We start from the raw sequence: 144,179 nt of genomic DNA, 5'->3' as shown, positions 1-144,179 counted from the left end.
GGACAGGGGTGCTTGAAGGAGGACTGCTGCCCATCAAGCCACTGTCACAAGAGCCACAGCAGGTGTCACCAGATGCATGTTTTGGGCTGTCATGGATGCACAGGCACATAGTTAATGCAACACCAGACAAATACTCAGAGTATTGGATGCAACACTTCCTGACTTACGCGGCGATATACATGACTTTATTGAGGCCACACAGCAAAATACTGAGCTCATGAATAGATGGTGGGGTAATACCTTGGCAATCCTCGACTGTAGCATGTCTGTGCTAGAGCGTGTGGTGAGAGATGGGCATTGGCCACGTGGACATAGGTCAGCACCAACATCAGCTGAGAGTCTACAGGGCTGTGCACCTTCACACTCTAGTAGTGGCAGTACCATCAGCAATAGTGAAGGGGGGTGCTGTCCACAACAAAACAGAGCAGGTCAGGGGAACTTGGTCCTGACCAGTCCCGTCAGAGACATAGGTCCAGCAAACAGCAATCACCATCTGGCCTTGGGCCTGGTAGTGCCGGTGAGACCCCTGGCAGGACCAGTTCCCATGTCTGTGGCCAGAGACGGTGAACTATACACCCTGCCATGTATATCCACAGCCTTCCAACAAACCCCTGTGTAGTGCAGCCACATTGCGTGACTGTGTGCATACATACACACACACACACACACACACACACACACACACACACACACACACACACACACACATCACCATCACAGCCAGGTCACCTCCAGACACACACACACCACCTCTGCACAGCCTATTCATAGAACACCCCTCCAAACACACACACATGATGTCAACCATATGGCCCAGCCTAGGCCTCTGGCAAACCCACACAATACCCTGTGCATATGATGATACCTGTGCCACATCCCTGTCATCCATACCACCAATGCAGGGACATGCTAATGTGATTCTGATGCATGGGGTGAATTAAGTACAGTTTAGTTATGTGATGCTGTGTAAGGTGCTGTCAGCTTGCGATTTTAATGGGTACACTTCAGAGTGTGTGTACCTTTTCAGCCATGATGCATTATTGATGTAAGTAATGCTGACTGAATGTAGTCTCATACAATGTATTTTGTTTGTGTTCTAGGTGTCTGTGCATCAGCAGGAGGTGGCCCTGCAGAAATTGACAATGAGGGGAATGGCAGAGTGGCAACACATTGATACTTTCAGAACTGAGGCACAGCTGTATACATATACATTTACCAGGTCTGCGTAACAGTTACTGCATGTGCCAAAGAGCTTATAGGGCTGAGGGGTGCATAGTGGTAAGTCCATGGTGGTTGACATCAGCAGGCCTTGCAAAGTGGAAAATGGTAAGTGTAGTGGGTGGAACACACCTCAGATTAGTAAAACCCACACCCACAAAAGATATTGTGTTGACCAAACACACAGAGAATACTGTTCCCACACACACAGTCTCTCTCTCTCTCACACACACACACACACACACACACACACACACACACACACACACACACACACACACACACACACACACACACACACACACACACACACACACACACACACACACACACAGGATCACAGTTGCCAGTGCTGTGTTTGGAACCCCTACCCATCTAGTTGGCGGTACTACATTGTTATGCGGTTATCTCAGGTGGTATGGAACTAATAGTGTGATGACTGTTCCCAGGTACCTGTAAAGTGAATAACATCATGTGCCCTTGTGAGGTATGAAAATGGGGTGTGTACTGGGTGTGAAGGACTCATTAGACTGTCACCTACGAGTCTACACACTCACAAACACTGCTATACACACCAATGCACACACAATTGCCAGTAGTGACATTAGCAGCCCTGCCTATCATGTTATTCATTCTATACTGTTGCATGCAGCATGGGGCTTATAGGGCTGAAGAGTATTCACAAAATACCTCTATGGTGGACGTGAACAGCGACCTTTGTAAAGTGGACCTTGGGACATCCACTGGGAGTACCATGGCCTAAAACTGTAAACCACGGCCACGCAATGGATATAGTTTTCACTCAAATACACACACACAGGATACTGTTCTTACACACACACACACACACACACACACACACACACACACACACACACACACACACACACACACACACACATTTGCCAAGACTGAGATTAGAACCCCTACCTATCTAGTTACTGCTAATACAGTGTTATGCATTTATCACATGTGCCACAAAACTTACAGGGTGAATAAAGTCCCAAGGTAATTCCAAGGTGAACAACATTACCAGACCTTGTAAAGTATGGCAATGGGTGATTTACTGAGTGAGAATGGACCCAAAACACTTGAACCTACAGTTATACACAGTTACACACATAAATACACTCATACACACATTTGCCAGGAATGAGATTAGCAGCCCTCCCTATCTTGTTAGTCAGTCCATACTGTTACATAGTTCCTGCACATGGCCCAGGGCTTATTGTGCTGAAGAGTGTCAACAGATACCTCTATGGTTGATGAAGACAGCAGGCCTTGTAAAGTGGATCTTGGGACATGTACTGGGAGTACCATGACCTAAAATGTAAAACCCACCCCCACAATGGATATAGTTCTCAGTCAGAGACATACACAAGATACGGTTCACACACACACACACACACACACACACACACACACACACACACACACACACACACACACGCACACACCTTTTAGAACCCCTACCTATCTAGTTATTGTTAATACAGTGTTATGCATTTATCGCACGTGCCACGGAGCTTATAGTGTGAAGAGTGTCCCACAGTTCTTCTAAGGTGAACAACATCACCAGCCCTTGTAAAGTATGGCAATGGGAAATGTACTGGGAGAGTGAGGTCTCAAAATGCTGTATCCTACAAATATACACACTTACAAACACTTACGCACACACATTTGCCAGGACTCAGATTTGAACCCCTACCTAAGTAGTCATTGGTACTACAGTGTTATGTAGTTACCGCACACACCACAAAGCTTATAGAGTGAAGAGTGTCCCAAGGTAACTATAGTGAATAACATCACCAGGCCTTGTAAGGTATGGCAATGGTAGGTGTACTGGGTGAGAAGGGCCTCAAACTATTTTCACCCACATGTTTACACACACAAACACTTTTATACACACTAATGTGCACACACACACACACACACACACACACACACACACACACACACACACACACACACACACACACACACACACATTTGCCAGTACTGAAAGCCATAGGTTCATAGCTTCATAGGTGTGTACTAGGCAAATGGCCATGGAGCCTTTATAAGCCTAGCCCATGGGAATACCTTGACACTGTGCCACCTGACGATAGTCCCCAGTGTGTCTAATAAGTATAGCCACTGGAGTGATCCCCGGGGTGGGATTTCTATTCCCCATCCACTCATCCAGATTTCTCTTGAAGAGGGCCAGTGAGGTGCTCTGCTTGACATGTATGTGAAGTCTATTCTATAGCGTGGGCAGTCTCTGGGTTGCGAAACTATCCCTTCAGCATATTCTGTTTATTGTGGAAATAGGGTGGAGGTCTCTGAGGCATGTGGTGTGGATGGATTGTTTTCTTCCGATGTAGCATTCCTGACAGAGCTGGGTCAGACATGACTGTGTAAGTCAGGCAGAGATTGCCTCTAAGTAGCTGATATGAGATAGAGAATAGTTGGAGTTATTGGAGTCTGTCCATATAGGGCAAATGTTTAAGACCTAGGATCCTCCTTGTGAGGTAGTTTTGCAGCCTCTGCAGTTGTTGCACGTGTCCAGTGGGGTAAATGCCAAATGGGCCATTGTACTCATTGACTGGCCTGATGAGGGGAGAGTACAGGATGGCAATGACCTCTTACTTCTTAGATGTAACACCCTTAGTCAGGAGATGTGACTTTCTGAACACAGTGGCACTGTGGTGGTCAACAGAGAGCTCACTGTCAACCTGTGTTCCTAGTTCTCTTATAACATCAGTGTTCAGTGGACTACCATCAATGTAGTAATTCATGGGAACCATATTGTTCCCAAAGGGGATGGCAGCACATTTTCTGGCATTGAGCTAAAATCCAGGGTTCTGACAACAGTCATAGGTCTCAGTCAGGCCTTTGTGCAGGACGTCAACATCAAGTGGGGAGGTAATAATAGCATCCACCTTGTAGTCAACTGTGAACATTGTCAGCCAGAGTCCCTTCATATCGGGCTGGACTTCAGAGGTGTAGATCCCAAACAGGAGGGGACCAAGGACCAAATTCTGTGGGACTCCACTTGTGACAGGTCGGCAGTCTGACATGGAGTCTGCTGCTTTCACACTGTAGGTTCAATCTGTGAGCTAGTTTGCAAGCCAGTAAGTGATATACGGGTTGATGCCTAGCGGAGTGTGTTTTTCCATGATTCCTGAGTGGGGAATGGTATCCAAGGATTAGAAGTGTTGCCTGTTATTTATTCCATAAGTCTTTCAGCTTTTCCCGGTTAGGGGTCACCACAGCAAAACTCTGGTCCGCTAATGACTGACAGTAGATTTTTATGGTGCCGAGTTGCCAGCCCAATGCCCAACCTTCAAAGAAGGCACACCCATTCACGCACACACCTACCTGCATGTCTTTAAACATCACTCGACCACGGGGAGGACATGCAGACTCCACACAGAAGGGGCTCCAGCCGAGAATTGAATGGGAGTACCTTTTGCTGTGAGGCGACAATGCTAACTGCTGCACCACCATGGCCTCTACACTGTTACATAATTATTGCACATGGCACAGAGCTTATAAGTGAGTTGCTGTAAAGCAACATCACTTCTCTCTAAATAGTATTGTTTGAACTGCTAAAGTTCAACTTTATATTTTTTAAATATTTTGAATATTGTTTGTTGTTTCCTAAAAGACTCAACTCATATGTTTTATATCTTGTACTACTGTATTTATCATGACACTGTTTGTACATACTTTGTATTGCTTTGTGGAGCTTTTCTCCCCAGGACTCCATTGAAAACGGGTTCTCTTGACCCAATGGACTATCCTGGTAAACCAACTGCAAATAAATAAATAAATTATAGGGCTGCAGAGTGTCTACAGCTACCTCTACAGTGGATGACAACAGTAGGCCTTGTAAAGTGGACATTGGGATGTGTACTGTTTGGGCGACAGCAAAATAATTGCAAAACCTGCCCCCCAATGGATATGTTTCTCACACAAACACACACACACACATTTGCCAGGACTGAGAATAGAATCCCTACCTATCGAGTCACTTCTACTGCAGTGTTATGCATTTATCGCATGTGCCATGGAGCTTATAGGGTGAAGGCTGTCCCAAGGTACTTCTAATGTGAGGAACATCACTGGCCCTTGTAAAGTATGGCAATGGGTGATGTAATGGGTGAATGAGGCCACAAAATACTTTAACCTACAAATATACACGCTTACACACACAAATACACACACACATTTACCTGAACTGAGATTAGAACCCCTGCCTAACTAGTTATTTGTACTATAGTGTTATACAATTATTGCATGCACCAGAGCTTACAGGGCTGATGGCTGCCCAAAGGTACTTCTAAGGTGATTGACATCAGCAGGACTGCTAAAGTAGAGCAATGGGAAGTGTACTGGATGTGAACAGGCTCAAAATCTTTAACCAGTTGCTGGAGCCATGTCAGACTCTAAGCCAGTCACAAACGGTGTCACACAGGGCTCAGTCCTGGGACCCCTCTTGTTCGGCGTTTATTTTTCCGAGGTGCAAGCAAACATAGGAGGATTGTGGCTGACAAAGTTCGCAGATGACTGCAAACTGGGTGCCATAATTGGTACTCCAGCGGACACAAGCATCCTTCAGAAAGGCCTCGTAGAAATGGATAATTGGTGCCAGAGCCATGGCCTTAAACTGAACACCAAAAAATGTATAGTCATACCCTTTGGGAAAAACAAGGTACCCACAAATTACCACATAGGTGGTAATACATTAAGTACGGAAGAGGTAATCAGGGACCTAGGGACCCAAGTCAACAGTAACCTCTCATTTGACACTCACATTGCCAAGGTGGTTAGGAAGACCTTCTATATTGCCCACCTTATCATGAAGGGATTCACATCTAGATCAAGAGATGTCATTGTGCCCCTGTACTCTTCTCTTATCAGGCCCATGATTGAGTACAATGCCCCATTTGGGATGTATCTTACCCGACACCTGCAGCAGTTAGAAAGACCCCAAAAGTTCCTCACCAAGAGGATAAAGGGTCTCAAACATATGTCATATGCTGCCCGGCTGAAGAAACTCCAGTTCTATTCAGTCGCATACCGCCTACTCAGAGGTGATCTATGCCTGACGTACAAGGCCATGTCCAATCCGGAATTAATGGACATGCTCCACCTCAGAAAATCCAAATCCATCAGAGCCACGAGAGCAAGAGATTTGAACCTCAACACAGACATAAATAGGACGTGCTGGAGGGACAGATTCATAACCCAGAGGCTCCCTACACTCTGGAATAGAATCCCAGTCCATGTTAGGCAGAGCCCCTCACTAACTCTCTTCAAGAGAAATCTTGACGAGTGGATGGGAGATCGCAGGTTTACCCCAGGGGTCATCTCTGTGTCACTACTAGACAGAGGCACAGTAAACTAAACCCTAAATGGGCATAGTATTCTCATCCCAAGGGGTGGCGAAAGCCAAACACACTCTGGCTAGGCTTATAAATGCCCTAGGGCAGATAGCCTAGTATGAACCTCTGAACCTATGAACACACACCCCTCGACATTTGCCAGAACTGAGATTAGAACCCCTACCTAACTAGTTATTTGTACTATAGTATAATGGAATTATTACAAGCACAACAGAGCTTCTAGGGCTGAGGGCGGCTTAAAGGTACTTCTAAGGTGACTGACAGCAGGACTGCTAAAGTCGGACAATGGAAAGTGTAATGAGTGTGGATGGGCTCAGAACCTTTAACCTACAGACACACAACACAAACACACACACTTTTACATTTCCTATGACTGAGATTAGAACCCCTACCTAAATAGTTATTTGTACTATAGTGTTATTCAGTTATTGCACACACCGCAGAGCTTATAGGGCAGAGGCCAGTCCAACAGTACTTCTACAGTGAATGACATCAGCAGATCTTGTGAAGTAGGACAATGGGAGATGTACTGGGTGGGAATGGACTAAAACACTTATTCCTACACACCCACACACACACACACACACACACACACACACACACACACCCCATACACAACCACTGTTACATATGCAGGAACTGTGATTAGAACCCCTACCTATCTAGTTATTTGTATGATAGTGTTGCGCAGTTATCACATGTGCTATGGAGCTTCTAAGGCGAATGACACTGGAAGATGTTGTAAAGTAGGGAAATGGGAAGTGTACTGGGTGGGTACGGCATCATAATACTTAGACCTACAGACACACACACACACACACACACACACACACACACAGAGGTAGGTGATGTGATATTTCAACCCCCACCTCAGTACCATCAGACAATGAATCTCATCTTCATGCTGGCACATGCCAGTGTTTACAACAGGTATGCAACTGTCTTCAGCAGGACATAACTCTATACCATTCAGGGTATCCCTGTGTATGACTCACTGTCTGTATGTGTCTCCCTGTGTGTCTCACTCTATTGTCTGTCCCTCTCTTCCCCATGTCTATGTTTGTGCATGCTTGACATATTGTAATATGTTGCCCATATATATGTGTGTGTGTATCACACACAACAGATGCAGATATACCACATATGTGCCACCTACAGCTGGCTGTGGGGGATCCTGTCTGATGTGGGTGTGTGTGGAGACAGATTTACATAGCTGTGTGTATGCAAAGATATTTTCACAATACAGAGATATATAGTCCGATGTGGTTTCAGACATGGGCTTCACTTCTCTAAGTGTAAGAGCATGCTCAGTATTACCTTCTATAGTAAGTGTAAGAATCCATTCCAGGGATAGTTGTACTCCAGTCCGGGGTGTTGTGTGCTACAGCCATACCTTGCAACTTGTTTGTGCAAGATATCTGGAGATAGCCTGCCAGTATGTGGAAACAATGTGCCAAACATAGGGGGGTACTATAACTATTGCTATCAATGTATGACTTGCTTGAGTGACAGGGTTTGTTTTAGCAGACATTTTCTGACATATGTAATGTTTGACACTGTACTGTATTGTGTCATTACCTACTGACAGATATAATTGGATCATCACAGTTATTTACCAGAGAAATACAAGATGGATGATGCACAGACTTATATTATGAGGTAAAGGCTACACATTCTTGCACAATCTGGCCAGTTGGGAGGTGTGACTAAAGCCAATTGACTGACGAAGCCGTGTAAAAGGTCCATCACCTTGGTGATATGCCAGCTGGGGATCTCCTGGTTGTGCAGTATTCTTCTTACCTGACCAATCATATCCTGGTGTGGCTATACCTGTCAAATGTACAGATTCTCACAGATTATCCAGATGCATGCCTGATATATCTGGTTGGTTTCCCTTAACATTGTGGTTTTCTAGCACATTTGTTGCAAATCACTCCAGGTTGCAGTCAGGGAATACTGACAGAACATTAGAGTTTCAGACTTCACACTCTTCATGACATCTATGCTATTACACACCCCCTCTGTTATTCTATCAACTGTCTAACATTATGAGAGCAATATTTCAAATATGCCCCTATAGTTGGGGCTTTATCCCACCATTATTTATGGCTTTGTCCAGATTTCTTCCACTACAAGGTTGAGAGGTATGCTACTAGCATTTAGCGGCATGGCCTTACATTTGCATTTTGTTGACTGTATTATGTTGGCAGTATGGACCCCATGACATTCCCTACAAGGACATTATGGGTGAGGCATCGGCCATAACCAGAGGCCTGTAGGCTATGTGAGACTGCTGTAGGCCATCTGTGGTGAGGCAGTGCATTCTGTTACTCATATGTTCCCAGACTGCCAGGCAGTGGACCCCCCTGGGGTGACGATGGTAAGTGACAGAATGCACTACTGTGCTACTAGGCACCATACCTCTCTACATATGTGAGCCAGACATCTGGACAAAGTCATGAGTCACTGGGTGACAAAGGCCAAAATATGCAGACCATTGTAACTATTGGCCTTACAAACCTGTATTTTGCATTAGCATGCATTTTTCTACAGGGATTGAAGTCTGAGACACTACAATACATTAATATTTTCTGACTTGACTTTTGTGGTTTGCCAATGATTTGTCAGACAACCACTATTTCAGAATAAAGACACCACAGATATGATGCAAACCTGTGTGCATTCTGCAAAAGGTCTGTACAGTTGTGAGGTATGGTAGGCACTATGTAGGTTACTCCAACCTGTGCACTGTTCATATGTGTGGCCCCCTGTACATGACCTGTCCAGCTTCCCGGCAGTAATGGATATTGGCATCTGGACAGTGTGTACAACTCCCACCGTATGTGTAGCTGGCATGGAAAATAGTTGGCACTGCATTTCGTGGAACATGGCCCTGTCTACCTTAGTACTTGTACCTAGGCCAGTAGGACACAACAGCCATGAGAAGTTGCTGGCCACATCCTGACAAGTATTCCCCACACATATGCATAGCTCATTGACCCCTGCATATTGTGGACATGCAACAAGTTATCATGTTGAAAAGACAGCCCTGGCAATGTATGCTCTGCTGCTATTACCCTACAAATGTACATGTTACTGCATTTATATGTGAATATGGGTGTGGGGGAGGGCGCACCTGTCAACAGTGCACATTTGCACAGACTGTGCCATTTGGCTTTACATTTTGGTTGCATTTAGCATAGTATTGTGCCCTGTCTTGGAGAATAGAGGCATATCACTAGAGATCAAAGGTTAGAGTGTAATGCCATACAATTGAGTTTCAGACTTCCTACCCTTCAGAGAGTCTTACTACAACTTCAAGGCCTGCTGGGATATTACTGTGTGTGTAAGTCTGTAGGAAGGTATTCCATCATTGTTGCAATTTGTGTGCCTTTGCCAGACATTCCTTTATGGTTTTCTAAGGCTGACTTGCTGAGTGAGTCTAGGAGTGAGTATGGGATCCCACAGTGACATCCATGCATGTGACCTATGATCCCCCCCTTAGTTGGCCCCTCACATATACTGCAGAGGGATTTGTCACCTTAAATGATACTGCATAGTGTGGGGAAGCCAGTATTGTGTAGACATTTCCTGGTGTCCCACATAGCTGTCAGTTGTCTGCTGCCCTCCCAGTAGGCGACCCCATTCCCTTGCATGCATGCAGCATTTCCACAGATATGCTACCAAAACATAGTAATCCATTCATTTATTGTTAAGAAGACTGACTTACCTTGTGCCTGCGGCAGTTGTGAGGATGGTGCTTGAGGGCTGCCTATGTTGGATGGACACAGTACACTGCCTATACATGGTAAGCTACAGGCAATGTGATGAGTGTGTCATCCATTTTATTGTATGTGTGAGTCAGAGAGAGGAGTCAGTCCCTGCGTCCCTACAGTGTCAGTATGTGTGCTATGCGTTGCCTCTTTGCCAAGGCCTGGGCATATCGGGCATGCCTCTGTCTGCCTACGGGAGCAGGTTCAGGAGCTTCCTCTTCTGAGTCCCTCTGTGCCTGTGGGGACCTTGGCAATGGTGGGGGCTGTGTGACCCTTCCCAGTACTGTTCCTGCTGCAGCTGTTTCCACAGGATCATACTGTGTAGCATGGCACATTCTATGAACATGTATGCACATGTAGCTGGAGAGTACTGCAAGGCTCCACCAGATATGTCAAGGCAGACGTACCATGACTTGAGCATCCCAACACATGCTCCGTTATGATCCTGGTTTGTGTGTGTGTCTCATTATGGCATTCTTGAGTGAGTGTGTGCACATTTCTGATGGGTGTCATCATCCACAGCTCCAGGGAATAGCCAGTATCCCCCACCAGATGGCCATACGGGATGTCCCCATTGGAAAATACCTGGCACAGCTGTGATGAATGCCAGATGTGGGAGTCATGACAGCTTCCAGTGCTGCCAGCACACACATTTATGATAATGCCCTAGGCACTGCACACAACCTGGAAGTTGATGGAGGGGATGCCCCTGCGGTTTATGTGGACCCTACCCTGTTCACCAGGTAGTGCTTTGGTATGGATGTGTGCGCAGTCTATCTCATCCAGTATGTCAGTGTATTCTACTGCACGGTGGAAGAGATGCATATTGCTGGTCCTCTCCTCACGGGTGTCGGGGAAGTAAATGTGCTCACTGGCATGTAGTAGGATGGCATTCAGGAACTGGTGGAGTACCCTGGATGCCTGTGAGACCCCATGATGTCCCTAGTAGGTCTTTGGATAGTACCTGTAGCTAGTATTTTTATGGCTGCACATACCTTGGTGTCTACTGGAATGGGCTCCCCTCTGTTGGCTCTGGGTCTGAGTTGAGGCCAGCACAGTTCGATGACTTGCTGCAGTATGTCTCTGTCCACCCTGTAGAGCTCTAGTATTTCCATATCATGTAGCCCCTGGGAAGTTACCCTGAGTCTGAATACTCTTCTCCTCATCCTCGGTCTGTGGTGGGTGTCAGCATTATCCTCCTCACCGCCCTCAGCATCTAGCACATACTGATGGATCAAAGCAATGTCAGCCCCTAACATGTTTCCAATTAAAATTCCCCCGCATGTGTACACCAATGGTGCCGAGTTTTCGGGAAAACCCAGACTGTAAGGTGTTTGCATAGTTTATACTGCTGTGCTGCAGATGCTGCCTGTATGACTGGCTGACAATGATGCATTCCACCTGCTAGATATATTATTTGTACTTGATTGCTTTTATTCTGCTATTTTCCTTTTTTTTGTGTGTCCTTCCCATTTCTGCCCCTTTTAAGCCCCAAGGCACGCTGCGCAAACCCGGTGCCCAAATGTAAACAGTCCTGCTATTTCCATTTTTTTTTTTGTTAGACCCGGTGCGCACTGCACAAACACGTTTAGCTAATGTAAACACTGAGAAATGGCCCTCCCTGGATGCGAACACGCTCTTCATTTCATGGAATATGTCAATACAGCCTCAGACACATCCTCTTGCTCAGCTGTGCTTAGCTAAGCTTACCCGAGAGCCATGGAGCTCCATTGTGCTTACACAAAGCATGACACACACCCCTTTTCACGTCTGTTGCTCCTCCTGCTTACACCACTGCCTTATAGCACCTACATGGTTAGGTGCAGTTTGTCACTCAGATTCTTTTTGTGATTCAGTAAATTTCCCTCATTAGCATACCCCACTGCCTTAATCCCTAGTTACTGCACTACACCAGAGCCTTTCCCCTTAGCAACCACTGTTCCCTGGTATTGTTTTGATTCTGCATGCCAGAGACTATAATGGCAAAATGCAGATTTCCATTAAAATTGTGTTTTCACATTTTTGTTTTATTTTTGGCACAATCCTGTTTGCGTGCAACTGCCCTATGCTTAAACAGCTGAGATCGGCCAGAATAAATGTAACTTTTATTTTTATAAAATTTAAACACTTTTACATGCCAATGGCCATATATTTGTCGATCGGCATGCCTAAAGATTATAATACATGCTTTTATTTGAGCTGTCATGCCTCTGTTTTGATTTTTGCAGAAATCTATTTGGCTAGTAGCTGAATACATTTCTGCAGGTAACACTATTCATGCACGAATGCCTAATTAACCTGTGTGTCTCAGAATGGAGTCTACTATGACTAATGACTATGACTCTTTGGCTGTCTTCAAAAGGAACCTTGATGATTGGATGGCAGATAGGAAATGCACCCCGGGATCACGTCAGTCGCCCTGCTAGACAGGGGTCCAGGAATTAAATATTGTGGGAAGAAATAGCCAGGGAATTGTTATGGGGCGACAGCCTAGTACCAACCTATGAACCTATAATATGTTGGGTTTATGTTTAGGCCTTAGTAGCTGTGAGACACAGGTGTGTGGATTATGTGTAGTGTGTGGTGTGATGGGCAGTGGAGTTTGTGTGTGCTATTGCCTCAGATGTCACTTTTTCTTGGGTATGTTTTTGCTGAGGAACTTCACATATGTGGGTGTGTGTTGTGTAGGTGTGGGTGGTGGTTGAGGTGTGGTGTTTGTATTGACAACCTTCTCTGTGCCAGATATACTGGCTTGTGAGGGAGAGAGCATAAATTCTAGGTTCTTAATGCAGTTGAACACCTAAGCACAAGCAACATGAAGAAGGAAGAAACACAATATATATATATATATATATATATATATATATATATATATATATATTAGTAGAAAGTGAAGAGACAGAAGATAATTCAAGGTTAATAAGCTAAAAGGTGGGCCTTCACAACTGATGACACTGTACTCAGTAGAATGAGCTTTTGTATTGGGACTGGGGGGAGTGTCCAATATCAAATTTATAGTAGAGTTGGGTAACTCAAAAGCCACCTAGCTTTAAGACCGCAACAACAGTTGGGCAGGTGGGTGGGGATATAAGATCAGAACAGAGGCAAGGATTCAATCACTAAGCCTAAAATACAGTTGCACGATTAAACAGATATGCAGAAAATATTGTTTTAGTTAATCAGAAGTGCAGAAAACAGTTTAAAATAAGCACTTATCTTTTGCAGTCTCACAGCAGCTTTTTGGAAAGCAGCAGAGTAACTCACTGCAGCTTTGAGCAAACAAGCACAAACTTGTTTAAACACTAACTATTTAAGGCAGAGAAATGGGAAACAGACAAAGTTCAAATTATCCAGTCAAAAAACCCTAAACAGAGCCCTGCATCAGTTACTCTAGCTAGATCAGACCAAACAGAAACCCCCTCCCATGAAGCAACACCTAGGCCTCTCTATACAAAAGATTAACTGTACAACAAGCTCCCAAGGTCACATGCAGTACTAAATTAAACTATATGCTAGTGTTTTTCAAGTGCAGGAACAAGTAAAATGAACAGAACAAGCAGAAAAACAAAAAGCTGACAAATATCACAACAGAGGTAAGGATTAAATTCACTAAGCCTAAAATACAGTTGCACAGTTTAAACAGATATGCAGCAAATATTGTTCTAGTTAATCAGATTTTCTTACTATCTTGGCTATGCATTGGTCAAAGGACAGATTACTCTCTACATATTTTCAGATCTCTACTTACCAGGTCAACTCTTAAGGGTATGTTATAAATTGAGTAATTTGCCTCGGTATATGTTTTCCCAAAAGGCACTATAATACACGTCTCTGCAGATGATAACTAGCGTTTCTAGTGGAGAATATAGAGAAAGTAATAAGCATTCTGAAATGGCTAAATAGGAGAATAGTAACTTATCACACAATGGATTCGACACCACGAAATGCAAACTAATGCACTATAACAGGAAGAACTCGAGGATGAGATAGGCATTGCAGGCTGGTGAAGCACTCCCCCTTAAGAATTGCTTTTGTACAATTTATGTGTAAAATCAGTTTTAAAGAAGGGCAGTATGAAAAGGCGGGGGAGGGAGGCCATGAGATGAGCAGGGAGGAAAAGTACAAGTAGAAACAGGGGAGTCATGATGCTTCTGTACAAACAGCTGGGGAGACACCATTTGGGGAAAGTGTGTCCCTCCAGAAGCCTTGTTTTTGCAAAGATTATTAATAGAACTGAAGCTGTTCTAATAACTTCTACCAAGACAGCATACACTGTTCACTGTGTCTATAACTGGGAAGATTAAAAGAATTTAATATGCATACTCTTGCAAAAAGATAGGAAAGAGAAGATTGTTAGAAGTATTCAAATATCTGAAAGGAAACAATAAGGTTAAGGAGACAGTGCCTTCAGGATTAGAACCTGCATGTGAACAGGAGTGGGGAGACCCAGTATGAAGAAAGGAGGAACTTTCAGGAATTGTATAGACATATTTCCTCACTGAAAAAAATGTAAAAAAAAAAAAAAACAGGACAGTCTCCAGAAAAAGGTGCCAAATTCAACAAAAGTGACAGAATTCTAGTTGGTGCTTGGCAGCAAAAGTGCTATATTGGAGAAGTGAAGGGAATGAATGCAAGATGAAATGAATGGGAACTCTTCATAGTCCGTTTAAAATGTACATAATGCTGAAAAGGATGATACATGGAGGCTGTGGATCTTCATGTAGTAAACCTGTCTTTAGGATTAAAAGGGCTCAGGCTGCCATAACACCTATCATTTTGTATGATTTTGTATTATACTACTACAAGAAAGTTGCACAGCAAGAACAAAAAAAACATATTATCATGTAATTCCTAGACAACTGTTATAAAATAACAAAAGAGTTTAAAATGCATATTAAGTCTAAAAGGATGATACTTGAAGGCTATGAATGCTGACATAGAAAACCTATCTATAAGACTTTAAAAAGAAAAAACATCATAATAAGATATGCATTTACAGCATAAACAGTGGAAAACATTATGATAAAATTATAAATAATTAGCATTGAAAAGCCAGCTTAGTGGGTAACAGGAAGAGGTCATAACCCTGAATATGCAGCAAATAATCATGGTTTTATCAGAGTCTCTGCTACAAGAGATACCAGCTAAGGAAGAATGGGGTAAGAGGCCATCAGTTTGCCCATCCTAGGATGGAGTGATGAGCTGGCAGTCTGCTATCTGACAGAAGGCCCAGAAGTGCAACTCTTTCAATAGGGGCTCTGTGGAGAACTTCTGAGAACAGAGAGATCAGTTGGGAAGGCCCCCCTACTTAGTCTCTTAAACTTGAATTATCTTCTCCTTCCTCCCTTCACACAAAAACTGCACTTTATTTAGCTGTTTTACTGTATCTGTGCTTTTTCCTACTTTATTACTTTATTTTGCTTTTTGCTGCTTGTTCTTAAAGTGTTCAGTTTCATTTATTCCGTTGCATTTATTACTGCTTGTTAGTAGCCTGATTAAACTGTAACTGTTATTCTAAGCCTCTTAGTTTTGATTTAAGCATCTGGGCTTCAAACAAGTTATCTTATCTTATCTTATTTTCATGTATTTATTTATTTATTTTATATAAGAAAGGTTTGTGGTCTCCACTCATGCGGCAGGAGAGGTAGCTTATACCCTTCTAAGTTGGAATTGCTGGTTGAAGGCCTATTGTGTCTGTTATTCTGAAAGTGTCCTAGTTCTGAGTTAATCTCTTGCGCTTCAGGCCATTTATTTTACATCAAGAAGGTTTATGGTCTACACTGTTGTGGGAGGAGTGGGTAACCTCCGCTCTTCTGAGTTGGGAATTGCTGATGAAGGCCTATTGTGGCTGTTATTCTAAGTGTCTTTGTTCTGATTTAGGCACTTGGGCTCCAAACCAGTTATTTTAGATTAGGAAGGTTTGTGGTCTAACCTCCTGTGGCAGGAGAGCATAGCCTATACCCTTCTAAGCTAGGAATTGCTGGCTGAAGGCTTATTGTGTCCATTATTCTGAAAATGTCTTAATTATAAATTAAGCACTTGGGTTCCAAACCAGTTATTTTACATTAAGACGGTTTGAGGTCTACACTCTTGTGGGAGGAGAGGATAGCCTTCACCCTTCTGAGATGGAAACTGCTGGTGAAGGCTTATTCTGCCTGTTATTCTAAGTGCCATTGTTCTGGTTTGTGGTCTGCACTCTTGTGGCATTACTGTCTAGACAGATTTTTTTTAAACTACTATGGCATCTAGTTTGCTCATAGATGAGCATTGCTCATCGAGTTGTTTGTCTTACTGACTTATTCAATATTTATGTTTTCCTCACTCCTCCCTAGTAGATCAGTGGCCATGGATATGCACTTCCTAACTCTCTCTGTGGCCAGTCTGGTTGAGATGGCTATTCTGAGGCATTGTAGCAATTTCCTCATGTACAATGACAACCCACATATTCTTAATAAAACAGACAGTGTATGCGAGAGGTGTAAATACACTTTAATGCTGCAGGCCAAACTCTCTCCTACAACTAAAACTAATCCTATTGAGGTTGTCAGTGGCACTTGCACCACACCTACTGCACAGGGTAAAAGTCCTACACATAAAACTACTTATCCTGAGGCACTTATAGGTAACCTTCCTAAAACACTAAGACCTCCTGCACAGTACAATAAAAAAAGGATCTTCAGCAATGAGACAAACACTCCGTTAAAACATCACCCACTGCTAAGCCCTTAAGGTAATCCAGCACGCAGCCAAATTTCCTGATTCTATAGTGAGGCACAACAATGTCCCCCTCACTAGACTGAGTAAGGAGAGAGTTATATGCCTTTCTGGGGCTAGGATCCATCAAGTCACACAGGCACTCAGGACATTGAACCACACTTACCAGTATGACTCTGCCATAGTCCATGTGAGTGTTAATGACCTGAGGCATACCTCCCTTGACTGTATGAAGCAAGACATGAAAGAGTTCACTGATTATGTGTCTCAGGCAGGAATGAGCCTAACACTGAGCAGCATGCTACCTTCTCCAAGGATCATGCCACGTTACCAACAGAAAATGATTAATTTTAATAAGTGGCTTAGCTTCTTGTGCCACTCCAGCGGGGTACAATATCTGACAGCCTGGGAGGACATGGTTGATAGATTACGCTGCTTTGGCAGGGATGGTTTACACTTGTTCCCTCTAGGCTTTCGGATATTGGCAAAAACCTTTACAACCTCAATAGTGCCTTTTTAGGCAATGCCAAACTGCTAAACCTGCCAACTTAACTGAACATATGAAGGAATATCTGAAGGTAGTACCGATCAATGCAAGAAGTCTTAACAAGAAACTCCACTCCCTGCAAGCTTTCCTCTCTCTAGAGAGTGTAGACATCTGTGTAGTAAGGGAGACATGGTTTAAGGTCACTGAAAGTACCCCAGCAATGCAAGGTTATAATGCCTTTCACACTTTTTGACCAATTATTGCACAGGAAGGAACAAAAGGTGGAGGAGTCTAAATCTATATTAAGACTAATCACACATTCAAACTAGTTAATGACCCACTGGAACTCATACTTGTGAACTCACCATAAACAGCATGCCATACCATATCCTTGCAACATATAGGTCCCCCTACATGTCCCAGGAAAACCATACTACCTACCTCAAAGAACTAGAGTCCCTCACTGTTCAACCCAATATGATATTCATGGGGGATCTCAACTACCTCTCTATAGACTGGGAATCCTACACCACGTCTAATGCACATGCCCAGCAATTCCTAAACTTTGTTAGTACAGCATCCTGGAACAGTTGGTCCATTCTCCTAACAGGGGTACAAACATCCTTGACCTTGTATCACAAACATGAGGAACCAATATTCCTCATCCAATTTAATATCTTCGCTCGTCAGAGCTGAACACAAGGCAATATTACTTGAAATAAAAATTAAATCCACGGGTCCAGCAAAACCAGAACCTTTAGGAACTATTTGAAGGGTAACCTCTCTCTACTACGCAACATCTTGGCTAAATTCCAAGATCCCCCAAACCCAGTAAACACCATAGAATACACTGAGATATTTATAAAATTTCTATATAGCCATATTGATAGCTGTATAGACTGAGCTGTGCCCAGTCTTATTAAGAATAAGACAAACTCAAAAGACAAGCCACCCTGTGGAATCACACTATAAATCAGTTATACAACAAAAGAAAAAAATCTTGGCCAAGTGTACGAGGAGCAAAGCCATACATACTAAAAGCCCCATGACCAATCTAAACAGGCAGCTAAGAGGGTTAATTAATACTTTAAAAGCTAAACTTTAATTAAAAATAGCTTCTCAGGCAAAGGATAACCATAAAGCTTTCTTCAGCTATGTCCATAACCTCAGAGAAAACATACAACAATGTGCAGAACTTATTGTAAATGGCATCACCCACATTAAACTGGAGGCCATTGCCAACCTTTTTTTCTGGCAGATTCAGCTTAAATTTCTCCCCCCCCCCCCCACTCCCCTCCTGATAGTCCAAAGGAAATACCACATAACACAATCTCCCCAACCATTACTAGAAAACAGTTCATTAATACACATTCAAAGGCCAAAAACACTGCATCATTGCCCCCGATAACATCCTGGGATGTTTAATAAAGGCCATGAAACTTGACGTCTCTGGTCCACTTGCATCACTTTTCAACTGGAGCCTTCAGTCAGGTTTTGTGCCCAAGGAATGGAAGATGGTTACAGTCATTTCCCTGCACAAAGTAGGTTCAACCACTGATCCAGGTAACTACAGGCCCATAGGTTTTACCAGCCTCATATGCAAGCCCACAGAAAGAATCATCAGGGACATGATAAATGAGGGCATAGGTAACATGCAAATGGTGGACCCATCACAGTTTGGCTTTGTTAAAGGAAGGTCATGCCTATTAAATCTGGTGGATTTTTTGAGAGGGTCACCAAAGCATTGGATGAAGGTAAGATTGTGCACACAGCTTACCTTGACCTGACCATGGAGTTTGATACAAAATCCCACTCAGGCATTATAGACAAGCTCACTGATTAAGATATAAACCCGTTTATCACTCACTGGATAGCCAGCTGGCTCAATGATAGGACCAAGGAAGTTAAAATAGGTGAGGCCACCTCCACCAAGAGGTCACTCACTAAGGGAGTCCCTAGGGCTCAGTACTGGGCCCGCACCTTTTTGGTATCTACTTCTCAGAAATGGAAGCAAATGCTGAAGGTTTATGGCTGATTAAGTTTGCATATGATCACAGGCTCAGGGTTATCATCAACTCCCCTGCAGACACTAGCATTCTTCAAGAAGGTCTATCTCTGACTAATAAATGATGCCAAAGCCATGGGCTTAAACTCAATGCTAAGAAATGCATAATTGTACCCTTTGGGAAATCAACCATCCCAGCTAATTACCATGTTGATAATACACTCCTAAGAGTTGACCCAGTGGTCAGGGATCTGGGTATGCATGTAGACAGTAGCCTTATCTTTTTTGACCACTGTGCGTCCACAGTGGTGAGGAAATCCTTTCATGTTATACAACTTATAAGCAAGGAGCATGGCTTCTAGGTCCAAAGAGGTCATTATCCCACTATACTCCACCCTTATCAGACCAATCATAGAGTACAGTGCTCCATTTGATATGTACCTGCCCATGCAGTGACCTCAGAAGTTCCTTACAAAAGGAATACAAGGCATAACAAACCTGCCTTATGCAGAGTGCCTTAAAGCCTTTTCCCTCCACTCAGTCTCCTATAGATTGCTGAGGATTGATCTATGCCTGGCTTATGAAGCATTTGCAAACCCCACACTAATGAATCTCCTACATATTAGTAAGTCAAAGAGTACCAGAAATACAAGGCCTAGGGAACTAAATTTTGTCTGTGACATAAACAAAACATGCTGGAGGGACAGATATGTGTCCAAGAGATTGCCCTTCCTATGGAACAGGCTTCCCAGCCATGTGAGGCTGAATTTATCTATTACCCAGTTTAAGAACAACCTAGACCAGTGGATGGGGAAGAGGAAATTTACACTGGGCCTGGCACCCATATCCCTTATGGAGAGGTAGCTTATAAATGACTAGCCCTCAATGTGCTATTTGAACAAAGGACATCATTATTCTTTCGTGAAAACTTGTCTAGGCTTAGAAAGGCCCCCTTAGGTTATTAGCCTCATAACAGTCATGAATCTGTGAACCTATGAATCGATGAAATGTGGCTATGCAAGACTGAATGAAGCAGAATGTATTTATTTATTTTTTTTTCTCCTGTTCCATTTCTGGCATGCTTATCTGCAGTGTATGTTCTCCTGGTAAACAGTTTTGTTTGTCCAGAGGTTAAAAGGTCAGAGAAGGTGATGCTAGTTCCTGAAACAGGACCACACCTTCTTGTAATAAAACAACAAGGACAACAGTAATAGAATGGAATGATTACTGGGAATTTTAAGTTTCAACTGGGAATGAAGTCAAGAAGAAATAGATATAGAAGTGCTGTGAAATCTCTGTTAATTCTGATGTTGGATATGGGGCTAGCTGGTTTATGACCCATCTCCATTGCAAAAAAGAAGTCACATGACACTGAGAACTTGCAAAGGACTTTTGCTTTATATTGTAGTAGAAGAAAACAAACTGTTGAATTGGTTATCGCTGACTTGCTGTGGAACTATCTTGTTTGTTTGTTTGCGTCTTTCGGCTTTTCCCGGTTAGGGGTCGCCACAGCGGAACTCCGGTCCGCTAATGATTGGTAGTTGATTTTTAAGTGCAGAGTTACCAGCCCTGACGCACAACCTTCAACGAAGATACGCCCATTCATGCATGTCTCCATGCAGAAAACGCTCTAGCTGAGAATCGAACTGGACAGCGTCTTACTGTGAGGCGACAACGCTACCGCAGCACCACCACCACTATCTTATGTATAAAAATGAGGTATTTGTTTAAGGCACAGAACAGTGTTTCAGCAACACAGAACTTAAATATCTGCAGCTAACTGTATGCATCTTACCTATGTTTACTGCATTTTCTTTTAATTTTCATTGTGTTTGCTCTACATTTGCACTATTTTCTTTATTATTCAAGTAAAAATAATTCATTTCTCTTTAAACCCATGTGACTGGTATTTATTTATCTCAAATGTATTTACTCTAAGAAATAAAATGTAGGGCACATGCCTTCACAAACAGCTTTGGCTAACTACCAGTGAAGGAAGTATTAATCGGCAAGGTAAGATTAGACAGGTAACTGGAAGCCCATGACTTTCTTCAGGGTGGTGGTAGTACTTACCAGGACCAGGAATTATGCCAGCCTTCCATGGAAACCATGTGTGTGTGAAAGGCAGTCCACATGGATAAAGGGGTGCTGGGAGACAGTGGTTCACAGAGAGAGTGGTGTGGCATTGTAAAAGAACAGTGTGCAGTCTAAGTGGGTGTGGAGGTTGGAGAACCACACCCAGGACAGCAGTGCATACTCTTTATATGCTCTTGGTGCCATAATTGCTTTTGTGGATTAATTATTGAAAGAGACTGGGTGACAGCATCCATATCACATTTGGTGACAGTGTTCCACTGCTCCTTCACACAAGGTATACCAGTGATCTCAGGAACAGTCCTGGAAAAACAGTGCCAGGCATCCACCTTATCCTGGGGACCCTCAAGGGTATCCCCAAGCAAGCAGTACTGGTGGTCTGTATGCAGTAAATAATGGAAGATTTTTTGTCTCCTTACTACACCTCAAGGTTGCCCTGCCACCCACAGCTCCATTAGAAGCCATGACCTTACTCTAGGTTTCATTCCAGTGAATAATGTCTGGCATCTTGTGTTCATGCCCTTTTTGTTTTTAAGCAGTCGCTAAGCAGTATAGGGCAAGTGAGTATCATGACGTTTGGCTTAGTGTGGAGAAGACAGTGCTGAAGATGTTGTAGTGTCAGGGTGGCATAAAGGAGTGAGAAATGGACCTACATATGCTCACTGTCTGCATGTACTTTAGTGTTAACCCCTGCACTGGCTGCAAATGTAAAATGTTTCATGACATTCCTGTCTGTGTCATCAACATGCCCACAGATGCTTAGTGCATTCTGCAGGTGCTCATGATGGTTCAGGAGAGTGATAACCTCTTAATATGATTCTTTCCCCAGCATCTATGCACAGAAACAGTAATTCAGAAGCATTCCTGAGCTACGCCCTCATTTGCATAATCACCACACTCAAAGGCTCAAGTCTACATGATATAGACCCCAGCAGCTGCCAAAAGACTTGTCTCACTACAGATAGCAACAATACAATAGTATAACAGCTGCAAACAATTTTTGAAAAGGAAGAAAGCTTTAACTTTTCTGAAGTTTACCTTAGCTGGTTTGCCTTTAGCAGGTTCTTGTTTGTAGAACTATGCATGCAATGAAAGGTTTTAGTGTATTAGAAACATTTCTAAGTTACTGCTGCAGTTAGAACTGCAATCAAAGTAGGTGTACAAACAAAAAGGGGAAGTTACCCAGGGTCAGTGCAGGTGCGCTAACTAGAAGGGGAGATTACTCACAATCAAAGCAAGTGTGCCAATCAAAAGGGGAGGTTTCCTAGGGTCAAAGCAAGTATATTAACCAGAAGGGCAGGTTACCTAGTGTCAAAATATGTGCATTAAGCAGAAGGGCAGGTTACCCAGGCTCAAAGCAGGTATACTAGCCAGAAGGGAGGTTACCTGGGGTCAAAGCAGGTGTATTAATCAGAAGGGCAGGTTACCTTGAGTCAAAGCAGGTGCACTAACCAGACAGAGTGGGTGTCTAGGAACAAAGTACGTGTACTAATCAGAAGGGGAGGTTACCTAGGGTTAAAACAGGTGTACCAATCAGAAGAGGATGTTACCTAGAGTCAAAACAGGTGTACCAATCAGAAGAGGAGGTTGCCTAGGGTCAAAGCAGGTGTACTACTCAGAAAGGGAGGTCACATAAGAAACAGGTGCATTAACAAGGAGGGCTTGTTAACCTACTGTGAAACTGCTTGATGTGAAGGAGCAAGTCAATCCTAAAGGTGTAAAGTAATACATTTTTGAATTGTTTTGTACTGCCACTGTAAAGCTTAAACTAAACTAGATTATGCAGGTATCAGGAGTGTTGCCTGCTGCTGTTGCATGAGGGTGCACTCAGGTTTTTATGATTATTGGCACATTAGAAGTACTGCATTCGTATCCTGTATGCAGTCATGCCATATCTATGTCCTAATGGTACTGAGAGAGGAGAGTTTTCACAGAGGGTAACCTGGTACAGCAGCAGTAGTATGACAGCTGAAAATAATCTTAAGTGATTGTTAATGCATTTTTATACGTTCTGTGAATGCTTGCAGCTAGCTGCAATACATACAAAGACACTACACAGTACTGAAGATATAGGCAGTAACGAGGTCTATATTAGAATCACGAAAGCTGACTTTCGCCAATATAAGTTCATCGACACATAAATGTTGAAGTCCGCAAACAGCAAAGTACAAAAAAAGCGAAAATGAGAATGCCGAACATATTCCCGGAAGCAACAGCGCCATAAGGTAAGGTAAACCTAAGTGAACAAACCTAATGTAAAACACTTTTTCAAATGCTGCACCCCCACACACCCCCACTTAAGTATACCAACTCCGAAACTGCACTACAGTGGGGAAAAGGACTTACTTCCTCATTCCCATGACTACCTTGCTGGCCAAGAAAGCACGTTTGGCGTTCTGAAATTGCTTTTTTTGTACTTTGCTGTTTTCGTACATCGACATTTATGTGTCGATGAATTTGTATTGATTCTAATATACACCTGGCAGTAACACCGCGATGTACAATGAGGAAATGTAGATTCTGCTCATGTCCGCATAGCAGGAAATGCAGCTGAAGCATTCTTAGCTGTTCTTTAGCCTTGTTTGAGGAACCCATACCCTGCCAGCAGACATGTACAGCTTTTGTCCTTTGCTAAATGTGGTCTCTATCTGAAAAGATATGTAAAGTAGTTGCTCATGCAGTGATTGTCACATTAAATGCCAGGTCAGGAAAGGGGCAAATTCTACACAGAAAGGTGAAGGGGATGTCTGGAAAAAAATCTCTTTTCGAGTAATTGGAATTGCAGTCTGAGCAAAACATGTATATTAGCTACAATGTAACCTTCCTAAATAGGGGTGGGTGGGCTGGAGAGGTTGCTATGCTATTTCTGGTGGTAGCTTTGTTAAGCCAGCATTTGTCTGACAACACACACATTTGCAAACATCCAACATCACTACAGGGTTAGTTGATTAACAAAGATGTTGTTTAATAAATGTAAACCTATCTATACACACTGTATTTTTTCCTAAAAGTATAATGCCTGACACAAAGAAGACATGTAAATTCAAGTTCTCCCATGCAGAGAATGAACGCTTCCTGTAGGCTTCCCATCTCCACTGCAGAAGGATGTTCAGCCAAGAGACATCTGACTAGCCGTACTGCAACTCTGCACGGCACGGATGCATTTCCTGAAATAAATTATCTGTAATGCCCAAAAGCATACTGCCCATCTGGCAAAGAAGGTTTGGGCAAAGGGAAGAAGTGGTCCATCTGCCTTACCACCATTAACTGCAACCATTAAAGCAATGGTGGTGGGAGTCCATATGGAGAGATGATGAAATCAGCAAGAAAAAGAACAGTATTGCTGGGACTGAATTCATCCTCAAGTCTTGGTGAGTACCTTCATGTGGTGGATCCTGTTTTCACAAAATCTCACCAAGACGATACTGATACCTAAAATGTATTTAATGTACTGTATTATATATATATATATATATATATATATATATATATATATATATATATTGGGATCCACTTCTTAATTTCGAAATTACAAAATCCTGAAGTTCTATATACCGAACCGAGAACCTCGAGATCTTGTAATCAAGAAATTAATAAAAAAAATAAATAAAAACATGTAACACTATGTTTCTGCAGGGGGGCAAGCCCCTCTGCACCCCCCACATCCCCTGCACCTTAAATATACTAACTCCGAGATCACTCTACAGCAAAGAGAAAGGTAATGGGGATCGCTAGACAGTGCTTTACGGGAACATTACCATTCTATTCGCTGTAGGGCAATCTCATAGTTAGTATAATTAAGGTGTGTGGGGGTGCCGGGGAGCTTGCCCCCCTGCAAAAACCTTGTTTAACATGTTTTTTTTTTTCTATTCCCTCTTTGATTTCAAAATTTCATAATGTTGAGATCCTGGGTTCGATTTTATGAATCTCGACATTATGGCATTTCAAAATTAAAAAGTGGACCTATATGTGTATATATATATATATATATATATATATATATATATATATATATATATTTAAACAGTTTAAGAAACTTCTCTGTGTGGAAGTTTTTCAATTCCTGTATGTCTAGTTAATCACTATATATTGAAAAGCAGAAAAAAAAAATGGTAGTAGAAATAGCTGAATTAAAAAGTCCTAAATCACAAATTAAAAACTTATTTCAAAATATTATTAATATTATATAAACCTATTAACTCTAGTAGGTATTCAAAAGTAATCCCACCAGGGTAGACAGTCTGTTTCCAGTTGAAAATTCTTTCTAAAGCACAAAGACGAGCGATCCAAACAAAACAAAAAAATAAACAGAATGATAGTTTCACCCCAAACTTTCTGACTATATACCTGTTATCAGGTATGGGGTGGTTTATTTAGTTGTAAAACAAAGTGTGTTGGTATACATGTTAACAAATTCAAATCCCTTCCCCCATCCTTATCAGTGTGATATTTGAGCTGGTACTGCCCTACTTATTAAATGTCCTAATAATTTAAACCTTATGCACTTTAGATAAAATTAAAATTAATAATGATGTGGTACTTCTTATTAAACAGATTATTAAACAAAGTCTGTGAATTTATCAAAGACATTATAATACATGGCTGGAAATATTTAAATATTAGATCATTTGGCAATCAAAAAAAATTATAGTTTGGCATCCAGAAAAAAATATATTGCCCAAAACATAACATAATCTATTTCCAAAAATTATTGTAAACAAAGACTGTATTCGCCCCTCTGGACCTTCTTCAAGTCTGTGTACAAGAACCTTAAAAATATATATCTACAAAAAAACTAATCAATACACCTAGTAAAACAGTAAACCAACATTAATACAAGAATACAACCTTATATGTACATTTAAAAAGTTAAACCAGGAAAAGTTCAACTATGTGCTGGCCAGTTTGTCTGTATGCTTAATAAAGGATTTTCAACTGGAAACAGACTGTCGACCCTGCTTAGATTACTTTTGAATACCTACTAGAGTTAATAATTCTGTATAATATTAATAATATTTCAAAATACGTTTTATTTTTTGATTTAGGACATTTTTAAGTTTGCTACATCTACAACCATTTTCTGATTTTTCTGCTTCTTAATATTTCTAATATACAGTGATTACCTAGACATACTGGAATTGAAAAACTTCCACACACAGACGTTTCTTACTCTGTTTTGTTTTGGACCCACTATACCTTTCATACTGGGTTGCTTGACACTTAGGGGATACCACGGGGATTACTTGTTTCTAATATACCAGATTTCATAGAGAGAGGTAAGTTAAAAAATAAAAAAAATAAAAACAGCTGGGTGCACAAGTCCTAGGATAGAAAAAGTGCCCAATCCTGGTGAACACACTGATGCCAGTACTAGAAAAAAAATGTCAGTATAGAATCCTCAAGACTTAGAAACATTCCTACAATGGGTTTAGGCCAGGCTCTGGGGGGAGGATGGCCCCCCTGTTGTAGAAGGAAGTAGTAGCCCACAAAAAGCACAAAGAATGACAGATCATAAAACAGCCACAAAGCTGACAGAGCGGCCTATTGAAGATAAGGAAGAAATGATGTTTTGGTACAATTATGCAAAAACACAGAATTTCCAGGTAGAAGATATTCAGAAAGATTAAGAGAGAAATTAGAGGAAAGAAAAATACTTGCTCAAAAAAACTGTCAAAAGCTTCAAATGCAAATTTGCATTCAGTAATACAATACTGATGCAAAGGAGACAGCAGAACGAATCAATACAAAAAAGCAGAACCTAACACATTTGAAGAGAAATACAAGCAAAGGAACCCATATATCGAAAATTTCACAAAAAATAATCAGAAAACAAAGCGGGATTAGAAATGGAGAAGTTAAATAAATAGAAACTGAAGTTATGGATTACCTGTGAAGTGAAGGATTTAGTGTAGAAAATCCAGCACAGGTAATGCCACAGCATGATGGAAAAATGAGTTCCCAAATTAAGGAGAAACAGGTGGAACAGGAAGCATCTGATGACTTGCCACAGGATGATTCTCTCAAACTTTCGGTAGAAAACCAGTACAAAAGTTCAGACAGAGTTGTACCTCAAGGGAAGAAACAGGAAAATGTGGCAACTCTGATGCAGGCAATGTTGTGAAGTGATGGGCCAGTGAGTACCCATAAGAAAGCAACCGATCACACAGGATGCAGCTGAAAAGAATATGTCACAGGAAGATGTTCTGGAACTTTCTGTAGAATGCCTGCAGGAAACGGAGAACAAAGAATGTGCCCTCAGTTTAGAAGAAAATGATCTAAAGGAAGTTGCTTTATTTAACAAAGATGGATAGGTATATTAAGATCTATGAAAGAAATAGATTACAGAAGGTAAGTAAGACCCAAAATGTTAGAAGTCCGATATAACAGATGAACATGGTAATCAAGACTATTAAGAGACATTCATATGATATAACAGTAAATAGGATATATTATTATGTAGCTAAATTAATAAAAGATAAGAGTCTTTTCACAAAAAATTAGAACAATCAGGGAAAAGAAGGGAAGGAATAAAATACCATCACAGAAGCATCGAAAAGAGACAACTATAAACAGTTAAGACAAGAATTATAACTGTTAGAAGAGTACAGAACAAGAAATAGAGCAACAAAAATACTTTGAAAGATAGCCGCACAGTATCAGAACAGACCAGGAGCTATCTTATACTACTGCAAATAATAAACTAAAGATATCAGCAAAGGCAGAAGAACTTAGAAGATATGCAAGTAAATACAAAGGAAAACTACAAAATAAGCACATCACTGATGACCCAAAACAAGTTTTAAAGAGAACTGGGAAACAAAGCAAAAGGAATAGAAATACCATGAAAAAAAGAACGGGCACATTTTGAAGAAATACATATATGATGACCCTGTGGAACATAACAAAGATGCTGAATAGATGGAAAAATAAAATGAAACAGTAAGGGATTCAAATGTACTGGATGTAAAGATGGCGAACATAAGTTTTTTTTTTGTTTGTTTTAGCTGTCTTCTACCAGTAGTACTTATTAGCCTATTGACTATTTGTCAATAACTGTTTAACCGGTTGTAACTGTACTCCTAGTAACTGTTGTTTATTTAGCTATGTAGTATGTGTATGTACTGACTTAATTAATTAGTTAATTAGATGTGTGTGTGGAGCTTTTCTCCTCTGGTCTCCACTGAAAAAGGGCTCCAGCCCAGCTGGACTAACCGGTCAACAAATGTCAAATAAATAAATAAATAAATAAATAATAAATATATATAAAATGGGATGAAGTAACAGCCAGGGAAATTTAAACAAAATTAAGAAAAGCTTCTAACTGGAAAACCCCAATACATGATGTAGTTCTTAACTTCTGGCTAAAAGTTCTAACATCTTTGCACAAAGATTTAGCCCGACTAACATGTACTTACATGTGCATTCCGAACAGACAGCAACCTCTTTAACAACAGGAAAAACAATATTGCTCCTTAAGAGTGAACCTGTAAGTCGTCCTAAAAACAATAGACCAATGACTTGCCTTCCAACAATGTACAAACTATATACTGGAACTGATGCATGCAGAGTTTATAGTAATTTAGAAAAAAATTCAATTGTGGCAATAGGAGAACAGGGTAACAAAAGAAAGTCATATTGAAACAAACGATTTTGTATTCCTAAATAAAGCCATAATAGAGAACTGTGAAAAGGAGAAGAATCTAAGTACAGCACTGATAGACTACAAAAAACATTCGACAGTATCCCACATTCATGGATAAAGTAGTGCTTACAAATGCAGAAGATACAGCATAAGCTGATCACGTACAACACAGTGAACATCAACAGTGGGAAACCACTTTTCAGTTAAGCCACGACAAGGGCAGATTATTATCCCAGGGATAAAAATTCAAAGGGGGAGATTCCACGGTGATTCTTTGTCACCGCTGCCGTTTTGTCTTGCCGTTAACTCATTAAGCAGTTTACTTAGAAGAGTAGGTCATGGTTACAATTTGGCTCCTAAGAACAACCCTGCTTAAAGCCTTCTCATCTGCTTTTTGTGGATGACGTAAAACTATATTGTTCATCAGATGAGGAGTTGACAGCATAACTGCAAGTGGTTAAAACTTTCTCAAATGACATAAGAATGTCATTTGGTCTTAATAAATGTGCAAAAGCAATATTAAAGCAGAAAAGTTGCAGTGCCAAGAAAATATCAATCTAGGACAAGAATGTGAAATAAAGGAACTTGAGCAGGAGGGAATGTATAAATATTTGGAACTGATGAAGGATCAGATATAAAACATGAACAAATGCAATTAAAACTCAGTAATGAATACTACAGAAGACTAAAACTAATAGTGAAAACAGCCTTAACATCTATGAATAAAGTACAAACTATAAACCAATTTGCCCTTGCCCTTCTGTTCTAACTTACAGATATGGTGTGATTGGGTGACCCAAAAGTTACTGGATCAGTTGGACAGGAAAACAAGAAAAATGTTTCACGCTTATCAAACGATATATAAAAATCAGTGTAAACTAACAACAATATACATTTCTCTTTCTGAAGGAGGTATCGGCCTCCTCGAAATTGACTACATGTATAGATCTGCAGACAAAGGACTGCAAACATATCTGCTGACCTCATCAGATCCAAAAAGTGAAAGTTTTAAATGTGAGGAGAGGTAGTCCAAGATATCCTCTCTGCTTAGTTTAACAGAAGTATGCCGGAGGTCAAGCGGGAATGGATACCAAACCAAAAGTAGACAAAAATCAGACAGCAATTGAATGTGCCAAAAACAAAAGAACAAATATTAGGAGAAGATTGAGATAAGAAGGCAAAAACTGTGGAAAAGCAATAAATATAGTGGCAAGTATGGAGATCTCCTGGAACAACCTGATGTTGATCAGGATCTGACGCAGGAATGATAAAGGAGAGGTGAGTTGAAACCAAAAGATGAAAGGTTAATAATGGCAGCCCCAGGACAACGGACAACATACATGTTGATTTACAATCCATTGAACATTTGGGAAAAACAGACAAATATACATTCTGTAAAACAAACTGGAAACAGTTTTACATGTTCTTGCTGTATGCATAATAGTACAATGTAGTATATGATTTTTATTTACTTCATCTGTTTTTTTTTTTTCGGGAACACAGTGCTGTGATTTTATATGAATGTTTATGGACAAATGTGTTATACATATAAATATGTTAACAGATGAATTAGTTATGATGTCATTTTTTATACAATGAATTTTTCATTTTATTTTCATGATTTTGTGTAATTTTAAGATGTTTTTAAGGTTTTTTGAAAACAAGGTATATAGTACTTGCCAAATAGTTATAATATTTCAAGTCTTCAAATAGAGTGCAAAGGATTAGTCCAGTTAAAATTCCTTTAGCTAGCAGATGTAGGATACTCTCTCTCTCTCTGTCCCTCTATGATGCCCTCCCTGTGAGAACAATAAATATACCTTGTTGAAGTTTCAAGGGGTTTATTCTGTTAAGTATATGGATAGATGAGTGCTCTTGTTTAGAAGTTAGATGGCATATTTTTAAATGTTCTGATGAAGTCCCAGTATATGTAGGGATGAAAGCGCTATACTATTTTATTGCTTTTAGTTTTTTTAAATAAGGTCTCTTACAAGTGTGAGCTACTCAAGTTGAATTATTTTTCCACTGTTGTTGGTCTGTGACTTAGCTTTTGGTTCCTTGGTTTTACAGTTTTCTGATACATGCAGGAGACATGTCATCAGAGGCGAGGTGGCAAAACACAGTTGGGATTTAGTTCACCAATTCCAGAAGCTTTTATGAACTTGATGGGGAACTTAACCTTGTTAATCCAAAAGATGAAACAGCAACTAGAAACACAAGGCCCTTCTGGGAATTTGGGTTGATCAGGAGATTGACCAAGATGAAAACAAGGCATTTCCTGAGGAAAGTTCATATATCACCCTGGGCAGTATTCACCAGTAAAACATTCACAGATGGAAGTGCTTTCTTAGCCCATAGAGGGGCGCAGAGTGTGTCTACATGGTTTCTATTCAGAAAAATATGTGTTTAACATTCAGGACTGGTTTGAAGAATGGATAAAACTTTGTGCTTACCATATGATATTCTCCAAATGCTCTCCTTAAACAGAATACCTTCAACCTCTGACTGAAATGACAAAGCAAATTTTATACACAACTGCTGCCTATATAATCTAGTAAGTTGCATGTGGGCTTTCTCTTTAGTAACATCCACGTTGGTAAAATCTTATTATGTATAAATGTAACTACTGTTTGTGCATAAATGTAAACTGAAACATAACTACTCTATGTTTAACTGGAATTAAGTATAATGCAGTGTAAATAAATGAAGCTTTTCTTCACGGGCCTCCGCTAAAAATGGGTGTTACCCAGTCCGACTTTCCCAGTAAACAAAGACAAATAAATAAATAACACTATCTGATAAAGGTAAAAACAACAAATAACAGTGTGGATATATAATTGGACTGTTTTTTAAAAAAAGTTAACCAATACAGGAAGTTGCAGCTTGAAAACTGTTATTTTCAAAAGTGTATTCAAAAGAAATGTTTGCCTAAGGAACTGTGCTGTTGGAATTATCCCAAAGACTCATGGAAGGGTACAGATTGCACAAGGATTTATTGGTATTATTCGAAAGGCATGGGATGGAACTTATGGAGCTTTTGATGAAACACAACCAAAGGCATATAAACAGGCTAGTGAATCACATTGCTGAAGTGGATAATTCTATTACTAGTGATTTACTATTTGGGCAAAATGATTGTTGTTATCTCAATATTTTTAAACAGACAGTGCTTGTTTGGAAATTAAAAATAAGGAGAAAAAGCTTCAGTGAGATAGGGTTGAATACGCTGAGGGAAAAGTTAACTCCATCCTCCCCAAATATCAAACTTGGGGACACAAGAAGGGGGTGGAAGTCCCTAATCAAGTCAGTGATGGACCTTATAATAAACACAGTATGGAGGAAATCCCCTCCTTGACAATTTTGAAGAGGACCCTTTAGAATTACCCCCACTGCAACTCAGAGAGAATGAGGAGCCAGGGTCTGACAATGGGGCAACAGACATTCAATACCTGTAATACATGGAGGATTTATTATGGGTCTGAAGCAGGGCAATGGGAGGGGCCACCAACAGACATTCAATACCTGTAATACATGGAGGATTTATTATGGGTCTGAAGCAGGGCAATGGGAGGGGCCACCAACAGACATTCAATACCTGTAATACATGGAGGATTTATTATGGGTCTGAAGCAGGGCAATGGGAGGGGCCACCAACAGACATTCAATACCTGTAATACATGGAGGATTTATTATGGGTCTGAAGCAGGGCAATGGGAGGGGCCACCAACAGACATTCAATACCTGTAATACATGGAGGATTTATTATGGGTCTGAAGCAGGGCAATGGGAGGGGCCACCAACAGACATTCAATACCTGTAATACATGGAGGATTTATTATGGATCTGAAGCAGGGCAATGGGAGGGGCCACCAACAGACATTCAATACCTGTAATACATGGAGGATTTATTATGGATCTGAAGCAGGGCAATGGGAGGGGCCACCAACAGACATTCAATACCTGTAATACATGGAGGATTTATTATGGGTCTGAAGCAGGGCAATGGGAGGGGCCACCAACAGACATTCAATACCTGTAATACATGGAGGATTTATTAGGGGTCTGAAGCAGGGCAATGGGGAGGGGCCACCAACAGACATTCAATACCTGTAATACATGGAGGATTTATTATGGGTCTGAAGCAGGGCAATGGGAGGGGCCACCAACAGACATTCAATACCTGTAATACATGGAGGATTTATTATGGGTCTGAAGCAGGGCAATGGGAGGGGCCACCAACAGACATTCAATACCTGTAATACATGGAGGATTTATTATGGGTCTGAAGCAGGGCAATGGGAGGGGCCACCAACAGACATTCAATACCTGTAATACATGGAGGATTTATTATGGGTCTGAAGCAGGGCAATGGGAGGGGCCACCAACAGACATTCAATACCTGTAATACATGGAGGATTTATTATGGGTCTGAAGCAGGGCAATGGGGAGGGGCCACCAACAGACATTCAATACCTGTAATACATGGAGGATTTATTATGGGTCTGAAGCAGGGCAATGGGGAGGGGCCACCAACAGACATTCAATACCTGTAATACATGGAGGATTTATTATGGGTCTGAAGCAGGGCAATGGGAGGGGCCACCAACAGACATTCAATACCTGTAATACATGGAGAATTTATTATGGGTCTGAAGCAGGGCAATGGGAGGGGCCACCAACAGACAATCTGCAATGACTTGGAGCACGTTATTTATAATGACAAGAGGGACTTTAAGATGTCTAATTACAGTGATACACAAATATCTACACAACATGCAAACTTATTTGAGAAGGGACATACTTTTGTACCATCAAGAAGAATTGGAGTATGTAATATTATTTTAAATTTGACATTGTTTACCAGGAAAATGCATTTTTATTTGTACTTCTCTAACAACAATTTTATTATTGGTAGACATGACGCATGCTTGGCTTAGAAAGAGCATTTATAATCTAGCACAGCATCCATTGATACAGTTATTTTTAAAGATCTGTGAAGAGGATGTCAGGAGGATTCTGAAACACAGGCCAGACAAGATGTGGTGTAACCTCAACATGACCAAGTGAGGATTATTGACTAATATATGTATGGATAAAAACGTTAAGATTAATGAGGCTCGACAATGGTGGTGGCTTGTGGTCATGAAGACTACAGATGATATTAATAAAATGAATACCTTGTTATGAAAATCAAGAATATAACTAGTGGGACACACCAGCTGTATTTCCAAAACAAAACATTCATAAAATAAAGAAATAATGCTGTAAAGGCAGAATAATTTAATTAAATACAGAAAAAAAACACATGGTAAGTGCTTTTGAAGAAGCATTTTTATGCAAAAGCACTTACCATGTGTTTTGTTTTCTGTATTTAATTAAATTATTCTGCCTTTACAGCATTATTTCTTCATTTTATGAATACCTTGTTATATTACAAGCACACCACTGGGGCCAGTTGTGCAATGGATAATGCATCTGAATTCAGATCAGAAGACTATAGTTTTGAATCCTGCCTGGCTCGACTGACACATTTAAAATATCTTATTGTACAAATGTTTCATTGGTAAATTCTTTGTATGGAACTTTTCTCCCCGGGCCACCACTGAAAATGAGACTTTGGCCCCATCAGACCTTCCCAGTAAACAAATATAAAATAAATAAATAATAATGAATAAATACGATGAAACTTATAAGGAGGCATCACATAAAGTAAATGCTGCTTTTTCAAAAACTGATGCTTTACTTTATGACATGTTAATGCAAGGTCAGATTTATAGGGGTCAATATGATTATCTAGAAGTAGACCAGCCACTTACTCCTACTCTACTTGGTATATCAAAAATGCACAAATATGTGGGCTCCCCCTCTTAGGCCAGCTGTCGATGCTGGGGAGTTCTAAATTTATCCACTAGCCAGATTTATCGATCACAAAAAAAAAACATCTGATTTTAAAATTCCCCCAGTTAATAAAGGACTTGTGAGATTTTTTCACCAAGTTACAAGTCAGTTTGAATTCTGATGAGTTCATTGTTATTACTATAGATGTTAAGGACCTTTTTACAGTGATACCACATCAGATGCGGTTGGAATGGTTCAATGAATTTCTTGTGGAGGAGAATGATTTAACATTTTTAGAAATTAATAGGAATTGATGGACACAGTCTTGTCACACAACTATATATTGTTTGAGGTTATATATTATTCTAACAAAGGAAAGAGGCGGCAGTGGGTACTGCATGTGCCCCATTATTTGCCAATATAGTAATGCTATAGTGAGAGAAATTATATATTTTTAATTCTAAATTTAACAATATATGGTGTCTATATATTCATTATTTGGATGATATCTGCATCTCTTGGGTGGGTGGCGTAGATGAGATTTATGAATTTATTCAATATATAAGTTCTACTACAACATTTTTAAGATTCACACATGAATATTCCCCAAGTCGATTGCACTATTTGGATGTGGAATATATTAAGGACTATTAAGCCCACAAATTTATTACCAACATATATAGAAAACCCACATATTCTAATTCATTATTACATTATGGTAGGTGCTTATCCATTTTACCAAAAGAATTATAACCTATAGAATTGATAACAGGTCTATATTAGTGGAACGAAAACTGCATTGTGCGAATCTCGTTTGCGCGACACACAATGAGCGAATGTGGAGAATATCGAAAGAATGAACAGAGATCACAGTAGGGAATTCTTCCCTTTACTTCAATGGAGTGCGATCTTCGAGTTGGTATATTTAAGTAGCGGGGGTGTGGGGGGTGCAGCCCCCCACATGGTGGGTGCGGGGGGGGCTTGCCCTCTGCATAAAACAGTAAGCAAGTGTTTTCATCTGTTTGTTTTTTGATTTATGACATTCGATATTTCCGACATTCACTCACTGTGTGTTGCGCAAACGGGATTCGCGCAATGCAGTTTTCATTCCACTAATATAGACCCTTGATAGCTTGGTTATCAATATTGTATTAAAAAATACTGGGATATTTCTACTTCCCAAAATGAAGTAAATAACAAGACTCTGGTCATATACGAAAGCTTGTTTATATGAAGGGATAGAGTTTTAAAGATTATATGGAAGAGACTTGTTATAAGGAACTTGGTGCCAGGAAAATAAGGGCAGTTTTTGCTGTGGTAGTTGTAACCAATCTAAATATTTAAAAGAGGGGGATACAGTTTTGACTGATACTTTTTTATTTAAAAGCAATGAACACTATAATTGTAATTCCACAGGAATTGTTTATGTAACAGTGTGTCAAGACTGTGGGGGTTTTCAATATGGGTAAGAGCAAGAAAGCCCTTTGTGACAGGATTTAACAACATATTTATGACATCAGCAAACGTATTATGAAAAATGTAGTATGGAAACATATTCTAATTAACTTAATGCATTCTTTTAGTTTTTTTTTTTGGTACTGGATCATGTCAATTAAAATGGGGGGGGGGTAGTAGAATGAATATCTCAAGCCACAATAATTATATTGGCAGTTAAAGTTGAATACTGGAGTGAGTCCCAGATTAAATGGGTCTATATCTATTAAGAGTATTTTTCAAATTCAGTTCATATGGGTTCCTGTAAATTGGGGGTTGGGAACACTGCTTTACAATACTGAACACTTCAATAAACTGAGAATATTCATTCTCTCTTCCCTTTTCTTTTTTCAACAAGCACTTTTTAATTGTTATTCCAACCTATTACAGTGTTTAACAATCATTTTCATAAGGATGTTTTCTAATGTGGTTACACAAGCTATATATTAAGTAGTCTTGTTTATATACATACATAGGTGTACTATTGTAGTGTATGATTTTTATTTAATTTGTCTCAGTTTTTTTCAGGAACATAATGTTGTGATTATATTTGCACATTTATGGACAAATTTGTTATGTATACAAATATGTTAATAGGTGAACTGGTTACGATGTCATTGTACTTTATAGACTGGATTTTTCATTGTATTTTAGTTATTTTGTGTCTTTGTAAGCGGTACTTAAGATTTTTTTTCAAAAACTGGGTTTACAGTAGTCACCAAGTAACTAGTTATTATAATAATATTACAAGTCTTTAGATGTGAACTATATCTTTTTATTATTTATTTTGTAGTTAACATATATTAGATTACAAGTGACTATTGATAGGTTTGTTTAAGTCATGTGGAGAATGCAGGAATATACTTAAGTTAGGTGTTGCCTTAAGTGTTCTGATGAAGTCCTAGTATACACAGGGATGAAAGTGGAAAACTGTGTTATTGCTTTTTTTTTTGTGAATAAAGTCTCTTACAAGTGTGAGCCACTCAAAACATTTTATTTTTTCATTATTGCTGGTCTACACCTTCGTGTTTGGTTCTTTGGTTTCCAGTCATAAAACTGGGTCAAAATTGTCTGAGAGCTTCTTCTGCCCAAGATTCCTTGTTGACTGTTGTCCTGGAGATTGTTGTCTTCTAAAAATGCAACTACTGTTTCCCTCAGAATTCTATTCACAACTTTTTCTATCAATGTTGTTAAACTAATGTCTGTAGTTACCTGAATTTTCCTGAGCACCCATACTCCTGTCCAAGTGTATCACACTTGCTGCCTTCTAGTACTCGGGCATTTCTGCACTAGCAAGTGATCTGCTAAGACCTCTCTTGGAGGAAAGCCAACACACACTAACCAGATTTCTGAGGACCCTGGGAGGGAGCCTGCCTGGTCCTTGTGTTTTACCTTCCCTAACAGGAGCCAGTCCTTCTGCACTTCCACCCTCTTTATCCTGTTGTGTTGGCTGCTGTCACTCTGTTCTGGAGCCATACTAGCCTGACACGCTCTACTGGTTTTCTTCTATGAAGACTGAACAGTGATTATACACTGTGTAGATCAGAGCAGGAGAGATGATCAGAATGCAAAGATGCAGTCACTCAGTGGCTCTGCTTTTTTCTCAGTCCTCTGTGATCTTCCTAAGTGGCAGCCCATCTTCTTCCTCCTTTGTGCTACATACCCAAGAAGACCTTGCTTTGCTTCTTGAACCCATCTGCTAACTGATTTTCATCTTTTGCCTTTTCTATTGTCACCATGTTTGCTGACCTACCCTTCTGCTGCATTCTTGTACTGTACCTCCTCCACTGCCCTTGCACCTCTGTTCCACCTCTTGTAGACACAATCATTTGTCCTACTTGCTAGCCTCACACTCCTATGCAGTCACATCTGACTTCTCCAATTTTTATCTTTTTACGTCTTCCTCACACCCCTGGCTACAATCCTGAGTACTCCATCCCTGACCTATTCCCATAGCTTTGAGTATTCCATCCCTGATCCATGTCCACAGTCCTGAGTATTCCATCCCTGATCCATGCCCACAGCCCCAAGTACTCCATCCCTGATCCATTCCCATAGCTTTGAATATTCCATCCCTGATCCATGTCGACAGTCCTGAGTACTCCATCCCTGATCCATCCCCAGAGCCCTAAGTACTCCAACCCTGATCCATTACCACAGCCCCGAGTACTTCATCCCAGATCCATTCCCACAGCTTTGAGCATTCCATCCCTCATCCATACCCATAGCCCTGAGTACTCATCCCTGATCCATTCTTATAGCATCAAGTATTCCATTCCTGATCCATGTCCAAAGTCCTGAGTACTCCATCCTTGATCCATGCTCTCAGCCCTGAGTACTCCATCCCTGATCCATGCCTACATCCCTGAGTACTCCATCCCTGATCCATTCTTATAGCTTCAAGTATTCCATGCCTGATCCATGCCCACAGCCCTGAGTACTCCATCCCTGATCCATTCTTAAAGCTTCAAGTATTCCTTCCCTGATCCATGTCCACAGTTCTGAGCACTCTATCTCTGACCCATTTCTTCACCTTGTTTACTCCCCAAGTTTGCTGCCAGATTCTGAACTCATCTTTGGGCATTTTTGACTGCACAACATAATCCAGTCTACTAATATCCAGTACCCTCACCTTTGTCAGCAGTATTAGTGGCACAACAGGTAGCACACTTGCTTTTAGTGCAGAAGGTTGTGGGTTCTTTTCCTACACCAGTTAAACCACTTGCTGACACTGAAGAGTGTTATAAAGGAGAAGGGTTGCATCACTCCTGACTGTGTCCTCCTTTGGATTAGACATTAAACTGAGGCCATTCCGCTGAGCTGGTGTTAGCTCAGGTGAGTGTAAAAGACCCCATGTCAGCTATGAAAAGAGTAGGGGAAATTCCCAATGCCCTGGCCAACTGTAGCATAAATACCACCTCAAATCTCCCTCTGAAATGAGGCTACTAACCCAATGGGACTAACCTTGCCAACAAAGGCTAAAATGAAAAATAAAATAAACTGTCTTTGTTTTTTAAGCTTTCTTCCTTACTCTGAATCACATAGTGGCATGATCAGTGCTTAGTAAGTGCTTTAGCCTGGACATCAATAATACCTTGGTTAGAACTATACCCAGAATTCCACCCTTTCTGGTACAGTCCTGCACCTGTTAGATGAAACCCCCATCATCAAAAATCTCACTCAACCTTTTCTTCCTGTCTGTTGTGCACCTCTGAATCTTCCTGTCAACTTCTGGTAGATTCAACTCTCTCATGAAATTTGTCTTCTTTCCTCTACTCCACTCTGTGATGTCACTGAGGAATACTGCATCATAGCAGTTCACTAGCTTTCCCTACTTATCTTACCTTAATGGTCAGGGCACTTAACCTAAGTTCTGACCCTTCTTATTCTCTTGTTTCATTACTGGTTTGTTTTTCCTCCACTCTGATGTCACCTCTGATGCCTTTCTTTATGTAGATGGCTACTACAATCCCCCATTCCTCCCTTCTCTGTCACTTATGAACAATCTATATGCAAGTATCTTCAAGTCCCACCCCATCTTGTCAGTACCCTATGCAGAAATATCCATCATCATGGCTTGCAGCTACACTGTCCTCCTAACCAGACTCTTTCCTCTGTAGGGTAATATTACCCAGATGTGCTGTGAGCCTTTTTTGTTTGCTCATGTGCAATGTACTACATCTTTTTGCATCTTCTGTCTTATAATTGCGCAAGTACCTGCTATCCTGCATCTGTCATCTTCCTCCAACTCCCATCTTAGTTTAAAGGCATGATCATCGAGCTGTACCTTTCTAACCTTCCACAAAGCATCACTTCCTCCTTCTAGGAGGAGATAGAGATGGTCCCTTTCAAAGAGGTCGTCTCTCTGTAAGGTGTCCCTCTGTCCTCCTACCAGTCATAGGTTCTGAGTGAAGTGAACAGTGCTGAAAAGTGTCTATATCTGAGTTTAAGCTGAGCCAGTCTAGGGCTTGCAAAAAGCATCCTCATTGGTCCTTTTGAATCTTTTTAAAGTTTTTTTTTCAAGTTTTTAGCTTCTGGTATTTAGGCCCTGTATTTGAGCAGATTTCTACTTGTTTGCACATCCTGAAGCACTGTGCACTGAGGTGCATTAGGTGCTGGACAGTTAAATTCAACAAATCATCCCCAAAACCCAGGCAGAAATATCTATCTATATAATATAATAATATATATAATATCTATATAAATATCTATCCATTGAGTTCCTCTGTGATTGATTCTGAATAGCAACCCCTAGTGACAACAGTCTTCAACATAGTATTATGGACAGTTGGACTACACTTGTTTCTCCTGCCAACCTTATTGACTTCGGTCTCTTGAGGCAGTGTAGCAATTTCCTCATGGACACAGAAAACCCTCTACTAATAACACACTCTAGTATAAAGTGCAAGAGATGTGTTTACACCAAGAATCTAGAATCCATGCTCTCTCTCACTCAAAACAGTAACATGGAGAAGGTTGTCAACTCACCCACCACTACATATGCTCATAGTACCACTACTCATACACATAGTAGCATCAAACAAGTAAATCCACATACACAAAGGTTCGCTCAGAACACTTACCGAAACACCAGAGACTCCAAAACACAAGACTGCTACAATTAACACAGTCCCTACAGCAACCATGACACATAGCAACACCAGTGTCTCACCCACCAAGCCAGTAAGGTGTGACACTCAAAAAATAAATGTTCTTGTCATTGGAGAATCAGTAGTGAGACACACAGATGTCCCCCTCACCATACTGGACAAGGAGAAAGTCAGGGTCAGCTGCCTGCCCGGTGCCAGGATTCGTCAGATAACACATGCACTCAGGTCTCTCAGCAACAAGTACCGTTATGACTCTGTCATAGTTCATGCTGGTGTGAAAGACCTGAGATGTCCCTCACTGGACTATATGAAGAGAGACATGGTTGAGCTCTCTGAGTATGTGTCCCAGACAGGTATGTCCCTAGCCTTGAGCAGCATACTACCCTCACCTAGAATGATGTCACCGTACAAACAAAAAAATTATTTCAATAATTGACTTAGTTTTTGGTGTCATTCAAAGGGGATCTAGTTTCTGTCAGCGTGGGAAGCCATGGTTGACAAACTTCGCTGCTTTGCCAGAAACAGTTTGCGCCTGTCACCTCTAGGCTTTCGGCTCCTGACAAAGGCTCTTGCATCCCCCATAGTGTCTTCTTAGGCAAGGTCTCAAAAACAACATTACTGATGTGAAATTAACCAATTAGAACAAAATAAGGGTCATGCTGCTAAATACTAGGAGCTTAAACCAAAAACTGCACTCCCTGGAAGCGCTTCTATCACTAGAAGATGCAGATGTCTGTGCAGTCACAGAAACCTGGTTTAAGGCCTCACAGAATACCCCGGCCTTGCAAGGATACAATGCCTTCCACACCTTTGGACTGCAAAAATTAATTTGTGAAAACCAAAGGAGGCGGTGTTTCAATCTACATTAGTGATAAATTCACCTCCTGTCTAGTCAGACTGGACAGCTCCATGGAGTTACTCCAGGTCCAGGTTACAGTAGTTAAGACCACCATTCAAGTCATAGCCAGTTATAGATTGCCTTCATGGGTCATGATGCCCACAAAGCCTACTTGTCCAAACTGAACACAATCCAAATTTTACCAAACACACTGGTTATGGGGGATTTTAATCATTTCACCATCAGACTGGAAACCTACACAAGCCCTAACTCACTAGCGCAAAATTTCCTTGACTTTGTTAATTCATATGCTCTGGAACAAATTCTCCATACCCCGACAAGGGTAACAAACATTCTGGATCTGGTCCTCACCATCATGTTAAACAAATGCACTGCCACAGTTGTCAGACCCTCATTAGTTAAAACTGACCACAAATCAGCCACCTTCGAGCCAGCATGAACATCAAAACTCACAAAGGGTGAAATCAGATTAAAAAACTTCACCAAGGCAAACTATACTCTTCTAGCTGAAGGTATAAATGCATTTCAAGCCCCACCCCAAGCTTAACTATACTGACGCTTACACTAAAAACCTGTACAGTCACTTGAATAAGTGTATAAACTTGGCTGTACCAGAAAGAATCAAAGGCAGAGCCCCATGTAAAAACAAGCTGCCATGGTGGACATCCAGCATCAACAAACTTTACAATAAATGCAAAAAGTTGCTGTTCAAGAAAACAAAGGAAGGCCCCAACAATGGAAAAACACCATCCTCAGCCTCAACAGGCAAATTAGACAGCTTGTCAAATTGTCCAAGGGCTTCTTTGAGAGAAACTTAGGAAGTACAGCCAAGGATAACCATAAGGCCTTTTACAGCTACGTACTTAACCTAAAGGGTAGGACCCAAGCATGTGCAGAACTAGTGACCAATGGTATCACACACACTGACCCTGCAGAGGTAGCAAACCTGCTAGTGGATAGGTTTGGCAAAAATTTCAGTCCCTTATCTCTGCCTAACTTAAAACAAACCTTCCCCCAAACTTCCCCTCCACCCTACATATTTGAAGAGCACATGCTCAAAGCCTTGTCCATGACAAAAAACACAGCCTCTATGGGACCCGATGACATCCCAGGCTGTCTTCTAAACAGGCTAAAACATGAACTAGCATCACCACTAAGTACCCTTTTCAATCATAACCTAACCACAGCCTTGGCCCCTGCGGAATGTAGAACAGCAACAGTTATTCCCCTCCACAAAGATGGCCTAGAAACAGACCCAGGGAATTACAGACCCATAAGCCTAACCGGGCTCATCTGCAAGGCCATGAAATGTATCATTAGAGACCTCATAAATAAAGACATAGGTGACCTCCAAACCCTGGATCCTACCCAAATCGGCTTAGTGAAGGGCAGATCCTGCCTGTTAAATCTTGTGGATTTCTTTTAAATTGTTGAAAATGTGACCAAGGCCATTGATGAGGGCACATCTGTGCACACAAAATACCTCAACCTGGCAAAGGGTTTTGACACAATCCTACATTCAGGCATTACCGATAAATTTAGCACACTGAATGTAAACCCCTTTGTTGTAAGATGGGTTGCCAATTGGCTCACAAACCAGATACACATTATTAAAGTGGGTGACTCCACATCAACCATCAGACCTGTTACCAGCGGGAAGCCACAGGGGTCACTGCTGTTTGGTATATACTTCTCAGAAGTTCAGGTCAAAACTAAGGCGTTGTGGCTGACCAGGTTTGCAGACAACTGCAAACTAGGTACAATTCATTTACAAATGATGTCAGTATACTCCAGGAAGGTCTCACGCAGACCAACAGCTGGTGTATCAGTCACAGTCACAAACTTGAATGCAAATAAATGTGTCATCATTCCCTTCATCACAAACAATGTCCCTTTACACTATTAAATCAACACCAATACCCTAAGTACCCATTAAGTGGAAAGGGACCTGGGATCACAAGTTGACTGTGATCTTAACTTTGGCCACCATGTGTCTACTGTAGTAAGGGAAGCTTTCTACATTGCACACTTGATTAGTAAAGCATTGCCTCGAGAGCAAAAGAAGTTATAACCCCTATACTCGGTACTTATCCAGCCAATAATTAAGTATAATGACCTGTTTGGTGTGTACAGTATTAAGCATAATTAGAGAGATCACAGAGGTTTCTAACAAAAAAAGATCAAAGGGCTCCAGCATGTGCCTTGCACAAACTGACTGAAGTCCCTATCACTATACTCTGTTTCGTACAGACTTCTTAGGGGAGACTTATACCTGGCCTACAGAGCAATCCAAGATCCAAACCTAATGAACTTGCTGCATATCCGTAAATCAAATGGGACTAGGGCTACCCATTCCAGGGACCTTAATATGGCCTGCAACTTTAATAGGACATGTTGAAGGGACAGCTTTATCTCCCAGCAACTGCTGCATCTTTGGAACAGGCTACCAATTCATGTGAAACAGATCACCTCCATGACACTGTTCAAGAGGAACCTGAATGAGTGGATGGGACACCATAAATTCTTACTGGGGATACAGCCCACAACCCTCCTGGACATGGGCAGTCATCACTAAATGAAATCTTGGGTACTGGCTAGCATTTCTAAGGTATTACATTGGGATGAAATGGCTAAACTTAAAATGACCTCCGGGTCGATAGCCTAGTAATCTCTTATGATATTATAAAAAGTGGCATAGACAGACTGAAGGGCTATATTGTGTGTGTCTGTGTGTTTGGCTGATGCACTTTCAGACAGGATTAAAAGTGTATAATTTAGTCGGCCTTGGCCAAGCATAGCTACCCCAAGATATTTGACAATGAAATCTGCAGAAATGCACATAATATTCCAGATGAAAGTTTCTCAACTCCCTATACAGAGAAAGAATAACATATTGTTTTCTTACACAATGCCTGCTCTAGAACATTCCAGTAACCCACCAGCCCTCCCCGATGCTGTCTAATGTCATCTATTGGTAGTAGCAGATTATGGTTACCTTTGAGCCTAGGAGGATTTTTAAACCCCAGACCCCATACACAAAAATTTTTGGACCACTCATAAATGTACATATATATCTTTAGATTCACCTGCCTGGTTCTTTTAAAAGTATATTTACCTACTAAAGTATTTAAATTAGATTTATTGTTTAATAAAACAAAATTTGATTTTCTTAAATTTGAGTGACCCTGAACATTTTCCAGCAAGAAGTGAAACTAAATTTGCTAACTATAACAACAACAACATTAACCATTCCAGAACATTTCTGTCATTATTTAGTGACTGCAGTTGTCAATAATTTCCCAGGAAAAAATTTATATTTCACAAGGAAAAGACGAAAACCATGAGGCAAAACAGGGACATTCTGTAAAACAGTTCATATATTATATAAGCTTTATTTCACACAAACAGCAACCATAGTGGAGTATTCCAATTTATTTCACAGAACTAGTCCTTTGCAACCAGACTGTTTAAGCTGAGCAAATGACAAGAGGGTAAGTTACTTTCATCCACAGTCAGTCCCCGCCCCCACCAAGTAGTGGTAACTGCTTTGTTGTGAACACTTCATTTAATTGTGATAAAAATAATACCTCTCAATCTGTTACTACTGGAATTGGAGACATAGCCAAACAGAGATAAATACCCAAAATCAGGAAAATTCTAAATATCCCCCTTGTATACCTAGAACATTGCTAGAATAACAGCTTTTGTATTAGTATGTGTTTCCTGAATGATAACAATTGTGACACTCACATGCCTGCCATTATTTATGATAGCAATCAATGTTATAAGGAACAGATAACAAATATGAGACAAAATCATGGACATTCTGTAAAAGCATAGACAACTCAGTGCCATGTGACAAAAACAGTAGCCAAAATAAAGTATTCCAATTTATTTGAGTGTAACTGTGCACTTATACAGTAAACACAAACTGTTTAAGTGAGCAAACAGCAAGAGGGTAAGTCACATTCATCCAAAGACAGTGTACACCCAAGCTGTTATAGAGGATTTGTTGACTGTGTACATCTCAAACATCTAACTGTAATAAAATAGTTAGTTAAAGTAATGGAGTTATAGTAAGAATTTTTGAGATTCACAAAATGCAGTTTCTAGGGCCTCAAAATAATAGTACTATGAACAAAAAAGTAATCTGTACAAAAACAGCTCCAAAAAGAGGGGAAGGAAGAATAATTAGGAGAAGATTACAAAGTAGAGTAAGGTTTGGAATTAGGGAAAGATTACGTGCAAGCAGATGGCAGGGATGATCCTAGTATCAAGTAATAATTGATAAACCAGCAAAAAAGGCAGAGTTTTAACTTACATCTTGAAACATAGGCTGTAGGTAGCAATGTTACAAGAAATGTACTTAATTAAAGGGGAGCATAAAATATTGATTAAACTAAATGGTAGAGATGGATATAGGATACAGGTGGATGGGGAGAGAAGTGGGAGCTATTCCTGGGGCAAAACTATATTAACCTTCAACTTGAAGAGGAAAGGGTCAGTGCTCTAGTACATATGTTATGATCAAGGAAAGGGTCAGTGCCCTAGTAAATACATTATGATAAGGGGAAAGGGTCAGTGCCCTAGTAAATATGTTATGATAAGGGGAAAGCGTCAGTGGCGTAATAAATATGTTATGATAAGTGGATATAGTCTGGTAAGGAGAGTAACATTAGTCTGCCTTTACTTTCTTCCAAAATCAAAAATAGGGACATGAAAAAATTCTGACATAAATAATCCTCTTATAACCAGGACTAATAAGCACAGGGGGATGTTGGAATTTAATTTATGATAAAGAAGATATTTCATGTGGGCCAAGATGGTTCCAAGTGAGAAAAGATGTTCGGTTTCTTAAAAGATCTGGAAAAATGTATGGATTAAAAGGCATAAGTTCTCATGTGGGAGAAGAAGTATACTCATTTTTATCGGAAATTTAAAAATTGAGCAAGACTGGACAGGTTTCATATAATAGCCGAACATCTAAGTTTAATAGCAGGACTTGTTACACCCTTTGACTATATCTGATCAATTGCATTATGTATGATCAAACGTAGTCAATGTGGAACACAAAAGAGAAGCATAAAGAATTTTTAAAGTACATAATATCAAACCCGAAATATCGAACCTAAAAAAGATTGAGGAAAGGAAAGTATTTCCTTTCCTGATCTTCCCATTAACCCCCTCCCCCCATTAAGGTAAGGTGCAAGGTTAGGGTAAGGAGAAGGGGCAGGGTAAAAGTTAGCATCCCATTACTAAGGTGGGCAGGGGGGCTTCGCACAGATAAAACTGGGAAGGATCTTATCAAAAACATGCTGTCCAACCAGATAAGCTAGGTAAAGGTTAGCCCCTTTTCTTGTTATGGTTTTCAATGTATTTGGAGCCCTAAGCTATTAAAATAAGAGATTCAGTAGTGGCAGACTACAATTCGTATAGTAGCCAAGAGAAAGTGAGTTTATTCACAGACAATATTATGTTATATATAACAAACCTGGAATCAAATACACCAAGGATCTTTAATATGTTAAGGGAATTTGGTAGGTTATCAGGATACAAAATAAATGAGACCACAAAAAAGGCAATAGTTTTAAACTGTATAGTCATATTTGACTGGGTTCAGTTCTACCCCTATGGAGGTACATGGATATATGGCTACAGTGTGAGCACAAAGTGACAGCAAGGGATATGCTGGAGGAAACAGAACAAAGAATAAATAAACAGGACAGTGGGATATAATGAATATGGGCAGGGATAGTAAGATACAGACTATGGAAGTGTGTTTGGTAATGTTGTTTTGTGCAGTGTAAGAGTACTTTGAGAACCCAGAGGAAAAGTTATGGGAGAGAATAAACAAGACACTTACATTTTTCTTTGGCAAATGTGAAAAACTCAGAAGGAGGTAGGGAAAAAATTTGTATTGTCAGTGGACCATGGTGAGTTGGAGATGCTGGATTTAAAGACTTATTACATGGCTACTCAATTTACTGCAAGACATGGACTATAGGACTAAATGGAAAGAAAGGGGAGATGAGCAAGCAAAAGGAATGAAGTGTTCAAAACACTGACATTTTGGACTCAAATGTTAAACTACAGAAAAAGAGTAGAGAAAATAACAGAAGGACTTTGGCATGTGGCCCCCCCATAGGATTTGCCCTGGATGAAACAGGGATCATCATCAGGGTAGCTAGAAGGTAGAGACAACAGAATGTGGACCCAATACATTGTGAACAAAGTTTAAAAGAAAACATGCAAAAAGTGAGTTTGAGCTACCAGACCAAAAAAAAAAATTGAAGTTATCGAAAACCAGTTTAGTGAGATACCAACTACCTGACTGCTCTGCTTTCCCACTGATATTTCTGCAAAACAAAAAAGTGAGTTTGAGCTATCACACAATCGTATTTGGCCTACATGGGAATGACAAAGGAATGTAAGCATGTGTGGGGTAGCCCACAAGAAAAGCCAGAATTGTTTGGGTTAGTAAAGCTTGCAACTGAGAATAAATCTTAAAATGCTACCAAGAAGAAACTATTGTCTAAGATACACAAAGCCTTAACTGATAACTACAAGGAGCAAAGAGATTACCTAAGGACTACATGAAGCGAGCGCCTGGGAAGGCAATTAACTAAGGACCAATGGCCTGAAATATGCCTCTGTTCTCCTTTGGCAATACATGCTAGGAAATCCATAATTTTTGCATGGAAGTCCTTACACAAGTAAATTTACACACCTAATAGCATTCAAAGGATGTTCCAACAGGCTATCGAGGAGATATTGAAGGTGTAACAGAAGAGACTGGAGAACATGAGAACACTTATTTTGGAGGTCTCGGGCTGTCAGGCCATAGATCCCCTTAAGGTATATGTAAGGAATGCTGTAAGAATGATAGCAAGCTTAGATAGTGAGCTGACAAAAGAACTAATGTTACGGGAACAGGACGCATGACTGTCTGTACCAAGGATTGCAAAAGCATTGATGTCCCTAATAGCAATCCAATTAAAAATCACATGCAAATGGAGGAGGTCAGAAAAGCCAGAATGGAAGGAGACACTGAACTAAGGAATGAAATTAAAAAAGGGAATTATACACACAAGGAAAAAAGATAAATGGTTCTTATGGGGGCAAATAAAGGTGAATCCATAAAGTGCCATTGGAAAACTGCAGAAGAGAGTTTTTATGCAATTATATAATGGCAAAAATGGAAGGATGGTTACAACATGCCAAACTAATATTCGAGTATTCATATAAATGAAGAAATATCGATATGATAATGGCACAAACATGATGGAAGACATTGAATTTATATTTGAATATTCACATAAATGAAGAAATATCGATATGATAATGGCACAAACACAACTGAAGATGTCAAATTCATATTCGAGTATTCACATAAATAAAGAAATATTAAATAAAAAACTGTAGGTGGAGGCAACCCTGCATAAATGTAGAGTTCAACAAATTAGTGTACTACTGAACTCTACATCTATGCATGCTTGCCTCCGCCTACAGTTTTTTATTTAATATTACATTTACGTTGTTTTGGTGAGAGCCATTTACTCCCTTGAGTGTTTTGACTAGTTTTTATTGTTTATAAATAAAGAAATATCGATATGATAATGGCATAAACATGATGGAAGACGTTGAATTTATATATGAATATTCACATAAATAAAGAAATATCGATATGATAATGGCACAACCAAGATGGAAGATGTTGAATTCATATTCAAGTATTCACATAAATGAAGAAATACTGATGTGAAAATGGCAGAAACACAATGGTCTATGTATATGTTGTTTGAATTTTGGGTTTGAAAGGATTGCCATAATATCTTTAAAATGTTTTGCACAGTGCTGATATTTAGACAATGTCGTGAATCTTGTAAAGAAAGATTTTAATTCTGAAAAAAAAATAATGATTGAAGTTACTGATCACCAGTTTAGTGAGATGCCAACTACCTGACTTGTGCTTTCCTACTGATATTTCTGCATGGGGGCAAGTCACCAGTATACTCCCCCATGGGGGGACGGCATTCCCCCACATCCCCTTTTATGTATATAAACTAATTCTAAAATTACACTATCACATTGAAAAGAGCCCCAACTCTATATATAACACTATTCTTCTCCATTCGTGACAACATATTTTAGTTGCACAAACTGAGACTCGATTACTGGACACTCATTGGATGGAAAGAAGGAAGGAAGGAAACTAATTAGCTGTCCAACAATGTAATGGACTACTCCTGTCCTCCCCTTATTTTGGTTTCTTGAACATGCCTCCCCCTTGAGCATAAACTACATCTCTGGTTTTTCATTACGTTTATATTCCTTTGCACTTGTCTCATACTTTCATTCTCACTCTGACATTCTAAGGTTTGTCACAGTGTATTTATGAAATGTGAGAGTAAAAATCTGTAGATAACCCCATTTATTTTCAATCATGACAGTCAGCTTATCGGCATCTTTTGATTCATACCTAACATATCTCTAACATTAATTGGACTGCATAGAGCAGAACCCTTAAAATATTTTATGAAAAAATTTTAAGGGCTGTAAATCAATAGCAGCACAAGGTAACACATATTCTGCTACCTCCAAAAAACACACCACTACACACTTGTACTGTATTTTCATTCTATGCTAAGGATTCCTCCTAGCAGGATGTGTTAACAGACAAGTCCGAGGAAGAGTAGGGTGATGATTACTGGTTTCATAGGACTGTTAGTTCACTTGACCTGTAGGGATCTGGGAAACTGGGTCACTCATGCGGTCTTTACATGGAATCATATGGTCAGTTTTAGAATAGTATCTCACAAGGAATCACATAGTTCTGGAATACTATCTCACATGGAAATAACATGATTAGTTCTGGGCTAGTACCTCATATGGAATCACATGGTCAGTTCTGGAATAGTAGTTCATATGGAATCACGTAATCACTTCTGGAATATTAGCACTTGGTCAGTTCTAGAATAATATTTCCCATGTAATCACATGGCCATTTCTGGGATAGTACCTCACATGCACTTCTGTGGTCAATTCTGGGATAATATTTCCCAAGGAATCACATAGTTCTGGAATAGCAACTCACATGGAATCACAGTCAGTTCTGAGATAGTTCTTCACTTGGAATCAAGTGGTTAGTTTGGCATCTGACAGTGATACTTTTGCAGGCTCCTAACACAAGCCATTCTAGCTGTATCATGAACAACAGACTTGAACAAGGAGAAAACAAGCTGAACTAACAAAAAAATCTCTATAATGAGAAATCTGTTTTATAGCAGATTACTTGCATGCAATAAGATATTAATCCAAAGCTGGCAGTAGGTGACCTCAGGTAACTGCAATCTATATTTTATGCATAATTTACCATTCTGTACACTGCCACTCCAAATGATATGAGACATAAGCTTGATGATATTGTTGATTCTATAGTGAGGCACACTGATGTACCCCTCACCAGAATGAGTAAGGAGAGAGAGTCACAGTTTATTTAATTAACATTTGTTTAACAGGAATGTCTGACGGGGACAGAACCCATTTTCAGTGGTGGCTCGGGGAGAAATGCTCCAGACACATGTCTTTGGAATGTGGGAGGAAACCGTAGCACCCAGAAGAAACCCACATGAACATGGGGAGGACATGCAGACTCCACACAGAAGGTACCCCACTCAAGAATCAAACCCGAGAACCTCTTGCTGTAAGGTGACAATGCTAATTGCTGAACCACTGTGCCATCTGCCAGTTAGCTGCCTTTCTGTGCTTAAAATCTGTCAAGTCACACAGGCACTGAGGTCAGTGAACCACAGGTACTAGTACACCTCTGTCATAGTCCATGTGGGTGTTAATGACCTGAGGCATACCTCCTTTGACTATATGAAGCAAGGCATGATGGAGTTAACTGATTATGTGTCTCAGTAGGTATGAGCATAGCACTGGGCAGCATACAACCTTCTCCAAGGATGATGCCACGCTACCAAAAGAAAATGATTGTTTTTAACAATTGGGTTAGCTTCTGGTGTCAGTCCAAGGCGGTACAATATTTGGTAGCCTGGGAGGACATGATTGACAGACCACTCTTCTTTGTCAGGGATGGTCTGCACTTATCCCCTCTAGGCTTTCAGATATTGGCTAAGACTTTTTCCTTCCCCTTAGTGCCATTTTTAGGCAATGCCAAACTGATAAACTTTCCAACTTAACTGAACTTATGAAGGAATATCTGAAGGTGGTACTGCTCAATGTTAGAAGTCTTAACGTTCAATGCCTTCTCCAGCCTGGAGAGTGTAAACATCTTTGTAGTAATGGTGACATGGTTTAAAGTCATGCAGAGTAGCAATGCAAGGTTATAATGTCTTTCACACCTTTAGACCAGCTACTGCACAGGAGGGAACTAAACATGGAGGAGTCTCAGTCTATATTAAAACCAACCTCACATCTAGACTAGTTAAAGTGTATGACCCTCTGGAACTCATACATGTGCAACTCACCAAAAACAGGGTCTCATACTAAACTGTTGCAGCCTATGTCCCAGGAAACCCATACTACCTATCTCAATGCACTAGAGTCCCTCCCCATTCAACCCATTACAATATTCATGTGGGATTTCAACTATCTCTCTATACAAGCCCAGCAATTCCTTAACTTTGTTAATACTCTGTTCTCAGTTTTCTACAGACTTACTCTTTCACCATCTCTCCTGTGTCAAATTTATCTTTATTCACAGTCTACTTCTCTGTCATCCTGACTCTCCTCTTACCAGCCTCTGAACTTTCTTCTACAATTCTCTCACTCAGACTTACCTGCTGAACTCTCATACCTCACAGATTGTCATCCTTGACAGTCTTCTCTCTTGTCTCTACCCGCTCCGTTCGCCCTGCAGGCTCACTCCGCTCCCCTACCCTGCCCCCATTTCCCACCCGCCCCCAGTGGTTCTACCTTTATTCCTCTTAAGACACACCCCCACTAAACCTACTCCAATCTGCTTAGTCACATCATTAACATTCCCACCCCCATTCACTCAATACACCCTCCTTAGTTTAATTACCACACCCTCTATCCTATCTTATTCCTGCTTATAATATCCAACTCCCATTTCTCTCCCACCATATATACCAGCATCATGTCCACATCACTAATCCCTTACCAAGTACAACTTCTAATCTTAGTCTCACTCCTACTCCCTTTAACCACTACCTATATCCTAACCTCCTATGAACAACCTCTTAACTACACCCTTCTCTTCCCCTCCAAACACCCACTAACAGAAATTCTACCTTTCTCTCCATACTTCCTAAACATCATTTGTAAACTCAGCTACCTACTTGCCAAATATCATAGACTATTACATATTAAATACATCAACCTAAAACCTAGAAAATTCCTTGACTACTATTCTAAACCTCTCCAGCCTAAACACTTAACACTCCTCCTCTCCTTACTAGATGGGGACATTCATCCTAACCCTGGACCAAACTATACACTTAACACTACAAAACTGCAATCAACACAATAATTGTACCCTGTCACCTAACAAACCTCCCAACTCACTCTCCATAGCACATCTTAATATACGTAGTATTTGCAATAAAATCACACAAGTCCCTGCCCTCCTAGATGTCCACCTATTTGACATCCTATGTTTATCTGAAACATGGCTAAAACCTACCATTAAAGACAATGAAATCACCCCACCTGGTTACAATATCATTAGACTGGACTGTACAGCTAAAAAGGGAGGAGGGGTAGCTATGCTCTATAAAGCAGAACTACAAGTCAGCACTACAAATCTTAACCTTCCTTTGGACAATAGTACTGAAATAATCATCTCTAAACTTCAGGTCAGCTCATAAAGCCATAAATATCATCTGTATTTATATTCCACCAGGTAATAACATTAGTACACTCGAGTATATCCTTAACTGGCTAGCTACCAATCTTCTACAAGAAACCATAGTCCTCTGGGACTTTAATATTGATTGGAATTCCTGCAATAGTACAAACCCTACCACCCATATTAACTTATATGGCTTTTCACAAACTATTAACTCCCCTACAAGAACTAACAGACTCAACAACAAAGAAAGTACCTTGGACTGGATACTTACTAATACCCCTCAACAAAGCTATATAGCAGGAACCCTTCCAACCCTTCCTGATGACCTAAGTGACTATTCACTAACTTATATTATTAGGCATAAAACCAACTTAACCTTCCCTAGCACTTTCAGAACAATACGCTCTAAAAAGCAATTCAACCCAGAACGTTTCCAAATGGAACTTAAACAATGCAATTGGTTACCATTAAAATCTCTCCCTCTAGATGAAGCAGTTGAATACTTCAATTCTACATTCTTAACTATGCTCAACCACCATGCCCCATTATGTTCTATCAGAAATAAAGCTAAACCTGCCCTTTGGCTCACCAATAATACTAGGCAAAAAATCCATCTTAGAAACATGTCCAGGTCACAATGGCGTAACACTAAGAATTCCATTGATCATCAAACCTTTAGGGAAAACAGAAATAATACAAAAAAGCAATCCTGTTAGACAAAAAGAACTTTTATCACCAATTACAGCAAACCTCCCAGAAAGAACCTCGTAAATTTTGGTCTAGCATTAACAAACTTCTAAACCCAGGCCAAACTTTCACACCTAACCCACAAGGCTCTAACCCTGAGAATCCCTTACAAACAGATAATGCCTTTAATGCTTTCTTCACAGACACCATCCAAACTCTTGCTACCCACCTATCTCCTGATACCTCCAACCTGCCTACTTCTACTACCAACCCACCCCCATCATTTAAGTTACAACCTGTATCTACCTCCTTTATTTGTTCCCTTCTCCAGAAATTAAAACCTACCACTCCCTCAGCTGACAAACTCCCAGCAGAATTCCTGCAAAAAGGAGTTAAAGCTATTGCCTATCCCATTTCCATTCTAATAAATAGAATCATAACTGAAGGAACTATCCCATCCATCTGGAAAATCTCTCATATTATCCCACTACATAAAGGTGGGAACTCCAATGACTTCTCTAACTTTCACTAGCACTACTATCCCCTCTTGCAAAAATTATGGAAAAGTGTATCCATAACCAACTACTTAACCACCTACTCCATAATAACCTACTTGTCAACTGTCAACATGGATTTAGACCTTCCTACAGTACCACCACAGCCCTGCTATCCTTCACAAACTGTATCAACAAATTCCGCAATAACAATGTCCTGTCCTCTGCATTCTTTATTGATTTATCTAAAGCTTTCGACATGGTTAATCACCAACTCCTCCTATTCATACTAAAATCTCTTTCACTTGATCCTTTGTCTGTGAACTGGTTTGCATCCTACCTAGAAAACCGACAGCAGGCTGTTCTCTGGCAAAATAAACTATCTAATCTCCTTCCTATCTCCCTTGGGGTCCCCCAGGGCTCCATATTAGGCCCACTCCTATTTTCCATTTATATTAACGATCTGCAATCAGCTATTCCACATACCACTTGTATTCAATATGCAGATGACTCTACTATTATCTGCTCAGCCACTTCTCAAACTAAACTGCAGTCTATTACCCAAAAAGCTTTCAACGCTGTAGAACAATGGTTCTCACACCGCTGCCTTCTCTTAAATCCCCAAAAAACTAAACTCTTACTCTTTACACCAACCCATAAGTCTACCCCTTTACATTTCACTCTTACATCTAACAATGGAACTTTTATCTCTCCTGACCCAACCACTAAACTCTTAGGAATAACAATTCACAACCACCTTAACTCTGATACTCACATTAACACCACAATAAAAATAGTTAACAAAAAACTAGGATCCCTTTATAGAATCAAACCATTTCTTACATCACTAGCTAGAACCGCTATTGCCAGAACCCACCTAATCTCCACTCTACTCTATGCGTGTCCTATATATAACAATCTTTCTAAAAATAACCTTAACAAACTAGCTATATCCTATAATAATATTGCTAGATTTGCCACAGGTTCTCCATTTAGAACCCATCACTGTTTGAACCTAAAACAACTAGACTGGCTAGAATTTCTTAACCAACTTCAATTACAGCAGCTCACAATAGCACACAAGACCTTGTTACAACCCAACAGCACACCTATATTTTCTAGCCTCACAACACCCTATAATAATCTCAAGAATCTACGCTCCTCAAACAAACTGCTGATCAAAACTACCAAATCCAACAACTCTGCAGGTGAATCCTTGTTCTCTAACTCCATTGGGAAACTTTGGAACAAACTACCCTCTGAAATCACATCACAGACTTCTCTTTTACTTTTTAAAAGAAATTTAAAACTATATCTCAATAAACACTGGCTATGCTCCTGTACTAACCCTGACTAACTTTTCTCATGCTACTACTTTTCTTTCTAAACTATACCCTCTATTATCTTCCCTTCATAGTCTCACCATTTTATATGATTACATACAAATTTGCATATATGTAATAACTATGACTATTATAATTTGAAAAAAAAAAAAATTTTTGTAACACTTCCTGTTTTTATAATATTTGTCACAACCTTTAGATTAATTGTATAAGTTTTTACCTGGAGCTTTTCTCCCCAGGCCTCTACTGAAAATGGACATGTATCCAGCTAGACTAGCCCGGTCAACAAATGTAAAATAAAATAAATAAATAAAAATAAATACCAACATTCTGGAATAGTTGGTCCATTCTCCTACCAGGGGTACAAACATCCTTGACCTTGTACTCATGAACATGGAGGGGGCTGATGTTCCTCATCCAGTGTAATGTGTTCACTCGTCAGATCTGACCATAAGGCAGTTTTGCTTGAAATAAAAATTAAATCCAGGGATCCAGTTAAATGATTCCAAGGCTAATCCCTCTGTACTAAGTGACACCTTGGCTAAATTCTAAGCACCTGCAAACTCAGTAAAAATCATAGCATATGCTGAGCTATTTACAAAAATCTCTGAACAGCCATATGAATAGCTGTGTAGAGCAAGCTGTGCCCACTTGTATTAAGAATAAGACAAACTCAAAAGGCGAGCCACCCTGGTGGAATCACACTATCAATCAGTTTATACAACAAAAGAAAAAAAACCTTGGCCAAGCTGTGGAGGAACAAAGCCATGCATACTAAGAGCCCCCTGACCAATCAAAACAGGCAGCTAAAAGGATTAATTAATACTTCAAAGACTAAATTTGAAGAAAAAATAGCTTCTCAGGCAAAAGACAACCACAAAGCTTTCTACAGCAACGTCCGTAACCTCAGGGGAAATGCACAACAATGCATAGAACTTATTTTAAATGGCATCATCCACACTGAACCTGAGGACATTTCCAATCTTTTGGCTGACAGGTTCTTCTTAAATTTCTCCCCTCACTTCCCCTGATAGTCTAAAGGAAATATCGTATAACACGATCTCCCCAACCATCACTAGAGAACAGGTCATTAATGCACTTTCAATGGGCAAAAACACTGCATTGATGGGCCCCAATAACATTCTGGGATGTTTAATAAATAGCATGAAACATGACCTTTCTGGTCTACTTCAATAACTTTTCAACTGGTGCCTTCAGTCAGGTTTTGGGCCCAGGGAATGGAACATGGCTACAGTCATTCCCCTGCACAAGGCAGGTCCAACCACTGATCTGGGTAACTAAAGGCCCATAAGTCTGACAAGCCTCATGTGTAAGGCCATGGAAAACATGAACTTTTGGAACTATCACAGTTTGGCTTTGTTAAAGGAAAGTAATGCCTATTACATCTGGTGGACTTTTTTGAGAGGGTCATCAAAGCACTGGATGAAGGCAAGACTGTACACATAGCTTACCTCTACCTGGCCAAGGTTTTTGATACAATACCTCATTCAGGCAGTATAGAGAAGATCATTAATTTAGATATAAACCTTTTTATCTCCCACTGTTTAACCAAATGGCTCACTGACAGGACCAAGGAAGTTAAAACAGGTGAGGCCACCTCCACCAAGAGGCCAGTCACTAGTAGTGCGGAGTCCCCAAGGGCTCAGTATTGGGCCCACTCCATTTTGGCATCTATTTCTCTGAAATGGAAGCAAATGCTGAAGGTTTATGGCTGATTAAGTTTGCAGATGATTGCAATCTTGGGGTTTATCAGTGACTCCCTTGCAGACACTAGCATTTTTCAAGAGGGCCCATCTCTGACTAACAAATGGTGCCAAAGCCATGGTCTTAAAATGGATGCTAAGAAATGCATTATTGTACCCTTTGGGAAGTCAGCCATCCCAGCTGATTGCCATGTTGATAATAATCCCCTAAGAGTTGACCCAGTGGTCTGGGATCTAGGTATGCACGTAGACAGCAGCCTTACCTTTGACCACCATATGGCCACAGTGGTGAGGAAATTCTTTTATGTTGTGCAATTTATAAGTAAGGGCATGGCATCTCGGTCCAAAGAGGTCATTATCCCACTGTACTGTGCCTTTATCAGACCAATCATAGACTATAGTGCTCCCTTCGGTATGTACCTGAACAGACATATGCAGCAACTACAGTGACCCCAGAAAATCTGTACAAAAAGAATACGAGGGTAGCAAACCTGGCTTATGCAGAGCACCTTAAAGCCCTTTCCCTCTACTCAGTCGCCTATACACTGCTGAGGGGTGGCTTACAAGGCATCCACAAACCCCACACTTAAGAAACTCCTGCATATTCATCAGTTAAATGGGACAAGGAATACAAAGACTAGTGACCTAAACTTTGTCTGTGACTTAAACAGAACATGCTGGATAGACAGATATGTGTCCCAGAGTCTGCCCCTCCTGTGGAGCAGGCTTCCCATCCATGTGAAGCTGAGTTCATTTGTTACCCAGATTAAGTGCAACCTAGACAAGTGGATGGGGAATAGGAAATTTACACCAGGCCTGGCTCCCATGTCCCTTATGGACAGAGGTAGCTTATAAATGCCTGGATGTGTGGATAGCACATCCAGTCTTCTTTTTGCAAGGACAGAAAGATAGATGCACCATGACCATCCAGAAACTGGGTTGTCTTATGTACAAATTTAGACTGCCAAGATCCAGTATCTGTATGAGCTACTTTGCCTTTTTGTAGACTAAAAACAATATGCTCAATAATCTTAAGATCCTCTCTGGCCTGGTGGGATCTTGGAGTGTTTTCTTCTCTGACGCTTGCCACCTACCTCTCCTTTGGCTGACTCCTTTTGAGGGGGTGGTACGTCTTTAAGTTGTAGGGAGGTTGGTTTTTGGATGAAAAGACACAGGACATCATTATTATTTTGGGAAAACCTGGCTAGGCTTAGAAAGACCTCCTGCGTTGTTAGCCTAGTTACAATCTATGACTCTACGAAATATTGTTGTTATGAGACAAAAAGGTCAAACAGGTATCTTAGGTAATCAAACTTTTATATATATAAATATATATATTTTGTATATATATATGTATATATATAATATATACATGTATACATGTATTCATGTATATATATAATATATATATTTTATATATATATAAATATTTTGACATAGTTTTGACCATCTGACAATCTAAAAGATAAGCAGAAACAACTGGCAAATAACCTGAACTCATATGTGTGCTGGCTGTTACCATTTCTGACAGAAGCACACCCGAGTGTCACCTTGTAGGCAAATAAGTATTATCATAAAAAGTGGTTTCACAGATTGCAGCGTACAGTGGATACATACAGTCTGTAACGGTTTATATACAGATGCAGTCCGATCCAGAGTAAGAGACTGAGTATCGGTATTTGGAAAGCTCTAGAACCATCAGAGGGGTTGCAACAATGAAAACAGCATCAGTCGGTCTTCTTATGAGATCAGGGTGATCACTGACACTGAAGGCTTACATGAAGATGGGCACGTCTGCTCCAATAAGGTCACTTGTGTTTATATTGCAGAATATGAGGTGTCAATGAGGGATGACGTTATGGCCGTGTCATCGTACTTCTGAAATTTATGTTGTTTGGGTGAAAAGGATACCTGAAGATATTTATGAGAAACATTTCTCTCTCACACTCTCTTTAGCAATTTACATAAATACAAAAGAACTGAAATATAGATTTTTGTTTGTTTGGAAATGGTTAGATTTGTGAAAGCATTTAATAATCAAAGCAGGCCTTCAGTTAGGCAAAATAACAGAGGTAGTCAGATAGTCAGAGAGAAAATACAGATCACCACAGGGAGAAGCGAATTAAGGAATTTCTTACTCTTAAAAGCAAGACAAGGTCTGTCCATCACTGCTTTTTTTACTCCGTGGGGGAATTAAGAGCTTCGGATTGCTATGCAAGACACTGATGAAATAAAATAGGGGAGAGTATGATAAATATAAGGAGTGACAGATACGCTGCAAAGAGAATAGCCATAGTTCAAAGTAAGTCTGAATATCTGATGTAAAAGTTTTTACCAATGTAACTCTTCTCTGGAATCTGTCAGGAAAAACGTAGATGCAAGGATGTAACTGTCAGCCTGTGGTAACTTACAACCTTTCAGAAGTAGCATGGCTGAACGCCTAGAAAGGAGCCAGTCAGCTACATGGCTTTGTTAACACTAGCTTTAGTAATTTCTGAAGTTAATACTGCAAAGATGACACATCCACATTTATTTAATTATTTTGGATTAGTTATTCGTTTTTTTTAACCTAGTAGACCTTTCGCACTCACCAGACGGCTTAGGTTTTCAAGACAGATTTCAGAGTAACAACAAACAGAAACAGCAGATCAATGCTAACAAAATAAGAAAAGTTATGAATAGAAAGACAATCAATACCTTTGCATTCTTTTCTCCTTGATATATAAAGTAATTTGTTGCTTTTTCAGAAAGAGAAAAGTAGTGCTAAACACAAAAATTGTTGCTGTTTTAGTGGTAATCACTGTAACCATTTTGTACAGAAATGTTATACTTTACATAGGTAGATTCTTACTTCACAACCATCTCAGACTATTTTTAAATGGAAAGGCTGCTACTGTCAAGCTCTTAGCATATAATTAGAGTTTTGCCGTTGCCATAGTTACATTCATTTGGCCTATTTCTCATTTACAATAAGCATCATTAGGAAAAAGAAAACCGTCTTGCTCTTGCAGTGACTATAAACTGCATTTTCTCTGGTCTGTTTTCCATCCATTTCCAAAAGCATATTGGTGAAAAAACTTGCACCTATTTCATTATAAGTCTAATTTAAGAGATATTATGCAGGCTAAATTAACCCACATGATGACGTAACATAAAAGTTAGAGCTGCATTTTGCTAGGTTGCATATTTTTTGAGTTGGTATGAGCATTTGAATATACCAGAGGAAACAGGACCACAGTTGTCTGAGTCTGGTGAGGTTACGTCAAGACATTCAGATATCGCTGTTCCAAGCAACGTCTATTGTGTCTTATAACGTGCACTGTTGCTCCAGTCAGTGCATTGCAAAAGCTATTTGAGCTCCCAGGTCCACTACTTTTTTTGCATATTTTACTAATATTTGTCCCAGAATAATTAGAGGTATGGATTAAAGAGTGGTTAAAGTTATAGCTAGTAATAAAAGTATAAAATGATGCATTTTAACCAAGCATTTACCACACAGATTACTGGGATTGAGGGTATGTAGTGAAGACATAGCTCTCAACCTTCCATCTCCTAAATGTAGAATGCTACCTCTCATAATGGGGAACAAACTGGCAAAATGGAGAACACATAGTAATAGGTTATTAACAATTTCATCTAGGCAACTCACACGATGGTTGACCAGAGTTACTTTATACTTATAAACATTTATTTCAATTAATTAGTATAATTCAGCATTATTTTCCATGCATATTGGTTAAAAATTTCTTAACATTGAGTATGTGAAAGACCTTTCAATGTGGTACATCATGGAACATGGTCTGTTTAAGACTCAAAATGAGGAATGTTCCTCATAATGAGGTACACAAGAGGTATGACTGCAGGTAGGAGCAAAAAGGCAACTGAGAGTACAAATTAATTCACGATCGATCGAGTTATTTAGTCCAATGTGTTAATTGTCAAGGCCAATAATTTGGTTACATAACTAAGGGTTTTGAGTTCAGTAGGAGGATTTGCCAAGCGATGATGCAGGGTCAGTTTACATGCTAAGGAAAGTATAGGGCACTAAGGTATTTTGTGTTAGAATGCATTATGGTCCTTATACATGTGAATGTTTGGTAGCAATTTCTGAGAAAAAAAATTAGCTTGAAGCCTTAAACTGTTTTCTGCATTTACTGAACTTTAGCCAGGAAGACTGGAGTTTCCTTTTTACTTATACAAAGTGTTCAATGGATTACTGATATTTTAATTACATCAGCCATTCAGTTAGAATAAGTGATTATGTTCCCATTGCTTCAGGCTGAGAATGAGTACAAAAGCTTGCTGTAAAAGGTACACAGCTGCACTGGGTTTGCACCTACAAAATTCCGTTAATAGGAGAAACATTAGGCATCATTCCAAGGACCTTGCCAGCGCTTCTTTTACTAAAGTTAGCAGCTCAGGAGTATGGTGTCACAGATAAAGTAGCTAACCATGTATCTTTGAAGAAATTTTTATGTCAAATACTAGCTATTATTAAAAAAAAAATCAAAAAACTTCTTACACATAATAGTTTTAGTGTAGTTCTAGCAAAGCTCTCTAGAAATAATACATGAGAATGTGTTACTTTAAAAAGGGAACAACATTACTCCTCCTCATCTTCCATTGGCACATAACTCAGAAGTACATTCAGTAGATAATTATCTGAAACAATATTCAGCATGCAGGGTTTGCACTTAAGGAAATTAGATGTAAGAAAGGCACAATTAGATGTAGAAAGGCACCATCTTTTGACTTAGCTTTTCTGCCTTGCTTCACAGGAATCCCCAGTACTGTGCTCGCATTCCCCTCAGCATAGGTTTTATCCTGAGTCTTGGCCAACCTCCAATCAAAATGAAAAAAAAATGCCCTCGCAAGTACGGCAAGTGCACAGGCCCAAAAAACTAGCATAAAAGTAAAAAAAAAGAGAGGCCAGCACTATAATGTGGTTTATAAAACCTATTTATTCCATCATAGAAAAACAAAACGGTAGGGAAGCAAACCCCTAACCCCACAAGAATAGACACAAACCAGTTTCGGCTGCAATAGCCTTCTTCAGTGTAACAAAAACATAAACATGTAGGCACAGCCTGTTAATAAATATACTTCATTAATTGGTTCTGGTTACCTATTGGATGATTACAATTGATCATTCAAACCAGGTTGAAAAAGCCCGCCTAGTTTAATAATCCATTTTTTTCTCCTTTTGATTTAAAATTGTGTGCCAACCAGATTTATTAATCCTGTCATCAAATATTTTGTCAATAACAGTAAACCTGTAAGAGGCAGTGACGTGTTTGAGTGTGTGTTTATACAGAGTATTGGACATTCTTTTATTCCTTATATCTCTCATATGGTCACCAATTTGTAGTCATAAGGGTCTTGATGTCTGTCTAATGTACCAGCTAAAACATGTACATGTAACTAAATAGATCATCCAATCTGACCCACAATTGGCGAGAAATTTAATGTCATAAACAGATGCAGAATTTTTACTCGTGAATTGTTTGGTTTTATTGATTCTAATACAATGTGTACAGTGCCCACATGGAACACAACTACATAATACCTCCCCTGTAATGGTATGTTGATGTAATATCTTGTGGGAACCTTGAATGTGTTTGTAACGACTAAAATGTGACCCTAATGTTTTGCCCCGACAGCATGAGAAGAGACATCTCTCCCCAAGAATTTCTGATAACCTATTATCTGAAAACTATTCCAGTGTCTGTTAATAATATCCATGAACACCCCCGTATTCCGTCCATAAGTAGTTATTCCAGTGTCTGTTAATAATATCCATGAGCACCACTGTATTCCGTCCATAAGTAGTCATTCCAGTGTCTGTTAATAATATCCATGAACACCTCCGTATTCCATCCATAAGTAGTTATTCCAGTGCCTGTTAATAATATCCGTGAACACCCCCGTATTCCATCCATAAGTAGTTATTCCAGTGTCTGTTAATAATATCCATGAACACCCCCATATTCTGTCCACAAGTAGTTATTCCAGTGTCTGTTAATAATATCCATGAACATCCCTGTATTCCGTCCATAAGTAGTGACCAACCTCAAATTTGATTTATTATCCGATCTATGTTCCCTATATTGTAAAAAAAAATTTCTGTTTTGATTAGAACCCCAATTACAGGCAGTATAAATATCACCATCCCTGTAGCCTCTGTTTTTTAATCTTTGTACCATATTCTTCCTATAGTGTTCATATGTATCCTGATTAGAGCATACCCTTTTGATTCGGAGGAATTGAGACTTGGGGATGTTCCTGATGATATGCTGGGGGTGAAAACTGGATGCATGAAGTAAAGAATTATATTCAGGATATTTCCTTAAAATCTCACTTTCTAACATGTTGTCCACCTTCCTAGTCATCAGAACATCCAAAAAAGTAATTTGATGTGTGTGAAAGTGAGCCATATATCAGATACCCCATTTATTATCATTGAGATATTCCACAAATTCATGTAAATATGCACTGTCAGCTCTCCACACCAACCAGAAATCATCAAGATAACATCTCCAAATGTAAATTTACTCCAAATATAAATTATGTCCGGGGTCATAGATAAGTTGGTCCTAAACATTGGCCATAAATAAGTCAGCATAAATGGGGACAAAAGAAGCCCCCATAACTGTGCCCAGCAACTGCCAATAACATTGCTCTTGAAAGTATAAAACATTTTTAGTTAGAACTGCTCAGCCAGACATACTAGAAAGGTGTTAAACCCGGGTCGATATAGTCCACTTTTGTCCAAACAATATTGCAAGGCACAAAGACCCGCCCAATGTGGGATACTGGTGTACAGAGCAGTTACATCTAATGTGCATAGCAACCAACCTGCTTCCAATTGTATGTCAGAGATTGTTGTGTCTTTCAGCTTTTCCCGGTTAGGGGTCGCCACAGCGGAACTCTGGTCTGCTAATGATTGGTAGTTGATTTTTACGTGCCGAGTTACCAGCCCTGACGCACAACCTTCAACTAAGGTATGCCCATTCATGCATGTCTTCATGCAGAAGATGCTCTAGCTGAGAATCAAACCAGACAGCATCAAACTGTGAGGCGACAATGCTACTGCAGCACCACCACCGCGGATACACAAAAATTGGGTAGTGTCCTGTATGTGGGCTCTAACCAGTTTGAGTAAAGGTTGTAAATATTTGGTAAGGAACTGTGAGAGCAAAAGTTTCATCCTGTGTCTTGGCCAACCTCCAATCAACCAAAGGCTCCCTTTGCCCTGCACTGTGAGACCCTGCATCGGTGGAACACTAAAGTGCTTTCAGCTACACTAGTTCTCCTCCGCAAAGGTTTCATTCTGTGCCTTGCCCCCCCTCCCCCCATTTCTCTCTTCCTATTGTCCTCCTAGGTCAATTACTTAAAACTACTTTCTCTTGGAAAAAGTTTACCTATGTACCTGCAGCCCATACTTCAGTTGTTTTTCCCTGTAGAAGTGATGGTCCTTTTCACCACAGTGCACTAGATTAGTAGCATAAGATTCGTAGTTATTAGGAAGATACTGCACTACACTGACCTGGAATTGACTAGCTTGGTTTTCCTGTTTTCTTTTTAGCAGATGGCCTAGTCCAGTTTTTCTGCCTCACAACCTTGTATTACTTTGTGTCTACCCCCCCCCACCACCTTGAACCTGCACAACTCTCTCCCACTCCTGCTTAATTACAGAGGTATCAAAAAACCTGATGCAGAAAGGCGCCATCTTTTGACTTAGGTTTTCTGCCTTGCTTCATAGGAATCCCCAGTAGTGTGCTCGCATGTAAGTACTACCTGGTATTGTTTTTGTTTGTGATTCTTACTGCTATTTTTGTAAACTCCATCCTAAGGGGATCCTGCAGTGCTTCTGTAACCACTCTGCCTTAAACGTGTATGTACCCTATTGTAAAATAAAAATATATCCTATACCTACCACTGTTGTATATTAACCCTGCGTGCATTCGCTAGCAGTCTCCCATGGATTTTATCTCCCCCCTTACTCTCCTAGGCTGCTTCCCCCTCCTCTGAGTGCTCGTAGCTTACCATTGTACTTACTCAGTTAGGCCACCAGGTGGCATTGTTCAATCACTACCTATCTTAATACAAGCCAAAAGTACTGTAAACTGTTCTATTAATTTACCACCGCCCTGTTTTAGCCCTATTAATACTTACTATATTCTACTAAACTGCTACTGCCCTGTTTTCAGGTCATATCCCCTGCACACCCTCTGCATCCTTCTAATTTCACTCACACAGTGCCTTATGCCAGCGCCTCCTTACCTCTGAGCTAGTTCTCAGCGTCACTGATAACTTTTCGCTGACTTTCTTCCTTCTCCTTGGCTCTACCACCTCCCATCCACACCAACATCGATATATTCAGACACACAACCTTAGTAAATCTGACCCCAAAACCTTCTCTAACTATCTCAAACGAATGAAATGGAACATTCTAAAAACCCTTCCACTCGATAAAGCCATAGACCTCTTTAATTCTACTTTCCTAAATGCTCTAAATTCCCCAGCTCCACCAAGGAAAAAAAGAATAAAAACTATAACTGCCCCGTGGCTCCCTAGCTCCACCAAGGAAAAAAAGAATAAAAACTATAACTGCCCCGTGGCTCCCTAGCTCCACCAAGGAAAAAAAGAATAAAAACTATAACTGCCCTGTGGCTCCCTAGCTCCACCAAGGAAAAAAATTGACAAATCCTGGAAGCTTTACCAAAAGAATAAACCTCTCAAAACCCTTCTCCAATATACACAGCTCCGTAACTTTGCAAAAAAACAAATCTACAAAGAAAAAAAATCCTACTACACTAAGCTCCAGTCCAACCATCCCAAAAACCTTAGGCTTCTTTGGAACTCCATAAGCTCACTCCTCAACCCAGGTTCCAAAAATAACCCATGTTCAGACCCAAGTAAATGTGACCTCGAATTAGCCTCATTATTCAATTCTTTCTTTATAGAGTCATTATCCGACCTAACGAAAATTTTCTCAACAACAACCCATCTCTCCTACATTCCACCTCATCTAAGTCCTCAAATAATTTCCCCCTGTGTTTGAGCTTAAACCTGTCTCCACTAACTACATAAAAAGACTTCTATCCAAACTTAAACCCTGCTCCAATGAACCTGACAACATCCCCTCTTCCTTTCTCAAGTCTGCTGCCGATGGTATAGCTCTCCCAATTAGTATCCTAATTAAAAGATCCATAAAGGAATCCTATGTCTCTAAACTCTGGCATTCCGCATTTATTCTTCCTCTCCACAAGGCAGGCAAAAACACTAACATTTCAAACTTCCGCCCTATAGCTCTTCTCTCTCCAATCTCCAAAAATCCTAGAAAAATGCATCCACCTCCAACTTATGCCTTTTCTGACTAAAAAACAACTTCTTACCCCTACCCAACATGGCTTCCGACCAGGACATAGCACCATAACAGTTCTACTCTCATTCTTAGAAACTGTCAATCAAGCCCGAGATTCTGGGAACTTAGTATCCACAGTACTCCTAGATCTCTCTAAAGCATTCAATACTGTTTCCCACAAGCACCTTCTAAGTCACCTCTCAATCCTAAATCTCTCCCAAAACACTCTTTCCTGGTTCTCAACTGTCAGATAGATCTCAGGCTGTGAAATGGAAAAAAGGCACTTCACTTTTCTTACCCACCCTTACTGGAGTTCCACAGGGGTCCATCCTCAGACCAATGCTGTTTAATATCTTTATCAATAACTTTCACTCTGCTATTCCTAATAACAAAGTCATCCAATATGCAGATGACTCTACACTTGTCTGCAATGTCTCTAACCTCCCGGAACTCCTATTTAAAACTCAGACTGCCTTCTCAACTACTGAGATCTGGATGCGCCAAAATCACCTCTCAATGCTAAAAAATCTAAAATACTACTATTCACACCCTCAAAATCTTTCTCTTTTGATAAAAATGCCTTCCAAGTCCTTAGCCAAAGCAACTCTCCGATCAAAGTTGTTCCCTTTGCCAAACTACTTGGTGTAACTATAGATGAACACTTCAAGTTTGACATCCATATTCAGTAAAATATAAAGAAAACCCACCAAAAACTAGGTATGCTATACAGGAACAACCACTTCCTCTCTACTTCTACCAGGCATACTCTGGCCTCCTTTTTCCTCCTTCCCTCATTCTGTACGGCACCCTGCCACTAACTAACCTATCCTCTTCCATCACATCCAAACTTGAAAGCTGTTATAACAAAATTTCTAAATTTGCCACCAAAGCCAAACATTCCACTCATCACTGTGTTACCCTCCAATCCCTCAACTGGTTAGAATTCACATATTACCTGGACTTCCTCCAGCTCACTACAGCACATAGACTAATATTTAATCCAACCAAATGCCCCGCTCTAACTAGCATCCTTCCCCCATACACCCCAAATAGAACTCTCAGATCTGAACACCAAAACTTAATTACTGTCCACAAACCTAAACATTCTGCTGGACAACTTCTCCTTAGGTAAGAAATGGAACTCTCCCTTCCACACTAAGGACAAAGTCAAACACAAACAACTTCAAAACTCAGCTTTACATCTACCTGTCCTCCAAATGGAAATGTAACTGCATTCTCCCTACCTAGAACTTTTTAATAAAAAGCCCCTGGGAGGGTATCTTCCTGAGTTCCTAAGCACCTCATAAGCTGGCTATAACCTTCTATACGATCTCTCACACTCTGTAAATATTGTAAATAGCTTTTGACTTTTGACTTTAACTGTGTGAATTTGTTCAAATGTATCTGCATGATATTTTTCCACTATGGGCAATATTGTTCACGCTTTGTATTATTTGATATGTATTTGTACTTGTACTTTTATTGGACTGCTATCTTTACTGTAATCTGTTTCATGGAGCTTTTCTCCCCGGGCCTCCACTGAAAACTGGCTCTCTGGGCCCAGTGGACTTCCCCGGTAATCAAACTGGCAATAAATAAATAAATAAATAAGACTTAAAGTACTAACCCTACTCAGAAAGTAATGACACTACTGTGGAATGGGCAAATAATTTATTAACAAAAATAAATAAAGTGAGTCAAGCTGTTATTGCCTTACAAGCTCTTTCTTTGGATATTTCAAATGCGTAAATTCTACTTTGCTTTAGTCTAAGCAGCTGCAATAAACAAATTAGCAGTTTGCTAGATTCCTCAAGATTTCTGTCTCATGTTGAAGCATGCGTTTGCTGTAGATATAAATGTAAAGGGCCTCGACTACTGTCCAAATTATTTGCAGTAAAAGATACAGATGTAGGCCAGGATTCGTTAAGGTACCATGACATGCACACCCTTGTGCACATGTTGAGGTACCTTTCCTCCATTCAGCAAATACCCCAACATGGTGCTGCATGAAGATGTGCAGCACCGCATAGCGCTGGTCACATGGTGTGCTGAAAGCTAAGGAGGCATCCAGGGAGAATCATATGCTAATTAGCCATGTGCTGTCTCCTTAAGAACCGCCTCCATGAACGCATCTCTATGGCATGTGATTCAAGAAATTGCTCGGGTGGTTATCCCCACCATGTTGTGGTACTGAACATGGACAAAAGGCTGTGTTCAGCCCCCTGCCATGACCATAGTATGGAGATAGGGGGTGGGGGGAAACTATTAGATACCAAGGATATCATATACTTAAGTACCTTAATGGCATCAACAGAGCTACAGAGATCAAGGAGTGGGGGTGGGAGAACCACGAGACACAAGGGACATCATATACCTAATTGCTGTAATGGCACTAACATCACTATGTGGATTGGGTGGGGGGATTCCCTAGACAGCGGGGATTATTCTAAATTGAAATTGCCATAATGTTACTGGCAGAACTACAGGGATCGGAGGGTGGGCAGACCCACTAGATACCAAGGATATCGTATACCGAAATTCTGTAACAGCACTGACATTACCATGGGGGATTCACTAAACTGCAATAAAAAATGTTAGAGAGCCAGCAAACTGTAGCATTTAAATATTTATTTACTTAAATGGTTAAGTAAATAAATATTTAGATGCTGCAGTTTGCTGGCTCTCTGACATTTTTCATTACAACTTGGATTTTTGGAGCCGTGCAACTGCCGTACTTGCAGGGGCTGCCATTTCTTTCATAGGATTCACTAAACACCAAGGGTTACTCTAAAGTGTAAGTTCTGTAACTGCATTGACATTGCGGATGGAAAGAACTACTAGCTACCCTGGATTCATTCAAACCTGCACTGCCTTAACAGCACCAACTGCAGGACAGGGATCATGAGGGTGGGGTAACCATGAGATGCAGACAAGTCAGGGCAGGTACAGGGACTGCAGTGTGTCAGTTCACGTTTTGTGTACTTGTACAAGTGGGAGACTACCTGGGGGGGGAATGCCACTGCCTACATGAGCAGTAGGTTACTACTGCCACTGCCTACATGAACGGTAGGTTACTACTGCCACTGCCTACATGAGCGGTAGGTTACTACTGCCACTGCCTACATGAGCGGTAGGTTACTACTGCCACTGCCTACATGAGCGGTAGGTTACTACTTCGACTTGTAGGTGACCAATCAAATGCACAATGCAGTAGTAAATGCGATCAGGTCCAGATATTTTTTTAATTTAATCCTGGTAGAATTCTTACACAGGTATTTAACTGATATGATGCGTAATTTCCATACAGACTTAGCTCACCATACTGGTCCACCTAGATGGGAGTGAACACATCTGTAAGAGAAATATCCATCTTAGCCATCCCCCTTCCAAAAAATCTTTTTGCAAGAGGGGATTCATGTTAGAAAAGTGAAGTTAACGAAGCTACCATTTCTCTGCATCAAGAGTTTCAGTCTGATATTAGTGCAAAACTCTGATACATATTCAGAGAGTCTGTATAGATGTGTGTTTCCTATGACACTGCAATTTAAATAGAGAAACCTTTCATTTTAATTTCAGTTTTCTAAGGAAACTGAAAGTGAGCTGAGAGTCTTGCATTTATTTAAAAAAATCATTGCTCTGAGTATCGCCCACATGGGAATATTCTCATTATATGTGGCTGTGATTTCTTGCACTTTTTGTTATTTTGTTTTATTATTGTTATGTGAGGGTGAGCTTGAGATAGGGCAGCTGCAGTTTGGATGGTAACATTTTTTATTTGGCTTTTTCTGTCTTATTATTATGTCCATGTGTTTTGCTTTTCTGAATATTAATAGTCTTAATGACCCCAGCAAACTTAATAATTAATGCAGCATGCAGGCTGCTATAGTTACTTGTTACAGTGTTGTTTCATATAACCTTATCAAGTGTTGGATGCCGTCATGGATGGCAATGCTCGTACACTCTTACTTATTAACAGCTTTTTTGGCATTACTCTCATTTTGGGATTGGTCTATAATCCTTTTGAAAATATGTCAGGTTTTGTAAATGTCGTCACAGAAGGTCCTCACTTATTGCAAGCTATCTTAATTATACCTGTAGATTTCAATGCAATATTGGATAATAATCGTACTAACAAATAATAATAATATTGTATAACTAATATAACACAGAAAAGCAAGAAAATGACAGAAATATAAAAAACATGATTTCATTTGCAAGAGATAAACTATTACCCCTTAAAGGCATTTTGAACTGAAATGTCACGATGAAGACAACTAAACAGAAATGGTTTGGTTTTTATATCATTCTCTTTTTTTCTCTGTGCTATATTAATATTGGACACATTCACACTGCAGTATACAAGGTCAATCTGCAGCAAGATACACTCAGTTATTGAGTCTGTTCTTATCTTACCTTGGTTCGATGGATGTATGGTGCTATAAATATTCTGTGCTATCCAGATATGCACAATTTGATTTAAAATCTACAAGATACTCTAGGGCTGACCAGGGTCTCTGTAAGATTATATGATTAGAAACATTGGACCAACGAATAAGGACACCAAAATCATTTCCAATGGGCATGCCTTCGTTGAAGGTTGAACATCGAGCTGGCACCTCGGCGTTCATCAAAATCTACTGCCAATCATTAGCAGACCGGAGTTCCGCTGTGGTGACCCCTAACTGGGAAAAGCCGAAAGACAAACAACAACAACAACATTTGGTACCAAGGACTGTTTAAAGCTTTAAGTTTCCTTAATGCGTCCACAAATGTGATTAGCAGCCTACTGTTTACAGCTTCTCCTTCAGTGTCTCCCACCATAAACAGAGCACAGATTTCACATAAAAACTTTAATGCAACAACCCCAATAAAACATGCAAGCAGGACAAGCACTTTCGGCCTTAGCGTTCTTCAGATCCTGTTATTCTTATTGTTATATGATTAGAAACACTGATAACACAATGTTTGAAGGATATATTGATATCATAAAACAAAGGACAGAGAAATTTGAAGCTTTTAATAGCCTGCAAATAGATTCATTGAGTGTATAAATTGGCTGCTTTTAGGCTTTCAGTGTATTTATTCCTATAGTGTTTGCCCTCATGTGGTTTTAGCAACATGCCCACCTCAGGGCATTATTGAAGCAGTGATTTTTCATAATCTTTTGACAGTATTGACAAAAATGATGTGTTAGGCATGCAACTTCAAATCAGATAAAATGCCTATTTAGAGTCTATGCAAAATTCTATGTCACTTTTAAATAGGCAGAATTTATATTTTTATGCTAATTACCTTGGCAAATGTAGTCTTTATTATTAGCCAAAGAGAGGGAATGAAAGTACATAAGTGATTTAAGGACCAAGAATAGGATTTTAAAATGAACCTAGACAGACAGCTAGTGTTTTTGCTATTTCAGCAGAATTTTATGGGCAATGATCTGTTGCAGACTCCAAGATAAACATTATTTTTTACATTACCAGAATAATTTCTTTATCACCAAGGCTAAGTTAAGGAAAGTTGTTTGGTCTTTATCATGTAACAAGGTTCCTTGTCCTAGTATGCTGCTCATGGAGTTCCTTATTCATTTTTTAGTCACTCTGTGCCTAATCCTACTTCAATACTTCAATTTTACAGTTTATGACAATTCCAGGACATATTCCAGGTGGGTTTTTTCCTTGCTGTAGCAAAAACATAATTATTGCTTAAATCTAATAGGTGCCATCTGAACAGGGACAGCAATCAACCAATTTCATTACTGAATACAGATTACAAAATATATATTGATCTTGTTAATAAGTATCTTACTTCATTCTTGGCAGAAATTGGGTTTGTACCTCTAAGAGGTATTGATTCTGCTAATCAGCTAAATCAGGCTCTTATATTATTTGTGCAATCCCACCTGTGTCTCCCTTTGATTTGTGCAATCCCACCTATCAGTGTCTCCCCCTTTGATTTGTACAATCCCACCTATAAGTGTCTCCCTTTGATTTGTGCATTTCCCCCTTTGATTTGACCATATTCTTGACGGATGCATGCCAAACCTCTGACAAAATCAACACAATTTACATTTTTAACATTCTGAATCATTCAAGAGGCCATCAGATGTGTGCAACTTAAGTTTCTTTTTCGTTTTACTAATTTCTATATGTTGGTAAATATAATGAATGCTAATATGGGAGGTCATCATATCAGGGTAAAGCAAGGCTGTTTAATGTTTCCTATTGTATTTTCACTTAGTTAAATCTCTTTTTGTCAGCAATTCAAGATGGCAACACAATATCAGCTCAAGTTATTTATGGAATTCAAAAGAAATTCCTTGTTTATGCTGATTATAGACTTCTTATCATTTCAGATGTTCATAGATCTATGCAGGCACTTTATTCACCTAGGTAAACAGCTACCTAGCATTACTGGTATAGCACAGGGGGATGGCAACATCGGCTGGTGCATGGCAGATAATACCGACAAGAGGGTGTCGAATTGTTAGGCAAGTAAGGCCTTGAATAGCTGTGGATTTTTGCTAGCTTTCATGGATGCTAGGACTTTGTTGGAGTACAGCAGGGATTTAGCCCTTTAAGCACAGTATTGCACAGGTCCACAGTTAAGGACCCACTGAGAACATACTGGGGGAGTCTGGAGAACAAGGAAGGACAAACAGATGCACTGCTGTCAGGAGAGGTATGCATCAAGGGAGAGCGACAAGACTGACAATCACAGTTTTCTACAAGAGTAGTAAGGAGGAGAAAAGGCTGACAGTGCTTTGGCATGAATTGTTGAGCCCAAAACATCCTGTTTAGATTGTTGGTCTGAAATGGAGCTGGTTTGTTAAAATGCTTATTTGTGTCTATACCTACATCAGTGGCAAGAGACTTTGTTTTGTTCACCTTATTTTCTGTTGACTGACAAAACAAAGTGCAAGACCTTTGCTTTAATCAGTTAGATCCTTCTGCCTAAAGACTGTACAGCAAATAGTGTACTGTCTAAATGTTGTATTTTGCCCAAGAACTATAGTAGGCACTACAGTAACAATCGTTATCTCGGAGATTATTATCCAACAACTGTTTTGCTTAGAGCATCCCAGTGGCTAACAGGAAAATATCCTGAGAGAAAATCTTTGTTTGTCAAACTCACTTAATTTCTAATAGCTGTCAAAGGAAAGCTCAATAGAAAATGACTGAACTCTTGCCTATTTGTTTGTCTATTGTCGCTCACTTATGTGAAAGGAAGAAACGCGCTCCAATGCTGAATCCATGGCAACAGAAAGAGAGAGCACATTGTTTTTTTGTTTCTGTGAAGTGTTACCTGTTGTCACTGCAGAAAAAAGTTAAAGGGCAATGTTTTGTTTTTGTGAACCACTACCAGTTTCTGCTGTTACATAGAAAAGAAGAAACTGTTATGTTTTAATGAACTGTTGCCTGTTTGTACTGCTACTAAGAGAGAGAGAGAGAGAGAGAGACTTGTTATTTAATTAAAACCTGGTGAAAGAAGGGAGATAGATCAGTGATGGCACTTTTCCTCTAAACAGACTATTGAGTAGTTTGCACTTTTGGAGCTGATCAGACTAGAAAGGTGAAACCAACTTTTGCTTTTTGCTTTTAAGCTCTGAAATGTTTTATTTTTTTGTTTCTCCTGTCACTAATGACTGCAGACTTGTTTTCCTCCAGCAACAAAATTCTGAGTTACAATCCTGAGCAAGTGATGACTGCATCTAATTTCTTAGAATAGCTATACTGTAAACTCAAGTAAAAATAATAATTAAATTAAAACGTTGGTTTTCCAGTCAAATATCATAAATTATGGACAGTTGATAATATCTGATGCCATCACGTTTTTGGTATAGGCCTACTTTTTTTTCCCATGTAAAGCATCAAGTAGTTCAGTGTATAATAAACCTACTTCCTTTATACAGTCATTTACTTTTGACAGTTGGCTTGCCCTGGATTCCATCCAAGTTGATTGATGTATATTTTTTTAATACAAAAAAGTTGTCAAAACCTGGAACTGTTGAGTTATTGAACAATATAAACTTCCTTCCTTTTAATGAAAATATTTGGATCAACATAGGAATGGTTACCTCCAAGCCTTCCATACAATTAACATGTATAAATTTATATTGATTGCGTTTACCCCCACGCCGAGACTGACATAGGTTCAACGAGACTAGTTAACAAAGTCAAAATAAAAGAAAAATAAATAAGGGAAGATTTTTAGCAAGTAATAACTACAATACAGACACTATCCTAAAATGGGCAACAGTCATTAAAAATAGACTCGGTGCACGAAAGCTACAGTGAACAGATTACATTTTAAAAGAAATAATACAGAAACAAGAAATTCAAATGAAATATAAAGAGAGATCATTATAATGGATAAATGGAAGATTAAGACATTCACAGCTCTAGCACCTTTCAATGTACATAAATTTAACACAGTATTACATTATGTCAGTGCCATACTAATTAAAAACAGGCAGCAAATGAAAGGATAAGGTGCAGGAGACCAAATGACAGCAAAATTGTTAATCTAGGAAGCACTGCAGTGGAGATATTAAATACTGTTTGTTATTCATATTTTCATACTTATATTAATATTTTCATAACTGAATGAGTAATGTGTTATTGAATGACATAATGTTATGGGCGTGACATTAGAATGCCTTGTTACTGGCCACGCTTTACCCTGATATGATGACCTCCCATATTAGAATTGATTCTATTTACCAAAATATAGAAATTAGTAAAACTAAAAAGAATTTTAAGTTGCACACATCTGATGGCCCTTTGAATGATTCAGAATGTATCTTAGAAGCTCACATGAGTGCCCAGCTTCCAGTTCTCTGACTTTTTTTTTAATTTCTCCAAGTCTTTTGCATTTCTAATACCATGATGGGAATGGACCCTATTCCTAAGTCAAAGTACGGTTAAAGTTCATGAAATTAGTATTGCTTCAATCTTTGATTTATTTAATTTATTTTACATTTGTTTATCGGGAAAGTCCGACTGGACACAGGTCCATTTTCAGTGGAGGCCCGGGGATGTCAGCCAAAAGTGTTCTTTGTAGCACCCGCAATGGGCCCAGTAATGACTCTTTCTGCAATTCGTATGGGGTTCCATGTATTGGTAATATATCTAAATAGGACTGTAGATTTGTTTTTATAAGACCCGTTGCTCCTACTACTATTGGAACTGTCTGGGTATCTTTCTTCCACATTGCTCTTGTTTCTGCCTGCAGATCCTGATACTTTATGACTTTGTGTCTCTCTGTACGCAGGTCACTGTAGTCACTGGGTGTGGCAATTTCAGTGATCAATGCTACTTTTGTCTTCTTTTCATGGACCACTATATCTGGTTTTCTAGCATCTATCTTTTGAACTGTTGGTAATGGATGATCCCATGTGATGCAGACTTCATCATTTTCTATGATGCTTTGTGGATCATGTTTCCAGTGTTTTCAGCCACTTCAGTGCCATAATCTTTGCACAATCCCCAGTGCAATAGTCTTGCCACATTATTATGCCTTTCAGTATACAGTCTTTCTGCCATTAGTATGTCACAACCAACATCAAGGTGTGCGACGGTTTCCAATTCTGTTTTACAAAACCTATATTTGTCTATTTCTCCCACATGTTCAATGGACTTTGTAAACCAACGTGTACACAGCGCACTATCTTGGGCCACCAATATTAACCTTTCATTTCTTGGTCTGAATTCACCTCTCCTTAACCATTCCCCCATTCATTCCTGATGAACATGAGGTTCTTCCAGAAGTTTTCTATACTTGCGACTAGATTTATGCATTTTCTACATTTCTTGCCTTCTCATCTGGTCCTTCACCTTATATTCTTTCTTTTGTTTTTTGGCACATTCAGTTATTGCCTGATTTTCATCTACTTCTGGTTTGATTTTCATTCCTGCTTTACGCCGATATGCTTCTGCTAGATTAAGCAGAGAAGTCAGCTTAGATTTATTTTCCTCATGTTTCAAAACTTTCACTATGTTTGGGTCTTGTAAGGTCAGCAGATATGGGCCCATCCCTCCTTCGGAATGGGAATATATAATCTTGGTATACACTGATTTCTATAAATCATTTGGTGAGCATGAAGCATCCTTCTTGTTTTCCTATCTAATCTATCTAGCACATTTTGGGGCCAGTCAATCACTCCAAAACTGTAAGTTACAGGAAGAGCAAATTTGTTTATAGCTTGAATTTTGTTCCTAGATGTCAATACTGTCTTCAGGATTAATTTAAGTCTTCTAAAGTATTCCTTACTAAGTTTTATTCACATTTGTTCATGTTTTATTGTTGATCCTTCATCAGTTCCCAAACATGTATAAACTCCCTCTTGCTCAAGTCCTTTTATATAACATTCTTGTCTCAAAATGATGTTTCCCTGCTGCTGCAGTTTTCCTGCTTTAAAGGTTACGTTTGCACAGTTATCACGACCAAATGACATTCTTATATCATCTAAAAAAGTTTTGACAACTTGCAGTTGTGCTTTCAGTTCCTCATCTGATGAGCTATACAGTTTTAAATCATTAACAAAAAGAAGACGCACTTTGTTGTAGCCACGGCCTAAGCTGTTATGTAGACAGCTTGGACAGAATCCCCCTTTGAATGTTTATCACTGGGATAATAATTTGTCCTTTATCATGGCTTAATTGTAAAGTGGTCTGCCACTGTTTCGTGGTCAATGTAATGTAGTCAATCAGTGTAGGATGTATCTTATACATTTTTAAGCACTCTTTTATCCATGAATGTGGGATACTATCAAATGCTTTTTTGTAGTCAATCCATGCCATACTTAGATTCTTCCCCTTTTTACAGTTCTCCACTAACAGCAAATGATCCTTTGTTCCATAAGAGTTTCTTTTATTGCCCTTTTGTTCTAGTGCCATAATTGAGTTTTCTTCTAAATGATTATAAACTCTGTCTGCATCAATTCCCATGTATAGTTTATACATCGTCGGGAGGCAAGTTATTGGTCTATCATTTTTAGGGTAGCTTGCAGGTTCACGCTTAAGTAGGAGCATTGTTTTTCCTGTTGTTAGCCAGATTGGTGTCTGTTCGGGGTGTGCATATAAATAGTTCTCACTCAAGGCTAAATCTTTGTGCAATGGTGTTAATACTTTTAACTAAAAGTTAGATATTGCATCTGGGTCTGGGGTTTTCCAGTTAGAGGCTTTTCTTAACTTTGTTTCAATGTCTCTGGTTGTTACTTCATCCCATTTCATATCCTGTACCTTTAAACTTCTTATTCTTTATTTTACTTCTTCTAACCATTTAGCATCTTTATGTTCCACAGGATCTTCATAGATACTTCTCCAAAATGTATCCATCTTTTCTTTTTTGGCGGTCTTTCAGTTCCTTTTTACCTTGTTTCCCAGTTCTCTCTAAAATATTTTTGGGTCCTCAATAAATTGCCTGTTTTGTACTTTTCCTTTATATTTATCTGCGTATCTTAGAAGTTTTTCTGCCTGTGCTGAGATTTTTTTAGTTTGTTATTTGCAATAGTGCATGATAGATCCTGGTCTGTTCTAATATTGCGCATTGCTTTTATCACATCTACCATTCTAAGTATTTTTGTTGATCTATTCCCTCTTCTATAATCTTCTAACAGTCACACTTCTTGTCTTAATTGTTTTATACTTTTCTCTATTCGGTATTTCCATGATGGTATTTGATTTCGCCCCTTCCTTTCCCTCACTACCCTGTGTTCTTTTGGAAGAACTTTATCAGTTATTAATTTAGCTGCATAGTAATATATCCTGTTTACTTCTGTTATATTGCATGGAACTCTACAGACAGTCCTAATTATTGTGTTCATTTGTTTTACTTCTGAATTTTTAGGTTTTATTTACTATCTTCAGTCTATTTTTTCAGTAATCTTAATATATCTAGTTATGTCTATTAAATCAAGGAACTCTTCTCTTAGCTCATTTTCTTCTAAACTGAGGGTACATTTTTTTGTTTTCCATTTCCTGTGGGCATTCTGCAGAAAGTTCCATAGCATCTTCCTGTGGCACATTCTCTACAATTTCATCCTGTGACATCCATTGCTCTATCATATGGGAACTCACTGGCCTATCACTCCTCACAATGACTGCATCATAGTTACCACAGTTTCCTGTTCCTTATCTTGCTGTCTAGCTTCAAGTGAATGTTTATACTGGTTTCCTGTGGAAGGCTCTAAAATATCTTCATATGGCACCTGACCAACTGCTTTCTGTTCCACTGGTCCCCCCTTAATTTGGATATCCATTGCTCTATCCTGTTGTGGTGCTTTCTGCATTCGATTTTCTACACTGAATCCTTCACTTTGCAGGTATTCCGTGACCTCAGTTTCTATTTCTTTAACTTCTCCATTACTAATCTCCTCTTCTACTTTTCCTCTTTGTCTTCTTATTTTTTGTTTTGTAAAGTTTTCCATGTCCAGATTCCTTTCCCTGTATTTCTCTTCAAGTATATTTGGTGCTGCTCTTTTGTATTGGATAGTTTTGCTTTCTCCCTTGCATAAATATCGCACCATATTAAATCGCTTTCTCTTTCCCAGGTCCATATTTCTTCTTCACATCTTCTGATCTTCCTGTTCTCCTTACTTTGGGGACTCACTCCATCATGCTGTGACGTAACCTGTGTTAGATATTCTACATCAAATCCATCACTTTGCAGGCACTCCATAACTTCAGCTTCTATTTTTTTTTTAACTTTTACTTTACTGATATTGTTTTATACATTCCCTCTTTGTGATATTACTTTTTTATTGTGAAATTTTCCATATCCAAATGCTTTTGTCTGTATTTCTTTTTGAATATCTTTGAGGCTGCCGTCTTTATTAGTAATTAATTTGGCTTTCTCCTTTGCATAAATATTGTGCTTTACACACCTCCCAACAGTACGTTTCTGGATCCAAATAATGGGGTGCCACGATTCCAGAGTGGCACCCCTTAATTTCAGAATTTCCCGGTGTTTTTTATTTAAAAATGTTTTTACGGGTTTTTGAGCTGACGTCATCACGTGCGCGATGACATCAGCTCCGTAAAATGGCCTGCCAGCCTGTCGGATTTGAGCTCAAAGTCTCAACGTGCATGCATTTCCAGCTGTTCCTTAGCTGTTAACAGGAACAGAACAAGCCGCGACACGAGGTAGTGCTTTGCTGCTGCCTAGGGAGCTGCTGTTTCTCTAAGATTTGCAAGCTGCAGAGGTATTTATGGACAGATGCGAGGTAATGCTTTGCTGCTGTTTCCCTGAGATTTGCGAGCTGCAGAGGTATTTATGGACAGAGGAAGCTGCCGTTTCGTTTGCAGAGATTTAAGCTGCCATTTTGTTTGCAGAGATTTAAGCTGCAGTTTTGTTTGCAGAGATTTTGTGTGTGTGTGTGTGTGTGTGTGTGTGTGTGTGTGTGTGTGTGTGTGTGTGTGTGTGTGTGTGTGTGTAAAATGACCCAGGTGAATATACCTGGTGGCTAGAGGAGGTACTTAGGCTGGTATGTTGTTCTGACTGTAGTGCATATGGTTCTGGGTTTGAGACTTGGCAGTGAAATGCATGGTGGTAACACAACATTTTATTCTAGCAACTTTCCAAAATTATACAAGCAACGTTTAAAATGTGTCCCTGTTTTTGGGCTTTTGTCTGCCCCTCCCCCACAAATAAAATTTGTTTTTTTTCAGATTTCTTGTGCTGCAAAGTTGAGAGATACAGTAGAGTGTTGAGTGGATTTTACAAGGAGCTGAGAGCTTCAGGGGAAGAGAAGTTTAGTGTTGCTTATGCTGAGTCTGCTTGCATTGTTAATAGCATACCAGGTTAAATACTTGCTTTTGATGCAAAAGACTGTGGGTTCTACTGCCACAGTATGTATTTGCATTGCTGGTAATGTGTTGTTCTTTTAAAGGGGGTGGGTGTAATAAGTCAAGGGTGTAGCTGCAGATAGAACAGAAGTGAGAAAATGTCATGCACAAGGGCATTTGTGTCTCAGTGGAAAGAGCAAAAAATATTAACCCAAATTCAGGAACAGAAAATCAGAATAATTATATTCTGTGCTGCATTATAAGAAAAAAATGTGTGTGTGGAAGTAGACTTTTATGATGGAAATGTTCTGAATTGAGCAGTTTTGTCATTGGTTCATTTTGCTTCATTGCCTGCTGGAAAAATGTTCAAACAATAAATTTAAAATGCGCTCTAACAAGTGTGCTGTATTATACAAGGAATATAATTTAATAAAGTCAAATCAGGAAGGTGTATCAAAGAACACATGTATGTTTCTTGTTTTGTGTGCAAGGGGCCTATGATTTGAAAACAGCCCAAAGGTAATCTTTATCCAGCACTGGCCAGATGCACTTTCTTTGAATGTGGTGTGGGTTTCAATGCTATTTCAATGAACGTGAGTTTCAAGGGCAGAGAAGTTTTAATGCTATGTGTATTTACATTGTGAGAGAGTATTGCTTTATCAGATGTCTATTAGTGTTTGTGCATTGTGATATAAAATGTAAAAATAAAATCCAAATAATCAATGTAGAAATAAAGCAGTATGCACATTAGTGTTTATGGTAAATGGGGCAAAATCGCCAGGTAATGGGACACTGGAGTGGCTGAAGGGGGACTCTAGTGCCGTATTTTGGTTGTCTGTTCTTCAGTTTTCGTTTGAAAGTTGGTATCCCATAATTCCATCGGAATGGGAGGGGTTACATAATTATGTATGCTAATTTTATGTTAATCAGCATACAAATTTTGTATCTATTTTTCATGGGCCTTGTCCAGATTTTTGATGTTTCCAGGTTGAGAGGTATGGCGCCATATCAAATCTCTCTTTCTTTCTCATGTCCATATTGCTTTTTTATACTTTTCAAAAATCTCTGGGTTTTGTTGTTTATATTTTTGCACTTCCTCAGATGTTTCTTTTTCCAAAGAGATCCAAGTTTCTTGCTCTATATACTGTTTTTCAGAAATCTGTTGTATTAATGAATACAAATTTTTATTTGAAGCTTCTGACAGTTATTCTCGTGGAAGTATTTTTCTTCCCTCTAATTTCTCTCTAAATCATTTTGTATATCTTGTGTCTGGAAATTCTGGGCTTTCTACATAATAGTAACAATACATAATTTCTTTCTTATCATCAATAGTCCACTTTATCATCTTTATGGCTCTTCTTTGGCCTATCAGTTTTTGTAATTTTTTGTGGATTACTACTTCCTTCTACAACAATGGGGTCATCCTCCCCCCGGGTCTGGCCTGGCCCCATTGTATGAATGTTTCCGTATTTTGAGGATTCTACACTCATCTTTTCCAGTTCTGGCACCAGTGTGCCTACCAGGATTTTTATCCTAGGCCTTGTGCATCCAGCTATCTTTTTTAAATTTTTAACCTACTTCTGTTCATGATATATGCTGTATAAATAATGTCTATATATCAGTGTCATCTTGGTGAGATTTTGTGAAAAACAGGGTCCACCTCGCAAAGGTACTCACTAAGAAGTGATGATGAATTCAATTTCAGCTATAATACTCTCCTTTACTTGCTGACGTATCTCTCCATTCGTACCTCTGACCACTGTTAGTTTCTGGATGAACTTATAACTAAAATAAATACGTACTTAGTATCCTCGTATTCTCTTTTGTTTGAGATGAGTTAATAAATTAATACTTTAAGCCTTTAATAGACAAAACTCACATTGTGTTTTGGCTGTTGTACATATGACATACATCACCGATTTAGCTGTGCTGTAGTAAATGAGCTGATGATAGGCAGCCATGAGACTGAGCTGTGCTCTAACTGGTATCCCAGTGATAACTGCACTTTTTAACCATTTTTATGGCCCAATCTCATTACTGGTGGTGACAGTAACATTATGTCACCCCCAAGTGCCACCTATGCCCTCACATAGTGCTCCCACATATACGCTGACAGGGGCTACCATAACTGGCTTGAACGGCTACACTGACATCATCCTTGCACTGGCTCACCTGAATCATGAAAGGCTTTTACTCTCCTGCCAAGATCATCTCATAAGAGAAGTGGCATGACCTGGGCATTAAAGACCATTCCTCTCCCCAGGATGAGCATGCTCATCCTCCTATCTCTGCCATTAAGCACCTGAACTATGAGCGAAACTCAGGTCACCTGGGCTGTAGTCAGGACATTATCCCTCTACGTCACAAGCACAGCTGGTGTCACCTGACTGAACTTTCTTCTGCTGTGCTCCTTGCTTTCATTTTGGTGGCCAGCACTGATGAGGTAGTGAATATGAATAAAAGCAACACTTGTGCTACATAGTGTCTCTTTTTGTTACATTAAAATGCTGAAGTGAAACATGTACATGTTCAGATGCTGAAGATTGCTAGTTCAGATAATGTTCAAACTACATCAGATGAAAACAAAAGTTTGAAACCAGGGGTTATTTGTAGGCAGCCTCCGCAATGAGTTAAGTAAAGTGCAGGCACAGATTGAGTCAGGGATGTTTTTGCTAATAGTTTGATCCACTTGACTGTTTACTTTTTATGTCACTCTAACTGTGGAGAGATGATGATGAATGAGAGGGACTGAATATAGTTTTTTGACCACTTTTTTTTAGTGTTTGAATGTTTAGACAGTGAGTACTATGGAGTACAATACATGTACATTAAGTCAACTTGATAGTACTCGTGGTTGTGGTATCTTTTCATGCGTATGATTTAAGCCATAGTGCAACACTATTTCTCAGATGCTGTAATCTTTATATACAAGGCTTCTACTGAATCTAAGTTTAATATATAAACCACTGGATATGTGCAACTATACATTAGTTTATACTGGATCTCTAATTCTTTTACATGTATAAATAGCTAGTGCTAGAATATTTATTTGCTTAACAAGATGTAGCACTTTAAATGATATAAATGTGATAGCAATGAAGAAAGGACAGATATGATAGAAATGAGGAGAATTTGTTATAAGTATACGTATATAAGTGGTGCATTAAAATGATTGTCTCAAGCAATTTGAAATTATGTAAAGCTGTATATAGACATATGTTCTATCTTACAACTAAAGCTGTGAGAACATGTTTTATGTTGCACAGCTAGTCTGATACAGGGTACACTATGTCTGATACAGGGTACACTGCATCTGATATAGGGTACACTGCATCTGATATAGGGTACACTGCATCTGATATAGGGTACACTGCGTCTGATACAGGGTACACTGCGTCTGATACAGGGTACACTGCATTTTTAGTTTGTTATTACTTTTGTCTGGCTATGAGAATGCTAAATCTAAAATATTGAAATGTACTTATTTTTTATATCAAAACTGGATGTTCATTTTGAAAATAATTATAAAAGTGACTTTGTATGTTTTACTTTTTAGAATCAATACCAGGCAAATCTTTTGGTAGCCTCTGGACAAGCAATCATTACGTAAAGAAAACAAAATGATATCATACTATATTTTTTCTAAAGTGCCTACAAAGAGAGTCAAGCTACTTTTATTAAATGTAGATTAAATGTGAGAAAATGATTAATAATGAAACAAGAAGCTGAAATATTAAAAGACTGGTTAATGCATGCTTAAATGTTATGAGTAAATACAAATGGACTTCTATCTGGCAATACAGCTTATATGAGAAATAAAGTACTTATGTTAATGAACAGAAACTCCTAGGAAGAGTCATGCATGCATTTGTCTCATCATAATTTATGTCTTTGGAGTGCATGATAGTTTTATTACCTCATAATAATGATGATATTTGCAAATCTCAGTGATGAAGATTAATTGTATCTTGTTGGATTAGTCATCATTAGATATAAACAAAACGATTCACATATTTGTTTACCTATCTACATTTCTTATGTGAATTTGAGAACTGGTCTGTAGGAACACTCTTTAGTTTTGATTCAAGAATATATTAGAAAACTGAGACAGGATCTAGAGCAGTTCAATGCACAAGTGGATTAAAGAAAACCAAATACTGGATAATAAGATATAGCTAGATAATACACCATATACATGGTTAATGGTTGGTTATATTTAAACAAAAAGACTGATGTGAAATCTAAATAATGTAGGTAGTTATACTGTAAACTACTTATTATGTTTATGTACTAAAGGGTGAAAAATCTGAAGAAAAAAAAAAGAAACAGACAACTCTGATGGCAAACAGTAATAAATCCTGATTACAGTCTAGGTGACCCAAGTTCAACTCTGGTGGCATACAGTAATAAATCCTGACTATAGCCCAGGGGATCCGAGTTGAACTCTGGTGGCATACAGTAATAAACCCTGACTATAGCCCAGGAAAACAGAGTTCAACTCTGGTGGCATAAAGTAATAAACCCTGACTATAGCCCAGATGACCAGAGTTCAACTCTGGTGTCATACAGTAATAAACCCTAACCATAGCCCAAATGACCAGAGTTCAACTCTGGTGACATACAGTAATAAACTCTGACTATAGCCCAGGTGACCAGACTTCAGCTCTGGTGGCATACAGTAATAAACCTTGACTGTAGCCTAGGTGACCCAAGTTCAACTCTGGTGGCATACAGTAATAAAACCTGACTATAAGCTCAGGTGACCCAAGTTCAACTCTGGCGGCATACAGTAATAAACCCTGACTATAGGCTCAGGTGACCCGAGTTCAACTCTGGTGGCATACAGTAATAAACTCTGACTATAGCCCAGGTGACCACAGGGGTCTACTTCATAACACTGAAATTTCATAACTTTGAATTTAATAACATTAAGACCAAAACATCTAAATCCCAAAACACTGAAAATCCAAAACACTGAAAACTCAGAACATTGAAAGTGTGCTTCATAACATTGAAAACTACAATGTACATGTAAATAACATCCTCTTCACCTACATCACCACCCAACTAACAAACACACTTTCTACTACATTTTTGAACCCCCCCACCACACCCCTTGTAAATTAAATATTCCAACTCCAAGATCGCTCTACAGTGGAAAAAAGTTATTTCCTAACCTGAAGCACACTTTCAATGTTCTGAGTTTTCAATGGTTTGGGTTTTCAGTGTTTTGAATTTTCGATGTTATTTTATGAAGTAAATCCAACCACAGTTAAACTCTGGTGTCATACAGTAATAAACCTTGACTATAGCCCAGATGAGCAGAGTCCACCTCTGGCAGCATACAGTAATAAACCCTGACTATAGCCCAGGTGAACTGATTTCAATTAATACCTTGACTGCTTGACTGAGCTGAGATGGACAGAAGCCTGCCACATGCTGTGATCATCCTTTGGAGGAAAGGGTGTGCATGTGAAATGGGGCAGGCATGTGGTCTGCCAAGCATCCAATGAGCAATATCTTTCATTGACCAATTACACGAGTACATGTATCTGCTTAAGAGGAAGGCATAGTAGCCACCATTTTGATGTTCATAACATTGTCCCTCCACACAGAGTTGGAGCTTAGGCTAATACAGAAAACACCTTCATAACCTAAATTCCAGCAGGGTCAGAAGGAACCCTTGTGGCTATTCAAAGGACAGGTCACATCCAGATGGCTCTTGCCATAGTGGATCTGGGTATCTGGGGATGATCCCCACCACTAAGGAATGAATGGACGCTAGTCTGATGGGAGAAGCTTGATTTTTGGCAGCATGGAGGTAGCTCATTTCCAAACTAAGTAAAAAGAATAAAAATATCTCTATCTGGGGAAAGACTAGAATGAATTTTACCTGTGGATTTTCTCATATGTACAGGTTTCATTGAATTACTTATATTACATGTTAAAGAAATGCAACATCTATACTGCAATAAAAGTAACGTACTTCTTAAACAGATATGTGAATTGAAATCTTTAGTTTATGAGGAAAGTTTTGAATGGTTAAAGAAAAGTTGTTTGATTCAATTTATGCACAATACAGGTGATATCATAAGGAACAAAATACTGAAGTAGAATAACGAAGACTGTCGAAGAAAAGAAGAAGAAGACAAGTATTTGTTCTCCCCGTCTTTCCATGGACTAATCTAGATTACAGTTTTTCTTTACTTTACTCATAATCTATATATTCAGTGAAAATTATAGGGGAGAATAACAACAATATAAACATGCCTGATGAAAATTATCATAATAATAATAAAAGAGGAATATGCAAATATTTTGTAGATGTTTTAACTTTTTAAATATTAAAAGCTGTAGATGTAATTGAGAATCAGACGTACTAGTTTATTAGGTGGAGTGTGAAGCAAAGCGCAAGAGAAGAAAGAAGTAAAGAAACGGAGTTTAGGAGAAGAGAAAAAAGAAATAAAGATCTGCATAAAACATACTCCAAACCTAATCTGAAAGATCAAATATTCTACATTATATTAATATTACACCAAGAGGGAGGCGTAGTTCAAAAACTGTATATTTATTTAATTTGTATTTTTACAGCTTTTCACCAGGTAAGTACACTTATCTGTGGGCCCTTTTCAGGCAAGAGACAAGCCTTTTGTTAGTTGTTACAAACTTATACAGACAGTGTAACAGTCAGCAGCAGCAAACATAGGAACAGATTGAAACCATAAATTCAAAAAAGGAAAAGACAGACATGATATCAATCCAAAATATATGAAAGTGGAAACATCATAAATGGATGAAATTTAACTTTGATGATAACAATAGCAGCAAAAAGAGATCAACATATTAGCAGAGTATGCAGAATTATGTAATACTAATTGAGTAGGAGGTAGAAGGTTACTATATAATACTAAATGAGTAGGACGGGGAAGGGTAGCATGTAATACTAACTGAGTAGGAAGGGGAAGGTTACTATATAATACTAACTGAGTAGGAGGGGGAAGGGTAGTATGTCATACTAACTGAGTAGGAGGTAAAAGGTTAGTATGTAATACTAATTGAGTAGGAGGGGGAAGGGTAGTATGTAATACTAACTGAGTAGGAGGTAAAAGGGTAGTATGTAATACTAACTGAGTAGGAGGGGGAAGGGTAGTATGTAATACTAACTGAGTAGGAGGAGGAAGGGTAGTATGTAATACTAATTGAGTAGGAGGGGGAAGGGTAGTATGTAATACTAACTGAGTAGGAGGTAGAAGGGTAGTATAGTTTTTCAGTGAGAATTTAAGAGTGAAGATGGAAAGAGAAATTATTATAATTAATTATATTATTATATGTATATTATATTAAACTATATATTATATTTATATTATCATAATTATATTATAACTACTACTCAACACTCTAGCCTCTTTCAACCTCAACTCTCCAGCTCTCAACTGGTTCTTTAGCTACCTTCCTAACTGGCAACAGGCAACTAAATGGGATAATAAACTCTCCACACTCCACCCAGTCTCTGTTGGGGTTCCTCAGGGTTCCATCCTCGGCCCTCTCCTTTTTATTATATTCACAAATAGTCTAAACACTGCCACTAAATCCACTTCTATCATTCAATATGCTGACGAAGCTACTCTTATTTGTTCTGCTCCCATACCCCAAGAACTCTAAGATAAACTGCAAAAGTAATTTCTTGTTATTGAAGATTACCTAAATGAACTTCAACTCACCTTAAACCCAAGGAAAACAAAATGAATGATCCTCTCCAACAGGAAATCCAAAGGGAAACCAGCTCCACTCTCCATCTACTCCACTAATGGCACTATAATAGAACCAGTTAACCAAACAAAACTACTTGGTGTCACAATAGACAACAACCTAACATTCAATAAACACATATCACTCACAATAAAGAAACTTCACATCAAACTTCGTGCACTATATAGGACCAAGCCTTACCTTACTCAAAATGGCAGACTAGCCACAGCCTGATCCCACCTCCTAGCTACTCTTCTTAGGTAGGTACCAGGCTATCGGGCCCGAGGGCTTGCATAAGCCTAGCCAACAAGGTTCCCTGGCTTATGCCACCCAAGAAATTTATTTTCCTGTGCCACTGTTGAGCAGACACAGAAGTGATCCCCGGGGCGTATTTCCTATTTCCCATCCACTCATCAAGATTTTTCTTGAAGAGTGCTAATGATGAACTTTGCTTGACATAGATGGGTAGCTTGTTCCAGAGTATAGGAAGTCTCTGGGACAGGAATCTATCCCTCCAGCATGTCCTGTTTATTGTGGTGACAAGGTTTAGGTCCCTAGAGCGTGTAGCTTGGAGGGATTGGGATTTCTTTAGGTGTAGCATGCCCAACAGCTCTGGGTTTGACATAACTTTATATGTTAAGCAGAGATCACCTCGAAGTAGGCAAAATGCTACGGAGTAAAGCTGGAGTTTTTGAGGCGGTCAGTGTAAGGCATTTGTTTGAGGCCAGTAATCCTCTTTGTGAGGTACTTCTGTGGCCTTTCCAGCTGCTGCAGATGTCTTGTGAGGTACATTCCAAAAGGGGCGTTGTACTCTATAATGGGTCTAATGAGTGATGAGTAGAGGGGAACAATGACCTCTTTTTCCCTGGATGAGAATCCTTTTATGATCAGGTGTGCCACGTAGAAGGACTTCCTGACTACTGTGGTGATGTGACTATCAAAGGAGAGACTACTGTCCACCTGGGTCCCAAGGTCTCTTATCACACATTCGGTGTTAAGTAGATTGCTGCCTATGTGATAGTTCATGGGTACAGAGTTTGTACCAAAGGGGATGACACTGCACTTTTTGGCATTGAGCTTGAGGCCATGGCTCTGACACCAGGCATCTGTCTCAGTGATGCCCTTCTGTAGGATGTCCACATCATTTGGGGACTTGACTATGGCTCCTAGTTTGCAGTCATCTGCGAACGTCATCAGCCCGAGGCCTTCTGTGTTAGCCTGTACTTCAGAGAAGTAGATACCAAACAGGAGAGGTCCCAGGACTGAACCCTGTGGCAGTCCACTTGTCACTGCCTTGAGGTCAGATTTGGAGTCTGCAACTTTTACAGTGTGGGTTGTGTCAGTCAGCCTGTTGGCAACCCATCTTGTGACATAGGGATTTATACCTAGTTTAGTGAGTTTAGCTATAATTCCAGAATGGGGGATGGTGTTGAAAGCCTTGGCGAGGTCAAGATAGGCTGTGTGAACCACCTTACCCTCATCCACGGCTTTGGTGACTGCCTCAAAGAAGTCGATCAGGTTCAGGAGGCATGATCTGCTTTTCACAAACCCGAACTGGGTGGGATCCCGAGTTTGGAGGTTACCAATGTCTTTGTTTATGAGTTCCATGATGATACGTTCCATGGCCTTGCAGACCAGGTGAGTCAGGCTAATAGGTCGATAGTTCCCGAGATCAGTGGTGGCTCCCCTTTTGTGGAGTGGGATAACTGTTGCTGTGCACTGTTCAGTGGGCACAAAGCCTGATGCGAGGCTATTATTCAACATGGTGCTTAAGTGGGGAGCTAGTTCGTTCTGAAGTTCATATAAAATGCAGCCTGGGATGTTGTCCGGTACCATGGATGCTGTCTTTTTGGCTTTACAGAGTGCAGCTTTTACCTGCATAGTTGTGATTACAGGGACTCTGCAGTCTTCTTGTATAGATATGGGCCCTTTAGGGGCTGAGAGGGGGGAAAAGTTAGCACTGAACCGATCTGCCAGGATGTTGGCAATATCAGTTGGTTCTGTAATTTTCATGCCTTTGTGCTGTAACTGAGAGCAGATCTGGGTGTTGCCATCTAGATTCTTGACATAGCTATAGAATGCTTTGTGGTTGTCCTTGGATTTAGAGGCGATTTTGTTTTCGTAGCTAGCTTTGGAGGATCTTATAAGGGATCTCAACTTCTTACTGAGGCTGACCAGGGAGCTCCTCCGCTCATGGGATTTTACTCTCTTTTGCAACAGTTTCTTCCTTTTGTTGTACAGTTTGTTTATGGCAGGGGACCACCAGATTGGCTTCCTTTTTTTGGAGGATAGCGTCTTGGTTCTATTTGGGATAGCACGATCAATGCACTCGTGTAAGTGCTTATAGAGTGCATTTGTGTAAGGATTCAGCAGTTGTAACTGTACTGTCCATCTGCATGGGTGTCATGAAGTTCACCACTTCTGTCTTAAGAAGCATGAAGTTGGCTTTGGAGAAATTTTTTACTGTGGTTTCCTTAATGGGGTAGGTACACGAGTAGTTTTCCCAGTTAATGATGGGGTAGTTGAAGTCGCCTATTATTAGGGTGGGGTGTTTGGTTGAACCCTAATATTTTCCAGTACATCAAGATAAGAGGAGTGGGAATCATGGGGCATGGTGGGGGATCTGTAGCAAGCTACAATTTGGATTGCAGTTTTGCCCAGAGTTAGTTGAACTTGGATAAACTCGGATGCATTATGCTGAGCAACTAGCCTGGAGGTATTAAATGAACTTAGAATGAATGGAAAAGCTGCATGGCTAAAATACCATGCAACTCTGGAATTACACAGGAAGGAAAATGGTTCAGGCTATAAAATACGGAGGGTGGACAAAAGTTTAAACAAAGGTATCACAGACAGCTAAATAACTCAGACAATAACAATTTGAAATTGTCTGCAGATACCGACTGGCAGATTAACCACAGATGTAGGAAAGCTGACTCAGACGCACTGCAGGGATGTGCAATGTCAGATACTGAAATTCCCACAAGGAAAAAAGACCAGGAGATACAAGCATTTTACGTGCCAGTAAAAGAGAAGAGCAGGAACTGAGCAAAACAAAAAACACAGCAACACAGTCACAAGGAAATGAGAAAAAAAAGACAAGAAGGTAAAAGGAGAATAAGTGGATGAGATATATCCAAGGTGTGACAAAAGGAGGTACTGCCAGCACAGCTAGATGGAATTTTGTAAATAATTATATGTCATTTGTGAGTATCAAACTGATTTATTTTACAGGTAGGTGCCAAGTCCTGCCAGCTTCCAGCAATGGGGGATTGCACTGGAACTAGAAGTCAGATGACCAAAAGTGATGTCATTCTGCAAGCTATCTCAGAAATAATATTTTAGATATTATTCTGAGAAGTCTTTCAGTGAGACAGAGCATTCTGTATTCTGTTTTGGGCCTGACAACAAGAAGGGCCATTCATCACATCATTTGCCCTGCTCTATTAAGTAAGTTATTAAAGAATAGTAACTCTGTTATGATTCAGCCAATAATATAGTGAACCTTAGTTTAAATATCGTTTTTCTTTATTTGTCTGAGCCTGTCCTTCAATGTTATTTTATGCATTTCTTGTGATTTTGAACTCTGATGTCACTGTGAATATATACTCAGTATTTTCTTTTTCTTTTATTATTTACTATTAAATATATTTAAACTTTTCATTGTGGCTGATCTTTGTAGAGCTATTTAAATGTTGAGAGTACTTGCATATTTATTTGGTGACACTGTGTGGGCCACTCCCAGTAGCCTTGTGTTTGGTCAAACTACCATTTGTATTAATATTAATTTCATTCAGTATATTGGGTACCCTTGTAAGAGCCTTAAATTAGCTGGCAAGGGGTTCTGGTGGCAGTGATAACTACCTTAATGTCTGGGCAGAAGGGGGCATACCTAGTAAACCTGTGCCAGCCTTTCCCAGGTGTGTATATGTGTGTGTGTGTGTGTGTGTGTGTGTGTGTGTGTGTGTGTGTGTGTGTGTGTGTGTGTGTGTGTGTACATGTGCAAATCAAATCACAGAGTGTATGTGTCAGCTACTTGGGCAGGGACACAAAGCACAGGTTGGACAGAGAGAGAGTGTTGGAGGACTTGACTTGGAACCCTGGCTAAGGACCCAAGTCTATAGCTGTGCCAGTGGGGAGTCTTAATGGGGATCTGCACGAAGACAGAGGAATCAGCCCCAGGACTGACTGTGTTCCCTGTGTGTTCTTAAGGGAAACTGTGCTTGACAATGCTTGATGCAGACAGCTGCATCTGGAAATACTGTGTATGTACCTGTTATCCTCCAAGTGAATGTCTCCCACTGTTGCCTTTGGTGAGGATTAAGGCTCCTTGATTACTGGCCCAGCGGTGGAGGGTCATCACATATTGGTTGGCAGTAGTGGGACATCCACATCACACAAGGGACTGAAGAACAATAAGCCTCTCCCAAGGGGAATTTAGGCAAAGAAACAGAAGTGGAAACAGAGAAATGGGAGATCTAAGCAGATGGGAGGATAGCACTTCAGATGACCCAGGTGAATCAGGGGAGCTCTAAGGAGATGGGAGGATAGCACTTCAGATGACCCAGGGGAATCAGGGGAGCTCTAAGTAGATGGGAGGATAGCACTTCAGATGACCCAGGTGAATCAGGGGAGCTCTAAGGAGATGGGAGGATAGCACTTCAGATGACCCAGGTGAATCAGGGGAGCTCTAAGGAGATGGGAAGATAGCACTTCAGATGACCCAGGTGAATCAGGGGAGCTCTAAGGAGATGGGAGGATAGCACTTCAGATGACCCAGGTGAATCAGGGGAGCTCTAAGGAGATGGGAGGATAGCACTTCAGATGACCTAGGGGAATCAGAGGAGCTCTAAGCAGATGGGAGGATAGCATTTCAGATGATTCAGGGGAATCAAAAGTAAACTGCTGGACAAATGAGGGACTAAAAAAGCTGTACAGAGTATTTATGATGGATGGCGGAGATGGGAGGATAGTGTTTCAGATGAACCAGATGAATCAGAAGTAAACTGCTGGACAAATGAAAGACTAAAGAAGCTGTGCAGAGTATTTATAATGGATGGCGAGTCAAAGAGATGGAAGGCAGAACTACAAAAGGACAGAAAGTGGCCACAGAAAGAGAGACTGGACATCGAAAGGCAGGTGACAGTGGACAAGGCAGGAAGGATGTATTAAAAGAAACAGATCCTTACCTTGTGAAACACACCCCACGGGACACAATTTACAAACTTTACAATGAGGTGAAATGAGTTGATTCCTGGGGCAATGATGGGTAATACTGTCAAGGGAGGCAAAGTGGCAAGGTCAAGGTAAGATATATATTTTTCATAACTCCTTATTGATGTACAATAAACTGCAGTAAACATACTTTTTTCTCTAAGACTTAGTTATTAAGTCAAAGTCAAAGTAAATGTTATTGTCATTTAGATTGCACATAGTGCACCTAAACAAAATTACGTTGCTTCATTCCAAGTGCAAGAACCATACATACATACAGTTGATATTTAGTAATGCCAGGACAGACACTTACAGACATTACATGTATAAAATGTGCCATTTAGGGTATTGCACAAGTAAATATTGCGCAAACTTGAATTATCATATTAACAGGTACCTGTGAAGTAAAAATATTGCATAGAGTACTGCACATTCAGGTTTCAGGACAGATGGAGATTTTTGGATATTGCACTAAAGCTTGCTAGTAGTAGCAATCTTAGAATAAATGGACATGGGAGTATGTCATTTACAGGATTTAGTCAAGAGAATATTCAGTTAATTGGTTGAAAAAGCAGAATGTCTTCTGGCATGCCTGTTGTTAGAGTTCAGCGATCTGGTGGATAAGGGGAAAATGCTTCTATTGAGCCTGGAAGTCTTACAGTGCATGCTGTGGTAACTTCTAGCCAAGGGAAGGTGAGAGAACATACCACAAGCTGTGCGAGTATGGTCATTTATTATCTTTCTAGCTCTTCCAATACATCGAGATTCATGCAAGTTATCCAAGGATGCCAGTGGAGAGCCAATGATTTTTTCCGTTGGCGTTACTACTCTCCGGAGAGCCTTGCAATCTGAGGCATTACAGTTCCCGTACCATACAATAATGTTGTTTATCAGTACACTCTTGACTGTTCTCCTATAGAAGGCTTGGAGGATGTACTGTAACACATCTCCTTGCCTCGGTTTCCGTAGAAGTGCAAACACTGCTGCACTTTTTTGACATTGGTGTGCACTGACCAAGACAGGTCCTCTGATGTGTGCACACCCAGGAACTTAGTGCTCTTGACTCCTTCTACTGCTACTCCCTTGATTTCCAGAGGTTGATGAGCTCCCTCAGACTTCCTAAAGTCTACAATCAGTTCCTTGGTCTTGCTGACATTCAGTGCCAGACTGTTGCTCTCACACCAGCCAAGCAGATGTTTCACTACACTCCTATATGTTGTTTCCACTCTGTTCCTGACAAGACCTATAACTGTGGTGTCATCTGCGAACTTGATAATTCTGTTGGATTCATATCTGGTTACACAGTCATGTGTAAGCAAGGTGAACAGTAGGGGACCCAGGGCACAGCCCTGTGGTACACCTGTGTTCAGAGTTGTGCTTTTAGAGCTATTATTTCCTACATATACCTTTTGGGGTAATTACATTAAGGAATAACTGCTGATGTAATAACCGGTGGGTATAAAAAGGAATGCACTGAGGAAAAACAAGGAAAAAGTAAACATGTAAACAACAACCCAGAAACAAAGGTGAACTAAAGGAACAGTACTGAATAAGCAGCATAACAAATAGCTGTAATACCGCAGAAAAAATGTATTATCACACAGATGAAGGTGTTACACCAAGAGTATGGTGGGAGGGGGACAGGAGAGACCACTGAATGAGGATGCTGTAATATAAACAGACTGTGCCATCAGTACGGGGTCAACATGTACTAGTGTGAGGAACACTATAAGGGAACAAAAAAAGTTTTAAAATGACCATAGGGCATACTCATACACATGCAAGAGCCAAAAGGCAGGGATCCAGAGGCCACGGATGGGAAGGAGGGGACAGATCAAAGACAGCTGCCAAAAAACACAATCTTCAGCTCCAAGGGTGGGTCCAGAGAAAATTACACTCGATGGCATCAAGTGGAAAAGCAGGGAGGGTGGGCAAAAACAACAAAGAAAATACAGTTAATTAGATGGAACACTGGGGGTTCATCAAATTGTTTTAGAGGAAGGACAATACAAGAAAAGTTAAAGAGGAAGGGAGAGATGATACTGTGTTATGACTATGCAAAGTGAAAAATGGACAGCAAGGCAGGGGGAAGAAAAGAGAGGAGTAACAAATGTGTTTTGTAGACGGCTTCAGCAACCACAGAGAAAGCGATAAAAAGTGTGATAGGTAGATGGATCATACGGCAGTGAAGGGTGGAAGGCGCAGAATGCATCCTAGGAAACGTATATGCATCAAACAGGAATGAAGGAGAATTCTATAAGAACTTTTTTGCTAAATGGTCTCAGGCAAGAAGAGATGGAAATGAGATAATTGGAGGAATGCAATGTCACCATGAAACTGAAAAAAGAAGCTGGTTGTATGGAAGCAAGGAATATAACATGAACTAGACTAAGGAATGAAACAGCGAGGGTGGTTGACCATATGGAGGGAAAGGTATCTAAATGAGAGGGAGTACACCTTCACAAGAAGCATTTTATTACAGGCAAGTAGGTTAGACAGGTTCTTAGGAAAGGCAAACCTAAGTGAAATAATAACAGAGATCCAAACACAGGAGAGGCACATATCAGATAATATGAGACTTAAGGTCATTGTGCAGCAGCAAAAAACAATGAGAAGGGAAATCTATAAATATTAGGACAAAGAAGCACCACAAGGACTAATAAAGGAGTCGACACAACACAACATGAAAGAGAGAAACAAGCAGGAAGAATAACAGTGGGATAGCTTCAAAAAACTGGTACGCACAGAAGGAAAGAAGAGAAGAACGGGGGCTGAGGAGCTGGAGAGAGAAATAGTTGTGGTGCTGAAGGAAGACAAAAGAAATGAAAGTAGAAGGGAAGCAATACAGATCGCATAAAAAGAAATAAGAATGGAACTGGAACGTAAAATTATAACAGATTGAGCAATTCAGCACTGCTACTGGAGGGAGCACAAAGAGAGAGACTAGCCAAGAACAAGAAGAAGAAGCAGGCAGAGACGGAGAGAGGTACAGCAGATAATGGGAAAAAGAGCATATTTAGAAGAGAATGAACTAATCAGGGATAGTTTCAAGGAATACGACAGGAAGAGCTACAAACAACATGAAGGGACAGAAGTCTCAGTAAGAAACTAGGGAAAGAATGTAAGGATATATAACCGGGAAGATGAACACAGGATAAGGAAATCCATATACAAGATGAAGGAGAAGAAATCTACAGGGATATACAGATTCCTCCTATAGCTCTACAAATGGGGAGAGGAAGAATGCAGGCTAGTAAAGCACTCACACAAGATATGTAAAGGTATGATACACACACGCACACATACATATGTAGGAGCACAGGACAACTTCTGCTGAACCAGACAGTCATCGATCAAATATCAGCTCATCAAAATATACTGGCTTTGGCAGTAAAAGATTGCAGTACAGGGGGACTGGGGAACAGGCTCCTTTACCCTTTGTAGTGTGATCTCATAGTTGGTATATATGATTAGCAGAGAGTGAGAGTATGATGGGCGCAGGGGGGCTAGTTTCGTTTTTGGCATTTAGGTTTTGATCACAGTAAGATCAACTAAATGTCATTTCAATAGAAAGCTATGCTTTTATATATATATATATATATATATATATATACATATATATATATATATATATATATATATATATATACACATATATATATATATATATATATATATATATATATATATATATATATATATATCTATATATATCTATATATATATATATATATATGGGAACACTTCACATAATCGAATTATTAAAATCTCGATTTGCATATGGTCGAGACCATATGATCGAGATTTTAATAAATCGAATGTATGTAGTGTTCGAAATAACACTTACTTACCTGAATACATTACGTGCACACAGAGGCAAGTATTGTTGCATGCCTTGTGTGTACGTAATGTATTTTTTGTTTCGTGGTGTTGGCAGGAAGTAAAGAAATCTCCGTTTTGCTTCCGATACAGCAAGACGGGAGATTTCCCATCTCCCCACTGTAGCGCGATCTTGGAGTTGGTATATTTAAGTAGGGGGGGTGTGTTTTTTTTGTTTTAATGGTTTCCCTTTAGAAGTTCGAGTTTCCAAAACTCGAGCTTTTGGTTTCGGTTATTTGTAGTTCGAGATTTCGGAAATTCGATCTTCTGAAGTGAATCCATATATATATATATATATATATATATATATATATATATATATATATATATATATATATATACATACACACACACACACACACACACATATGGGCCTACTAAAAATATCTAAACATATACTATTGACAAAATCGATGTTATACTAGAAGGGTCTATGACCTTTCCCCACAGTTGTGAGATCTTGAAGCTGGTATATACAATTAGCAGGAAGTGTTAGAGTGAAACATTGATTTTGGATGTGCTTATAGTTTGTCTAGTTGTAACTCATTTGGCAGTAGAGCTGTTCTAAGTCCTTAAGATTTTATAGCTAGATAAGGTTCCACCTGTTATTTGTTGAATGGCTTTTTTATTCGATAACTGCAAGGGGAGGTACATATGAGCAAACTTTAGATTTGTCAAGTACTTAGCCTAAGAGTTAAGTAAGGGCATAATTTAAGCGTGTATGTGTGTGTGTGTGTGTGTGTGTGTGTGTGTGTGTGTGTGTGTGTGTGTGTGTGTATGTGTGTGTTTGCATGCGCACATAAGAGAGTGTTCTTGGGTTAGGGTAAGGGTTAGGTTAGATTACAGCATATCTTAAAATCTGTTCGCCATTTTTGTAAATGCCATTGCTTTACAGTTTAACTTTATTTCCTATTCCAATCTTCATGATAAACTTGCAAGTGATTTTGCAAATAATTAACGATTGTAGTATGCTCTTTCATTTTTTTTAGTTTCACTGTTTACTCGTTTTTTTCTATAAACACACCACAAAATGATATCATGGTAGTTATTAAGCAATGGTTAACATACCGCTGCAGGGCATTAACGGTAAGGAGAAATTGTTTACCTGTAGAGAGAAAATGCTTCTGATTTACATAGTGCTTTCACTATTATATCATCATGAGTTAATTTTCAATGTGAAGTGTTCCACCTGTAAGAACTAGTTGACAACTTGTCTTTCTAAGAAGTGAGACACTATTTCTGATGCATTTAACATGGAAATACAATATAAACTAAAATCACAAAAACCACAGCAGCAAGAGAACCAGTCGACAGCGTACAAAAATAAATATAAAGGATACTAGTCACCATATAACGCTGTCGCAAGTGGCGATACCCAGCTACACAATCCAAGAAAGTGCAAAGGTACTTCCTAATGTCACAGGCGCTGCCTCAAGCACTAGTCCTTTACAGGAAACTATAATAAAAGTCAAAATGCCAAGATAAATTCCAAGGTACTGCTCCAAAACAGGAAATTGCAGTCAACAAATCCAAATGGGTAAGAACACAGCTTTATTCACAAAAAAAGTAGAGTTTGAAAAAGCCTAACGGCGAAAGCGCTTACTTTTTTTGTGAATTATTATAGTTTCCTGTAAAGGACTAGTGCTTGAGGCGTTTTGCCTTCGGTTACACCTTCCACAAAAGGAGTAGCGTCTCTGACATTAGGAAGTACCTTCGCACCTACTTGGATTGTGGTAACTGGGTAATGCCACTTCTATTACATTTTCCTTCAATGGATTAGTGTTTGCGGCATTCTGCCTTTGGTTATACTCTTCTGCAAAGGGGCAGCGCCTGTGACATTAGGAAGTACCTTTGCACTTTCTTGGATTGTGTAGCTGGGTATCGCCACTTGCGACAGCGTTATATGGTGACTAGTATGGAAATACAATAGTCCATATATTCATTTAGGTACCAGATAGTAACAGAAACAGTGAATTACATTACAAAATCAATCCTTTTACCCATAGCCAGAAACAGTTTCTTAAATAAAGCGTTAAAATCTGAAGTAAGAATCTAAAATATTTTTCCACAACATGCTTTCTATTAAAAAAATAAAAAACACACAGAATACCCCAAATCAGCATAATGTCTGTATGCAATCACCTCACAAGTCACTGCCCGAACAGGCAAAGTTTTCAAAAAGTAGGAACATTTATTCCAAAATTGCAAGACTGTAGGGCAGTCCAACAAGGCATGAGGCAAAGTACCTTCCTGTTACAACAGGAACAACACTGTTCCACATGACATCAATATTATTTCATCTCCCTCTTTCACAGCCAACTGCCCTAAAAAAAGCTCTGCAAAAAAATCTGCACTCTCCACCAGTCCCCCAAATCTTTTCTTCCTACTAGCTATACTCTGTTTAATACGATCAAAGATATGCAGCCATGGGTCTGTTAAACAGAAATTTGCCCAGATTTCTCAGCACTAACATATTCTCATTTGAAGAAAAAGTTCTAAAGATGATTTCCAGTCCCTAAATTGCTTAAAAACCTCCAATTGCTCTCCTGTACACGAGAGTTTCTTCCATTTCGTACCTTAGCAGAAATACTCCACAAGCAGTATTGAAAAATAAAGGCTCAAAACCACAAGTAAATTAAATGTAAGCGCTTTTGTTTACTAACTGTACAGCAAACTTCTTCAGACAAACAGTTAGATACAATAAACAGCTTAAATACTGTGCAAGCATGACATCATCACACACATTGGACAAACCCTGCCCACATTTAAACTGACAACAGCCAAAAAGTGAATCATAACAAATAAATGACACTCATCAAAATGCATTAAATTCATAAACTAACCAAATTTATTACTCACTAAAAACATTGTCATACTCAGGTTACATCATATATAATTGTATCAATCATTAAAAAATGTATATCAAAAATATTCCATAATAAAACTGTATGGACCCATATATATATATATATATATATATTTATATATATATATACGTACACAGGAGTTTAAACCACCAACCAAAAAACACCAGGAATCATTAATTAAATGTAAAAATGTATTTACAACAATAAATGCATCATCTTAATAAAGATTTTAATTTCAGCATACACTTAATAGATAAGGTGTCATTCAGCCCTGGGTGTGTATGAGCATTAAGCCTAAGCTGCCAGGCTAATTCTTTTTCCTCTAATCCCAAAGATGTTGGGCCCCCTCTATCATTCTCTATTACTCTGTCAATAGCTAAAAACAGGAATTCATGAGTAGGGTTCAAACCCACATGCCTAGCCAAGGCATTAGTCAAGTTCTTCTTATTAATATTGTAGATATGTTCGTAAATCCTAAGCTTCAAAGATCTATCCATCTTTCCTATATAAAAAGACGGACAAAGCTTACACATACTCAAATAAACAGCCCCCTTTGATTCACAATTAAATTTCCCCTTAACTGAGAAATGCTGATTGCATATTGTAAAAGTGCTGCTGGTGCTAATATACTTGCACGGCCGACAATGCCCACATTTAGACATGCCATGATAAGGGGAATGTGTGTATGATGTATAATTATCAAGTATTGCTTTCAAATTCCACTCCCCCTCCTAAAAACCACTGTTGGTGTATCACCACTTTTTCTCAAATGGATGTATCCTCATAAAGAAAGCACCAGTTTTTTATTAATATATCCCTCAATAAAGTTGCATCCAATGAAAAAGTGGTAACAAAGCCAATTGTATTGACCCTAGTGGTTTGCAGTTGCAGGGGTTCGTTATCAATTGTTGTATAGGTGCATTCCAACATAAGGTTCTGTTTAGCAGTAGTAGGCAGACAGTCATCTACCTGTATGTATATGAAATACAGTCACAAAAAATAAAGGAAAGGAAAAAGAAAAAAGGAATGCAGTACTAGATGGAGAACTTTCTGTGCTCTACCTTATTATATAACCTCTCTTAGCAGTATTTAAACAAGATCTCCAAATTGCCAGAAAATAAAGTTCCATTTAATTTGTTTTTCTAAAGCAATAAGAAACAAGAAAATATTCCCCAAGTATTGCGAGTTTCCCCTCAGAAAACTGAATGTAGTAAATAGAATTTTTATGGAATCTTAACCTAAAACAGTTTCACATACATATAATAATCTGTAAAGCACCCTAACAGTTCACCCACTGATCAAAGATCATACTCTCAGTCCCAAAAGAGTTCCCCCAGAACCTTGACAGAAGTAACAGACAAAGAAATATCAAAAAGAGTCTGAACACAACCACAGTCAGCACATTTATTCTTATTAACAGTTAAATCTACTTTCTGTAATTTGGCCTATACAGAATCAAAAACAGGCCCAATCCAAGAATTAAGTTTTACCACAGAAACTACATCATCCACATATGTTAAAGTGGAACCATAAAACCCCAGGAAAGAAGTATTCTGGCTGGGGACAAAGCCCTGATCAACTGCAAAGTATCTGCATTTATCACTAAACAAAAAACGCAAGAGGCTCATTGGACACCCTTGTTTTAATTCCTACATGAAGTATAATGCCTCACTCAGTCAAACCATTGAGTAAAGGATAAACTTAAGATACAAAACACATATTTTATAGTAGAGATTGAACCCTTTTAGAAAACAAAACATGCTCTTACAATACATTTCACATACTATCATGTCTAACTGAATCAAAGGCTTTCCGAATATCACACACCACCAGCTACCCCTAAAATACCTTGTTTTGAAGCCTTCTAACAGTTTGCTTTACCAAAGCAACATTTTTGCGATATCCTGAATCCTATTCTGAAGCCTCTCAAAATTTTATAATCAACATTTCCCAAAATAGCAGGCCTCCAGAATTCAAAATTACTTTAACACTTCTTTCTCCAAATCAGTTTTATTAACCCCTTACAGAGTCAAGAACTGAACCAAACAGAAACCATTCATCCAATTCTCCAAAAACCCATGCTTTTCTTGATCAAGCCTAGTTTTAGTCCCCAGTGGATAGATAGTGTACTTGTCTGTTACACAAAAACGTTATTCAGTTCTTCTATGATAAAGGGCTATCCAACTGTGTATCCACCTCGGCATAAAGATGAGTAACTTCCCAGACTGCAGAAACAAAACTATCAGCAGGACAATATAACCTATATAAATGCTCCTCTACTCATCTTAGTATGTTATCTTTATATGTAACTATCTCACCACAACTATCAGACACTTCTCACATCCACTGTTGTTCTCTCTGAACAGTAAATTCTAAGACAGGATAAACTCCCTCTCGAGTTCCTTTAATACAGTATTGTTGACTATATAACTCAGTCGCGCTGCTAGACAGGGGTCCAGGGAAGTAAATATTGGGGGAAGAAATATCCAGGGAAATGTTATGGCTAGGCTTGTATAGGCCCTAGGGCCGATAGCTTAGTACCAACCTATGAACCTATAAACCCTATCTCTGTGGAGATATTACATCCAAAATGATATCTCTTTGGAGATATTATCTTGATCATCAAATCCCTCTCCCAGAAGCTGACCGGTCTCTGGAACAGACTTCCCATGCATGTCAAACTTCGCTAACCCTCTTCAAGCACAACCTTGATGAGTGGGTGGGAAACCACAAATTTGTCCTAGGGGTTTCACCTGTGTCCCTCACTGACAGGGGTAACAGGTGCTGATTGAAGTTTTGTTTGGGGATAAACTCTTGGCTAGGCTTGTAAGGGCCCCAGGGCCACTAGCATAGTAACCTCCTATGATCCTATAATTCAGAACTAGCAGTTAGAAAGTAAAAATTAAAATTGTCATCAGTTCTCAATAGTCAGGCTCCACTAAGAAAAGAATGTGTCAGATCTAAAGCCTTGTATTACTAAAAACACCAGGCAAGTGTAGCACACCCACAAGTGTAGCTGAATAGTGTATGGGCTCCTTCCTACCTGACTCTGGTGACACCCCTATTTACACCCAACACACCAAGGTTGCAAGTAATAACAGATTTTATTGTAGATGGAAACTGTAGTCTTAACAGGCAACAGCACAGTAACAAACAAATTATTGCAGTAGCACAAAGTTTAGCAATAAGGCTAGATGAGGTATACATACAGTGAAATCACACACCCCAGAACTCAATAAGAGAGGTCTTGTCATTCAAATATGAGCAAAGATGCAATGTCATTTAGCAGTAAAGATTTTATAATGCAACAATACTAACAGCAGCTATAACCTTGTTAGCTCTAATCAGACCAAACTGTGATAAACACTCTGTTATACCCTGTTCACTGGCCAGTGACTACTTACAGTCTTAATGCCTGCATAATGGGGCCCAAAGTTGGAGCTCATATGAAACCTGGGTATTTGTAATCTACAAAGCATTTAAGGGGAAATCCACACTGAGAAGTGAGTAACATGAGATCCCCAAAATGACAGCCAGTACTATTTCAAGATAAAGCTAAACAGTTCCAGTTCAGAAAATGAAAAAAAGGAAAAGCCTAGGCCCATATTCGCAGTCAGAGCTATAGCACAATCTTATGAAAGTATAAAACAGCGGCCGAAGCCTCTCACCACTCTGTTGATAATAGTCTGGATGTCAGGCACCGGAGTTCCTCTCATGAGAAGTGTAGAGATCACCCAACAGCCGTCTGGTAATCGAAAATGACTTCTTTATAATAGGCCCAACAGTACTCCTGTCCTAGCTGATCAGTTGCAGGTGTGGGACTACTGGTTCCAGACTTCTTTCCTGAATCCACAGATCACCATTGACCAGGTTTTCCAAGGAGGGAAAAAACATGATCTGCAACTTCACTTCCCTCTCCCAGACACTAGAAACATCAGGTTTTAATGCAAGGCCCCTTATTCCTTCACCCTGTGTTTCAGTCTGATCTCTTTCACTTTCGTTTCTCTCTTTTATATCCAATGAAAAGGAGCTCCACCTTGTGATGTATCAGAAAACTACAGTCTGTTATCCATGCAGTGAAATACAGTGGGAGCTACACAAGAAAGTGATAAACCATGGAAATGATGGTATAAAGTCAGAACTGAAACCTCTACCAGACATACAGACAGCTGAGAAAATCTCTTCAAAAACTGCATCCAAACTGACAAAAAAAAATTCTTCCTCTAATGTCAAAATAATAAGCTTTCTGATCCCAAAGGTTATTGGGTAGCCATAAACAAACTCCTGAAACCTGGAAACATGACATAGTCAAATCCTCTACAAAATGCAACAAACCAAACACCGCTCAGCAATTCAATGCCCATTTCATTCCAGTAATATCTGCAGCACTAAAGAATCTAAAAGACAAACCATTTCATACCCTTCAGTTCATTTAGAATAGTACCTCAAAGTTTCCTCTTCAACCAATCCCAACTAAAATAAGGCAAAAAATTGCTATTGCAACTGAACCCTACAATTAGCAGCTGACTAACTTCCTGATGAATACTTAAAATCTGCCATGGATGCCATACCATACTCAATATCAATACTAATCCACACGTCCATATTAGAATCATAAGTACCCAAACTATGGGAAAAAAACATGCATCATCCCAATACATAAAGGAGGAAAATCAGTGGGATTAACCAACAATTGACCAACAGCCATAATCCCTACCTTGTCAAAACTCCTCGACAGATGTGTACATTCCCAATTGCTAAAGTATCTCCTAGATCACATAGCACCGCTACAGCTCTTTTCTCCCTCCACAACACAATAGATCAGCTCAAGGGCAAAGGTAAACTGGTCCCTTCCATATTTTTGGATCTATCAAAATATTTGATACAGTTTCTCATAGTAAATTACTACAAACATTACTCTCCCTCTGGCTTTTTGCCTCTAACTCAGATGGTTCAAAAATTCACTCTTAGCGAGGACACAGTGAGTCAAATGGCAAACATGTAATTCATCCTTACTTGCCCACCCATAACCACTGATATCCCTCACGGCTCAGTCCAAGGTCCTTTCCTCTTCAATATTTTTGTAAACAATCTCTGTGATGCAGTTAGACACGGCTTCCTGCTTCAGTATGCAGATGAGTCCACTTTAATCTGCTCAGCTCCAAGTATGCCATAGCTACAAAATATTGCACAACAATCCTACTACTCCATTTAATCTTTTTTTGAACAAATCTAATCTTCTCCAAAACCCAAACAAAATAAAAATTCTACTTTTCTTCCGAAAACAATGCTCTGATTATAAAACTACCTTTACAGTATCATCCGCACTAAAAACTAGACTTGGGGTTATCACATACCCCAAGTTACTTGTAGTTAACAAAGATGATAATTTAAATTCTGACCTACACATCCAAAATCATTCAAAAAAGTATATAAAACTATGCCTCCTCTACAAAGCATCTCCCTTTGACCTACACATCCAAAATCATTCAAAAAAGTATATAAAACTAGGTGTCCTCTACAAAGCATCTCCCTTTGACCTACACATCCAAAATCATTCAAAAAAGTATATAAAACTAGGTCGCCTCTACAAAGCATCTCCCTTTGACCTACACATCCAAAATCATTCAAAAAAGTATATAAAACTAGGTCGCCTCTACAAAGCATCTCCCTTTGACCTACACATCCAAAATCATTCAAAAAAGTATATAAAACTAGGTGTCCTCTACAAAGCATCTCCCTTTGACCTACACATCCAAAATCATTCAAAAAAGTATATAAAACTAGGTGTCCTCTACAAAGCATCCCACTTTGACCTACACATCCAAAATCATTCAAAAAAGTATATAAAACTAGGTGTCCTCTACAAAGCATCGCCCTTTGACCTACACATCCAAAATCATTCAAAAAAGTATATAAAACTAGGTCTCCTCTACAAAGCATCCACCTTTCACACCTTGCAATCTAGGAAGACCACTGTACTCTCATATCTATTGCCAGCTCTCTCTTATGCATCTCCCCTGCTAACAAATGTCAGCTCCTCCCTTTTAAGAAATCTGGAACAATGTTATAATAATATAGCACAATTTGCAACCTACCTTCTGAGCAAAACTCATACTTGCCTGACACTCAAGCAACTAAACTGGTTAGAATTCTGCACCTATCAAAAATTCTATCAACTCAGACTGTTCCAAAGTTTATTTCATTACCCAAACAAACATCCAGTACTGAAGACTGGCACGCTGTCACACTCTTCATGTAGATCTCTTGAATCTAAGTACACATATCTTTCCCAAGTGTATAGACCAAAGAAACATGGTGAAGTAATGTATTCCTTATATATATATATATATATATATATATATATATATATATACACACAAATGTTGGAATACTCTCCCACAAAACCTAAGACAAATTTATAAAGCCAAAATTCGTCAAAGCAAACCTTAGGATCCACCTCTTAGATTCCATACTATGTTGTTGTCACCCTTTTTCTGGCTAAATGCTAATACACCTCTTATCAATCTGTCCTCTATCTGTAGTGTCCTTTTGGTCTTTTAGCATACGCTAAGCTTCTGTCTTTCATCAGAAGACCCAGTAGCTTAGTTGCACCTAGAAATCCTTGCCAATCAATCTGCTATCTACTAGTACTGCCTTACATATTCTTTTGCACCTGCTTATTAACCTAACGGAAGTCGTTAATATTGTGACTGCTACAGTAAAAGTGAAATGTAGCTTAGTGGAATATAATGATTTCTAGGATCTCTCTCATGTATTTTTTTCTTTATACACTAATTTTGTACTTTGTACATATGTGATAGTTAACATTTTCTGTTTTTGCCTTGTTTTGAATCGTATGATATCTTGTAAGATTTGTTAACTATAGACCTTTTCTCCCCTGACCTCCACTGAAAAAGGGCCTGTCATGGCCTAGTTGGACTTTCCCAGTACAAAAATACTAATAAATAAAATAAATTCAGTACATTATTTATTCATGTCAAAAAATAAACTTTTGCACACTGTAACTACCCATGACATTATTGCTAATAGCCATATCAAACTGTTCATACCATTTCTTATACATGTACAGTTCTTACATTTCAACCATTCCTTTTCCAACAACAATATAACTACCACTATTGAACAAGCCACATAAGGGTCATTCATATTCATGCAATCGAAAAATAAGCATTGTCTCAAGGTACACATCACCTGCAAAGAGGCGTACTTCGTTGTTGTTGTCTTTAATTACCTGAACAGGGCCCAGGGCCCATAAAGCAGCAAGGCCTGAAAACCCCACCCATTTCTTTCATCCTTCTCCTTCTAATAATGGACTATGAATAAGTAAAATCAATTCTGTTTTTAAATCTACCCCTGATATAGGTATACCACCTATCTGCCCTAAACCAAAGTAGAAAATCCTTCAAAAGTGTAAGACATGCTTCAAAATTATTATTCCCTCAGGCTCTTTTTTGTAAAGCAGACTTCAGGTCACCCACTAGAACTACCAGAAAAGAAACACTCATAAACAGTCAAAAATAAGAACAACTGAATACATTCAGTCACATTAGTACTAGGAAATAAAACAAACACAAAAAAAATTCAGTGTGTAAATCACAATCCAGTAAAACTGTACGACCAGTAGAAATAGAAAAAGCATCCAAAAAAGTGATCTGCAAGGAAGCCAACACAGCAACAGCTGAAAAAGTGTCCAAATCTATACTCCAAAACTATCCCGACCCCATAGCTGCTCCCAGATCTATACTCCAAAACTATCCCAACCCCATAGCTGCTCCCAGATTTATTTATTTTTTATTTAAATTTGTTGACCGGGAGTGTCCAACTGGACGTAGGTCCATTTTCAGCGGAGGCCTGGGGAGAAAAGCTCCACAGTAAAATAAACAGACAGTATTTACATTGGATTACATAGCGATTAACAATTTAACATAGCAATTACTTACAACATATTTACAGATGAAAGAACATAGTACATCAGTAGACAACTAGAATCTTTATCTGTGAAGTACATAACAGACATTAACAAATGTTACAATGAGAAGTTCCTGCCGTATAATAAGTACTAGGCTTATGAGCATCTGAGCTTGCTATAATCAAGGTAGTTAGTGGAGTGGAAAGAAAGGTAGTGGTTGGATGGAGTGGAGGATATTAGAGTGGGAGTTGCAAGGGCATAGCCAGCATGTTTTTAGGTGCGCTTTTAGTAAAGTTTTGAAGTGGGTGCATGATGGTACGGAGGTAATTGTGGGTGGGAGTGAGTGCCATAATTTGGCTATGGCACAAGAGAATAGTGCTTCACTAGCAGAGTTATTGGCTTTAGTGATCTGCAAGTGATTTTTGTTGCTGGATCTTAGTGGTCTGGTGGTGCGATAGGATTGGAGTAGATTCTGGAGGGATGGGACATTTAGTGGATGGTTTACTAGTTTGTGGGCGAGTGAGAGTTGATACCACTGAAGGAGGTGAGGGAATTCAAGCCAGCCCAGTTCAGAAAGTGAGAGACAGTGGTGACTACGGTAGGATGCCCCTGTGGCAAATTTGGTGATCTATACTCCAAAACTATCCAGACCCCATAGCTGCTCCCAGATCTATACTCCAAAACGATTCCGACCCCATAGCTGCTCCCAGATCTATACTCCAAAATGACCCCGACCCCACAGCTGCTCCCAGATCTATACTCCAAAACAATCCTGACCCCATAGCTGCTCCCAGAGCTATACTCCAAAACTATCCCGACCCAAGAGCTGCTCCCAGTGGCAAAGACAGTTAAAGGCCAAACTATAGCTCAGCCAACCTGAGTTCAATTAACAGCTTGGGTAACTGTTGGAGCAGCAGGTGGGGGATTAGTGCTTCCATCCCTGGGGGGGGGGGGGCTGTGGGCATCTCTGACAGCAATCCCAGGTGGAGGCTTGAGACATTGTTAAGAGAGGATGTGTCTGTAAAGGGGAATAGGATGAGAGCATTGAGCCGAGGTAGGACGAAATGTCACATGCCCCCATTGCACTCCCAAACTGGACTTAACCACAGGAACCACACAGCAGGTCATAAGATAAAAAACACAGTTAAAAGAGGAATAGCAACCCCTACCCCTCTAGACGTCCTTAGGATCCTCTTTGGCTCAAATTCAGGAAATGGACTGGGGGAGAATTGGATGCTGGCAGACCCAGTAAAGGATATGGGGGCACTAGAACAGCTGTCAGAATGACAGTAAGGGAATTTAAAAAAATTACAAAAATATATTCTGACCCCAGCACACCACAGCTTGCTCTAACTGTCAAACATCTAGCAGACAGATCAGAGGTATAACTAGTTATCCTGATATCCCCCAACACTAGCTGAGGAGCAATAAAAAGATCTTCTCACCTTTTCCCAAAGAGAAAAATAACATTTTTTTTCTTGCTATATTTGTATCCCTGGGGCAGCTGCCCCCTTTGCTCCATTCTAGCTACCCTAACGAGACAGATAATATCTACCCTAACAGATCACTGACACCATATTTCATTAACACCACTATTAACGTTCAAAGAAAAAAATAATGCAGTTCATCTAGCAGTTTCGACAGTTATGGCAGAACTGCACTCCCACCCCTGCTGGACAGTCAAACCAAGCATAACCCTTTACACAGCATTTTGAGCAAACTGAAACAAAGTTAGTAACATTATGCCAAAACTGACAACAGTGAGTATATTGTCTGAAAAATGTCAGCTATTAGAAGTTTATCAGATCTGCAATAAAAATGCATTTTGACTGCAAAGCATAAAGTGCAATACCCTCACCCCCTGTGTATTCATCAAAGAAGAAATATGTTGTTCCGTTGAAGTAGCCCACACTTCCCATGCACCAGTGCTGTAATCAAAAACCTTACTAGCACTAAGTACAGCAGACATATTGCCTTCCATCAGATTCCAACAATATATCAGTTCAAAACTGCCCAAAAAATCTTTTCTTCAAAACAGAGGAAGTCCCAAGAAAAACGTAATCATTCCATGGACGAGTATGCAGTGTGACATGCAATTTCACCAAAGAGGAAAGAAAGAATTTAACAAATCAAAAGTCTCAAACGTCATGTCAGAAAAATCCAGGGCACAACTGAATCATGGAATGAATATGACTTACCTTAAAGCCAAATAACGATCCGATCTTTGTACTTTTAGCTGAAATCCAAACAAAAGGCCATTTTGTGATCAACAAATTCTTTTCCATGTTCTTCTCCACTGTTGCAGGCACAGAAGCTAACTCCTTTTACCACTTTTCACTTATTGACTTCAATGGACACACTTCCACCAGTAATGCAGCATCATTCCAACAAAAAACAAGAGAAGAAACTACCTCCAAAGCAGACAAAACAATCCATGGCATCTGCCTAAGAAAAGGCTTGGAATCAGGTGGGTCTGCTGCAGAAACAAGCTGCTATAAAGTCTCTAAAGGTAAACCAACTTCCTTCCAATAAAATTTCTTGATAAACAAGACTGCACTCTCCTGTTTGTGCAGGAACAAATGCAATTAACAACACTAATCTCTAAAGTCAAGCCATCATTTCCTGCTATCCACTGACAACAAATGCTCTCCATCGCCCCCTAATGAAAAGAATAAGAAAATTTCCCCTGTGTCCCAGCCAAATCTGCCCTTATCACTATGAATTCCACCCGACTCAGGTCTCCCATGAAAAGAGACTGCTGGCATAGTGAGTCTAACCTGATCAACAAAGTGCAAATAACTTAAAAATAAATACTGCTAAAACTACTTTGAAACATAGCTTCCTTCAGCTATTGTAATACTTAGGAAAGAGAGAGAGATTCTGAGAAAGGACATAGTCTGTGCTGCCAAAAATGTGTAACAACTTTGTTTAGTTCGTAGCTGAAGAATTGTTTATGCCTGAAGAATATTACCAATGTCTTTCAGAAATTTTTAACTGATTTTTTAGAGTAGTGAAGCAGTTATGGTGATTCAATAACTTCAATTGTGGGTGAAGGATCTGGCCTAGCCCTTCATGAAGGGAAGGATTGAAGAGGGAAAAGCAAATGCTTTCCCCATTGATAAGGAGAATAGAAGAGGGCACCACTGCTGCCTAGGCAAAAAGGGGCAGAAACAATCTTTCAAGCTCCATATTTTCTGCAATTAATTAACATTATGTAGAATTACAGAAATGTGGAAACAAGTAAATTAACCTCTTCCTACAAGTGAGGATTGATACAAGAGCATACCACTTGTCCAGTATCAATACACAATACAGTGGTAGCTTCATAGTGAGAGGAAAAGCAAAAAGGGTGCATCTTTGTAGTTCTGGAAACTGTGCAACAGTCAGAAGTGAGATAGTGCATGCACAACCTAATGCACACTCGGCCAAACCATATGTTCTGCAATGGATTTCACTATGATAACGGAAAACTATTTTTCTGGGATAGTATAATCTCAGAATTGATTATATAAAGAACAGGGTAAGGGACTGAACCCCCCCCCCCCATAGGATCGTGTGGAGGCCTTTTACCACCTCTAGAAAAGTGTGATTTGAGAGATTTGTTGGAAGACGTTTCCAACTATTTTTCTCATTCAGAATGGCTTTTAGATAATAAGGTCTCCATAGAATTGTCCAGAAGCCCTATTTTCATGGTACTCCAAAGAATGAAGAAATTACCTTAACTCCGAGTCATGGAATTGAAGCTGATGGCTGCTGAAGAAATTTAACCAACAGATTTCAAAGTCTGGACATGTAAGTTGTGCTATGTTTATTTAAACATTTTATTTCCTCTTGAAAAAGAGAAAAAAAAAACAATACCATCCTTTTATGTTTAGGAGTTGCATATTTATAACATTGCCTTCTCTGATTGGTACTTACCACTGGGCATAGAAATTTGGAAGAGCATGTAACACTGTTCTCGGTTTTAGAAGAGTTACACATTGAAGTCTACTATTACTTCTTTTCTGCTTTCAAGTAGTGCCATTGGGGACCCCAGTACCCTAGGGATGGGTACATCCATTGTCATAATCAGAAGCAACTGAAGGAATTCATCTCAGGAGAGATCTGAGTACTGTTCACCATTTCAGACAGTGCTCAGATTATGAACACACCTGTCCCATGGATTAAAGGTATGTCATATACTCTTTAAGTGAATTGTGCACATAGCTGCTGTGATGTATCTGTGAAGATAACCTGCACAGGTGAGGAGTCAGTCAGAGTTTGATACACTGAGTATATACATTGCATCTATATGCAAATGCAAATGCAAAAACAAAAAATTCTCAGGTAACATTTAGTTGTTCAAATATTGAAACATTGCAGTGTTATAAGAACAAACTAGTAAACAAAATTTAAAAAAACACTGAAAAGATGTTCAGTGATGGATAATACCCAGGTTTATTATTAAGCACTTTAAGCACTTCTGTCCCGCCTAGGAGACTTCATCAGAAAGTGTTCCCTTTTAAATTCCACCATCTGAGATACTGAATGGCTCATTAACATCATCAGTCTCCCTTTTTCCCATTTCTGCATGGGATCAGAATGTCATGTCACTTGTCACCACATCTCTCAATTCAGAAATCACTCTTGTACCTGCTTTAACAGTCATGCCCTGGTCTACTGTCACACAATCCATCCATCTATTAGTTGGATGTGTTCATCTCCTTTGCTTCATCCATTTTCTCCAAAATTTTCTTTAACATATCATCTTCTGCTTTCCTACATACCTAACTAGTGTAATCTGTTCACTTTCACCTTGTCTGTAACTGGAACTACTTTGATTTCTGCTCCAATGTCCTCATTTCTTTGTCCAGCCCACAGTGTGCACCCTACCACTCTTCCCAGGCACTGCATCTCCATCACTGTGCCATGCACCTACCACTCATCTCAGGCACTACATCTCCATTACTGTGCCATGCACTTACCATTCATCTCAGGCACTACATCTCCATCACTGTGTCATGCACCAGCCACTCATCTCAGGCACTACATCTCCATCACTGTGCCATGTAATCCCAGGCACTACATCTCCATCACTGTGTCATGTAGCTATCACTCGTCTCAGGCACTACATCTCCATCACTGTGCCATACGCCTACCACTCATCCCAGGCACTACATCTGCATCCCTTTACCATTCACCTACCACTCATCCCAGGCACTACATCTCCATTACTGTGCCATGCACCTACCACTCAGCTCAGGCACTACATCTCCATCACTGTGCCATGCACCTACCACCCATCTCAGGCACTACATCTCCATCAGTGTGCCATGCACTTACCACTCATCTCAGGCACTACATCTCTACCACTGTGCCATGCACTTACCACACATCCCAGGCTCTACATCTGCATCACTTTACCATTCACCTACCACTCATCCCAGGCACTACATCTCCATCACTTTGCCATGCATCTACCACTCATCTCAGGCACTACATCTCCATCACTGTGTCATGCACCAGCCACTCATCCCAGGCACTACATCTCAATCACTGTGCCATGTAATCCCAGGGACTACATCACCATCACTGTGCCATGCACCTATCACTCATCTCAGGCACTACATCTCCATCACTGTACCATGCACCTACCACTCAGCCCAGGCACTACAGCTCCATCACTGTGCCATACACCTACCACCCAGCCCAGACACTACATCTTCATCACTGTGCCATGCACTTACCACTCATCTCAGGCACTACATCTCCATCACTGTGCCATGCACCTACCATTCAGCCCAGACATTACATCTGCATCCCTGTGCCATGTAATCCCAGGCACTACATCTCCATCACTGTGTGATACAGAAATATTGAGCTATTGACATATGCTACATCTCACACTTAATGTCTTCCTGCTTGTATTAAAGTTCATCAAGCTGAACAGAAAAAAAAACTTCAAGATAAGAATCAATATGCAAGAGTTCCTTCTGAAAAAAGACTAAAATGAAAAGCATGTCTTAAAGACTGTTCCCACTGAACACAGAACAAAGGGGAGATCTCTGAAATGGAAGTAACAGAAGAAAGTGACAGTACACAGTAATGAATTCTGAAGTTTAGGTGCTATTCATCATGTCTTTAATCTTAATGTGCAAGCAACCATCCTGCTTATGAAGATAATCCACTGAGACCACTTAAACTGAAGGGAGCTGAAAGACTACAACGAAAGCTTCTGATATATTGTGGGCAATGAACTGGATTAGAGGCATCAGGTAAGTAATCACTGTGCCCAGGAACAGCTGGTAATAAAACTGTTGCCCTCAGCTGCCATTTGGGAAATAATGAATGGCTTTGTTCAGTCAGGTGTGTTGGATCTTTGGTATGATCTGTGCCTCTTGGCTGGAAAGTAGTCTACTTAATCTTTGATGAAAAAACACAGAATTTCTATCTGCAGACAATTCCAACACCTAATGCTCCAAACCTGCTCTTCGCATCTTCCTCATGTGAGGGAGTGGCTGGAAATGTGAGAGATGCCTGCCTACCCCTAACCTTCTACGAGTTAAACCATGAGCTATTTCTGAAGCAAGACTCTCTTTCCTGAAATGGCTGTGGACTAAATTCTACATTGTTTCCCTTTTATGGAAGCATAGTTGCCTATATAAGAGCTGATACTATACCTTAGAAGTTCTGCTGCACTTTTGTAAAATTTAAGGTACATATTTGCTATGGCCAAAATACCTTGACAGCAATTTCTCGTAATTTTGTGATAGTCCTTTACAAAGATTCTCCAAACAATGCTGAATTCAATGAAGAATGCATCCATCAGGCTGACCCTGATGTCCTCTGTAAAATGAGTCAGTATAAGCCATTAATGTTGTGTTACAGATCACTGCAAAAAAACTGGCAACATGAGTGTGAAGCATATGGTTTGCCACTCCTCTGTTGTGCTCAGGATGTGTTTTATATCATCCAGACCGTGGAGCTCATGAGAGTCCGGCATCTTCTTCAGTGTCTGCTTCAGCGAGAATCTTTTCTTTTAGAAGAGTTTTCTCTTACCCTGACTTTCTAGTATCATTACTCTCACTGTGGTAATGTAGGGTATAAAATGAGGCAAGCTCCGCACTGCAAACAATATACCACTTGGTTAGGAGGTTGCACATGGCAGAAGTATGCATGCCACTCCCAAAGACAGGCAATGCAGAGCCAATCATTCTGATGCACAATAGTGGACATCAGGGCACATTCCTTGGCAGTAGTATGACACTGCACCAGTGTCCCCGGAATCCTCAGTGGCCCCAGATGGGTTGTGTTGGATTATGTCAGGGCACATTCCTTGTCAGTAACATGACACTGCACCAGTGTCCCCGGAATCCTCAGTGGCCCTAGATGGGTTGGGTTTGGTTATGCCTGATGGAGGCTAAGTTTGGTCTGGTTGACCCAGTGAATAAGAAGAAGAGCTGGAGGTAGATGATAGCTGTGAGTAGCTAGTGGAGACAAAATTTCTTCTCACTGCTCAAACTGTGTGGCCCTGACAGTAGTTGATTTGTCTAGCAGAATTGAAGTCACTCCCTTCAGAACATATCTTTCCCCCTTATTTTCCTATTAATTTATTTAAAGGGTTAAAAGGAATGAGGGAGGATTCTGTTTTCATTCCCAAAAAAACTTCTGCTCCTGAGTTTGGACATTTAATCGTTGACACTTGTAACTAATTATTTTATTTACCTCTGCTATGGTACATGTGAATTTCTATTTGAAATTGCTAAGTAATCTGGGCAATTATGGATTTTGTATTTGTTTTAATGTCACCAACGTTAGGACACAAACACTTGTGAAAAATGTTGTTCTGTAGGACAGGATGGCAAATATAGGAAAGAAAAAGAAAACTGGACATGGGTAAACTGAATCCTGTGACAGTTCCTCATGACAAAATCTGTATTTCACTGACAAGAGGACCAGGGTCCTCTGCTAAGCTAAGGGCATCTAGACTACTTGTCAGTTCTTATGGGACTTCACAGCTCAGATGTGTCTGTTTTGGGTCCAGACATGGACAATTTGTTGGATTCAGGGATGGTTTACATGTACATGATATCTGACCAGACACAGGCAGGAGTGATATCTGATATAATACTAGCGCGAACCTTGACAGTGTTTCTGGAAAACACCACTGGGGGAACTAACACAACATAGGAGAGTGTAATACTAAAAACAAATAGTGATAGAAAGAGCATATCATATATCACACACCAGTTGAGTCCAACTAGATCCACAAAAGCAGTATTTATTAAGCTCAAAAATGATAGAACACTTTTTGTTAATCCACAGTAGTTTAGTTAAACTATTGTGGATTAACGAAAAGTGTTCTATCATTTTTGAGCTTAATAAATACTGCTTTTGTGGATCTAGTTGGACTCAACTGGTGTGTGGTACAGGTCCACTCAGGATTCTTTGGCGTGGATTAGCAGTTTTTCATTTTTCAGCAGTTTGTTGTTAGCATATCATATATGTTATTCAATGCCTTCCAAGATTATAGAATAAGCTATATGGAAAGTAAAAATATCAGCATTGGGAACTAGAAATCAAGCTTCTTGGAGACCAATAGGCTGCGGGACTGGCAATCAAACCTATGAGCCTTTTTTGTAAAGAAGCAGATATCTGACCTGCCTCCATTATTCCTGTGTCTTTTTCTGGACAGTATGTTAGACTGTTATATGGACACCAGTTGGAAGGCTGTCGCTGCTCTTCCCATCCTTAAAGCAGATGACCCTTTACGTGTAATAATTTATATGCCAGTTAACCTTACATCTATGAATGACAGATTTTGACTGAATTATGGTAAAATGTTTGCTATTAATCAGCTTGAGATATGTAATTTGATTATAAAAAATCCTAACCACCACCCTAGTAAAGTTTGAATGTTGTCAGTGTTGTCAACCAGGCTATGACCCTATGAAGACATCACAGAGGACGTGATCAGGCCCAGTTCAAAAATGCATAATACAATCCTGCTGCCAACAGTGTTGGTCTGTCCCCTACAATGACCACTTTAGCACTACAGTGGTATGAATCCTAAGGTTTGTAGCAACACATTGGTCTACTGAGTAATGCCACATGCAAATGTAGCAATCCAGGGAACTGCTAATGTAAATTAGCTATTTGCTCTGTCCTCAAGCCTTAATCTGGGATCAAAATTGTGTGGCAGAGAGATTCAAAGACAAGCCTTACTGTGCGGTCATGGAGCAAAGCAAAGGGACTGAATGCACTATTTCTCAATGTTCAGCCATTCTTGTGGAAGGAAATAGAAGGAAGTTTAGCACTGCAGTAGGTACGTCAAGTGAGACTGTGTGCTCAGTTGTGCCCATGTGTGTGTTTGCAGATGTGTGTGTCTTTACAGTAGTCTTACATACATTGTTAAGGGTAACACTAGTGCAGTTATTCTATCTTGACTAGACATCCATTTCAGAGACAGAGAGAGGAGTCACTAATGAGCCTGTTTTTCTTCCTGCATCTCTTGCACAGCTATGAATCGTGGGTTAGCTCCACAGCACCACTGAAGCACACAAATCAGTGTTATTAGCTGTACAGAGCTAACCTGTCTGCTACCCCATATTGTCAACTTTAAAAGAAATGGAAAAAAAAATCTGCAGGAGAGTAAACCCCGCATACTATTTTATCACTCAGTGTACTAATCCAGAGATTGTACAACCTTGTCCCACAGTTGTGCACTCTCACGGATGGGAAGGTATACATTTCAACTAAAAATCCAAGTCAATTAAAAATGTGATCATATAAAGGAATCCGTCTAAAACAGGTGTTATATCACAAATTCCATCTTAACACTAATTTATGCAAGAAAGACTATGGTTCCCTTATCACAATAGAATTCCATGGTTCAGTCTTTTCTTGACTATAATGCTTAATCCTGTATCTTCTCTGTGTCAGATATAAATGTATTAGTATCCTTCCATGTACGCCCTTAAGCAGGAACTTAATTAAAATATGCAAGGCCTTTTGAAGTATGGCCACAATATATCTAAAATTTAAGTCCCATCCAGCATGCTGGAAGTTTCTTGGCTTACCTTCCTACTGAACATCAGCTAAAAATGACAATTATTTTCATTAGTGTCATTTTACTTTAGAAAAAATAAGATTCTCCCAAAATATGTCTCTAATGCACAAAATTATGATACAAGTTTGTGAATGGATATTTCCAAAATTACTGTTTTATGTGGAAAGAGACTTCTATAGACCCTACATCCCCCGCTGCTTAATACTATCACCTCAAAGGCCAGCATTAGTCAGAAAACAGTCAAAAAGCGTTGATGTTTGTATAAAAACATACTTTCCTTTTTACTTTCTTCAGTGAATTTAGAGAAATGCACCTTATTTAAATATAGTCTAAATTTGTCCAGTTCAAGCACTTATGTTCTGACAGAAGAAATCAATCCCAGAAATTACCCTCGTGTATCAAATTAGCTTCAGCCCAACTCCATTTTAAGTAACTGCTTGACTGTTCAGGGACCATGAAGCTAATGCAGTGTCAGATGCATACAAGCTCCAAGGACCATAAATCTAATGCAGTGTTTGATGTCTACGAGCTCCAAGGACCAAAAATCCAATGCCGTGTCTGATGTTTATGAACTCCAGGGACCATAAATCTAATGCAGTGTCTGATGTTTACGAGCTCCAAGGACCATAAATCTAATGTCGTGTCTGATGTTTATGAACTCCAGGGACCATAAATCTAATGCAGTGTCTGATGTTTACGAGCTCCAAGGACCATAAATCTAATGTCGTGTCTGATGTTTATGAACTCCAGGGACCATAAATCTAATGCAGTGTCTGATGTTTATGAGCTCCAAGGACCAAAAATCTAATGTCATGTCTGATGTTTATAAGCTCCAGGGACCATAAATCTAATGCAGTGTCTGATGTTTACAAGCTATCTAATGCAGTGTCTAATGTTTACGAGCTATCTAATGCAGTGTCTGATGTTTACGAGTACCAGGGACCATAAATCTAACACAGTGTCTGATGTTTACGGGCTCCAAGGACCATAAATCTAACGCAGTGTCTGATGTTTATGAGCTCCAGGACCATAAATCTAAAGCACTGTCTGATGTTTATGAGCTCCAGGGACCATAAATTAACACAGTGTCTGATGTTTATGAGCTCCAGGACCATAAATCTAATGCAGTGTCTGATGTTTACGAGCTCCAAGTACCATAAATCTAATGCAGTGTCTGATGTTTAAGAACTCCAGGTACCATAAATCTAACACAGTGTCTGATGTCTACGAGATCCAGGGACCATAAATATAATGCACTGTCTGATGTTTACAAGCTCCTTGATGACTGTTTCATAATGTTTGGAGCCCATGAGCATGTACACTGAAACAATTTTAACAAGAGGCCAAGGTCACTCGGTTTAATTTCTCCAAGTCTTTTGGGTTTCTAATACCATAATGAGAATGGACCCCATTCCTAAGTCAAAGTATGATTAAAGCTCATGAAATTAGTATTGCTTAATCTTTGATGTCAGCCCGAAGTGCTCTTCGCAGCACCCGCAGTGTGGCCAGTAATCACTCCTTTTGCAATTTTTATGGAGTTACATGTATTGGTACGACATCTCAGTTTCTGATGAAGGCCTAATTTTTGGGCTGAAAGTGCTAAACCAGTGGATTAAAGTTAATTTTGTGTGATATAGTGCTCCATCATCAGTTGTGGTTTTCTTTTTATTTTACCAAAGTTACACAAAGTGTGAGACAAGTCTGCAGTTTTCTTTGAATATATAATCTTGGTATACACTTATTTTTATGTATGATTTGATAAGCATGACACATTTTTCTTGTTTTCTTCTCCAACTGATCCAATACCTTTTGGGGCCAGTCCATCACCCCAAAACTATAAGTTAAGAACAGGAACAGCAAATTGATTTACAGCTTGGATTTTGTTCCTAGATGTCAGGGCTGTTTTCAATATTAATTTTAGTCTTCTAAAATATTCCTTACTGAGTTTTGTTCTCATTTGTTCCTGTTTTATTGGCAATCCTTCATCAAGTCCCAAATATTTATACACTCCCTCCTGCTTAAGTTCTTTTATATCCCATTCCTGTCCCAAACTGATATTTTCTTGGTGCTGCAGTTTTCCTGCTTTAAATGTTGCTTTTGCACATTTATTGAGAACAAATAACATTCTTATATCATCTCAGAAAGTTTTGATCACTTTCAGTTATGCTTTCAGTTCCTCATCTGATGAACTATACAGTTTTAAATAATTCACAAAAAGAAGATAAGTCATTACACTTTGTTGTTTTCTAGGAGCCAAATTGCAACCATGACCTAATCTGTTAATTAGACAGCTTAACAAGCTAAGGGCAAGACAAAAGAGCACCAGTGACAAAGATCACCCTGGAATATCCCCCTTTGAATTTTTATCCCTGGAATAATAATAATTTGTCCTTAATTGTGGCTTAACTGAAAAGTGGTTTGCCATTGTGTCATGGTCACTGTAATGTAGTCGATCAGTGTAGGGTGTATCTTATACGGTTTACTATCATAAATTTGAAACTCAGAATAAAACGTGTCTGAATTTTCTAATTTAAACATCGGAAATGAACATTTCCGTATGTCCCTAATGTCGAAAACAGCTGTGTATTGTCGAAAATGTCACTCGTGACATTTTCGACAATACACAGCACTCCCACCCATCCCGTAACTCCCTACCTAACTAGCCTAAACTCACAGTTATGCAGGGGGGCAAGCCCCCCTGCACCCCCCCTGTGGGGGACTGCACCCCCCCCAACTTAATATTCCAACTCCGAGATCGCACTACAGTGAGGAAAGGGATGTATTTCCCTAACCGCACTGTACCGCAATCCCCTCACATGAGCGAACGTTATAATTGCGAATGCACAGTCCATTCGCAATGATAACGTTCGCTCACATCACCTGCCGAACTATGAAGTATTTGAACATCTGTTCTTCGAATACTTCATAGCCGTGCAATTGCACGTCGGCATTGTGATAGTAAACCATCTTATACATCTGTAAGCACTCCTTTATCCATGAGTGTGGGAAGCTGTCAAATGCTTTTTTGTAATCTATCCATGCCATATGTAGATTCTCCCCCTTTTTACAATTCTCTATTGTGACTTTATTTAACAACAAATGATCCTTTGATCCATATGACTTTCTTTTGTCACCCTTTTGCTCTATTGCCATGAATGCGTTTTCTTCTAAATGACTATAAACTCTGTCTGCATCAATTCCAGTAGATAGTTTATACATCTTCTGAAGGCAGGTTATTGGTCTATAGTTGTTAGGATAGCTTGCAGGTTCACTCTTAAGAGGAGTATAATTTTTCTGATTGTTAACTAGGATGGTGTCTGTTCGTGGTGCGCATATAAGTAGTTGTTACTCAGGACTAAATCTTCATGTAAAGATGTTAAAACTTTGAGCCAGAGGTTACGTACTGCATCTAGGCCTGGGGTTTTCCAAGCAGGAGCTTTTCTTAAATTTGTTTCAGTTTTTCTGGCTGCATCCCATTTCATATCCTGTTCATTTGAGCTTCTTACTGTTTCTTTAACTTCTTCTATCCATTCAGCATTTTTGTTATGTTCCGCAGGATCTTCATAGATATTTCTTCAAAATGTGTCTATTTCTTTTTGGTGGTCTTTTTATTCCTTTTGCTTTGTTTCCAAATTCTCTCTATTTTTTTTTTTGGGGGGGGGGTCATCATTGAATTGCTTATTTTGTACTTTTCCTGTATATTTATCTGCATATCTTCTGCGTTTTCTGCCTGTGCAGATATCTTTAGTTTGTTATTTGCCTTAGTGTACAACAGACCATAGTCTTTTCTAACACTGCACATTGATTTTATCACGTCTATCTTTTTGAGTATTTTTGTTGATCTGTTCCCTCTTCTATACTCTTCTAACAGTGTCTTAATTGCTTTATAGTTTTCTCTATTCGATGCTTCCATGATGTCATTTGACTTCGTCTCTTTCTTTCCTTTATTGTCCTGTACTTTTGTGGTAGGACTTTATCTCTTACTAATTTAGCTGCACAGTAATATATCTTATTTACTTCTGTTATGTCGCATGAATTTCTTTTAATAGTCTTGATTACTGTATTCATTTGTCTTATCAGCCTTTTAACATTTTGGGTCTTATTGGCTTTTGATTCCTTTCATCAATCTTAATGTGTCTATCTGTTGCTATTAAATCACTAAACTCTTCCCTTAGATAATTTTCTTCTAAACTGAAGGCACATTCTTTGTTCTCCATTTCCTGCAGGCATCTTATAGAAAGTTCCAGAACATCTTCCTGTGACATATCCTCTTCCGCTGCATCTTACGTCATCCATTGCTCTTTTATATGGGAACTTATTGGCCTATCACTGTACAGTATTGACTTTGTCACTCTTTTCCTTCCCTTGCTGTGCAACTCCAACTGGACTTTTGTACTGGTTTCCTTCTGAAAGCTCCAGAGTATCTTTATGTGGCAACTGATAAGATGCTTCTCATTCTATTTGTTTTTCCTTAACTTGGGGATTGTTCTCTCTTGTTGTGATGTTCCCAGAGTTGGATTTTCTATACTAAATCCTTCACTTAGCAGATAATCCATACATTTGGTTTCTAATTATTTAATTTCTCCATTACTAATCCTTTTTTCTAGTTTCCCCCTTTGTTTACTAATTTTTTTGCATTGTAAAATTTCAAATATCCTGATGTATTTGCCTATAGTTTTGCGTTCTCCTTTGCATAAATATTGCACCATATTAAATTTCTTTTTCTGTCCCATGTCCTTATGTCTTATTCAGATGTCTCCTGCTCCTCCCATTTCTCCTTACTTGGGGGACTAATTGTCCATCATGCTGTGATATAACCTGTGTTAGATTTTCTGCACTAAAGCCTACAGTTCATAAGTATTCTATAACCATTAAAAGTTTCTTTTTTCTGGAGACTGGATGTGGTTGGTTCTAGTATATTTTCAGTACATTGGCTTTTATCGTTTGGTGGAACCATTTGCCTGCACCACATTCTGTTTCTTCTTTGATTCTATAACTTTAGCTTCTATTTGTTTGACTTCAACGTTACTACTCTTCTGTTCTTTATTCCCGCTTTGTAATTTTATTTTTGTATTGTGAAATATTCCATATCTGGGTGCCTTTGTGCATATTTCTCTTCAAATATGTTTAGATTGATTAATTTGGCTTTCTCCTTTGCATAAATATTACACCATATCAGATCTCTTTCTTTCTATCTGTATTTCTTTTTCATACGTTTCAAAAATCTCTAGATTTTGTTCTTTATATTTTTGCAGTTCCTTAGTCGCTTCTTTTTCCAAACAACCCAATGTTTCTTTGTCTATACAATGTTTTTCAAGAATATGTTGTATTAATGAACACAAATTTACATTTGAAGCTTTTGACAGTTTTTCTTGGGTAAGTATTTTTCTTTCCTCTAATTTCTCTCTTAATCTTTTTGTGTATCTTCTGTCTGGAAATTCTGTGCTTCTTACATAATAGTAACAAAACATAATTTCTTTCTTATCCTCAATAGTCCACTCTATCATCTTCTGGCTTTTTTTTGGCCTGTCAGTTTTTATGATTTTTGTGGACTACTACTTCCTTCTACAACGGGGTGGGGGAGTCACCCATATAGAGAGGTCTATGAAGGCATAAATTAATTAACAGAGAGAACATCTAAAGATGATACAATCTGTGACAGTAAGGTACAGGAGAGGAGGTGGGTTGAAAAGCACAGCCATCTTCTCTGAAGCAATATTGTGCACAAAGCCAGCAGAGCAAAATAATAAGATGCAGAATTTTTGAGTTTGACAACTAGCTCAGAAAATGTGGGACATGGGCTATGCGGGGTGACAGACTGCACATGGGACAGAAAAGAGTTGTTTGATGGACAATAGACTCTATCGGAGCCCAGGTGGGACAGTGATACTGAAAGCTGAATATGAAATGTATGTTATAATAGTTGTATGAAAGAAGGAGGGAATACAACAGCAAAAAAGAAAATAATGTTGAAGACTAGAAGGAAGACTTCCCACAAACACTGAAGCAGAAGATGACTGATAAGACCTACTTTCCATATCCTTTAGGCCTGAATGATTGGAAACTGGTGAGTGGCAAAAAGAGGATGGGAATATTCTACTTTTAATGTTCATAGAGATATAGGTGATACCCTTTGTGGGCTTCTTGTCTCCATTCTTATGGACAAGTCAAGCTATGAAAAAGCAAAGGAAATTATAAATTACACCTTTTGGAACTTTCTCAGTCATCTGGTGAAGAGGGAAGCCTATTGTCATTTGAATGAACCACAGCAATGTATGACCAGGTGTAGTACAGGTCTAAGCATTCTGGTCCTTGTGGACTAAATCTTTTATGGCTGTATGCAAAGAGTACCACATTGGTTAAGGTTATTTTGTTTAATTATTCTGATGACCTTTTTGATACAAAACTTTAGTGTTTTTTTACAGGATTTAAAGTATCAGAAGTCTGTCTAGAATGTGAGATTGACATTGGACACAAGTGATCTGGACTGATTAATAAATCTGAGTCCTCTGTTTAATGAGACACAGAAGGAATAAAAGGTTCCATTAGTTCTGCACACACCAAGTTTCCTTATCTCACATGGAAAGGTGAGTGGAACTAGCTAGCTGACCACCTCCTCCAAGAGGCCAGCGTCACTGCATTGATATAAGTTCTAGACTATAGCGGACAAGTTCTCAAGGTATTCTGAAACATCTGTGTTGTGTCATTATCAAGGTTTATCAACAGCCATGTAAAGAGTTGTATAGGGAAGCACAAAACTAGTATTAGGGGCTCTGTGGCACACAAGGATAAAGGCCTGATGCAGACCCAGATAACCGAGATGACCCAAATGACACAGTGTTGATAAGCAATTTGGATGCTGGAGGAACTAGGCAGGGGGGGGAGGAGGATGGGAATGAGTGACTGACACCCCCACAACCATCGCGGGGGAAGAAGAGGTGCCAAACAGTCTGCTGATTGCCCGCATGCAGGGGTGCTGAATGGTCAGCTGATTGCCCCCATGCATGCAGAGACTTGTGAAGCACTAAAAATGGTCAGGACTGCAGATGTAGGCTTAGTGATTCCAGGCTGTGGATATTAGTGTTATCATGTGAGTGGGATTGACACCCCACTGTGACACTGGTGTGCATTCTGACAACCAGAGAGAGGGTTAGGATCACTAGTAGACATACCCCATTTTTATTTTATTTATTTATTTATTTCCCACTTTGTTTACTGGAAAATCTGACTGGGCCATGCAAGGCCCCTTTTAAATGGGGGCCCTGTGAGAAAACCTCCAGTACAAGGCATTCTAATGATCACTGCCATAATGAAAACTCTGGTAAGAGTCTACAAAGACAATGCTGCACAGCACTCACTAAACACAGACAGAGCTTACAGGATATGCTGCACAACACTCACTAAACACACAGAGCTTACATGATATGCTGCACAGCACTCACTAAACACAGACAGAGCTTACAGGATATGCTGCACAGCACTCACTAAACACAGACAGAGCTTACAGGATATGCTGCACAGCACTCACTAAACACAGACAGAGCTTACAGGATATGCTGCACAGCACTCACTAAATACAGACAGAGCTTACAGGATATGCTGCACAGCACTCACTAAACACAGACAGAGCTTACAGGATATGCTGCACAGCACTCACTAAACACAGACAGAGCTTACAGGATATGCTGCACAGCACTCACTAAACACAGACAGAGCTTACAGGATATGCTGCACAGCACTCACTAAACACAGACAGAGCTTACAGGATATGCTGCACAGCACTCACTAAACACAGATAGAGCTTACAGGATATAAGTACTACAGATGGAAGACAACTGTATGGGGGGTCCAGTTTGGTGGAGAAAATCAGCAGAAACTGACACAAAGTTATCGGAGGATAGTATCAGTGACTGTCAATAAATAAGTAGCTATTATATTATGACAGAGGTATTGATTGTTATATATTAAGAGGCTGTGCATGAGTTAAGTTGGTTCTATACAATATCTCTTGTTGGAGGGACTTTGTATTATCTGAGATGGTTTGACATTACTTAGAAATTTGGAGAATATTCTTGATTTATTATTACATAACAATGTTAAGTAGGTATGGCTATAGTCGAAACTGAGTATTATTTATTTTTTTTACCTAGTGACTAGGTTACTAGTATGTTGCTAAGAACAAAAAGAACCTCCACAGCTTCCTGGATGAAAGTCCCTCTGGTCAGCTCCTGTCCCCACACTGGGAAATCCGAAGTAACAGAGAAATAAACTGGAGTAAGACAGATGGGCAGAGGCTTGGTGGTCAGCAGGCACTTAGGCAAAAACACCTTAAAATCTTTCAGGTTAGAAGCTGGTTTGCAAGTAGCAACATACAAGTTTTGGGATTGTAAATGATGAAAATAAATCTTATTAGAAAATGTGGAATATGAGTACAGTATTCCCACTGGTGCTTTAAAGTCTGAGTTACACAACAGACAGTAGATGTGAACATCAATGGAGCGAGTTGCTGAGTGTGATATTGTATATTTTTGAAATGAGAATGCTACAAGGGATAATTCCCCTTTCCCAGAGGTGTAACACCCTTGGAGTTGATTAAATGAAGGAGGGGTATGGAGAAGGTGAAACTCCCATGCTGGGGGGGTGGTATCGAGAAGGTGAAACTCCCATATTGGGGGGGTATGGAGAAGGTGAAACTCCCGTACTGAGGGGTTGATATGGAGAAGGTGAAATTCCTGTGCTGGGAGGGGTGGTATGAGGAAGGTGAAACTCCCATGCTGGGGGGGGTGGTATCGAGAAGGTGAAACTCCCATACTGGGGGGGTATGGAGAAGGTGAAACTCCCGTGCTGAGGGGTTGATATGGAGAAGGTGAAATTCCTGTGCTGGGGGGTGGTATGGAGGAGGTGAAACTCCTGTGGTGGGAGGGTGGTATGGAAGGCTTTGCCCCATATAAGATATTGAGTTTATCTTCCGCTTTACATTTGTTTTTTGGTTTTCTGTTTCTTTTTTTTTTTGTTTTTTTGTTTGTTTGTTTTTGTTTTGTTTTTATTTAATTCAAGGAAACATTCTCATGAGCAACACTGGCTCATTCTTTTTGACTTCCTCAGATTTGCTGGGTTTATATTTATGTGAACATGTATAATATTCTTTCAGGGACATCTGACAACTTCTAGTTGAATAAAGACAGTTTTTGTGAAGCTTTATTTGAATGTTTGAATGTTGTACAACTCTAAATAAACCAAGTCACAGGATTAAAGAAAGTTTTAAAGGAGATAAAAAAATGTGCTTTAAATAAAAGGGGAAGTATCATCTTCGTCCATCGAAACAGTATTAAATGGTAAACATGACCCCTGAGCTTTATAATGCTTGTGAATTTTTAACTCCTTTCTCAGAGCAATGCAGTCACGTCAGTGTGCAGTGATTTGTTTATGCTTTTATGAACTAAAAAGCAGGGCTCTTGTTCTACTGCATATCGTCTTATGCCTTATCATTGTTCATGCTACTGGTGTTCCCATACTGGGAACTTCTTTAGAATTAATTAATTTTATTTAATTTGTACATTTCATACCTTTAGAGTGTTCTATATTACATTAAAATTCATGCATTGGTTGAATTTTGCTCTGCTGTTTAAGAGATGAAAGATATTTTCTACTCACTGATCATAGTAAAGTTAGCACAGCAATTAATGTGGACTGTCTTTGAAAAGTATAAAACATTGTTAGTACAAAGAATGAAATAGTATCATTTAAAGTACTAAACACATAACATACCTTACACAAATAAAACAATCCAGTGACACCTTTCCACACACCACAACAAAAAACAAAAAATCCCCGCCCATGTTACTGCAGTTACTTCTCATACTTAGCTGCATTATCACTCGGGACTAACGTCTCTTAATCCCCTCATCAGAAAAACCATAAGTAATTACCTGCAAGGTCTGTGTACATCTGAGGTAAGCAGAAACCACCCCATCCTCTGCGACCCCTTACCAGCAAACACCAGTTCTCTGTAATCCTCCTTCAAGCTCCATTATATCACCTTCATTTCTGTTCACAAACCTTATACTAGGATATACTGTTTCCTGCTACATATAAACCCCCAGCCTGAGGACACAACTGTCAGCCATGACTCATACCCCAGTAAACAATACCACCCAGCTCATCAAACCACACCTCAACATGTGGTTGCACTCTACCGCATCATGTCTGACAGACTTTGGATACAGGATATTTTGTCAGAAATACAAGACTCCTGATAGGGTAGCCCTGGAAATGACTGGAGCACATGACTCTCACCACCAAGACAAAGCCAATGGAGTGAGAATAAATGTGATTAAGTTGAAGTCTGAATGCTCTTTTGAGGAATAACAGTTATCTGAAAGCTTTGACGACCTTTAGAGCGGTCTGTGAGGTTATTGATGAGCCTTTGGCATGGGGAACGTAGCAACCTTTGAGTAGCAGTCAGAAGTGAATGGCCTAAAGTTATTGATATTACTTGTCGTACCAGATTTAGGAAGATGAATGGCAAAAGTTTTTACCAAGACTGATGGAGAAATTGAAAATATGTCTGGAAGACAAATCTGTTTCATGCTTTTAGGATCTTGGAGAGAATTATATATGCTGCAAGTCCTGTTACATGCCTTATGTTGGAGATCTCCCCCATGCATACTACCTTCACGGTCACAAACCATGGAGAAAAAAGAAACCTCTACAAGGGTGAACAGTGTATTTACACAAACTGCAATCTCACTCAGTAATATAGGCAAATACAGTCAGTGAAAGGTAACAGTAGGGAAACCATGAAAGGTGTAATGTCAAATGGAAATGCCATGATTTTTCTGAAGGGGACAGAGAAGGCTTTGCCTAGACAGGATGTTGGTGTGATGGGTATACTATCATTCACTAATGAACAAGCTCTACTCACATAATCCCATAGAGCAAGGCAGTTTCTTTCTTTCCAGAAATGTCAGGTGCTCTTAAACTGGGTGGAGCAGAAATCCTTAAAATGGGACACCAGGATGTGTTGGTTTCCCTAATACACGTTCTTTAATGCTTTGCTCATGTGATAACCACTGTTGAGCCATCAAGGTTACCTTTTTTCTTTTTTTTTTTAGACACATACTTGAGGGCAAAAATCAGTTGTTCCAAAACTGTCCTCTGATTTAATGATGAATATAGTTTTACATTATGATATCAAGATGCTGAGAAAATACTGCCATGCAGAGTTTAAGGACACAAGGTTAATACCGGGGAACCAGTCATTTAGTGCTGTTTCCTATAATAGTGCAGATTGGTGTGTCTGGATAAAAGAGATGTGGCTGTTCTTTATGGTGGTGGTTAATTTGGTCAGACTGCTATGGAATATGGTGTTGTTATGAAACAGTAATCCGTTAAGGATGGGACATAAGCAAGCTACATTATCAGGAAATGTAGTTTATTGGTAGGGATCCAGACAAGGAACGAGTGATTGCTAAAGTCAAAGATAATTTATATATTATATATTTAGATCTATGATGATATTTCCAAGGAAATATGTCCCTTAAAATGACAGCAGTGTTTACATATTAAGCTGTTAAGATCTCTACAAGTTTTGCAACATTTGGTGAGGATGGGTTGGGATGGAGACTAGAACCACTATGATTTTCTTAAGTTTTCTTGATGAGGTATTTGTGATGATATGGACAAGTGCCAGCATAGCCAGCTGGAGCTTTGTAAAGAATGATATGCCCTTTGAATAACAAGTTGCTTTATACAAGATGCTTTTGTTACAAATGTATTAAAACTGTATGTCAGCTGTATATCAAACTGATTTGTACAGATGCTTGTGCTGAAAATATATTTATGAGCTTTGCTTGTGTTAATTGCATTAATATGTATCAACTGTGAACCCTGCTGGAATGAAAAAAATGTACATGTATTATTGCAGCTGAATTAAATGTACCAGCTGGCTTACTTTAAGAAAAATAAGGGTGAGCTGTTAAACCATTAAAATGGAACCCCACAGTGCTGAATAGGACCGGAGATGCTAGGTCTGGAAAAAAAAGCCTTTGTTCATTAACTCAGTAAAAAGAGGGGAAGCCCCAGATACTGCCATACACATTTAGATGTGTATTGTAACCATCTATGCTAAATTCCTGTCTTAGCTTCAGAGGGGAATACTGCAAAAATTTAGACTCAGGTGACCAGATGAGGTCATTCTGCCAGCCCTCTTGGAAATTATATTTTAGATATTACAAAAAGAAATCTCAGAGCATTGAGTATTCTGTTTGGGGGTCTGACTAGAAAGACGTGCCCAAGTAAGTCAGTAGGAAACAGTAAATGTTCATAGACTCAGTCAGGAATATAGTGAAACATAGTTTAGAAAGTGCTTTTTCTTTATTTGTATGAGTCTGTCCATCAATGTTAATTTCAATATTTTCTGTGATTTGAACTTTGTGGTTTACTGTAAATATATATTTAATATTTTCGTGTTCTTTTATTATTTATTATTAAATATATTTAAAACTTTTACTATGGCTGGTACTTGTAGAAAGTATTTAATCTTTGAGCGTACATATATTTGTTTTGTGACACTGTGTGGGCCACTCCAGAAGAAGACCTGGCTGTCTTGGTCAACTACTGTCATTAGTATTAATATTAACATCACTCAGCATAATTGGATACCCTTTCAAGCATTTTATAGTAACTGACTGGTGCTGTGAATCTACCTTATAGTCTGGGCAAAGTTGGTAGAGCAGGTTGTCTGTGCCAGCCTTTCCCAGGTGTACGTGAGTGTGTGTGTGTGTGTGTGTGTGTGTGTGTGTGTGTGTGTGTGTGTGTGTGTGTGTCTGTGAAAATTAAATCTTAAAGAGTGTGCATGTCAGCTATTTGGGGCAGGGACACGAAGCACTGAGTTCACAGACAAGATGCCAGAGGATTTGGCTGGACAATTGGCTGAGGACCTAACCCTACAGCTGTAATAGTGGGGAGTCTTACTGGGGACCTGGAGGGAGACAGATATAGAAATATCCAGACCCTGGGCTGAGTGTGTTCCCTGTGTGCTCTTAAGGGAAATTGTGCTTGATGCAGAGAGGTCTGCATCTGGAAATACTGAGTGTATTAATTTGGATTCCAAGTTCACATCCCTCTCCAGTGTCAGTGGTGAGAATTCAGGCTCCATGATTACTGTCCCAACATGGGGTCATCACATATTGATGGCAGTGGTGGCCATCATATATTGGTAGCGGTGGAGGGCATCACATTTTGGTGGTAGTGGTGGGATCGTCACATGCTCATATATTGGTGAGCAATGATACAGATATTGAATTTCTGTAGCCTGTATGCAGTTGTCACTAAAGAAGGTGTTTGTACTCTCAAGCAGCTACAAAGTAGACATTCTGAGTTTTATAACACAATAGTTTTATTTATTTACTTTTTGTTAGTGTAGTTAGTCAGGGAAAGCAGGCAAGGATGTCAGCAGAGGATTATGGCAAGCTGATAAGGAACAGGTTTATCTGAGATGTGCCAAGCCAAAGGACTGGGGCATGCCAACCCGACTAAAGGGGAAATGATTGCAGCATTAATCACAGCTGCAGCACAGACCAGCAACCAGGAGGATAACCAATTTGGTGATGAAAATTTGCAGGCCACATAAACAGGACAGTTCAACTTTTCCTGAGAAGACTTAAAAATCTATCTAGAGTTAAAGAGACTTGAAATGGATGCCAAATGGTTGAAACTAGAATTATCACAGAGACTGAGGTGTCTGGAGCCTGAAGAAATTGAGAAACTGTGGCATTAGGAGGCCGAAGAAAATAACAGACTGCAGCGTTTTGAGGCCGAAGAAAAAGAGAAGCAGCGTCAACATGAGATGGAAATGCTGACTCTTCGCCAGGGTCATGGAGGTCATGGGGAAGGGAATAACCAAACCTCAGAAGCAATAACAGTCATTAATTTTCTTACACAATTTACATAGGGTGATCATTTTGATAGTTTTATTCATATATTTGAAATGGTATGTAAACAATATAATGTTGATCAAGAGCTCTGGGTATGGTTCCTAACCCTCACCCCTTACTCCATAGTAAAGCTGCTGTTTCTAAATTGTTTGATACTAATTGTTTAGATTATGATGAAATTAAGCACTGTTTATTACAATGTTTTAAGTTAATACCTAAAGCTTACAGAAAAAAGTTTTGTGATGACAGATGTAAGGCAGATGAAAGTGTGTGTGATTATATTGCTGAGTTAAGCACTTATTTTCATAGGTGTACGAGTGTATGTCAGGTCACCACTTTTGAAGGGCTGGCAGACCTTTTGGTGAGGGAACAAGCCCTTAGCACGTGGCCTCTATAATCTGGTTGGCAGACTGAGAATGTAACTCTGCAGATGAGCTGGGGAAGAGAGGGGATCTCTTCTTAGCAGGCAGGGCATCACTGCACAGGAAATGGATACTCAGTGCTGCACATGGATTTAAGGGAACCCATGGTGGGCACCCTAAATCACCCCAACAGTGTCCACCAGTAACAGGGGAAGCATCTAGTTCAGGTACATGGCCAGGATCAAGGACTAAATGATTTAGATGTAACCAGCAGGGCCATGTGTCATATAGATGTCCATGGAGGCAATGTGGGGAACAAAAGGTGGGGAAGTTAGCAAGTGGGAATAACATGGACAACAGGTCACTGCTAAGAGAGACACAGCCTGTGACATAACCATTATGAACCTGCTGTAGTTAAAGAGGAGCATTTCTTGCTTGGGCAGTCCACTCCAGTCAGAGCTTTAGGAGGGACCCCATTCCAAATGCCTTTGGCCAGGGTTCACCTTGACTGGGAGGGTGGAAAAAGAAGCAAGCAAGTAAATGTGTTTGAAGATATTCCTGCATATGTCTTGATAGGGAATAAGTCTGATAATGCAGCTCCTTGTGTACATACAGTTACATGCAGTCAAGCTTGGAGACAGACATGTGGGTCTGGTAGCCTGAGGGAGACCCAGACAGACACCATACCTGAAGCCAGAGCTGGTGGTATGGCTATTTCAGGGAGGGAGGTACCATGTAGCACTGATCCTGATGGTGAGCCACAGCTGCTGGTAGATACTGATGTTTCCTTGGACAGAGTGACTGCAAAGGGCAGAGGTGAGTGGTAGTACCCAGGCTGACAGTGAGGCATCGCTGTCAGAGGATACCAGACTGCTGTAGAAGAGGAGCTGGGAAGAGTCACAAAAGTAGGGCTGAGACAGGCTCAACTGTCAGACACTACACTAAAAGGCTTGAGGGAGGTAGCTAAGGAGGCACCTGATTCTCAAGGAAAAGGTGTGTCTGTATACTGGAACAAAGGGTAACTGTACTGAGAGTGGACCCTGAGGGAGGGCTAGAAGGTGAGGTAATACAGAAGACGGTAGTGCCCAGAGCCTACCATCTGGCAGTTCTAGCCATAGCCCATGACATTCCTTTTGCAGGTCATATGGGCATAAAGCATACCAAGAGACGTATTATGCAGAACTTTTATTGATGTAACAGGGTACTGCAGGGCCTGTGAGCAGTGCCAAAAAGTAGGCAAGGCCGGAGACAAGGTCAAAGCTCCTTTGATGTCTTTGCCTGTGATTGAGGAGCCATTTCAGAGAGCAGCTATGGATATTGTGGGGCTTCTAATTACCCCAAGTTCCAGAAGTATATCCTAGTGGTAGTAGTTTATGCTACTAGATACCCTGAGGCGGTGGATCTGTCCTCCATCGAGGCAGAGAAGGTGACAAATGCTTTGCTAGAGATTTCAACAGGGTAGGTTTCCCAAGAGAAATACTGATTAAAAGATGTGCCAGTTTCATGTCAGACCTGCTGGCTTCTCTGTGGGAGCGTCGCAGGGTGAATCACCTAAAGACAACCCCCTACCACCCCCTGACTAATGATCTTGTGAAGAGGTTAAACTCTATGCTAAAGACCATGTTACGGGCATTTGCAGACCAGTTTAAGAGAGAGTGGGACAAATATTTGCCCCAACTGTTGTTTGCTTACAGAAAGGTGCCCCAGGAATCCACAGGGTTTTCACCCTTTCAGTTGCTGAATGGACGTAGGGTGAGGGGACCTCTAGATTTGAGTCATGATGAGTGAGAGACTGAGTGTGAATCCCACAAGGAGTTTGTTATGGCATATGTCCTAAACCTCAGGACAAGGCTTAGGGAGCTCCTGGGCTTGGCCCATGATACCCTGACAGAAGCCCAACAGCAGAAAAAGGTCTGGCATGACAGGAATGCTTGAGCCAGAGAGTATGCTGTGAGACAGTAGATGATAGTGCTAATTTCTGCCACACACAATAAGCTGCAGGCAGCTGGGGAGGGGCCCTTCAAAGTGGTAAGGAAGGTCAGTGATGTTAACTACCTGGTGGAACTGCTAGGCAGGAGGCAGGGGCACAAAATGTACCATGTTACCATGATAAAGCCTTACCATGATAAGGAGGGCCTTGTGCTGAGTATTTGCAGTGGGTGGCAGGAGGAATCTGAGGGGAATCTGGTGACTGATCTCCTCAGTGAGGCTTGGAATGTCACCTCAGTGGAAGGGTTAGCAATGTCCCAGTGGATATCCCCTGCCCAGGTTTAAAAAATCCGAGCAGTGTTACAGGAGTTTGGGAACATGTTCACTAGGAAACCATGATGCACCCACCTGGTGCAACACCATGTAGATACAGGGCCCCAAAGACCTATAAAGCAGGCCCCTTACAGGGTGCCTGAGCAAGTCAGAGAGACTCTAAGGGAGGAGATACAGGAGAAGCTGGAACTGGGAGTAATCCAGGAGTCTAGCAGTCCCTTGGCATCTCTAGTGGTGTTGGTCCCAAAGAAGGATGGCAGCACCAGGTTCTGTGTGGACTACAGGAAACCAAATAGTCACACAGCAGCTACCAAGGGCTACTGGCAGGTGCCCCTGACTCCCAACCCTAGAGAGAGAGGTCAGCCTTTGTGATTCCTTTTGGCTTGTATGAGTTCACAAAGATGTCCTTTGGGACAAAAAAATGCCCCAGCAATGTTCCAGAGACTGGTAGATCATATCCTTGCAGGAGCAGGAGATTATGCCCTTGCTTACATGGATGATATTGCCAGGTGCTGCCATTCCTGGGAAGAGCACTTTCACCAAGTCAGCGAGGTCCTGGGCAGGCTGCAAAGGGGAGGGTTGACCAGCAAGTGTCAGGTAGGTATGGCAGAGGTCTCCTACCTGGGACATATAGAGGGGGGTGTTAAGATCAAGCCAGAACCTGCCAAAATGGAAGCCATTCTGGTATGGCCTGCCCCTGTTACCAAAAAGCAGGTGATGGCATTCTTAGGGACATTAGGGTGCTATAGAAAGTTTGTCCCCAATTATAGCACCATAGCTCCTCCTTTCACAGACCTGACAAGGAAAAACAGACCAGATAAGGTAGTGTGGATCCCAGCATGTGAGAAGGCATTCCAGAAGCTTAAAGGTGCTTTAGGAGGACCCCCTGTGTTAGGCAGTCCAGATTACACTAAAGTATTTGTTGTGCAGGTGGATGTTTCAAACCATGGGGTGTAGGCTGTACTTTGCCAGGTTTCCTCAGAGGTATGTCTCAGCTGTATACCCCAACCCCGGGAAGAATGTTATGCAGCTGTAGAAAAGGGATGTCTAGCCATAGTATGGGCACTGCAGAAACTTCAGCCTTATCTGTGTGGAAGGAAATTCACTGTAGTTACAGACCATAATCCCTTAACATGGCTACATAGAGCCAGCCACCAAAATGCCAAGTTATTGAGGTAGAACTTAAGATTGCAGGCATATGACATCACAGTAAAACACAGTAGGGGATTAGCAATGCCAACGCAGATGGGCTCTCAAGACAGGAAATGGGTTAACATGTTCCCCTATAGACTTATTTCTCTCAATCCATGTTTCTCAAGGGTCATTTGAAAAACTAGCTTGAGTCATTGAGGGGAGAGAGATGTGATGATATGGGCAAGTGCCAGCAGAGGCAGCTGGAGTTTTGTAAATAATGATATGTCTTTTGAATATCAAGCTGATTTCTACTGATGCTTGTGCTGAAAATGTATTTGTGAGCTTTGCTTGTGTTAATTGTATTAAAATGTATCAATAACACATCCTGCTAGAATGAAAGAAATGTACATGTATTATTGCAACTGAAATAAATGTACCAAAAAGCTGACTTTAAGAAAAATAAGGGAAATGTAAATGAGCTGTTAAACCATTAAAACATTACCTTACAGTGCTGAATAGGACCGGAGGCGCTAGTTCATTAGCTCAGTAAAAAGAGGGGAAGCCCCAGGTACTGCCATAAACATTTAGATGTATATTGCAGCCATCTATGATAAATTACTGTCTCAGCTTCAGAGGAGAATACTCAGAGAACTTAGGCTCATGTGACCAGATGAGGTCATTCTGTCAGCCCTCTTGGACATTATATTTTAGATATTACAAAGAGAAATCTCAAGAGTATTGAGTATTCTGTTTGGGGGCCTGACTAGAAAGGCTGCTCATGTATTTCATCTTGCCTTGCCCAAGTAAGTTATTAGGAAAAGTATATTCTCTTAGATTCAGTCAGGAATATAGTAAAGCTTAGTTTAGAAAGTGTTTTTCTTTATTTGTATGAGTCTGTCCATCAATGTTAATTTCAATATTTTCTGTGATTTGAACTCTGTGGTTTACTGTAAATATATATTAAATATTTTCTTGTTCTTTTATTATTTATTATTAAATATATTTAAAACTTTTATTGTGGCTGGTCCTTGTAGAACATATCTAACCTTGGAGAGTACTTATATTCATTTGGTGACACTGTGTGTGCTACTCCAGAAGGCCTAACTTTCTTGGTCAGCTACTATTATTTGTATTAATATTAACTTCACTCATCATAATTGGATACCCTTTCAATAGCCTTATAGTAACTGACTGGTGGCAGCGAATCTACCTTATAGTCTGGGCAAAGTTGGTAGAGCAGGTAATCTGTGCCAGCCTTTCCCAGCATACCTCTCAACTGCCCAGATTTTTGCAGAATGTCCAGATTTTTCCCTCATATTTTTGGTTTGTTCCTCATAAAATTTGTGATTTTCTGTCAAGACACTGGGATGATCGGAGGACTGAAGTCACTAAATAATGACATATATTTGAGTTGCAGACTTCAAAATCTTCAGAAAATCGATGTTAATACAAACCTTGTTATTCTAGCAAGTTTTTAAGTTTTATAAGAGCAATATTTAAATTCTGTGCCTGTTTATGTACCCCCCTCCATTTTATCAGGCTTTGTCCAGATATCTAGCACTAAGAGGTTGAGAGGTATGTTTCCCAGGTGTGTGTGTGTGTGTGTGTGTGTGTGTGTGTGTGTGTGTGTGTGTGTGTGTGTGTGTGTGTGTGTGTGTGTGTGTGTGTGTGTGTGTGTGCATGTGTGCGTGTGTATGTGTGTGTGTGTGTGTGTGTGTGTGTGTGTGTGTGTGTGTGTGTGTGTGTTTGTGTGTGAATGAAATCTTAAAGAGTGTGTCTGTCAGCTACTTGGAGTAGGGACATAAAGCACTGGGCTCATTGAGAGGGTGCTGGATGACTTGGTTTGGACACTCAGCTAAGGATCTAACACTATACCTGTACCACTAGAGAAATCCAGACCCTGGACAAAGTGTGTTCCCTGTGTCCTCTTAAAGAAAATTGTGCTTGATGCAGAGAGGTCTGCATCTGGAAATACTGAGTGTATCCATTTGGATTCCAAGTGCATGTCCCGCTCCAGTGTCAGTGGTGAGGATTCAGGCTTCTTGATTACTGTCCCAGTGTGGGGATGTCACATATTGATGGCAGAGCTGGCCATTATATTGGTAGCAGAGCTGGCCATCACATATTGGTAGCTGTGGTGGGCATCACAGTATTCCACAATGATCTATGGAACTCACAAGATGATGGAATTAGTGAGTTACATTTAAACCTGTATTCAGTATATTTATAATATCAAAGTATTTTTGATAAATCGGCTTACAAATTATACACATTTGTTCTGCATATGGCAGAAATTAGTTAGTAGCAGTACCCTTGAGCTGACTTGAATATCTCCTGAATGTCCTTTTTTGATTAATCTTCTGAATATACACAGAGAAGAAACAATAATGTAAGAGGAGGCAGGCTTCTTGGGTACGGGCAAGTTGCAATAACTTTCTAGAGGAGATAGCTTGTCCAAAATTCTAACTCTTTTCCTTGGTCAGCAATGGATGATGTTCAAGGAGAACATTGTCCATCTGCTTGTGAGGCATGACTGAAACCTCGGAAGAAAGTAGGGCTAAGGAAGAAATATTTGAGAGTAGAAAATCTGATACATCATTTCAACGGCACATGTAAGTAGGATCATGGTAACTAGGATCGTGACATTAATATGTGTTCTGTAAAACTGATGAAGTAGTTTGAACGTGGAAGCAAGATATGAATGTTTGTTTTAAATAGGGGAGAGGATATGAAAGAATGACAAATGAGGTAGAGACAAATGTGAAGGTAACCATGGCGGATTTCACGGAAATGGCATGTGGACCCTTCTTATTGGTCACAACTTGTTGGGGATAGTCAATGACTCATGATGAGAAGAGACAGGTGTCCTTCTACTTAAAGTGAGTCACTGAATGGAAAAGTAGTGACTGATTTTATCATATGTGGGAAACAATTAATAATGCACTGTATACTGACATTAGACAGACTATAATCTTTTTAGTAGATTAATATTAAGCTATTAACATGCAAATTAAATTTTGAAGTCAGAATTCTTGTTGAGACACTGGTTCAAACACACAGATGTGGAAGGCTGCACTAATTATGTTAGGAGACGAAACAAGAGGGGAGATGTGTTTAACCAAATAGGTATTAAGTGCTAATCAAGGAGGAAGAACATTACTGCAAAATACTTTGCAATTAAAACTGAGCAAACACCATTTCTCCTATGGTGCACTGCTAATATGAAAATTCCAACAGGAGAAAGTTACACACTGAGCATAACCAAGGAGACAGGTCAGAACAGTAGCTGTCTATGCAGGTGTATATACTAGCAAGGCAAAATGCACTGTGACCGAAGTTTTGTAACATTGGATAGATAAACAGGCAAGTGTCTGCTAAAAGCTGTTGGGAGACAGCATGACATTGTCAGGTGTTATCTACACCTATATGTTGCTTAGGTTGTTTCTAACAATGGAAAATTACGGTAAGCGGTTTATTTCCCAGTTCTACTCCACAAAAAGTACAAACCGTTGAAGCACACAACAAGACATCACCTCCCAGACAAGCAGGAACAAGTTGCAAGTAGTAAATCCTGTAAAGTTGTGAAATACGAATCCAAAAATAGGTATTTTTGGATTCGTATTTCACAACTTTACAGGATTTACTACTTGCAACTTGTTCCTGCTTGTCTGGGAGGTGACGTCTTGTTGTGTTTATTTCCCAGTCACATCCTGGGTGCTAACAGGTGCAGATCTGACCATTTGTCCTCTAGTTCCATGTTGTCTACTGTCAGCAGACATTCATAATTTTTTAACAACTTGATACATTTAAGTTAACCGTGTGTGTGTGTGTGTGTGTGTGTGTGTGTGTGTGTGTGTGTGTGTGTGTGTGTATGTATTCTGGGGAAAACACCACCCTAATACATGCAGTTATTACAAATATCACATTTTTCCCATTTACATTCCCATCTACATGGTCAGGACTGATGTGATGTCTTAAACTCAAAGAAGCTCAGGTGTTCATCTTAATTCCATATTTTAAAATCAAGAATTATATCATACAGGCCAAACCTCTCAACTTCTTAGCTCAAGAAATCTGTACAAAGCCAAAAATTATGGTGGCAAAGGCCCCAAAACAGAGACATATTTAAATGTTCCTCTAATAAACTTAAAAAGTTGCTTGAATAACATAATTAGCATTGGCATACATTTTCTGAAGGGGGTTTATATTAAAATCGCGAAGAGGCATTACATCGAGCTGACACATACAGAGTGAAGTCTGAAAATAGCGAAGGCTCAGGCCAGCGATTTCTTTCCCAGGGAAAAAAGTCACTTGGCCTGAGCCGTAGCATTGCCCTTTACCCCACTGTAGTGCGATCTTGGAATTGGTATATTTAGATAGGGGTGTGTGTGGGCACAGCCCCCACATTTGGGGTATTGGGGGTGAAGCCCCCACTTAGTTAGTTATGTTTTAAATAGTGTGTGTGTGTGTGTGTGTGTGTGTGTGTGTGTGTGTGTGTGTGTGTGTGTGTGTGTGTGTGTGTGCAGTGTGTGTGTGTGTGTGTGTGTGTGTGTGTGTGTGATACTAGCAATTTCTTTCCCAGGAAAAGAAATCGCTGTTTTGACCATTCTGGTTTAGTGTGTTTGGTGTTTATGTGTCGGTGAAGAGGCATTCGATGTAACGCCTCTTCGCAATTTTAATATAGACCCTTCTGAAGGATATGAAGTCTGAAACCCAGATGTATGCTTTTATTTAATGACTTCAGTCCTCAATGATTTGCCAGAAATCCACACATTTTATGAGGAACAGATCAAAAATATGAGGCAAAAATCCAGGCATTCTGCAAAAATCTAGACAGTTGAGAGCTATGGTATACACAGTTTAAGTTAATGCAAATGCTTTTATTTTCTGAAACTTTGTTAACATTGAAAGGTGTAAGGAAATAAGTCCCTTATTTATTTGGAAATGAGACCTATATTTGTTTGTTATCCAACAGACAGGAAGAATTAGCTTCATCATTAAACCAAGAAGTGTGACACTTGGGAAAGGCCAGATATAAAACGACAGCTAAAAATATCAGCGTTACACTGGGAATGATGTGGGGGAAGGGCAAGTCCTTCTCCTAACTAAGTAACTCGGATTTAGTGTAGCTAACTTAGTGCTGCAGTCTGTACAGATACACAAGGTCTTCTATGTCTGAGTAAGGTTACTTGGATGTTCTCTGTATAACAAGAGGAAATTAACCAGATATTTTGGCATCTCGGTGATCTTCACTTGTCAACACTAAAAACTGACAATCATATCTGCTTCAAATCTAATTGGCCCTAGGCCATTCTCTGTAAGATTTCAGAGACTAAGAAACTGAATTTACAGATTTACTTGAATTGCTTTAGCATAAAAAAGTGAGGGCATTTTTCATCCTAAATTCAGAGTCAGTGGGTCAATTAAACAATGCTATAACAATCTGTATATGTAAGTCTGGTTTTCAGTAACCCAGTCTCCACATTACATAACTCTCTAATACAGGTTCCAACTTTTCATATGTTTATTTTCATTTTACATTATAATTACTCAGCCCTGTGAAAAACAAGGCTTTCATAAAGCTAATAAAATGGAAACATTCAAAGTCTTTAACCAACTATAATACTATCGTATCCGATGCTGTACTGCTGACAGTGTTATAAAAATAGGAAATAGTTGTTAAACAAGATGGATATCCTCCGCATTGCACAACCACTCATTCTTAGGCATGTGTCAGATCTGTGACTGGCACACCCTTCTCATTACTGAGGCCAGCTAGCTGCATGGCTCTAAGTGCACAAATAAGTACAAGAACAGAGTTACAAACACATTAATTCACTGGTATAAAGCACACTGTAAGAACACAAGTACAAGAACAGAATTATAAACACATTAATTCACAGTTATAAAGCACAGCAAAAGAACACAAGTACAAGAACAGAGTTATAAACACAATAATTCTCAGTTATAAAGCACAGCATAAGAACACAAGTACAAGAACAGAATTATAAACACATTAATTCACAGTTATAAAGCACACCGTAAGAACACAAGTACAAGAACAGAGGTATAAACACATTAATTCACAGTTATAAACCACACCGTAAGGGCATAAGTACAAGGACAGAATTATAAACACATTAATTCACAGTTATAAAGCACAGCATAAGAACATAAGTACAAGAACAGAGGTATAAACACATTAATTCACAGTTATAAAGCACACCGTAAGAACACAAGTACAAGAACAGAGGTATAAACACATTAATTCACAGTTATAAAGCACAGCATAAGAACACAAGTACAAGGACAGAATTATAAACACATTAATTCACAGGTATAAAGCACTGAGTAAGAACACAAATACAAGAAAATAATTATAAACACATTAATTCACAGTTATAAAGCACTGAGTAAGAACACAAATACAAGAAAATAATTATAAACACATTAATTCACAGTTATAAAACACTGAGTAAGAACACAAATACAAGAAAATAATTATAAACACAATAATTCTCAGTTATAAAGCACACCGTAAGGCACAGGTACAAGGACAGAATTATAAACACATTAATTCACAGTTATAAAGCACTGAGTAAGAACACAAATACAAGAAAAGAATTATAAACACATTAATTCACAGTTATGAAGCACACCATCAGGGCACATGTAAAGAAACAGAGTTATAAACACATTAATTCACAATTATAAAGCACTAAGACCACAAGTACAACAACAGAATTATAAATACATTAATTCACAGTTATAAAGCACTGAGTAAGACCACAAGTACAAGAACATAGTTATAAACACATTAATTCACAGTTATAAAGCACAGCATAAGAACACAAGTACAAGAACAGAATTATAAACACATTAATTCACAGTTATAAAGCATTGAGTAAGAACACAAATACAAGAAAAGAATTATAAACACATTAATTCACAGTTATAAAGCACACCGTAAGAACACAAGTACAAGAACAGAAGTATAAACACATTAATTCACAGTTATAAACCACACCGTAAGGGCATAAGTACAAGAACAGAGTTATAAACACATTAATTCACAGTTATAAAGCACTGAGTAAGACCAGAAATACAAGAACAGAGCTATAAACACATTAATTCACTGTTGTAGACCACAGCATAAGACCACAAGTACAAGAACAGTTATAAACACATTAATTTACAGTTATTAAGCACAACATAAGACCACATGTACAAGAAAAGAGTTATAAACACATTAATTCACAGTTATAAAGCACTGAGTAAGACCATAAATACAAGAACAGAGCTATAAACACATTAATTCACTGTTGTAGACCACAGCATAAGACCACAAGTACAAGAACAGTTATAAACACATTAATTTACAGTTATTAAGCACAACATAAGACCACATGTACAAGAACAGAATTATAAACACATT

This window comes from Protopterus annectens, chromosome 9.part0 (assembly GCF_019279795.1).
Source record: "Protopterus annectens isolate FY-2018-M chromosome 9.part0, PAN1.0, whole genome shotgun sequence".
Lineage (NCBI taxonomy): Eukaryota > Metazoa > Chordata > Ceratodontiformes > Protopteridae > Protopterus > Protopterus annectens.
The sequence above is the reverse complement of the archived record's forward strand: the minus strand, read 5'-3'. Positions refer to the sequence as shown.